At 36.6% G+C, this 116,082-nt stretch overlaps 8 protein-coding genes across 8 annotated transcripts; 5 read left to right on the forward strand and 3 right to left on the reverse strand.

Moving 5' to 3' along the window:
• Positions 1-3,144: 3,144 nt before the first annotated feature.
• Positions 3,145-6,307, forward strand: pnocb (prepronociceptin b). The gene is made up of 2 exons (XM_067383109.1): positions 3,145-3,267; positions 5,708-6,307. The coding sequence occupies exons 1-2, from the start codon at positions 3,145-3,147 to the stop codon at positions 6,305-6,307; spliced, it is 723 nt and encodes a 240-aa protein (XP_067239210.1).
• A 1,944-nt stretch (positions 6,308-8,251) lies between these two features.
• On the reverse strand, positions 8,252-17,562 carry znf395b (zinc finger protein 395b). Its single transcript, XM_067383111.1, has 10 exons — positions 17,504-17,562; positions 15,326-15,436; positions 15,088-15,230; positions 14,802-14,908; positions 12,783-12,982; positions 12,568-12,668; positions 10,374-10,614; positions 10,140-10,229; positions 9,926-10,044; positions 8,252-9,697 (listed from the first exon to the last, which is right to left on the reverse strand). Exons 2-10 carry the CDS (start codon positions 15,392-15,394, stop codon positions 9,586-9,588), a joined length of 1,182 nt encoding a protein of 393 aa, XP_067239212.1. The 5' UTR covers positions 15,395-15,436; positions 17,504-17,562; the 3' UTR covers positions 8,252-9,585.
• An 8,620-nt stretch (positions 17,563-26,182) lies between these two features.
• Positions 26,183-27,253, reverse strand: paqr8 (progestin and adipoQ receptor family member VIII). The gene has a single exon (XM_067383541.1). The coding sequence runs from the start codon at positions 27,251-27,253 to the stop codon at positions 26,183-26,185; it is 1,071 nt and encodes a 356-aa protein (XP_067239642.1).
• A 2,556-nt stretch (positions 27,254-29,809) lies between these two features.
• mcm3 (minichromosome maintenance complex component 3) lies at positions 29,810-38,823 on the forward strand. The gene is made up of 17 exons (XM_067384118.1): positions 29,810-29,955; positions 30,140-30,252; positions 30,463-30,671; positions 30,753-30,883; positions 31,317-31,555; positions 31,645-31,753; positions 31,873-32,026; positions 33,359-33,490; positions 33,599-33,807; positions 34,991-35,165; positions 35,410-35,536; positions 36,165-36,315; positions 36,437-36,577; positions 36,797-36,906; positions 37,253-37,338; positions 37,720-37,804; positions 37,975-38,823. Exons 1-17 carry the CDS (start codon positions 29,881-29,883, stop codon positions 38,171-38,173), a joined length of 2,445 nt encoding a protein of 814 aa, XP_067240219.1. The 5' UTR covers positions 29,810-29,880; the 3' UTR covers positions 38,174-38,823.
• A 3,594-nt stretch (positions 38,824-42,417) lies between these two features.
• Positions 42,418-43,486, forward strand: il17a/f3 (interleukin 17a/f3). The gene is made up of 3 exons (XM_067384120.1): positions 42,418-42,529; positions 42,750-42,964; positions 43,134-43,486. The coding sequence occupies exons 1-3, from the start codon at positions 42,515-42,517 to the stop codon at positions 43,375-43,377; spliced, it is 474 nt and encodes a 157-aa protein (XP_067240221.1). The 5' UTR covers positions 42,418-42,514; the 3' UTR covers positions 43,378-43,486.
• Positions 43,487-43,679: 193 nt separating this feature from the next.
• On the reverse strand, positions 43,680-89,348 carry stmn4 (stathmin-like 4). The gene is made up of 7 exons (XM_067384119.1): positions 89,256-89,348; positions 49,399-49,716; positions 48,076-48,124; positions 47,067-47,162; positions 46,720-46,925; positions 46,451-46,642; positions 43,680-44,819 (listed from the first exon to the last, which is right to left on the reverse strand). Exons 2-7 carry the CDS (start codon positions 49,567-49,569, stop codon positions 44,760-44,762), a joined length of 774 nt encoding a protein of 257 aa, XP_067240220.1. The 5' UTR covers positions 49,570-49,716; positions 89,256-89,348; the 3' UTR covers positions 43,680-44,759.
• Positions 79,779-91,628, forward strand: emilin1a (elastin microfibril interfacer 1a). Its single transcript, XM_067384117.1, has 8 exons — positions 79,779-80,255; positions 84,208-84,327; positions 85,661-85,812; positions 85,997-88,051; positions 88,910-89,026; positions 89,123-89,140; positions 89,259-89,393; positions 89,476-91,628. The coding sequence occupies exons 1-8, from the start codon at positions 80,095-80,097 to the stop codon at positions 89,802-89,804; spliced, it is 3,087 nt and encodes a 1,028-aa protein (XP_067240218.1). The 5' UTR covers positions 79,779-80,094; the 3' UTR covers positions 89,805-91,628.
• A 2,665-nt stretch (positions 91,629-94,293) lies between these two features.
• ankef1a (ankyrin repeat and EF-hand domain containing 1a) lies at positions 94,294-102,985 on the forward strand. Its single transcript, XM_067383112.1, has 9 exons — positions 94,294-94,645; positions 95,332-95,531; positions 95,697-95,846; positions 95,988-96,111; positions 96,966-97,794; positions 99,604-99,830; positions 100,084-100,253; positions 101,316-101,456; positions 102,833-102,985. The coding sequence occupies exons 1-9, from the start codon at positions 94,294-94,296 to the stop codon at positions 102,983-102,985; spliced, it is 2,346 nt and encodes a 781-aa protein (XP_067239213.1).
• The last annotated feature ends 13,097 nt before the right edge of the window (positions 102,986-116,082 follow it).

The following is a 116,082-nucleotide window of genomic DNA, read 5'->3' on the forward strand; positions in this document are numbered from 1 at the left end:
TAATGACAAAGAACAGAGCCTAGATTATTTTGATACAATGCTATTGCGAAGGACAAAAAAATTGCTAGATGTAGCAAACAGGTGAGCTATCATTTACTGTGATGAAGTGCATTCAGCGGATGATGTTAATGCAGATGAGAAATGAAAAAGAGGTCATGTTCCTCCTTCCATCTGCTGTGGAACAAACAAACAACAGTAAATGTTATTTTCTGAGTCTTGATATGTCATGACACAGTTGACCGACAAAAATGGAAATGGGAAAAACAGAAGAAAAGCAGCAGACTTGAATCTAGTGGTGACTCAATTCAAGCATTTGTGTTTCAGCCAAGGCACAGGGACAGAATGAGAATGGGTTTTGGTGTTTACCGTGGAGGTGATACGATCAGGTGGCTGTAGGAGAGAGCGAACAGACTGGTCAAATCAGATTAGTCGCATTCCCTTAGATTAGTCAAAGGCTGTAGACAGAGCATCTTGTCTATGAGGAAATGTATCACTGCAGCATTAGACCTAGTTCACCCCACAATGAAAATTCTGTCATCATTTACTCACCCTCATATTGTTCCAAACCTTTTTTGTTAGTACAGTGATACTCGGGGATACACTGGACCCCTCTAACATTCACTGTATGTATAAGAAAACTTATATTATCATCTTTTGTGTTCCACAGAAGAAAGAAAGTCACACAGGTTTGGAATGAAATGTATCATATAATAAATCTTTACTCTTCTGGAGTCAATAAGTACCTTAGGTCAAACAGGACACTTCTGTTTCTCGGCAAAATGATACAGGCACAGAATTAGTATTGCAGATGACACTTGCTAAGGTTGATGCTTTTGCACTTTCCCTCCAGCTGTTTTCATGATTCCATTATCTCCAACAAACACTTTTAATAAGAGATTATAGCAGGGGATGATCGTAAAAAGTTCCATCAAATCACTCTCCAAATTGAACTGTATTAATGATGCAAGGGATTTAATTGGTTGGAAAACTTTTGTGTGTAGTGTTTTTTGATAGTCCTTCCCTCAGAGTGCTTTGGATACCCATGTCCACATGAGGGGCTGTAATTATACATACTCTTTGCTCACTGAGCAGAGACATCTCAAGATGCTTTTATTGTCAACTTTTCATCACTGCTTCGCCGAAAGTTGGCTTTCATCAAAGAAAGCTTTTAGAGGTGCGCGGGCATGTGTGCGTTTCTCTCCTAATGCGGTCGTGACTAATGTGTTCTGGCGCAGTGCGTGAGTCAGAGTTTGATGGGAACTGCATTCCCGCTCTTTCTCTCCCGCACTCATTTCCTTCTCATTATGCCACACATGCTAATTCAGACATTAATTAGGGCCAATGATGAGTTTTCTTAATGAACTTCAGTATGTGTGGGGAAAAAACAGATGGTGGCTTGCAAATTTTGACATGTTTCATTGGTGACAGTAGTGGTAGTGATCCACCATTATGTTATACTTTCATGTGTCACTTTTGCAAATAGGTTTGATTCACTTTGAGACTTCGGGCTTCAATGTGATTGTCATGATTTGATCTTATCTCCAGATGGATGTGTGTTTGGCTTTAGGGAAAACTGGACCCAGTTTATCTTTAAAGTGCCATATTATCAGCTCTAATATCTGGGATTAGCAGGAATTCGTTTAGCTGATTGACAAGGGTGAAAAAGGTGTTTCCGGAGCTGATTAGATACAGGTCAAATTGGCTTTGGATGTGCACATCCAAACATGTGAACGTCCTTGTGAAATGTATTAGACCTTTCAATCTTTACCTACCCCAGAACCTAAAGTACAAAAAAATATATATATATATTGGTAACCTAATTGCATTCATTAAGAATATTACCCCATTAAATCACAAATATTTTGCAAATGATCATTCATAGTTAGAAAAATTGAGATAATGCAAGAAACTTTCATAAAAAAAACTCTTATGCTCACCAAGGCTGTGTTTATTTGATCAAAAATACAGTAAAACTGTAATATTAAGAAATATTCTAAAAATTACTTTTTTCTATTTTAATATATTTTAAAATATAATAATAGATTAATACACTCTAAAAAATGCTGGGTTAAAAACAACCCAAGTTGGGTTGAAAATTTGCCCAACCTGCTAGGTAGTTTTATTTAACCCAACTATTGTTTGAAAATGACTATATGGCTGACTTAAAATGAATCTAAAATGAAATTAAAACGTTAATTTATTAAACATATTAATAAATGTTAATTTTCAATGTTAATTTTAAGTAAGCAACACAGTAATTTTTAAACAATAGTTGAGTTAAGTAAAACTACCCAGCAGGTTGGGCAAACATTTAACCCAACAGTTGGGTTAAAACAACCCAATCGCTGGGTTTGTCCATTTTCAACCCAACTTGGGTTGTTTTTAACCTATCATTTTTTAGAGTGTAAGACCAAAGATGGACAATCTTTGGTCTTATTAATCTATTATATATTTTGGGTATATTGATATACCCAAAATGAATTGTATCTCATGTTTAAACACTATCTACATAAAAGCCAGCAGCAAATTCTCGAAGGACTGGCCAAGATGAAGCTGTTCTCTGTGGGTACATGAGCACTGAGCGGCTGCTGACGGCCTGGAGCTCACATCTCCGAAAGCGTCTACACAAATTTTCAAATAGGTGCTATGCTTACATATAAATCGCATATCTGAGGTCTAAACAACTATATTCTCGCCTAAAAAACTTACCGCGCAAAATAACAGTAGTATCGAAAAAAAATGGTGAAACGGTTCTCCTGGCGATATTGGTAGAATATCGCATGGCTGGAAAGACCTCTTAGCCAGTCAGATTCGATAAACAGAAAGAACTGTTGTATATAAATGTTATAAAAAAACAATCCCTGAGCCAAATTGCTTATATATTCCGTTTTAAGAGTTTTTGGAACCACATCAAATTTTCTCTGTTACTTTATGAAACTACACTTTCTTAGTTTCTCTATAAAGTGCTCAGAGTATCTGTAGAAGACTTTACAGCAAAAAGTTGTAAACGGCAACTGTTTTAATTAGAAAATGATTACCTGTCAAACATTGTACCCTTCTACTCTTCTCTTTCCTTTATTAGAGCTCCCAGTGTCTACCCTTAATCCAAGTTCCTGCTTCACTTGTGTGTTCCGTGAGGAAATCATGAAGACCCCGTTTTGGACCCTGCTGCTCTTATGCTTGTGCTCCTCGGGTCACAGTGACTGCCAAGGGGACTGTTTAACCTGTGGACTCATCCTACCTGAACATCAAGCTTTTAATACATTGGTAAGTGCCTCGTCTACTAATATAAAAGTACAAACTCCCTATTAATGTTCATGGTTTTGAAATGAAATGCTCAGCAAGCACATATGTGTGTGGCGTTTGCAATAAAACAACTAATAAATCAAATATGTCTATAAGTTATCTTAAACCAGGAGTGGATGAGAAAACTGTAAAACAAATCAACTTTGTTAAAAGTTGGTCACTGTCACGATAGTGGCTGTAATGAAGTTTGTAATGACTGCGCAGACCAAACAGCTGTGACTGGGGTGATTGGGGTAATGTCTGCCCATAATTGGCTGCTGCGGTGCCGTCAGCTGCTGATGTTGTGGGTAGGAGTGATTGACACTTGGTGGGGGAGCTCTTGCTATGACCAGATGGGTCCCTTTGGGCATGGTTTTCCTCTGTAACACTACAATGGTGTCAGATTTTAACATTTCATCAACAGATGAAGACTCACACTCACATATTGTATGCATAGAAATCTGTTTTTCAACTACCCCCATATATTGTCTTCTATGTTCTGATTGTTTTTCAGATACTTATGACATTTAATTCGCAATGGCCAATTACTTTCCATGCATGCAACTTCTAGTTTCACTCCACTGCTATAAGCCGCTACACCATTTATGATCTATTTTCCCCCTATAAATGGGAGATAATAAAAAAAATCAGGCTCACATAATCGTCCTTAAAGAGGGCATCACGTGAACATTTTGTGGAAAGAACCTGCATTTGTCTAGAGCTGAGCACTGCTGATCACATACATTATAAAGATTTTTATCCCTTTCTAGTCACTCAATTATCATATCATTTCTTGCACCAATGCCACATATCATTTCACATCTCATTGCACTGGGAAGACCGTTTGCATGCAGCATTGTGCCACTAGGAATGTTTTATACTTAGATTTTTTATTAGAAAGGGCAAATCCAAATAACATCATAAATCTCCAAAGAATAAACCATTATCCTTATTCCTTATTCTATCCATATTTTTAATGAAACAAAACATATACAAGAAAAAAAAAAATGAAAATATATATAAATCATACCAAAGAGGAATAAGGAGGTTTTCAAATAAATGCTTTTCTTTTTTTTTTTACTTTACATTCATCAAAGAATCCTGAGAAAAATCATGTTTTTAATATTAAAGGTGCAATGTGTACGTTTTAGGAGGATCTACTGACATAAATGTAATATAATATACATAACTATGTGTTGTATAAAGACCTTAGGCTACATAATGAAACCTTAGAATGAGCCGTTTCTATCTACATACACCGCGGGTCCCCTAACATGTTAAGTCGCCATTTTGCAGCGGCATGTTTCTACAGTAAATCTAAATGGACAAACTGCTCTAAAGAGCGTGTTTGCTTGCCTGGCTACTCTTTGCTGTCTTAGATTACGACACTTGTCCTGTATTGGCCACCGTAGCTTCTCTATATAGCAATTTGCATCCTCGCCGCTAGATGCCGCTAAAATTTACACACTGACTGCACCTTTAAAGGGATAGTTCACCCAAAAATGAAAATTTGATGTTTATCTGCTTACCCCCAGTGCATCCAAGATGTAGATGACTTTGTTTCTTCAGTAGAACACAAATGATGATTTTTAACTCCAACCATTGTTATCTGTCAGTCAAATAATGGGAGTGAATGGGAACTCGAACAATAAGAGTCGAAAAAACTTGCATAGACAAATCCAATTTAAACCCTGCGGATGAGACATCACTGCCGTTGTCAGAGCGCGATCAGACCTCACTAAGCGAGTGCTGAACGCAGTTGGACATAGTGGTGTTTTAGAGGTGAAATATTATATAAATACTGTTCGGTTTCTCACACAAACCGATCGTTTCGTGTCTTAAGACATCAATGTGTCGTCATGAGCCGCAGGGTTTAATTTGGATTTGTCTATGCAAGTTTTTTCGACTCTTTTTGTTTGAGTTCCCATTCACTCATATTATTCGACTGACAGACGGCAGCGGTTTGAGTTAAAAATCATCATTTGTGTTCTACTGATGAAACAAAGTCACTTACATCTTGGATGCGCTGGGGATAAGCAGATAAACATCAAATTTTCATTTTTGGGTGAACTATCCCTTTACGCAGCACAACTGTTGAACATTGATAATAAGAAATATTTCTTGAGCAAAAAATCTGCATATTAGAATGATTTCTGAAGGATCATGTGACACTGAAGACTGAGCTTTGCGTCACATGAATAAATTGCATTTTAAAATATATTCAACTATAGTTTAAATTGTAATATTATTTCACAATATTCCTGTTTTACACATCATTTCAGTCATTCAAATCATTTCAACATTTAAATTAATATCCTCTTCAGTCCACATTGATAAGTATTTGTCAATTGAGAAAAATAATAAAAATCTCTATTATGGAAATATTTTTCATGTCATGTAAACAATATCTGCTATTTTGCAGGTGTGTATCCTGGAATGTGAGGCACAGGCATCTCCTGCATTGACCTGGGATTTGTGTTCCCAAGCAGCGGGTCTGAACCAGCTTCCACTACCGTTACAGGAGGAGGAAACTTCAAAGCGCTCCGATGATGAAGCGGATCCTCTGGCCACAGTGAGCATAGAGAATGACAATGGTGTCGAGTACACCGAGGCTTTGGAGCGGTTTCGACATGCCGCGCAAGCACTCCGCAGCCAAAAGCCTTCAGAGGAGGAGGAGGAGAAACTCGGTATTTCATATGACCCGGACCTTGACCCGGGGACAGAGGAGGACCAGGATGGTGTAGGAGAAGAGAAGAGCGGTGAGGCAGCCGTGAGCGTTTCCAAGCGATTTGGAGGTTTTATGAAAGGTCGTCACGGTTTCCGGAAATTGGTGAGCTCCGGAAGGCCTTTGCAGAAACGCTACGGTGGCTTCATAGGGATAAGGAAATCTGCCCGCAAGTGGAACAACCAGAAGCGCGTGAGTCAGCTACTGAGGCAGTACCTGAGCTTGACGGGCCGCTCGGGGCGTTCAGGTCACATCAGTAACCTCTCCACCAGAATCCGAAGACAGAGTGAAGTTTAGATGGCCTTATAGCACAGGCCCTGGTCTTTTCACTTACCTCAACTCAACTGCTCATCAGCCATCAGTAACTGTGAACATCTGTCATGCACCACAGCCCAGAACTAGATTAATCTGTGTTAAATCAAAGAAGAGGAATATTTTGTATAGCGTTGGTTTTTATCATTGACATTTCCATGGTGCCGTTCCTGACATCAAAAACATCTCAATCAAGTCATTAGGACAAATGTTGTTGCTGATGAGAACTGATTGTTTATTTCAGAATCAAAACTCCTAGAATTAACCTTGAAGCATTGTGAAAAAATAAAATAAAAGGCAAAGCAGTGAAACTTGAATTGAGCATGTGAATCAGTTACAAATGAGAGCAGTGGGTTGTGGTGGAGTATCGCTCTTTCTTCTTCTGTTTTGGGGTTTACTGAGAGAAAAGCACTTTATTTATTTATTTATATTAATTATATGCACTTTACACATCTGTGTTGTATGGAAATCAGAAGCAATCTAGGAGTAATTAGACTGCTTTTCAAAATCAAAGTCAATGGGTGATTATTTTTTAGTCCAATATAGCGGTATTCTATAGGGAATGTTTTGTGAGGCAATGCTGCCCCCTAGAGCTTACACTCTAAATTATTGTCAATATTTTGTGGAATACCACACATAAAAATCCTGAAAGATATCACTGAGAATGGCTATTCATGCCATGTCGTAATTAACGTTAATAACTCTCTGTATGTTTTCGAATGATGCATTGATGTCAAACTCCGATATGTCTGCTTAAAGTTAAACACACCTTAAAGGGTTTATTCACCCAAAAATGAAAATTCTGTTATTAATTACTCACCCTCATGTCGTTCCAAACCCGCATATCATTCATTCATCTTCGAAACACAAATGAAGATCTTTTTAATGAAATCTGAGAGCCTCCACTGACAGCCTACGCAACTACCACTTTCAAGCCCCAGAAAGGTAGTAAAGACACAAAGTAATCCATTTGACTCCAGTGGTTTAACATCAATTTTATGAAGCGACAAAAGTGATCTGTTTGCACAAAAAAAAAAAAAAAAAACATAATATACCACTTTATTTACAAAATATTCATCTGCACTTACGTCAACACATCACGCTTGCGTTGTGGTGCTCTCGTGTCAACAGCATTTTGGTACTCATGAAAACGTTGGAGATTAAAGCTGCAGTCCGCAACTTTTTTGTGTTAAAAATTTACAAAAATGATATAATGAGAATATACAACATGAATCCATTTTCCAAACCGTGTTTTTTTCTTATCCCGAATCATTATGGTACACTTAAAATAAGTGTTTATATTCGGACTATTTCAGACCGGACTGGTAGGACTCGCCGCAGAGTATCACAGTAACTGCGTGACTCGCCATAGGAGAAAAGTAGCTCCGGCTAGAATGCTCCTCCGCAAGACGCGTGCAGGTCTGTTTATTAACCGCTAGAGGGCCAAAAATCGCGAACAGCAGCTTTAATATTTTGTAAATATAGGGGTAAATTATATTTTACGCACAAACAAAGCACTCGCGTCGCTTCATAAAATTAAGGATAAACCACTGGAGTCACATGGATTACTTTTATGATGTCTTTACTACCTTTCTGGGGCTTGAAAGTGATAGCAGCATTTGTCAATAGAGGGACAGAAAGCTCTCATATTTCACTAAAAAAGATCTTCATTTGTGTTCTGAAAATGAACGAAGGTATTACGGGTTTGGAATGACATGAGGGTGAGTAATTAATGACAGAAATTCATTTTTGGGTAAACTAACCCTATAAATCTGCAGTGGTCAGGTGGTAAGTCGTGGCTCTCAGAAAATTACTTTTTACAGTTCAGAATTGTTACAGTAATTACGACATGGCGTGAACGTACCTAATATGACAAAGTTAAATCTGATAGCGGCCCGTACATGTTAGCCAATCAGAAAATGTGGGGCTCTCTGCCAATGCCATGTCTTGTTTGAAACAATTTATAGTTATTATTTGTGCAATTTGGTTTGGTTCCACATAAATAGCACCTTTAATTGTTTGGCTCCTCCTGCTGAGAATGAATTTAGCATGTGTTCCAGCTTTCTGCATTTATTTGTGCATGAACATACAAATGAGATCATCTTAGTGCTTGACAGATTCACCCTCACTGGATGTCACAGAAAAGGTTTTGAAAACTGACACCCCCTACATGTAAAGAAAGAACTAGCAGATAGTCTTTCAGCATACTTTACAGTATTCTGTAAATAATGCTTTTGTCTGTGTAGACATTTTGGCTTTGTGAATAATTTTCATTTCAAACACATTCTGCAAGCATTTTTGGAAAGTAAGTTTTTTCTTTTAATCCTTTCCACTTGTACATGAAATGCACACAAAAGGCCAATAAAATAATTTTACAATTGTTCTTGTTATTTGTCATGCACAAATGACAAGCTTATGAAATTTGCATATTATATCTTGTGTCTTTTTGATTACACATATCTTTTTTCAGTGTGATGTTATGCTTTCAAATCCTTTTAGATGTTCCCAAGGGGATGATCCAGTATTGTACAAGACCTTATCACGTTTCGGAAGGATGTCAAAAAACGTACAAAATGAAAAGAGCCCGATCTATTGTCCAGGCAGTATTCAGTCAAGCTCCCTTTAACTCTTTGCAATAGCACTTTGGTATTCAATCGAAAGGTTATAGCTGCACTTTTATGTCCATCAGACAACATACTGTGGCCACCAATGTGGCCAATATCATTCACATCTCCCACTCAACACCACCGTAGCTTTATATCTGGCAGTTTAGATTGATTAGGAAGCGCTATGGCAAACGATAGTCAAACCTTGCGAAACTCAAAAGTTGTGACTTAATTTGAGTAAATACGTAGAAAAAAAGACAATACATGACATTGCACTGTTACACCTTTCAGGCTAACAAAACGGCAATAGAAAAAACATCATGAAAATGCTCAAAGCAATACATTGTCCACAGTATACAAAAATCAACAATCACTTAAATATCTCAGGTATGCAGGACTGGGGTAGAAAAACACCTTGTTCAGATACAGGGTTACACTTTAGTCTTGTAAGAGGGGTTGGGATCCTACTACTCCACAGTCTCGACAGCTAGTACCAGCGTTCACTTTGTGGGAAATCATAACAAAACACTTTTAACTCTAATAGGAAAACAAAAAAAAGGTAGAAAAGTGAAAAGAGGGATTCCTCTACAGTGCAGGAAATAGTTGGAGGAAAGAAAGAAAATGGGGATTCTTCCTTGTCTCCTAAAGTCTTTCGGTTTAGTCTGGGAACCGCTGACAGGCTTTCTTCCAGCGGCAGGCGGTGCACCATTGGTCCCGGCGCTCCACGCCGTACACTTTCCGGCACTTTTTGGCCTCACCGCGGCCCTTCCTAAGGAAAAGACGAAAAAGTACATTTTAAATATGACTTTGGTTGTGTAATGTTTAATTATTATAAATTAAAACATATATTTACATTTTTAAGTCATAAAACATTTTACAATGTATCTGAAAGGAATACATAGAAATATAATACTATATTAATATACTATTTATATGCTATTTGCACTAAAGACCTTTTTCGTAACTACAGAGGGCAGCATTTAACTAAGCGGTTCACCTGAATGAACAGTGCCCTCTGGAGGGAGATGCACTCATGGTCTGTGATCTGGTGGGGGCGCTGTTCCGCTGTAGCCACTGCTCTCCGACGCTCACTGACCGGCTGCGAGATGTTGGAATCTATAGATCAACATAGTAATAAAAGGGCAGATGGCATAAAGTGTATTAAAATGCATCACTTATGATGTTAAGTGCTTTTGGAGAGGCAGACCAACCTGAGGTTTCTGCTGGACATCACCAGGCGGGGTCCAGCTACAAAAGGTGGGAGAGCCTGGAGAGACTGTCACCTGAATTGGCGCGCAGGCCTGCAGTAAAACAACACAGTGATGGAAAAAAACACACACAATTAACTCACAAAAACGCACTAACATCACAAAGATTTTAGACAAGATTTCTATGCTTCATTTCTAAACAATCAGTTTCAGCCAGTTATCTCAGCTGATATGTACCTGATAGAGATGTTCAGTGTGGATCTGCCACACGCTGCTTGGAGCTGATTGGCTGAGTGGGCTTGACTGGAATGGAGCATCTTGGTGTCCTGGGGTGGATTGGCTTTGGGTAGAGCTGCAGGACGTCCAGGCCCCGCTTGAGAAGGAAGGAGCAGGAGATGGAGGTGCAGTTTCCTCATCTTCAGAGGAGACCTCTGTGTAGTAGAAGTCTTCCTCCCTATGCGACTGCTCTGAACCCCCACTGTTTGAGTGAAAATAAAATAACGGGAAGAATAAGAAACATCATTTGTCACTTATTTTCAGGCCTAGTAAATAATGTAAACCTATATACTTATACATGGTTTTTCAAACCAGTAAATCACACTGCTTAACATTATTAACCCATTAAGGCCTGACGTGAAATAATGAAAGTCACACTATAGATTAGGGTCCAGTCACCACTTTTGCTGATTATTACTGATTATTAAAGGATTAGTTCACTTTCAAATGAAAATTACCCAAAGCTTTACTCACCCTCAAGCCATCCTAGGTGTGTATGACTTTCTTCTTTCTGATGAACACAATCTGAGTTATATTAATACATTTTCTGACGCATCCGAGCTTTATAATGGCAGTGAACAGGACCAATGAGTATGAAGCTGAAGAAAGTGCATCCATCCAAAGCAAAATGTACTCCACACGGCTCCGGGGGGTTAATAAAGGCCTTCCTGAAGCAAAGTGATGTGTTTGTGTATGAAAAATATCCATATTTAACAAGTTTTAAAGTAAAATATCTAGCTTCCGCCAGACCGCCTTCCATAATCAACTTAGTAAGCTGACATTGCGTCAGTTAAGGTTGAAGTGAAGGCGTAGGACGTAGTGTAAGCATTTTAAACTGCGAGAGGCGTTACTTTGTAAGTTCAATACGGAAGACTATGTGGCGGAAACTACATATTTTACTTTATAACTTGTTAAATATGGATATTTTAGGGTGCTTTCACATTAGCACTTTTGGTGCGCACCCGGGTTCGATTGACATCAGAGTTCGGTACGTTTGGATGATGTGAACACGGTCTTCTGAACTCGGGTCCACTTAAAAAGGGTGGTCTGGGGTGCGGTTCAAGTGAACTCCGGTACGGTTCGCTTCTGATATGAATGCAAACGTACCGAATTGCGGAAGTGAACCGCTATTAATGCCGTATAATTTGATAAAAATGTGTGTTTGTGTGTGTGTGTTTCACTCACTTTCCCGACGAGCGTGACGGACATGCTGCCAACAGAGAGCTGTAGCGTAGCTTTTCTCATTTCTGCTCGCCTTCAACATTCTACATTCACGGCAGATAGACGCAAGAGCCGTTATGAACAAAACCAACGGTTCAAAAACAAAAATATAAAAGTGAGGAGAGCAACGTTGCATTTTGCCGCCTTCTCCTGTGCCATCGTTACTAAGCAACGTAGTAAACAGCTGCTGGTTTGATGACGCAAACAAACCGCGGTTCGGACCCAAATAATATAATGTGAACACAGTCCAGTTGGGCACAGGGGGAGGGGGGAGCAATCGAACTCGGGTTCGGTCCAGGCAATCGAACCAAGTATGAAAGCACCCTTACTTACACAAATGCTTTGCCTCGCTTCAGGAGGCCTTTATTAACCCCCCCCCCAGAGCCGTGTGGAGTACGTTTATTGCTATTGGATGTACTTTCTTGAGCTTTGTACCCGTTGGTCCCTTTTACTGCCATTATAAATCTTAGATGCGTCAGGATATTTATTAATATAACTCTGACTGTGTTCATCTGAGAAGAAATTCATATACACCTAGAATGGCTTGAGGGTGAGTAAAGCTTGGGTAATTTTCATTTTAAAGTGAACTAATCCTTTAATATTTAGTAAGGTTTGTGTTAAGTTTAGTTATTGGGTAGGATTAAGGTATGTAGAATATGGTCATGCAGAATAAGGCTTTATAAGGACTAATAAACAGCCAATATCCTAGTAATATGCATGCTAATAAGCAACTAGTTAATAGTGAGAAATGGACCCTAAACTAAAGTGTTACAAAAAGTGTGTATATATGTTTTTTTTTTTGTTGAGTACCATATTTGATACACCAGATATCAAATATAATACAGCAGGCTTTATAGGGTTAAAGCTGCATCATAACGTTCCTGTGCCTCAATCTCAGTTGTTCCATGAGTTTGGTATGCACGGACATACTCACCCCAGGTGAAGAATGCGAATGTGCCGTTTCATTCCAACCCGTGAAGTCAGCACTTTCCCGCAGCCAGGCCACAGACACCTGTATGCTCCCCTGCTCAAGCTCTGAGAGTGAGAAAGAAAAACAAAGAGTGACTCACATGTATTTTTAAAACATCAGCTTAAAATGCGGTCTATTTACCCTCAGGTTCAGCAATCTGACAGTCTTCTCTTTCTCACCTTGCACCTCCTGGCCTCCGGCTCCTCACATGCGGCTTGGTCCAGCTCCATGTGCAGTCCTTCGTCTGTCAGTTGGCCCGAGCTCCTGTCCATCTCAGTAACCGATGGAGAAGGGGCTGGGCTTACACTGCCATGGTCCCAGCTCCAGTAACCGCTGCTGCCGCTGTCAGACAGCTCACCTCCGCAACACTCCATGTCAGCTATAAACACAGACAAAAGAGAGGACAAGTGTAAATAACACAGGCATAACCATAGAATTGCTAAATTCATTGTTGGGTTGTGTTATGCTGTACACTTAGTGTTGTCACGATATTGGAATTTCTAACTTCAATAAAATACCTTGAAAAATATCGATATTCAATACCATTTTCGATACCATGGGGGAAACTGCCATATATACCGCCATACAGATAATTTGTTATTATCTCTTTTTGTTTGTTTGTTTGTTTGTTTTTTGATAATTTGGGTAATTTTGTTGCAATAGCTTACACACAGCACAGGGAGGCTTTATTTGTTGACCTAAAGTTACACACAAAAAAAATAGAGAGACAAATGAAATAAACATGGCTTTAAGTTTTTCAGGTGGGTCTAACAGTAGTATTCATGTAAGAAATATACAGAAATTAAAATAAATGTAAAATAGCACTGGATAGTCTTAATTGTAAAAATTAAATACAGATGAATGCTTACAATTCAAGTTACAAAAGTTTTTCTGTCAAGAGCATAGAGCGATTTTCTCTTTGATCACTTTTTCTCTTTGTCTTTTGTTCTTTTATTAACATGACAGGCAGCAGCAAATTTATTAGGCTGCTGTCCCTTTAAGAGCTTATGTATGGATCCAATATACTGTTGTTTTTTCTCTCAACTATTTACATTCCAAAACTGACTGTATTTACTTGAATACACAGCATTTTGACATAAATTGTCAAATACATACAAAGTTAAGTGCAATAAACCATGAAAAAGTCAATTTGGGACTCGCAAGCTGTTTGAGGGGTGGCTTTATGTGTGTGCCACTTAGATCAGTAGTGCATGTGCTTTTGGTGTGAGCACGAAACTTGTGGGAATTGACCGTTCGCGAAGACCTGTTACTGTTGCTATGTTCGACAAGCCATGCACACGTTCTCACACAGTGAAAAATACAACGTGGAGCAAAGACGAAGCTGACAATGTATCGACAGACAAGGCAGAGCAGGTTACTTTTGATATGGAACCAAGTCTCAAATTTTGTAATTTTTGAAAAAATGTAAACAATAAATACTGTTTTGTGGCTCTTTAATGTGTCGTGACAGATTGCTGTAGCGCCTCAGATCAAGCAGCTCATGAACCAAACATACTACTAGTTCATACTACATAACTTCTTACTAGTTAATTTATATCATCAAATAAACATGAATGAACCACATTTCAACCACAGAAAGACATTTTTCCAAGTTCAAGTCCACCAACATTAATCTACTAACTTTCCTGACTGCTTTGTCTGACAAAATGGCGGATATGGCGTTATGACTGGTTAGATCGCCTGTCAATCAAACTCCCGGTGAAGGGTCAATTAATAAAATTATGCGCAATACAAGCACTATTCAACCAGGAGCAAATGAGACGAGTGAATGAGAGGAGGCAGGTGTGTCAATTCACCGGAAAGAAGAGAGCAAAACACGCAGCTGGTATCAGTGTATCGATACTTTAGAAAAGGAGTATGCAAACAGTTTCAGATATTTCAGTATCAATACATGTCAAAATTTATGACAACACTATGTACAATATCAATATTTTTTTAAATAATTGTGAGTGTGTGTGTGTGTGTGTGTGTGTGTGTATATATATATATATATATATATATACAAATATATAATTTCAAAGAGCTAAAATAAAAAAAAAAATGAAATTGAAATCTCATTTGAAATCTGATGAGATTTTGTTTCAAATAAACTGTCTGCATTGGTTTGTCAAGCAAGCATACACTGAAAAAGTGTTCCGTGTTTGGTAAGACATGGTTTCCAAAAGAAGCCAGTTCACCTGGTAGGAGGTCCCTCTGCGGGGGGCTTTGGACCACTGGACTGCAGGACAGACTGGTGAGCACCATTGCAGCCATGATCTCATCCATCTCCACCGACTCAGGACTTCTGAGTTATGGTAGAGAGTAAAAAAATTGTTCACATCACATTACACAGTATTATAGATCTATGATGCACACAATAACATTACACCTTCCACAGTATCTGTAGAGAAATTCTGCTCTAAGTGAGTCTAGATTGATAATAAGACAACAAACTAGAGAGATAAAATGGATCTGCAGGTTAACCTGTAAGGTAAGTCCACACCGGAAGACCGTGAGAATGATAGAAGGTTTGTTTGCTGTGCGCTGACATCAGCAGACCACTCTATCCCAGGTCCCAGCTTCTTCTGCACGCTCACCCCTTCCTGCCCACAACACTGCATGTAGCTCTGCAGGATTGGACACAATCAATTATATACAGACTATCCACACTTTCCTCCTATTTGTAAGTTACAGGGGCTATACCAGTTATTGTGATACATACCATTCCCTCCTGCCCTTCTGTGCCCATCTGTATTGTGTTCAGTCCTGCTCTGGATCTCACCGCTGCCATGCTCTCAGCCCAACAGTCGACTTTGGCTCTCCGCACAAAAAGCTAGAAAGCAGGGTAAAGCATGTTATAACACCGTTCGTTTAATATCATATGTTTTAATCTGAGCGCCAAGCGGGCTAATAATAACACAAGCTCTGCGACAACGCCACGAGGCCATGCAAACGTGCAAAAATAAATAAATAAATTAATTAATACCTTTACACTCTCTATTAAAATCGAAACCACTTATACGCGAGTCTCATTGGAAACTTAAATAATCAGATATACATGAAAAATTAAAAACAGTAATAAAATACAAAAAAAAAAATACCTTTATCGAAGACAAGCGATAGATTTTTGAACACAGACAAGCAACGCAGCAGAATATTGCTCTTTACTTTTTTTAGGGCAACACACCCCCTGACTGTGAGCCTCTCAGATACTGTAACTCCGGATTTATGGAGTGAAATCATGGAGAGATCCAAATCCCGCAACGGAATTAGGATTCATCTCAGTGAATCGAATGTTTTGAATCCATTCGCTCAAAATATTCGTTCAAAGGTCCTTTCTGGAAGTTAAATCATTATGTCCATAGGTATCTGTGTATCAACCAAGTCAACTGAACTATCGTTTTTCATCTATTTTGTCAGCATTGCGCTTGGTCTTTTTGAACGTATTTACCAGTTCATATCCGCCTCTACACTTATGTGTTGATTCTTGTTTCTATCACAGATGACAGAAAATAAAATGCTTGCTGACAGCGTTTCATTTACACAAAACCAATTGCCTATTTCCTCCAATAAACGAAGATTTAATCTTAATAATTGAAACAGTTAAATTAAAAAATTTGTCCACTTTAAATAAGATTTTCCTGATAATTAACTCACCCCCATGTCATCCAAGATGTTCATGTCTTTCTTTCTTCAGTCGAAAAGAAATTAAGATTTTTGATGAAAACATTCCAGGATTATTCTCCTTATAGTGGACTTCAATGGACTCCAAATGGTTGAAGGTCATAATGACAGTTTCAGTGCAGCTTCAACGAGCTTTAAACGATACCAGACGAGGAATAAGGGTCTTATCTAGAGAAAAAAAAATCGGTCATTTTCGGAAAAAAAATACAAATGTATATGCTTTATAAACACAAATGATCGCCTTGCAAGTGCTTCCGTTTTCTGTATTCTTCAACATATTCTTCAAAAAATTCTTCTCCTATTCAACTTACGGAACGAGCCAGTTCCGTTTTTTCTGTAAGTAGAATAGGGAAGGTGTAGGACATACAGCATAAGCTTTTTGAAGAATACGGAAATAGAAAGTACGTTCAAGGGGATCATTTGTGTTTATAAAGCATATACAGTTGTTGTTTTGTTTTTTTTAATGACCGATCTTTCGCTAGATAAGCCCCTTATTCCTCGTCTGGAATCGTTTAAAGCCCTTTGAATCTGCACTGAAACTAATTTTGACCTTCAACCGTCTGGAGTCCATTGAAGTCCACTATAAAGAAGAATAATACTGGAATGTTTTCATCAAAAACCTTAATTTTTTTTCAACTGAAGAAAGAAAGACATGAACATCTTGGATGACACAGGGGTAAGTAAATTATCAGGAAAATTTAATTCAGAAGTGAACTAATCCTTTAAACTGTGCCATTTAATCCAGATCCACACTTTAGCTGGGACGCTCGTAAGGGGCGTTTACATCCAGCAAAAAACAACCTTCCCACTGGGGGCGGAAGCTGTGCTCTGATTGGCTGACTCGGTTCCCCGAAGGACACACCTTCATCCAACAACGTGTGCGTACACGAGTTTCTGCTCAACCCCCGTTAATATACACAACATAATAAGCAAAACAACGAACAGTTGCAATACAATAAATCACATTTGTGCAAAATATTCTCGAAAATGCACACTTAAAACACACGCATTAGACAGCCACACCAAAAACAGCTCATTTTAAACACAGTATTCTCTCGAAACGACCACAGTAGGATTTTTAAAAAATCAGAACAGTTCACATAAACACCGGCTAACGTACATGATTATAGCGGGAAAAGTCTGTAAACATGCAGTGACATAAAATACCCTCAGTATTTCTACTGTCAATAAAAACCCGGCGTGTTAATGATGTTACCTAGAATGTTTTGGTAGGGAGAGATGCCGCTGCCTGCTGCTCACCCGCGCTCCTCTGCCGTCAGTCAGTGAGGGGGGGCTGTACGTGGCGCTCGCGTAGGCTTACGTGCCGAATGACTGCAACATCTCACAACATGATTGTTTATATAGCTTAACACGGTGCTACGCAAGGATAATTCGTGTTATTCTATATCACTATCCGTAGTAGGCTATTATTACACGATTTTAAACTGTGCGGGGTTTATTTGTATTTTTAATAATAGCATATAATAAAGTGCTCCACACTATTAAGTATTTTATTTATTTATTTTATACATCTGTAGACTGTATCTGTGTGTGTTCTTGTATATATGGTTTATGAGGACACAAACGTGTATGTCATGGGTATTAGGCCATTACCCCAAGTAATGGCTTTAAAAAGCATGCTAAACTATGTTTCTAAAAATGCCAAAAGTTTTTTGTGATGGGTAGTTTTCGGGTTAGGGTTAGTGTAAGGTGATATAATACACAGTTTGTACAGTATAAAAACCATTTAGTCTATGGAGAGTCCCCACAAGGATAGTAAACCAGATGTGTATGTTTGTGTGTGAATAAAAATAGGCTATTTTGACTAAAACCTGCTCCTATAATATTGGTCTGTTCCATCATGTGTCTCTTAAATCTTTCTGATTTTCTATACCACATTATAATAATCACTTTTTTTTGTACAAATTATACAGCTTTTATATAGCTTTTATTTTCATATACTCTTATTCTTTTATATTCTACACACTATAAACACACACACACAGTACACAGACCCATGAAAGTAATATATGACAAATATCAATATTTAAAATAGGTAAAAATGTATCCCCAGGATAAGTCATTTTAAGTTAAATGTTAGACAGCAGTTTCCAAAGCAGTCCCTTGATGTGCGTCACCTTTCACCTACATCATTTGGTCTATTTCCTAAATATTCAGCATTGTGTATTTGCAAACAGACATTTGGAAGAAAACGTTCATCATGTAAATGATGTCTGGGGATTATAAGCTTTCTTCTGTCGGCGGCCGTGGCCGACGGACTTCATCCTCCAAAGGGGATTTTAGGTCTGGACAGCGCAAGCATGTTGGGTTTCAGTCTCTGAATCCAGTCTGGGTATTGGCTCGAGGCATTGTATCATGTGACTCATGCTGACCTACAATAACCCAGACATGGTTGGCTTACTTTAAACAGTTTTCTGTGAAGTTGCAGTGATGTTAAAACAGACATACTATTTATTTATTAATCTAAATGTTTCTGAAAAGCAATAAATAAAAAATATGTATATTTGTCATGAACATTATTTTTGTATTGCAAGTTTGTTTTTAAGACTTGCAAAATGAGAATAAATACAAACATTGCCTTTTCGTCATATTAGAAATGTTTGTCTGGAATGGGAGGGACGTCAGGGATATTGAAATCAATATCTCTGATTTCAACCACAGTATCTGTAGGATTTGTGTTCCTGTTACTTTTGTTTTTCCAGCACACTGCAGCATAAACAACTGTTTCGGTCAAATGTAGATCATTCCGGGTGTGAGGTGAAGTGAGAGGCTGTTTGTTTACTGGTTGGTTGAGGGCAGAGACAGAGTGATTATCATCAGGCTTTGTCATTGCTGTGGAAGGGCTCTCATTCTCCCCTTCAGCTTTGTCAGATGGAGGATGTAATGAAAGCTCACTAATGCACTCATAAGGATTTTCCTCATTCAGTTCAGCCTCCAGGTGCGAGTATATATGATCAGACAGATCCTTGGCAGCTGGCATATTTTCAGCACTTTGGAACTCAGGTCGTTTCTGCAACAAGGACATGAGAGAATAATCGTTTATTATTATTTACTTTTTTCCATTTCACGTCACATGCTATATTATGCCAGTCCTTTATGATTAAAAAAAGTTTTTTTACAGTGTCATTTCCTTTAGAAGATTAATCCAATAACTCTTTGGAAATTACTTATCCTCTCTTGCCGATCCGCTGCAATTTACCACTTAATGATTTTAATTGACCATAATAGGATGGATATGGTTCGCCAGTGTATTGCAATTGGTCTCAAAGCCGGAAAAAAAGTTTCTTCCTCTTAAAGCAAATTGTCAACAGTGGTCATGCACTACTCAACAAAAGCTTTGTGTATTGTACAGTATAAGCTAAAAGTCATTTATAGTACTCTGTGAAAGTAGATATGTGCATAAGGAATTATTTCAGCATGATCTAACTCTTACAATTATTTTTGTTGGTGTAACCTAATGAAGTTGATTTGGTAAAATTAAATAATATTTTGACTTGAATAAAATCAGGTTTATTTAGATATTTTCAAGTGAAGCATATTTTTAAAGCAACCTGGCAAATAATTTTTGAATACAGTGGATGAAAAGAATTGTGTTGGATTAACTTCATTTACTTAAGTAAACTGAAAAAGCATCAAATGTTATTTCTGGCCTACTTACACAAAAATGAAAATTCTGTCATTAATTACTCACCCTCATGTCGTTCCACACCCGTAAGACGTTCCTTCATCTTCAGAACACAAATTAAGATATTTTTGATAAAATCCGATGGCTCAGTGTGGCCTCTATTGCCAGCAAGACAAGTAACACTTTCAGATGCCCAGAAAGCTACTAAAGACATATTTAACAGTTCATGTGACTACAGTGGTTCAACCTTAATGTTATGAAGCGACAAGAATACTTTTTGTGCGGCAAAAAAACAAAATAACGACTTTATTCAACAATATCTAGTGATGGGTGATTTCAAAACACTGCTTCATGAAGCTTTACGAATCTTTTATTTCAAATCAGTGATTCGGAGTGTGTATCAAACTGCCAAAGTCACGCCCCCCAGTGGTGAACCATTGAAATTTCCAAACACTTATGAAGTAACGAAGCCTTATTTACTGAAATCATGTGACTTTGGCAGTTTGATACACACTCTGAACCACTTCGAAGCTTCATGAAGCAGTGTTTTAAAAAATCTCTCATCACTAGATATTGTTGAATAAAGTCGTTTTTTTTTTTTTTTCGGTGAACAAAAAGTATTCTCTTTTCTTCGTAACATTAAGGTTGAACCACATGAACTGTTTTAAATATGTCTTTAGTAGCTTTCTGGGCATCTGAAAGTGTTAATGATCTTGCTGGTAATGACCTCACTGAGCCATCGGATTTTATCAAAAATATCTTAATTTGTGTTCTGAAGAACAAAGGTCTTACGGGTGTGGAACGGCATGAGGGTGAGTAAAAAATGACAGAATTTTTGGGAGAACTTTAATTGACACAAGTTCTTTCAAAATGACAATATTGAGTTGAGCCAAAACGCAACTGTTTCAAGTCAGTTTAACACAATACAATAGTTTGAATCTGAAACCTAATACAATGGTGTTAAATGAAAATACATTTTTACAACTGAACAGTACAAATATACAAACTGAACAGAACTGTTTTTTTTTTTTTTTTGAGTGTGAGTTAAAAATAACCCTGCATTTTTTAGAGTGTAGCAACAGCCAACAGTAATACTAATTTATGGACTGTTTTCTGAGTGTGTGTGGTGTCTGTCGATCTCTTACATTTTGTGGAGATGCCAATGGAATATTTGTTTTCCCTTGTCTGTGTAAATGGCTGGATGATACACTGTTAGACACACTGGAGACATAAAAAGAAAAGTCACTATTCCAAATGTTCCAGATATAGCACACACCACAGTGCATCCTGTTTGTTTTCGTAATAGTTTTTGCATGATCCTTGCATGCAAACATGAAAGGCTATTATCAGCTGTCCATCTTCATGGTTTACATATGTGGTTGACAAACAGGTCTCTACTTTTCTTACAATAACACAAACATTAACATTATTCACGCTGCTGTGCGACTTGGGCACTTGGTGACTTGTGCGTCTGAACCTGTCATTGCACATTCCACTGAGATCACCCATTTACTCACAGCATTCTGTTACAATCACTCCCTTCTCTTGGGTGTGTTTTGAATCAGCACAATATGTGATAATGAATGAAAAATTCCTTAATGTGCATTGAAATATACAGTAAAAGACAAAAATTATGAGACTTACCTGAAACAGCTTGTACAAAGGCTGTAGAGCGTGACATAAATGATGATGAAGAGGGCTGACACAATGCCAATCTGAAGAGAGGAAGAACAACCTGATATCCAGGTGATCAGACCCTCCTCAACAGGAGCCATCACTCTTCATCCAGTTTCTGTAATGACTGAAAGGTAAGAACCGAAGGAAACTAAACTCAATAATTTGCCACAAAACAAGTTGATGGGCCAATGAGTAAAAGTAATGAAAGCGAATATAATGTAAGCTGTTATTGCTGTTCTCTCAAATATGATTACACACAGGTGAGTACATGTACAAGTCACACCTCTATTTCATGTTAACACAAACAGACTGCAATTGTTACTGCAGTGTTTAGTGTATATTTAAAATGCAATGAGACAAAGCCGGTGAAAAGTAATACCAAAAAGTGATACTAAAACAGTTTGAAATGTACATTAAAATAGACATCTTTAAACTGAATGTTAATGAAAATTATTTTATTGCTTGGAGCCACCACCAGATTTTTTAGAAACTATCTATAAACAGCTTTCTTCTATCAGTCAGCCTAAAAGAATAAAAATAATTAAAAAAACTCCCTTTACCTTTTTTCCTCAGTTACACGATCCTAGATCACCTGTCATCATCCTGTCTTTACTGGCAGCAACACACTGATCCCACAGGGATTTGACAGAGTCATGCTTCCTCATTCTGGATTCCAGCCACTCCAGTGCCTAAATCCATATCTCCCTATATCCCTCAAAAGAATTCACGTCACTTGCATTTTACTTGTTCAGGTAATTAGCTTAGTTTATTTAGGTACAAGCCATATCATTCTTTTTTCTAAGATATCATATAGGGTTAGTTCTGTTTTGAACGACATTTAAATAATTAAAACATTTTTAACAAATTTAACTTTTTCAGTTTTTAAATGGAACACTGCTGCCTCCTAATGGACTGTTCTGGTACACTAAAAGAATTGCTCAATGAAATAGCATCATAAATAAAAAGTCTTCCTTAACTAAAATCAAAACTCACCAAAGGTTTATTAGAATACTTGGATTTTAATGTAAACATTTATTATAATACAAAGCACAATCAAAAGTACAAAGCAGTATCTAAGGCACATTTTCGTTTAAACAACAGGGTTAACCTGAATTTCTGTCCCACTGAGGTAGAAATGATTTGATTTGCAAAAAATAAATAAACATCATACATGACGAGGAAGAAAGTACAGTAAATACATACCAGAACTTTATTTGTGCGGTCTAAACAAACAGTTACTAAAAATACTACTGAGTATATAACATTACACTCTGATTTAAAGGGTTTGTTCACCCAAAAATAAAATTTCTGCCATTAATTACTCACCCTCATGTCGAACCAAGTTGAACTAAGGTCTTACAAGTTTGAAAAGACATGAGGGTGAGTACTTAACGACAGAAATTTCATTTTTGGGCAAACTAACTCTTTAAGCAGGATATTTTTGTTTGGGCCTGTAGATGGCATTTCTATTTCAGGAAGTATGTATGTTCTGTATCAATGTTCTTTTGAGCAAACAAGAGTTGATCCATTCCTCCACAACAACATTGCCTGACTATGCTGAGTGCAAACTAAAAGTAGCCTCTTTGTTCCCCTTATCCCCCACTCCTCTCCAACTCCAATTCTAATTTGGACCAAATCAAGCTTTACTCCTTAATTTGAATGTTTTTGCTTTCGAAAAACTCCTGTCCCAGACTCCAAACAGTTTTAAAGAAAATAGGCCAGTTGTGTATAAGCCATACAGTACTGGATCTCAGAGGAATGTCGGCTAAGTGGTAGATTATCCTAAGCAGTGACTTAATTTGTGGGAAAAACCCTACTTAGTATTTATGTTTGATATGATTTGTAAAAGTATTTGATAGTTAAAAAGTAAAATGCCCCCATGAGGCTGATATCTGCAATTTCAGATAAAACAAAAGCTGTCACTGGTGTGCATATGTACTTTAAAGGGATAGTTCACCCAAAAATGAAAATTATCCCATGATTTACTCACCCTCAAGCCATCATAGGTGTATATATAAATCTTCTTTCAGACAAACACAATCGGAGATATAATAAAAAATATAATGTCAAATATAGCCAAAATTGTCATACTACTAACTCAAAACTGACAAAATTTAAAAGTTTTTGACAAAATTAAGTCGAAATGATGACATAAGTCGAAATTGTCAATTAAGTCGAAATTATGACATACTAAGTCAAAATTGTCAATTAAGTCGAAATGATGACATACTAAGTCAAAATTGTCAATTAAGTCGAAATGATGACATAAGTCAAAATTGTCAATTAAGTCGAAATGATGACATACTATGTCAAAATTGTCAATTAAGTCGAAATGATGACATACTAAGTCAAAATTGTCAATTAAGTCGAAATGATGACATACTAAGTCAAAATTGTCAATTAAGTCGAAATTATGACATACTAAGTCGAAATTGTCAGTTAAGTCGAAATTATGACATACTAAGTTGAAATTATGACATACTAAATCGAAATGATGACAAACTAAGTCAAAATTGTCAATTAAGTCGAAATGATGACATAAGTCGAAATTGTGAATTAAGTCGAAATTATGACATATTAAGTCAAAATTGTCAATTAAGTCGAAATTATGACATACTAAGTCGAAATTGTCAGTTAAGTCGAAATTATGACATACTAAGTTGAAATTATGACATACTAAATCGAAATGATGACAAACTAAGTCAAAATTGTGAATTAAGTCGAAATGATGACATAAGACGAAATTGTGAATTAAGTCGAAATTATGACATATTAAGTCAAAATTGTCAATTAAGTCGAAATTATGACATACTAAGTTGAAATTATGACATACTAAATCGAAATTATGATGTGGCGAGGGGGGCGTGGTTTAGCGGGGTCTGCGGCAGGAGGGAGTGTCTGGGGATGTGCGGTGATTGAACGGGTTGAATGTAAATCACACGCTCCTGCTTCTCCTGGCGTTTTATCCTGTCTCCACGCCAGTTACTGGAACGAGAAACAGGTGTTCGTGATTTACATTCAACCCGTTCAATCACCGCACATCCCCAGACACTCCCTCCTGCCGCAGACCCCGCTAAACCACGCCCCCCTCGCCACAATGACATACTAAGTCAAAATTGTCAATTAAGTCGAAATGATGACATAAGTCGAAATTGTCAATTAAGTCGAAATGATGACATACTATGTCGAAATTGTCAGTTAAGTCGAAATTATGACATACTAAGTTGAAATTATGACATACTAAATCGAAATTATGACAAACTAAGTCGAAATTATGACATACTAAGTCGAAATTTTCAAAAAAGTCGAAATTATGACAAACTAAGTCGAAATTATGACATAAGTCGAAATTGTCAAATAAATCGAAAGTATGACATAAATTGAAATTGTCAACTAAGTCGAAATAATGACATTCTTAGTCGCAATTTTTACATACTAAGTCGAAATTGTCAAAAAAGTCGAAATTGTGACAAACTAAGTCGAAATTATGACAAGTCGAAATTGTCAACTAAGTAGAAATTATGACAAACTAAGTCGAAATTGTCAACTAAGTCAAAATAATGACATACTTAGTCGCAATTTTTACATACTAAGTCAAAATTGTCAACTAAGTCGAAATTATGACATACTACGTTGAAATTGTCAACTAAGTCGAAATTATGACATACTACGTCGAAATTGTAAATGGGGGGCAACGTTTAAAAAAAAAAAAATGCATCCATCATAATCAAAGTAATCCATATGACTCCAGGGGGTTAATAAAGGCCTTTTGAAGTGAAGGGATGTGTTTTTGTAAGAAAAATATCCATATTTAAAACTCAAATAACTAGCTTTCGGCGGACGACCATACGCATACTGTGCAAGTCAACTTGCGCAAAATGAGTAATCTTCTGTTGCGATGTATGACGCAGGATGTAGGAGTATCGTAAGCTTAGACGCCTCTTGCGGTTCAACTAAATAGGGCTGTGCAACAAACTCAAGCTCCTCTTCTCTTATATAAAAATCCTCCGACATTTCTCTCTAATTCCGGACCGGTGTTTTGTTTTGCTCTCTCCTCTGCGCCTCCGTGTTCATCATTTCGTCGAGTCAAAAGTTGCTCTTCCGCCCAAATCGTCTTGCGCACTATGCGTACGGTCATCTGCCAGAAGCCAGTTATTTGAATTTATAAAGTTTAAAATATGATATTTTTCTTTTGATGCCCCCCATTCACAACCATTATAAACCTTGGAGGACTAAGGATATTTTTAAATATATTTCTGATAGCGTTCTTATACTGTACACCTATGATGGCTTGAGGGTTAGTAAATCATGGAATAATTTTCATTTTTGGGTGAACTATCCCTTTAAAAAAACATATTTGTGCCTACAGTGTACAAACAGTGACAGCTGAGAGTGTGGGATTTCAAAATGTGATTATGTACTTTTAAAGTAAAATAAAAAGAACAAAAGAAAAGTGACATCTTATCACAATTCTCATAATAAATGCACTAAAATAAAAGTAATTTTGACATTTATATTAATAAATACCTTGTGGTACTGTGTAACTAAGCAAATCTGTTTTGTAAAATCTTTTCAAATTTGTTTGCAGTCTTTCTTCTTCAGCTGTCTTTGCACAGCTTCTCTCATTAGAACTGCAGTCAGAACGCTGCACAACACCAATAAGAAGAACGATCCTCCAGCCAGTAGAATGAAGTGTTCTCCATGCATAGTTACTACTGACTGCTGATGCACCAGATAGTCTCTAAACATTGCCTCCAGCTGGCACATAGTACACATGGCCAGGAAGATGTGGAAGATCTGATGTCCGTGACCCACAATGTCACATCTCCCTGGAAAGAAGCGCTCAGGAACTGGGCAAGAGAAAAACAGAGCCGACAACACAAAAAACACCACTTGCAGGGCGTGAAACACCAACACTGGCTCGTCCCAAGATCTGGTGACCAGGCGGTGCACTACAGGGCTTATGTCGAGCAAGTACGCCAGGCTGGTGGGAATGATCTGGCAGATCTTGCGGCGGAGAGGGTATGGACGGCGGTAACGGAATTTGGCGTAGCAGCAACTGGCGCAGGACAACCAGGCCAGCACCGCGGCACCGGGTAGAAAAACAGCACCCACTAGGCTTTGTCTCCATACTGGCTCAGAACAGTAAAAATAGTGGCCAAGTGCACAGCCATATTGGTAAACAGCTATGCCAACATAGTCTACGAAGAAGAGGGAGTAATGGGCCAGCTCAGACTGTGACTGCAACAGGTGGGCGGCCACGCTAAAACTGAGGTAGGTAAGTGACGACAACACGTACAAAAACAGAGGCAAAGACGCCACATTGAGCATCAGCCCCCATGTGACTGTGAATAAAGAAAAGTGGAGTAGAACAGCAGGGATCGCCAGCAGGTGTGTCCATACATTGAGCGACTCATTGTGACTTTGAAAGAGGCTACAGAAGTAGCTCAGCCATTCCTGGTGGACCGGACGATAGCCCGACAAGATGTAAGGCTCACGAAACAGACTCGGCACCTCAGAGGCAAGTACGGTGGCTTTAGGTAAAGGTAGACGGGGCAACCAGTTCGACAAGTGTGGTAACTGACCCAGCTGCTGTATACTCAATGTCAGAGTACTAAGACGGCCCAAAACTCCGCTTGCCATGGTGAAACTCTGGGTGAATGACAAAAATCAGCTGCAATGAGAAGCAGAAAACAGCACGAGGATAAATTATATTGACAAATCAGTATGCCATGATTCATACCTCTGCCAGACAAAGAGCCAGTTCTTGCTGAACTAAACCTCTTATACTTGATAAGTTAATATCTGGCCTGGTTGAACTGATCATTGTGTTTGCCAAGTACTCCCATTGTGCTCTGCCGTATATTGCTCCAAACCAATGTTTCTCCATTTTAAAACCCTAGCTGTGTCTTGAAACCTATGTTGCCTACCTAGAAAGCACTGTTATGGGTTATAGATTATTTCTGTATAGATAGGTTACAGATATGTATGATGGCTAAAAATGCTGCCCAGATAGGGAGTTTAATAGGTTTGAAGATAGCCATTATGAACGCTATATCTGCATTCTGTGATTAGTATTCTGTATTTAAAAAAACCCTCAATACTATGTCTAGACTGCAACCACACCTTACAGCACTATTTAAAGCAGACAAGGCTTGAGAACAGTTTGCCAAATTTGGTACATTTAATTGTAAGCGCGTAAATTAACATGTAAAATAATATAAAAGAAAATAATAGCCTAGGTGAAAAAATACTATAGTAATTTATAGTGTTTTTGAACCATACTATAGTAAATTAGTAGTATACTCTATAGTATGTACAACACTTTGTTAATGAATGCTACATCATACTGTAGTATTAACTAGTGAACTGATAAACTGTAGTATACTTTAGTTTTTACTACAGTAAACTGTAGTGTATATTGTAGTATAACATACTCATATAGTTGTAGAAAACTAACAAAAGTAATTTGATTATATTACTATAGCTGTTATGTTACCACAGCAACTATAGAATTACCACAACAAATGAATTCAAGTACTTCATTATAGTATGGTTCAAAAACACTATAGTATTTACTATAAATTAGGCTACTATAGTATTTTTTCACGTGCTACTTTTAAATGTGCCTTATTAAGCAAAAAAAGAGTAAGACTATGCTATGCGACACTTTTATACAACCTTCTGCAAAAAAAAAAAAAACATGGTATCAAAACGCCAGAAACTTTCTTTAAATAATAAAGAGTTTATATTATCGTTTATATATTAGTAGCTCCTCACCTTTGCGGCACTGGTTGAAAGTCGCCCTTCACAGACTTCACCTCTCACTTTTTAGAAGATATATGGGGTTTCATATCAACCTAAAGATTAAATTCGGTCTTCAAACGTATGCATTATAACCTTGGCAACTGCACTCTCCCTCTCAACTAAACTGAGAGACCTGTTGGGCCGGCTCCTTGTGAATTTGGGCGGGGCTTCAAAATCACTCATGTTTGAAGGGACTCTGACGAAAAAGCAAACAAATGAAGAAAAAAAAGAGATATAACTTCAAATCACAGTAAAAAAAAAAAAAACATGATTATTAAAATTCACACACATTCTGATGGGCGAAGACTCATTTTCTCAATATAAAATTAATTAGAAACAACACTCTGTCAACTAAGGTTCACGAGACTTCAATATACAGTGACAGTGAATGGAGACTGAAGCTGTGGTTCTGCCTAACAAATCCTGTTTTGCTTATTATAGGATAGGTTGACTTTGAAAGTAACTATTATTATACTACTATTTATGACAGCAACTACAAGACATGTAGACCTATATTTAAAGTGTAAAATAGCCTAAACAGAACAATGGTGTAATATTATATACAGTCAGGCAAAAAAATAAAATAAAAATGATGCATAAAAGACAACATGAGAATCTGATCAAGTACGGAAACCAAATATTAAAGGGATAGTTCACCCAAAAATGAAAATTCTGTCATCATTTACTCACCCTCAAGTTGTTCCAAACCTGTACAAATTTGATAAAAAGATATTTTGAAGAATGTTGGAAACTGAACTGTTTTGGGGCACCATTTTTTTTTCTACTATGGAAGTCAATGGTGCCCCAAAACAGCCTAGTTACAAACTTTCTTCAAAATATCTTCATTTGTGTTCAACAGACTAATGTATACACATGTTTGGAACAACTTGAGGGTGAGCAAATGATGACAGAATTTTCATTTTTGGTGAACTTTCCCTTTAAGAAAAGTAATGTCCATTTATAAAACGGATATTTTACACTATGTACTTTGTACTACAGTGTATAATTTATAACTTTGTGACTTTACATCACTTTTAGTAAAATGCTTTCATATGACGTTGAATAAATAGTACATTTGATGTACAGACTGTCTGAGTCGCAACAGTTACTTTAAATTTGCACAAAAGAAAGGAGTAAATAACAAGGACTCGAGCATTATTTGCCACAACAGCTCCACTTGAATATACTGCATCTGTAGTTGTGAGCGCATGCGCAGCACCGGTACTCTTTTCGCGCGAAACACTAAAGAGGGCCGGGAGAATCATCATTCTACGGATCTGATTGGACGCCGCAACCCTTGAGACAGAATATGGTAATGTATCACTGGTGTGTTGGCCAATCAGCGGTCGGATTCTACAGCGAGAGAAGCCTGGTGGCGCGAAAAGACACACAACAGTCCTGCTATCGACACGAGGTTTTCTGCACAGAGTATTTCTTAAAACTTTTAGAAGCTATATACAAAAATGGCTGCTGAAGTTGTGGACGACCAGGAGCTGAGGGAGGCGCAGAGGGATTACCTGGATTTTCTTGACGATGATGTAGGCATAACGCATTTATTATATACTTATTAACTGTTAAACTATGGAAGTTAATGTGTCTTATTGGAACAAAGGCCCACTCTCATAAACCATAATGTAACTTGCTTTAAACTTTTTTTCGGGGGTATTTTTGTGCACGTTTTGTTTGTTGACAACTTTTTCTTGGGTTTTTACCTGTTTTCAGCAAGACCAGGGCATCTATCAGAGCAAAGTACGACAGATGATCAGCGAAAACAAATCCAGGCTCATTGTGAACCTCAACGACCTGCGCCGCCGCAACGAAAAGCGAGCAGCCAAGTATGTTTTGTTTTAAACATTTCTTTTTTTCTACTTACACTTTACAGTGTACACTTTTGGCCTGCATTATAGCATATAATATATTTCCATGCATAGTGCTATTATAACTATATGTGTTTCATGTATTACATTATATGCTGAAAATACAGTTTAACATTATAATGTAAAGTGTGACTGTTTTAATTGAATTGAACAATCTCTGGTCCTCAGGTTGCTGAGTAATGCTTTTGAAGAGCTTGTTGCATTCCAGCGTGCCCTAAAAGATCTGGTGGCTTCAATAGATGCCACTTATGCCAAGCAGCACGAAGAGTTCTTCATTGGTCTGGAGGGCAGCTTCGGCAACAAACACGTCTCCCCTCGAACCTTGACCTCTCGTCTTTTGGGTAGCATGGTGTGTTTGGAGGGCATTGTCACAAAATGTAGGTCCCAGCATTTGAATGATTTGATATTTTGCATGTCATGGACAGTGAGATGATCAGGCTTTTTCCTTGTATTCACAGGCTCTTTGGTGCGTCCCAAAGTAGTACGCAGTGTGCACTACTGCCCAGCCACTAAGAAGACTATGGAGCGCAAATACACAGATCTGACCTCTCTGGAAGCCTTCCCTTCAAGTGCCATTTACCCCACCAAGGTACTATAATTTGTCCCACCTCACAACTTAGATTAATGGAATTGTGCAAAAATATTGAGGTCAGGGGTTCCAGGGGCTTTCAAACTCTATGATGTGCCAAATATGAAGATCACCCTGCAAAGGGATCATCTTCAAAAAATATATAAGCAGCTGTATATTACTATAAGACCCGTTAATACTCTGAGAGAAAAAGAATGATATTATAAAGACAAGAATGTCAAATTATTTTAGTAATAATAATAATTATTGTTATTACTACATAATAATAATAGTAATAACTATAATAATTATTAGTATTATTATTAATACTAAAATAATTTGAAATTGTTGTCTTTATAATACCACACTTACTATATCTCTCAGCATCAGATTATTTTAATACCATCAGTAATAATTATTACTAATCCTCTGTGTCTGTATTTGATCCATTCAGGATGAGGAGAACAATCCACTGGAGACTGAGTTCGGTCTGTCCGTCTACAAGGACCATCAGACCATCACAGTGCAGGAGATGCCAGAGAAGGCCCCTGCCGGTCAGCTGCCCCGCTCTGTGGACATCATCCTGGACAACGACCTGGTGGACGCTATAAAACCAGGGGACCGTGCGCAGGTGATCGGCACCTACCGCTGCCTGCCCGGCAAGAAGGGCGGATTCACCTCGGGCACCTTCAGGTAGAGCTGCACAAACTGCGGTTACATTTTTTGAAATATTATAATATTATTATATAAATGATAATATTAATAATAATACACGTGTTTAGGACCATCATGATCGCCTGTCACGTCAAACAGATGAGCAAAGAAGTCGCTCACTACTTCTCTGCAGATGATGTAGCCAAGATCAAGAGCTTCTGCAGATCTCGCTCAAAGGTAAGAGAATGGAAATGACATAATATTCCAGATTTGGACACACTTTTGTATAGTGGTAAGTTATTGTATGCCTGTGTTCTCCTAATATGAATGCCTTATTTGTCTTTGTACTCCTTTAGAATTTGTTTGATCAGTTGGCTCGCTCACTGGCCCCCAGTATTCATGGTCATGAGTACATAAAGAAGGCCATCCTGTGTATGCTTCTAGGAGGGGTGGAGAAGGTTTTGGAGAACGGCTCACGCATTAGAGGAGACATCAACGTACTTCTCATAGGTATTTGCCTGCTTAGATTTGCACAAATAATGAGCGACATTTAGGGTAAAATGAATGGTTCATATTTACAAATCACTCTCTGTGCTGGACATGAAATTGAGAACTCCACAATAACTTTTTATAACTCTATGAATCGTAAGTAGACAGATGAAATCTGCTTTTTTTTTGCCATTTTCTGTAGAGACCTTTCTAACTTTACAAGTAACAATACAAATATGATATGTAATAATTAAGTTGCAAACATATTGAGGATCTAGACCAAGTGTTTTCAAACATTTTGGTGCCCAAACCTTGTGAGTGCTCCCTTCCTAAAGTATAAAAGCAGATATATATTACTATAAGACATATTCATATTCTGAGAGAAATAGTAGACATGATATAAGGCAATGTCAGATTATTTATTTAGTAGTAATAATAATGTTTTTATAGAATTATAATTACATTTATTATTATATTGCATTTTTTAACCCGATTTTTCTCTGAAACTTTTCATGATCCCCATAGCAGCCCCCTGAATTTTTTTTTTACCTTTTCTGTGGAGAACAAGTTATATTTTTATGGTTTATAAATATTAATATAAGTAACAATATATGTATGTATGTATATATATGAAACGTAATAGGTTCAGGTTACAAAGCAACTTTGCATAAATATAAAGGTTGATGTTAAATTAAAAGGTTTAGATTTATAAGACTATATGAAGTCCACTAGTTCACTGAATAATCATACATTTTTAAAATGATCCGTTTTATGTTGCACATGCAGTACTTTAATGCCTGTTTTGGGTGCTGTTCTTTACAGACCCACCAGATGCCGCCATTTATCAGTTTACTGGATATTAAAAAATTATAAATGATTAAAGGGATAGTTCACCTAAAAATTCACCTCAAGTTGTTCCAAACCTATATAAATATATCTCGCCCCCCACTGACTGCTATAGTATTTTTTCCCCTACTATGGTAGTCAATGGGGGCGAGATCTGCTTGGTTACAAACATTCTTCCAAATATCTTTCTTTGTGTACAACAGAACAAAGAAATGTTATAATATCAAGAGATATTTATATAGGTTTGGAACAACTTGAGGGTGAGTAAATGATGACAAAATGTTCATTTTTGGGTGAACTATCCCTTTAAGTCAAGCATAAAAATCATCTTAATAATATCTGAACTGATTTTGAGGAAAAACCTGCAGAATGGATTTAAAAAAATTTATTAGTTGGAAAAAAATTATCGAGATTATTATACTCTTATTTGTATCCTCAAACATAATCAATTTAGCCAAAATAGTAAATGGATGCATAAGATGTGTTTCAATTCTGCGTATTTCTTAGGTGACCCGTCAGTGGCCAAGTCTCAGCTGCTCCGGTACGTTCTGCACACCGCACCTCGTGCCATTCCCACCACAGGCCGAGGCTCATCAGGTGTAGGTCTGACTGCAGCCGTCACCACTGACCAAGAGACAGGTATTGGGTTTCACACACATTATCAAGCCAAGAATCCATAGGTTAATTTATAACAAGTCTGGCTAGTTTTGTTTGTGCTTTTAATATGAAGTCGTGTGTGTCTCTCAGGTGAGCGTCGTCTCGAGGCTGGTGCCATGGTTTTGGGGGATCGAGGGGTGGTCTGCATTGATGAGTTTGACAAAATGTCAGATATGGATCGCACTGCTATCCATGAGGTCATGGAACAGGGCCGCGTCACCATCGCTAAGGCCGGCATCCACGCTCGGCTCAATGCCCGCTGCAGCGTCCTGGCAGCTGCCAACCCCGTTTATGGCCGAGTAAGTGCTATATTTGGTGTTCGTGAAATCTGAATCTGTGAGTAATCTGAATCTGTATCTATGCATCATTAAGTTGGCTTGAGAAAGCCAATTTACTGATCGACTTTTAAGATTATCATTATTTTTTTGAGGCAAATTGAATTAACAATATCTCCTCCTAGAGCTTTTAAGCTACAAACAGTGTTGCCATGGAATCGGGCTGCTTCTACGCTGTTCCCGCGGGTTGTTTTTCATGTCCTCGGGTTGAAGCGACCCAAATAACATGATATTTAGCCCTTGGAAACGACTTTTACCTGGGGAGCCCCACCAAAAACATGGATTTTACCCCCTGGAGTGTGATTTTTACCCTGGGACCCCCCTGAAACGCGATTGGGCTAGTTTTGAGTAGCAATTGGGTGGGTTTTGTTGTGAAAACCTGGCAACCCTGGCTACAAACACCAAACTAGGGTCAGACCCTCAGACTGTTGTGACTCGGGTTGATGTATCTTTTCAAAGTGATCCAATTTAATGATTTTTGTTAAACGGACAATCAAAACTTCAAAAGGTCCCATACACTTTCATGGTGGTCAAAACTTTTATACAATAACTAGAGTATTTAAGCTTCATCCAATATGTATCTATCACTAGCAAAGCCTAACTACTAGCTTAGGACATGCTAGCAACGTGCTAAATCATGCAAGTGACATGCTAATTCATGTTAAAATGTTAAAACATGCTAGCAGAATGCTAAAACATGGCAGCAACATACTTATTAAGGCTAGCAACATGTTAATTCGTGCTAGGAAACTTATTAAAAAATGTTAGAAGAATGCAAAATCATCTGTCTGTCTGTTTTTCATGCTAGCAATGTATTAAAACATGCTAGCAACATGCTAAATCAACTATTTATCTATCTGTCAATTTTTCTGATAGACTTTATTGTCTTCAAAACATTCGAACTTTAAACCTTCAAATTTCAAGCTTTTAAAACCTTTTCAAACTTTCTGGTCTGGCTTTCTCAAGCCAACTAAAAAGTTTGTCATCAAACTTTACTTACCTAGTTTTATAATGGTACTCTTAATAAATATCCAGTGTAGATCAAGAAATCAGACTTGAAAGAACAACAATCTGGATTATAATTGCTGCAAATAGCAGCTAGTCATTTCCTTGTATTTCATGTTTGTGAATTTGTGTCTGTCTGCAGTATAATCAGTATAAGACCCCCATGGAGAACATTGGCCTGCAGGACTCGCTGCTGTCTCGTTTTGATTTGCTCTTCATCATGCTGGATCAGATGGACCCAGAGCAGGACCGTGAGGTTTCCGATCACGTCTTGCGCATTCACCGCTACAGGGATCCCCATGAGCAGGAAGGAGCAGGTACAGACTGATAGAGTATTTAAAACAACATATTTTGTGTTGGTTTGTCATTATTGTGCCGTTAGTGTCAGCAAAAAGAGTTACATAAAGATGGAATAGGAGAAAGTATTTTAACATCAAAAACTGCACACTTCATATTTATGTCTGTGAAATAAATTGTGATCTGTCATGTACTAGTAATTAATCATGTTGCAAATATTGTGTGCTGTAGTGTTTATTAGACTCACATGCTTTTGTGTTTCAGCTCTGTCTTTTGGTGGTGCAATCGATGCATTGGCCACTGAAGACCCTAATGTAGTTCAGGAGGAAGAAGAGGAGCTGCAAGTGTATGAGAAACACAATCCACTTCTCCATGGCAGCAAAAAACTCAAGTATGTGCCAACTTGTTTTTTTGTTACTTTCCCTTCTGTGCTTTCTTCTCTAATGCAAATCACAAAGGCTAATTCAGCTCAGATTATGTCTGGTTTTTTGGCACTACCACGTGGTTTCATGAATGATTTGATATTTTAATAGGGTTGCCATGTTTTGCTTTTCTAAGATACTTTTTCAAGAAAATGCACTACTGTATAAAATTTAAGGGTCTGTAAGATTTTTTAAATGTTTTTGAAAGAAGTCTCTTATGCTCACCTAGGTGGCATTCATTTGATCATAAATACAGTAAATACAGTAATATTGTGAAATATTACAATGTAAAATAATTGTTTTAATATATTATAAAATATAATTTATTTCTGTGATCAAAGCTGAATTTTCAGCATCATTACTCCAGTCTTCAGTGTCACATGATCCTGCAGAAATCATTCTAATATTCGTATTTGCTGCTCAAGAAACATTTATTATTATTATCACTGTTGTGCTGCTTAAGATTTTTGCAGAAACCGTGATACTTTTTTTATGAATAGAAAGTTCAAAAGAATCTTCTTACACATTCTTAGCTGTCAAATATAAACACCCCATTATTATACAGCTAAATTATTTTTTTTGTGTGTGTTTTTTTAGGGACAGAGTGGTGAGTAAAGAATTCATGAGGAAGTACATCCACGTTGCCAAGGCTCTTTCTCCTGTTCTGACTCAAGATGCAGCCAATCACATTGCAGAGGAGTACTCAAGACTGCGCAGTCAGGAGCAGCTCGGCTCTGACATTGCACGGGTAAATACAGACATATTTACAAACTACTCTGAGTTGCTTTGCTGGTCAGGTATTAGCAAATGAAGTTCTTATGCTGTCAGATAACTAATATGAAGAATATGTGCCATGTTTTGTCCCTCAGACGTCACCAGTTACTGCTAGAACCCTAGAGACTTTGATCCGTCTTTCTACGGCTCACGCCAAAGCTCGCATGAGCAAAGTTGTGGAACTGTTGGACACAGAAGTTGCTGTGGAGCTTGTGCAGTTTGCCTATTTCAAGAAGGTTTGTTTGTTTATATTGCTAAAAACTCATTAGTTACAATTGTTTACTCTATAATGGACAAATTTTAATTCTCTAATATCTGAATACATTTACATTGGTGTTTTAAGATATGAACTTTTACTTTTTAATATAGTACTTCTGTTAGTAGCTGATTTAAATCCATTAGAAATTTCTTATCAGTTAAATAAATATCTTTTATCCTTATTTCCTATTCCTCAGGTTTTGGAGAAGGAACGTAAACGCTCTAGAAATGGGGGGCAGGATGCAGCCTCAGAGGATGAGGAGGAAGAGGATGAAGCACAAGAAACACCTCGACCACAGAGAAAAAGGTCTAGCGTTAGTCCACAATAGCATGACAAAGTCAATGTTTATGAATTTTCCAAGCTATAAAAAGTGTGGGGTTGTTAGTTTTTTTAATGTTACATTATAAATGTCTTTGTCACTTTATTCCTTTTAAAGAAATCGTACTGACCCCAAACAGTGGTGAATTTATTGGTGTATTCATTATTAAAATCATCAGGTGTGATGATTTCTTTATAGAATTGTTAGTTTACAGTGTTTTATAACAATTTTAATGTGTTTAAGTAATAATTATGATACTTAACTGTGGTGCAAAGTAATTTATGAGAGCTCAGAACAGAGTTGACCAATGAAAGTATTTTCTTTGTCCTGTAGGAGGCGCCAATCTGAGCGCAGAACATCTCAGGGCAGCGAGTCTTATGACCCCTATGACTTTGATACTGAGACTGACATACCACAAAGTAAGAAAAACCAACAATAGACATTTTATATATTTTATATTAAATTAAATAAAAAAAAAATTTGTTAACTTTTTTAAAATAAACATTTAAAATATTTTCAAACAAACTTTTTTTTATTAAAACTTTTTTAAATATATTTTCAAACAAAATGTATTAAAATAGAAGTTAAATTGGGTTAAATTAAATTTTTTTTAAATATACCATTTCATTTTTTCTTTAAAATATAAACAAGCTTTAAATATATTTTTAAGTTAAATATATATATATAATTTTTTTTTTAAATATTTTAATCATAATTAAAAGATCATTTTTTAACACAATGCATATAATTATTATTACACAAATTAATGCACAATTGATTAATATTTAATTTTTTCTCAGTTCAGTCCCCAGCTGCTGCAAGGCAGGGTGAGGAGCCAGTGGACACACCTGATCAGAATGGTCACACGGGGTTATCTGATGACAGGTAGGCGTTCAGGATTTGTCTGCTGAGATTTCCTGTATCACACTCAGCGTTCCACATTCTTTTGAAGTATTGTTTCTGATTAACTTCTAAACAGAAACCGCATCGCTGGCATGTCCGCTGATAGTTTCTGATGTCGAATGTCTGATGCACAATGTGTGTTTTTGCTGTAGGTTGAAGGAGTTCAAAACCGCACTGCTGGAGGTGTTCCGCTCTGCTCATGCTCAGTCAGTGGGCATGATCGCTCTAATGGAGAGCATCAACAAGAGCTGCCCATCACCGTTTAACGAAACCGAGGTCCGTGCCGCTCTCGCCCGCATGCAGGATGACAACCAGGTTATGGTGGCTGATGACATCATCTTCCTTATATAAAGGTGTTTTCTGGAGAATAACAGAAATCGTAAAGTTCAAGTGTGGATCTGTTTCAGAAGATTTGCAATATGTGTGCAATGTTCATTTTCATATTCTTGTATATGCACACATGCATACATTTGAACACAGTGTCAGTAGGTTTTTCGTATTGTACATTTTCTCATGCTTGTACATGCATACATATGCATTTAAAAAAACAACAATTTTATACTTACAACAAATGCATGTTAAAAAGAATCAAAATGTCTTTGCATGTTTATCACCATACTTAGACTTGGTTAATGTTCTACAGAAATTAGTTTTCTCTGTTGGTTTTCATTTTTTCTTGAATAGCTTGGACCAGTTTTTTTTTTTTTTTTTTTGATAACTTGTAAATAATGATTTATTGTTTAAAAAAAACAGTTTGACACCTGAAAATGTAAAAACAAACAAACAAACAAAAAAAGGTGTCAGAATAATAACAAATGCATAAGCAGGAGATTTCAGTCCAGTCTGTGCCACATCTCGAACCCATTTCCCCCTTCCCCATCCTAGTATTTTTGTCTCCCGTCTATTGCCCCTCCATCAATAAAAAGAATATCTCACTTTTGTTTTCTCATTGACTGTATTTTTCTACAATATACTTAATGTACAAATAAACTAATGATCCATATCTACCATTTTATGAATCTCTGCTCTTTTGTGTAACACCAGAAAGCCACATAACCTCAAACCAGTCATGCTTCAGACACTCCAAGTCATTCTAGCTACTGTTTGCCCACATTGCCCTTTCAGTGTCTGTCTGTCCCATTATGACTGGGTTGTCACAGATGTAGAGCAAATGATGATTTAAATGCAAAGTGCAGCTCCTCATTTATAAACCTTTCTACTTGAGCATGCAGATGCTTCGAGATGCATCATATTGCTGTCCAGCTTCCCGGTTCTTCAAAACTGGTGATCGTAAACTTTGTTTGCGTGGGAGCTGGAGAAACCCTAGCTATGGTTGCAATAAAAGATATGTAATGTTCATTCTCATTACGGGATATCAGGAAACCATAAATCTCAGTTTACAATGTAAAGGTATAGACCTCTCAAAAATGACAATTAAGCCATCATTTACTGTCCCTCATGTCGTTCCAAACTTACCTTCTCCTTTGGAATGCAAATAAAATATTTTGAAGAAAATTGAAAACCAAACAAAATTGGACCCCATTGACTTCCATTTTATGGACAAAAAGATGACATGAAGGTTTGAAATGACATCAGGGTAAGTAAACGACAGAATTCTCATTTTTGGGAGAATTATCCCTTTATGCAGTTTTTGATCTCATCTGCTTGTGATGTCATTTCTTAGAATGACTCGGGAGATGTTATCATATGCTTGTGGTCGTGCTAGTGTTTGCTGCTAGCTGGAACATACTGTTTCAAGAACCAAGTCAGCATTTCCGTGACCTAAATTGAAATGAGTTGTAGAGTGCAAGTGCATTGTGTACTGCTACAAGTATCAGTTGGTGTACCTCAGGCAAATTTTCAGAAAGAAGAGAAAGAAAGTCTCTTATGCTCACCTATGATGCATTTATTTGATAAAAAATACAGTAAAAGTGTTAGAAATTAAAATAACCATTTCAATGTATTTTAAAATGTAATTTATTCCTGAGATGGCAAAGCTCTATCAGCATTATTACTCCAGTCTTCAGTGTCACATGATCATTCAGAAGAGCTTTGAAAATTTGGAGCTGAAAAAACATTTCTTTTTATCAATTTTGAAAACAGTTGTGCTGATTAATATTTTTGCTGTGTACTTGCTGAATAGAAGTATTAATTTCTTTTAAAAAATTTGTTTCAAACCTGTATGAATTTCTTTCTTCTGCTGAAAAGGACGATATATGGAAGAATATGGGTAACCAAACAGTTGATGGACCCCATTGACTTCCATAGTATGGATGAAAAAAAAAATGGGGTCCATCAACTGTTTAGATATGACATTCTTCAAAATATCTTCTTTTGTGTTCAGCAGAAGAAAGAAATTCATACAGGTTTGGAACAACTTGAGGCTGAGTAAATGATGACAGTTTTCATTTTTTGGTGAACTATCCCTTTAACTAAAGTTAACAAATTGAACATTATTGGAAGGCATTGATGTATTAAGTTGAATTTGTTACAGCTGAAACTGCTCTAAAACTTGGTCGATGTGATTTTGCCAAGTAAGACATGTTCCTGGATTGACATTCCTTTCTGAAAATTTAGACCTAACCCTATCCTATTTCTACCCAAAACCTAACCCTACCCATAACTTATCCCTAAAACCACAGGGAAATGATAGGTGAATAACAGATGTAGAAGCACCTAACCCTTGCAAGCCTAAACTTTTCAAACTGTAAACTTGTTCTTCAGATCTGATTGGTTGATTGGAATGTTATTCCAGGATCAACATAGATGTTGATCCAGGAACATGTCATACTTGGTGAAACCAGTTTCACCCTAAAAACACAGTAAAGTTCTTGTCAGGTTTGATAAGCAAGAGGTTATGTTGTGCAACAAAATATAAGACATGGCTAATTTACATTGATTCAGATGATCATTTTTTTTTTTTAAATGTTTTCCCAGCTGTGTTGGGAAGGAATCTCTACATTGTTCAGAAATGCTAACAGTTGAAGGCAACAAAACATAAAGATCTCAATAGGCAGTCAAGAATGCACTTAGCTTAGACTTAGCTTAGGTTTTGGTAGAGTTTTTTTTTTTTTTTTTTTTTTATGTGCATGGCCACAATCAACAAGCATTTGCAGTGCATTAGTTCACATGTATATGGGTCACTTTGTCTCACATATTATCAGTTCTTTCAGAACATTATCAACATATCCTGTCAAAGCTGTTGACCCATATAAAGTGCATCTCACTGCTGATGTACAAATTTGTTATTCAGAAGTCTGCTGATGTGTATGTGGGTGAGACATGAGAACGTGGGAGAGCACAGAGTTGTGTCTGCGTTAAACATACAGCGAAACAAGAACAGCCAGTGCCGGGCAGATTACTTGCTAATTGTAGTCTGTTACTGATTACAAATTACATGAAAATATAATCTAGATTAGTAATTTTTCGTTTTGATTTAAAGGTGCTGTAGAACATCTTTTTAAAAGATGTAATATAAGTCTAAGGTGTCTCCTGAATGTGTCTGAAGTTTCAGCTCAAAATACCCCATAGATTTTTTTTTATTATAAATTTTTTTAACTGCCTATTTTGGGGCATCATTAAATTTGAGCCGATTTAGGCTGCGGCCCCTTTAAATGCTCGCGCTCCCCGCCCACGGAGCTCACGCTTGCCTTAAACAGTGCATAAACAGAGTTCACACAGCTAATATAACCCTCAAAATGGATCTTTACAAAGCGTTCATCATACAACATGTCTAATCGCGTAAGTATAATATTTATTTGGATGTTTACATTTGATTCTGAATGAGTTTGAGGCTCCGTGGCTAACAGCTAATGCTACACTGTTGGAGAGATTTATAAAGAATGAAGTTGTGTTTATGAATTATACAGACTGCAAGTGTTTAATAATGAAAATAGCAACGGCTCTTGTCTCCGTGAATACAGTAATAAACGATGGTAACTTTAACCACATTTAACAGTACATTAACAACATGCTAACAAAACATTTAGAAAGACAGTTCACAAATATCACAAAAAATATCATGATATCATGGATCATGTCAGTTATTATTGCTCCATCTACCATTTTTCACTATTGTTCTTGCTTGCTTACCTAGTCTGATGATTCAGCTGTGCACAGATCCAGACATTAATACTGGCTGCCCTTGTGTAATGCTTTGAACATGAGCTGGCATATGCAAATATTGGGGTCATACATATTAATGATCCCGACTGTTACGTAACAGTCGGTGTTATGTTGAGATTCGCCTGTTCTTCGGAGGTCTTTTAAACAAATGAGATTTACATAAGAAGGAGGAAACAATGGAGTTTGAGACTCACTGCATGTCATTTCCATGTACTGAACTCTTGTTATTCAACTATGCCAAGATAAATTCAATTTTTAATTCTAGGGCACCTTTAACTCGTTTATCACTCAGAGATTCTTATAGCCCACCTTTGAGTTTACATGTGCAAAAAACAAAAACAAATATGAAAAGACATGCATTGCAGGTTGTCAGGGAGTTCAGTGGTCTGAAGATGACTGTCTACTCATTTGTCTCTCTATCTACGTCAAGATCAGGAAGTTCTCATTTTCAGATTTTCTCACTAGCCTATATAAACAGAAGCAGATTAGATGTAGGGCTCAGACACTTGCTGTCCTGTGTGGACCAGTCTGAAGAGCTATCAAAGAACTTGGATTTCTATTCTGAAGATGCAGCTCTCATTAGTGAGTTAACATCAATTCATTTCATGAATTTTTTCATTTTGGAGAAGTATAATTTACTTGATATTGTACTTGAAATTTGATCTGCAGGACACTGTTGGGAAAAAAATGAGTTAATGTTGATTTAGATTCTTTTGTTGAGATCTTAGGATTTGCACCACTTCATTAATGTAAATAGAGATGCTTAACTGACATTCAGTACTGTTTGTCTCTATCTCCTCAGGTTTTCAGAGCTGTGCTGCTGCTTTTTCTGCTTGCCCTTATATTAGGCGTAGAATGTAATTCCTCTCAGAAAAAGCCTAAAAGAAAAGGAAAATCAAAACATTTAGATGCCAGAGGTAAAAAGGACAAACTGTGGTTCGTCATGGACTCAACTCTGAACATGTCAATGACTGCCTCCCCATCTCCAAGCAGATCTATGTCACCATGGACATATGAGTGAGTCGTTGATCTGATAAAACATTACTGTTGTTTATTTTATTCTCAATTATGTGAATCGTACCAATGATTTGGAATAGTTTTGGGTCATTTCAATTGAAGGTAGATTGTGATTTGCTGATTACAAAAGACTGTTGTGTGGATTTTTATGTTTCTTCTTTTAATTCAGAACTTCCTTTGACAATTCACGAATCCCAGTGCAAATCTCTGAGGCAAAATGTGAAAAAAGACGCTGTTTAACTAAAGATGGTAAAGAAGACTGGGGACTGGAGTCTAAACCCATCTACTACGAGATCATTGTTCTGAGGCGAGTGAAGGGCAAAAACACGACACAATACGCCCTTAAACTGGAGACTAAAATAGTTAGTCTAGGCTGTACATGTGTTTTACCCATTGTTGTGCCTCAGAGTTAAGCCTATACTGTGCTTCTAATTGTGTACTGCTATATTATTGTATTCATCTGCCTATAGGTACAGAAAACTTCTGTTGCAATCTTTTCATGAGCTTTGTATTTATTGTAATCTCGATTAATAAAATATTCTAACATTTGTTGATTTTCTTGATAATTTCATTTTGTAATAGTTTGTTTCAGTGCAATAACTGTATGAATCAGACATGTTAAAGTGCATAAAACAAACCTTCGTTTTAGTTAAGAGAAGCATTTATTTGACTTTGTTAAGAGAGTTTAGTCATCTGGAAATTACAAACACAGGGAGCATTTACGACGTTCCATTTTCTCACAAAATCAGCTCGATTTACATCACTTCTCATCATTGCACATACAACGGCTCTTTATTGACGCTGCGCACCAACATCAAACTCCTTTGTCTTTGTAAAGAACGAGTAAAATGAACAGACTACAGTAAAGCTCAGTGACATGCCAAAGCAAAGTGCACCATTCATACCTAAAACTTTCAAGCTGTTTTCCAAATCCAAACAGGATCTTTTTCTCACACCTGAGTGCTTTCATTCTTCATTTTCTGAGATGCCACTATGTGTCAAAATACAAATATAATGAATGAAAAAGCTAAATGTGCTTCTGAGTTGTGCTTAAAGTGTCATTGTGCTCCACAATATGAGCTTTCAGATTTATAAGCATCAAGAATATTGTAATCTAATATTAATTTGATCATATTTTTTTACCTTGTATCAACACAGCAGGAAATGTGATAGATATTGTACCTCTAGCCATCTGATCACTGATGCTTAATAATACATATTGTATAAGCATGCCTGAGGTTCTATGATGAAACCCTATTGATCATTAAATATCAATATCAAACGATAATTAAAAAAGAGCCAAAGCTTCAGTAGATGGCACATGTTTTGGAAAAAGATGCTTTTTGTGACTGTAAAGAGATATTTCATTAGTGAAGGATGACTTTAAGATGTAGTTTATGTTAACACATTCGTCTGTACTGGCTATGGAGGTTATAAAAAGCATCTCTTCATTGATTTCACTTCTTGCCCTCCTTTTCAAAAGATCAGTTTGGTATATTCATTCTTCTGCTCTGAAACAACCTCCTGTCCTCCACCAAGCAACATACCCTTAGTGCACCTTGCATTGCCATCTAGACAATATTTTTTCTGTTTTTAATAATATTAAGTAGCTTTGATGTTGTTAATCCCCACAAAAGCTTGGTGTGTTGCAAATTGTCATTATCGATGTCCAATATGTCCCCTTTTTGAGATGTATTGGCTACCATTTAGTTTTAGTTTCTCTTCACCAGTTTCATCTCCGTAACTCTTTTTCCCTTGACTATGGCCACAGCAGTCCTGCGCAGCAGGTGCTCCTCTACCGGCAGGCCTCCTCTTTCAGCTCTTTGTTCTTCCTCACCTCTTCTGCGTGTTTGTCCTAAATAGACACACAAAAGAAAACTTACTCAATTCATGCATACATTACTGTGCCTGAGTGAAGCTAAAAACAGCGACATAAACAAAGTGGGGAAAATATCCACCCCATCCTAATGCAATATTCATACAGATTCTAAAGTTAGACTGGGAAGGGACAAACAAAACAAAAACACACACACACACACACACACACACACACACACACACACACACACACACACACACACACACACACACACACACACACACACACACACACACACACACACACACACACACATACATACATATATACATACACACACATACATATATAAATATATAATGTTAAATAAAAAAATCTATATCAATTAAATACAGTTTTTCCTGAAAAAAAAAGTAAATAATAAATAATACATAATACATATATATAATACATTTTTAACATTGATAATAATAAGAGATGTTTCTTGAGCATCAAATCAGCATATTAGAATGATTTCTAAAGGATCATGTAACATTGAAGACTGGAGCAATGACTGCTAAAATTCATAAAATTCATAATATTCGTGAATAAATTACATTTTAAGATATATTAAAATAGAAAACAGTTATTTTAAATTGTAATAATATTTTAAAAATATTACTGTTTTATACGGAAGACGATTAGGGCCAAGCAATAATAAAAAAATAAAACCATCTCGAGATTAAAGTGGTTACATTTCGAGAAAAAACTCGTTAAATTTCGAGAAAAAAGTCGAAATAAAATGTTGAGAATAAACTTGTTAAATTTCGAGAAAAAGTTGTTCGATTATGAGAACAAATTCGTTAAATTATGAGAAAAAAAGTCGTTAAATTTCGAGAAAAAAGTCGAGATAAAATGTTGAGAATAAAGTCATTAAATTATGAGAAAAAAGTCGTTAAATTACGATAACAAATTCGTTAAATTACGAATTTGTTCTCATAATTTAAAGACTTTTTTCTAATAATTTAACAAATTTGTTCTCACAATCTAATGACTTTTTTCTCGTAATGTAATGACTTTATTCTCAACATTTTATCTTGACTTTTTTTCTCGAAATTTAATGAGTTGTTTTTCTCGTAATTTAACAAATTTATTCTCAACATTTTATTTCGACTTTTTTCTTGAAATTTAAGGATTTTCTGGAAATTGAACAACTTTAATCTCAAGATGGTTTTATTTTTTTTTTATTGCTTGGCCCTAATCCTCTTCCATAGTTTTAACTGTATTTTTGATCAAATAAATGCAGCCTTGGTGAGAATAAGATACTTTAAACATAAAAAAAAAGAAATCTTATCAAGCCCAAACTTTTAAACGGGATTGTATTGGCAAGTTAAATTACGCATATGATGGTAAAACAAAAAAGTTTTCTCATTTGATTGTAATGAAGTGTTTAGAAATAAAAAATGTTCTTAGTTTTAGCTTTTTGCCTACACAGTGTAATGAAATAAATGTTCATCAGAACAAATCACTAAAGTTTTAACTATGTCCTAAAGTCTGGTTGAATATCCTGTTTCACTATGAAAAATGTCTCATTATGAAAGTAAAATGGGTTGTAAACAGCAATTCACATATAGTGAAGTGCTGTAATAATGTACTCAAGTACTTTACATCCTTTTCAGTGTTTGTACCTTTTCCTGTAGTCTCTCCAGCATGGCGGCAAGCAAAGCTTCACGGTTCTCTTTGATGGCTTCCATCTTCTGCTCCAGCTTTTCTTTAGCATTCTTAATGAAGTTGTTATTCTCTTCAAAGGCCTTCTGGATGACCTCTCTCTCATGCTCCCTCTTCTCAGCAAGATGCTTTAACATCTCAGCCTCCTGAAACTGGAGAGAATACAGTTTCAGTATCAAAATCAGACGCAATAGAGTGATGGTTTGGGTATGTGTGAATAAATCCCAACCTTCCGCCTCTCCTCAGCTGCTTCCAGTTTCTTCTGGATCTCCTCCAGTGAGGGGTCCTTACGCTGGGGCATGGAAGTGTTAAGCTCAGGCACACCGTCAAAAGAGGGGGGTTTCAGGATCACCTCAAACGCCTGGCCCGAGGCCCGCTTGTTCAGCTCAATGACCTCCATATCTTTGATCACACACCAGTTGAGATCCACTGCATCTTTAAGAATGATCACACTGAGTACTTATTGTGAGCATAATGTATGTATCAAGTCTTTATTATATTTATGTTCATTGCATTTTAGTGGTAGAGATGTGTCTATAAAATATAAATACTGATGAATGATGTTTCGTTAGTTACCCTCAGCCTTGTATGTGGGATTTTCTGCAGGGTTTGAGTTGATGCAGGAGCACAGAAGTGACACTAGAGGGAGCTCCTTCACCTTGTCTCGATATGCTGTGTGGAGAAACGTCAGGTAAATATACAATTCCTCGTAAATATGAACAAAAGCCTGCATACTTTTAAATATCTTAATCATGCTTGACTAGTGAAGAAAAGAACTCATTTCAAAACAAAATAAAAACTTTCGTAAGCGATTTAGCTCATAAAATGTCTAAACTAGGCTACCTGAGAGTTTTTGCATGAAATGCTAAAATGTTTGTAGGCTACCTTGAACACGACGCAAGTCGCTTTGGATAAAAGTGAAATGCATAAGTTTAAATATGAACAGAACAATAAAATCTAAAGTAGGCTATATATATATTTGCGGTAGAAAAACCGGGTCTTTGATAAAAGCAACTAATGACGTGATTTTGGGCGGGAACTTGGTGTTTGTCTCGACAAGGGAAACCTGTTTGGAGACAGGTTTATTTAAAATAAATGATGCTTATTTTAAATATATCATTTAACATTTTTACATAATTTAGACATAATATAGAACATGAATTTCAAAAATAAAATACTAAAGCTGATACAAATATGAATGACATTTGTTACTCTGAAGAAAAAAAACAAAAACTTTACCCACTGAGCTGTCGGTTTCTTGCAGTGTACAATCTTAGCAAACTAAATTTACATTTTAATGATCAACGAATCTAAGTTTGTATTGGCAATTAAAAAAAAAAATCTGATACTCTGATTAAGTAAATAATTATATAATTTTAATGTATTATAATAAGTTTATCCTAGTTTATCCATAGTTTCTAAAAAAGATTAAAACCAAGCACCTGTGTAGGCCTATAAGCTCAAGTAGGCCTACAAGAAGAAAAATCAATGTCTGTGATTGTGAATTGTCAAATTCAATTCAAATATTGAATTTGACAATGGGGGCTTTTGAGTTTGAGAATCAGGGCTGACTATTGTAGCTTACCTGCCAAGGTCATGTTTATGCAGTGTCGCTTACAACCCTTCGCTCTGTCCTGTTTAGAGAGAGAGAGAAAGGAAAGAGTGTGCGTTTTTAGTTTACAGGCCACAAGGACAAATCACTCTGGCCTTAAGTAAATGTTCTGAAAAATCAGAATTATTAACAAATCATTCCAATAAATCCCTTTTAAATGAATGCACTAATATCTTGTACTTTCAGAAAGAATATGAGAAATGCAGATCCATTGTGTTTGAGAGGTGTCTAAAAGGCGCTTGTTGTGTTGTGATGTGGCGGGACACTTGGTGAGAGAGGAGCATGAATTCAGATGAGGGGCAGCAGGGAGTGTCACGCACAATCTCTGTATTGTTACTCCGCCTGAAAGCTGCCACTTATCAGTATACAAGACAATTTAAGCATTACAAACATTATACATTACATAAATCCTAAAACTAAAATACCAGATATGATCTTAAATGCCCAAACCGATGAGTCCAAATGACATTCATAGCAGGTATAAAAGGACGGACACAGTGATGCTTTGTTCAACTTGGGGAGCACTAAAACCTAAAGAAATGGTAGTGTATGCCTGTCTCAATCTATAATCATGATCAAAACTGACATGGACCCCTATGGAGAGACACCACTGAGAGAGAAGCATTGCCCTGCCCTTTTCATACATTTGTCTATACAAACACTCATAGCATTTGGATTAATATCCCCTTACTGCATGCATAGTTGTTTATTTACAGCTTGTTAGTTCTTACAGAAGCTGATACCTGTTTATACTTTTAATATTATAATATATAGTCAATATTATACTATATTCTCACAACACCATTACATGACTCCTTTACATAATTGTATCTGTTGGCATATATGTATAATGTCGGGTTAAACAGAGGAAAAATCATTTCACAAATGACTATATAAATACAAAACTCAATAATAAGTAACAAAATGAATCCAAATCCAACCCTAAATGCGGCAGGCAGTGTGTATGTGTGTGAAAGGTTGTTTACGGACTCTTGCCTTTGAATGACATAATCTAGTGCACTTTTGAATTGTGTTATCTTGAACACATTTTGTTGCACATCTATTCACACAAATACAGATAAATTTGCCAATACGCTCATTTTCATACATATAAAAGTTGCTTGGCATACATTATTGATGGCATGTTGTAAGAACACTGAGTTCCCACTAGACGTCTGATGCGGCACATTTAATTTGTGAATCAAAGGTAACCTTTTCTTTTTAGTAATCAATGTTGAAATCAGAAAAACATCAGAGCACAGCCTCTCGTTTGATTTTGTGCATGCACACACTTACCTTTTCTCCTTGATGAGGTGTTGTCCTTATCTCCCCCCCTCTCTCTCTTTTTGTCTTTTTGCCTGGTATCCTCTTCTTCACCTCCCTCTCTTTTGCTCTGTGCCTGCTGCTCCTCGGATACAAGAGCTCAGCAGCATCAGCAGCAGCACCCCTCCTATCGCATGACATCATCTTCCAGTGCTGCTATTGGTCGAGGTGAGTGGCAGAGCACAGTGGGCCAGCATTTCTCCATCACAGAGAAGGACGGGCGGTGTTAACTCTTTGTGCCTTACTGCGGGTGTCCATGCAAAATAGAAGATGAGTGTTTTCTAATATGTACTGTAGATGACAAGAGACAGAAGACAAACAGAGTTTACAATGTTATTTTAATATAAAAAAAATTATTGTACAATAACATTTAGAACTATTATTATTAATAATACAACCAAAGCAATAACAAAACAAATGTTTTATTTTTCACTAAATAATATTATATATTAAACTGTATTATATTATATTATATTATACTATATTTTATATTAAATTGTATTATATTATAATATTACACTATATATTATTATTATTATAGTATTATTATTAATATTATTATAGTATTGTTATGTTATATTATATTAGGCTATATTATTATTATAAGTACAAAAATATAATAACATTTTATATATATATAATAAAATATTTTGAACTTTATTTAAATCAGACATGCTCTATTGTACTATTTTCTTAATGCATAAACTGCATCAAATTTGTGAACCACCGCCCAGGGTTGCCAGGTCTGCATAACAAAACTAGCCCAATGGTCAATCAAAAATTTCCCAAAACTAGCCGAATTGCACTATAATTAATATAAAACCTACAAATATACCACTCCCATTGCTAAAGTAGATATTTTACAGTCACTGTTTTGCGTTATACACAATTTCAACTTGAAAATCACTAAATAGTACACAGTCTTACCATTATAATTTTTCATTGGTAGAATGTAAAATGGATAAAATATTTCAATACAACCATTTCAGTCAAATACAATTTATGTCAAACCTTTAACCCATGGTAAAATAAATCAGTTTAAAAGTACCCAATTCTGCGGGAAAATCAAAGACTTGGCAATCCTTCCACTGCCCCTTCTTCTATTGCTACAGAACTCCATCACCTCTTATGATGTCACCCAGATGTCAGTTCGCAAGGGATGCATGAGCACAACAAGAGAAGAAGACAGACAGAAAGAAATGATAGGGAGTGTCTCTGTACTGTACTGCAACAAAATAGACACTGAATTTTGATAACTGAACGCTGTCATCATCATAAACACTGTCCAGTCCAGTCATAAACACTGACTGGAAAGAAAGAGAGAGAGACAGCATCACAATAAGATATAATTTAGGCTCTACAACTGCTTTTACAGTCTATCCGGGATGTGTACCGTGCCTCAAGTTTTTTCCGGTATGGTCCAAAAGTATTAAGCTGATTATTTGTAATGAATTTTTTGAAAATAGAAGCACTTTCACTAGTGGTCTCAAACTTGTTGACCCTACTGAATATCTTCTAAACATGCCAAGCCACTTAGAAAGGCCCTAGAGACTGCATCGTAATCACCACATGTGCCTGGGGCCCGTCCCCCAGGTCCTGTCTGTGTATTGATCTTAGGGGAAGGGAATAGTGGAAGCATAATGATAAAGAGGCCTTATTAAATCCCACTGAGGTGTGACAGAAATTAGACAGTTGCTGGAACCACAGTCAGCACTTGGACACATTGCAAGTTGTTTGGGATGAAAAACACCTCCTCTTTTTTTATTTAAATCACCTGCACGCCTTTGCCTATACATTTCAGCTTCATGTAAGCGCACACCTCTTATGGTTTACTCCAGCACAAAGCATGACTCACTAAGGTAGAGATGTGAATTTATCTGACATCATCCTGTGCTTTCTGATGACTTCACCCATACAGATATTGATTCCACTTGACGGATAAAACGGCATCTTTAAATCCAATCGCAGTGCCTTTCAGTAAATAATTACATTGTTTTATTGTCTGCAATTTTCATATCAAGCAGACCACATTTCTCTGACCCACTTGAAAAGCTTTCGTCAGTTCTTTGTCAGCCTGATTATTTCTTCTGGTTAGAGTGGTTATTTTTTCAACATTTCTCTTTCTCTGCAGAGTTTAGGTTGAGATCACTTAATCAGAGAAATGACACCAGTGATGTAATGAGACTGGACAGCAGTGGACATTGAGAGAGAGAGAGAGAGAGATAAGGGAGGGAGAAAGACTGATAGGACAAGATTAAAGGGCAGGAAATGGATTTTTATTCCCTTGGAGATTTGTAATTAAAACGGGTGATCTTAGTGCATAATAAATGTGGCTTTTCTTTTGTTCTTTACTCAGGAGTGTATGTAAAACAGAGACTATGTAAGGGAATAAAAAATCTCAAATACTCAAACTAGTATGTTTTGGGACTCTAAATAATGTTTGCACTACTTGCTATCAACCATCCCCTCCATACCCCCCCTTTTTTCCCACTCGGACCTGTTGACATGCCAGATGCTCTCTTCTCAGACTTGTTGCCATGGAGACAGTCCATCTACAACTGTCTGGAAATTATTGGCAGCTTTGGTACAGAGTTTTAAATGTCTGAAATCATGAAACCGAACGGAAATTATGAAGGTAATTTTAGGCCCAACACAAACATCAGCCTATTTGTTTCAGTTGCGGTAAAAAGAAAAAGAAAAGAAAAAAAAAAGAAATCTGATTGTAAAGGTTGCATATAGGCCTGGACTTTATTAAATCTGATTCGTTTACTTCATGAGTGGTTAACCTCAGAGAACATGAAATTCTTTCAAATATGAAGCATCTCCTCTGGTTCCTCTGACTACACAGTCTAAATGTCAGCTTTTGAAACATTTTAGATTTGTTTTTCAGACAAAAAAAGGAATGAAATGCCTCATTTAAGAATTAATCGTATAGTCTCACAACACTTTTTCCAGATGTTCATGATGACTTCCTCCTGTAAAACACAGGTAAAAACACAGAAGGTGGTCTGGAAATGCACCACTGCTCACATAAAATGGCTTACAGGGGAATTAAGGTATTATGGGTCACTGCCTAGGGTCACAGTTTATGGGTGAATTAATCTGCATTCAAGAATTTAGTGTTTATGGACAGGATCTGCTCAAGTTCCTTTGGATCTCTCTTGATCTTTTGTTTTTGAGCAGCAATGGCCTGATATCAAAAACAAATTTCACACTTTGAATTCTTTAATGTTCAAAGGCTTCTTTTGTTTAGTATGCAAATAACGGAAAATAATTGGCTAGAATGGGGGTGGTAGAGGATGATTATTCAACAGCTTGTGTTTCATGTCTCCATCATGTCAGATACCAGACAGGCAGGAGATTTGCAGATTGCAGGCACCATCATGTTCAGAACATGCATTAATGTTGCCACTCTGCCAGCTTGGATCACAGCACTCCCTTCTCCCTCTCTCTCTCTCACTCTGGACATGAGAAGGTTTGAGGTCAGTATTTATAAGAAATTAATCATTTTATTCTGCAAGAATGCATTAAATTGTTTAAAAATAACCAGTGTTGGGGGTAACGGATTACAAGTAATGCAAGTTATGTAATCAATTACTTTTTTTCAAGTAACTAATAAAGTATTGCATTACTTTTAGATTTACAACAAAATATATGAGTTACTATTAAGTAACGCATTACTTTGTTTTTCCCATTGACTGACAGCTCTCCTGTCCCCATGTTGAGAGAAATGGGAAGTAAGTGGAGAGGTGTTGTGTGCGCTGTGCGAACATGATATTTATTGTAGTTCTATACTAAATGAGTATTTACTCATCTCACTTACAAAAAAACAGATTCAGAACTCCTCAAAATGGATAAAAACAGTGAAATGCAAAAAGAATATTATGCAAACCTGCAATAATTAAATATTTTAAATAATACAAATATACTTTTTGTTTTTAATCTCACTTTATTAAAGGTGCTCTAAGTGATCCTGGGTGGAGTAACTTCCTGTTGATGTTCGAAGTGTTGTCAAACAAAACAGACGCTAACTAGACCCTCCCTCCTCCTCCTCCTCCTCCCCCTCCGTGCTTCCTGAAACAGTCCTGAACGCGCATTTAAAATCATTCTTGTCGGTTATTGGCTGGAGCATGTTTATTATGTTTCGTGGTCCAGGCTGCACCATTATGTTTTTATTGCCGTTTTCAGAGCTTGTGGCGACTACAGAGATCGCGTTTTTTACATTGTGTTCAAGGGGCAGGCAGCTAGCGGATAGTGAGGAGATGTTTGCTGTATGTGACAAAAAATGTTTTGGCCTAAAAACGCGTGACAACACTTAGAGAACCTTTAACCAATGTCTTTGCTGCTGACCTTTGAAGATCCGATTCAAGCATACTTGAAAATGACAGAAAATGGCTTTAGATAAACATCACATTTTTTCAATTTTTTATTTATTTATTTTTTTAATTGCTGAAGAGTGGTGAACTTTCTTCTCCTGAATCCTATTCTTGTGCAATCCAGAATGGCAGCACAGCTAAAGGTTTGTTTGAGCTGCGCCCTCTACAGGCTTGAATTTGCATTTCTTTCAGCCTGAGGCTTATTTATTTAATTTTTGATGTAAAAGGGCCTGTATATTTGCCAAAAATAGAACTTTAGTTTTTTTTTAATTATTTTAAACAAACAAACAAAGTAGTCCAGGCTAGAAAAAGTAATGCAAAAGTAATGTAACACATTACTTTCCATAAAGAGTAACTAAGTAATGCAATTTACTTTTTTATGGAATAATATTGTAATTAATTGCAATGTTGTAACGCATTACTTTTAAAAGTAACTTTCCCCAAAACTGAAAATGACAGTAAAGGCATTTATAAGTTAACAAAATATTTCTAATAAATGCTGTTCTTTTAAACGTTCCATTTATTAGTATCCTAAAAACATTTTATCATATAGTAAAGAATAATATAAAGTGTAGTATAAACATTTCCACAAAAATATTAACCATTTTCAACATTTATAATAAATGTTTCTTGAGCAGCAAAGTATCATATTAGAATGATTTCTGAAGGATCATGTGACACTGAAGACTGGAGTAATAATGCTGAAAATCCATCACAGAAAAAAATGACATTTTAAAGCATATTAAAATAGAAAACATTTATTTTAAATTGTAATAATGTTTCAAAATATTCCTGTTCTTTTTTTTTTTTTTTTTTTGCTTCTTTCAAAAAACCTTTTCTTAGTAAACTTTTAGTGTACATAACACTTCTAATTATTATAAATAAATAAATCTATACTATATATTAAATTAAAATAGAAGCATTTTCACTTGTGGACACAAATATATACTTGTATATGTATTTATTAAAATTTTAATTAATTTTAATAAATTAATTAATTTAAACAGGCTAAATAAAGAAAAATACATTTCATAAATATATTCATGAATGTACTGATCATCTGAGCATCTCCTGCAGAGAGCTTCAGTCATCTCTCACCTCTAAAAATCTGTCTCCCCCTAGTGGAGACAATGAATGTTACATCTTTGACTACTACTAAGAGCTTAGTTTGGTATGTTGAGAATAACAAATTTATTAAATACCCTTTCCAGGTCACCATCCAGTGAACCCCTCTCTTTTATTTGCAATCAGCTTTTCAATGCAGAACAAAAGTAAAGCATTCTAACAAAGAGCAATGGAGTTCCAGAGAAAGGGAAAGCAGTGATGTATACAACCCAAGTGACTCCACCCGCAGATTTCCATAGTGTTTGAGCTGAAAAGTTGTAGGGGCCACCGCAGTGGGTGACTGTGGACAATGTACCACCATGTGACACGCTGCCCTCTCTGCGTCTCTGACCGCAGGCTGTCAAGAGAATCTAATCAGCAGGGTTGCAGATCTCGTTCTTGCCAATCTTACTGCATCACAACAACACAATATAGATTGCAGCACCTATCCTTCTGTTCTCCCCCTATTTTGTATAAATAAAGCAGATTATCACAGCTATTAGTCATCAAGGCTGCATTTATTTGATCAGAACATACACATAGTAATATTATTACAATTTAATATAACTTTTTTTTTTTTTCATTCTAATATGTGTTAACGTAGTTTATTCACGTGATGGCAATTTTCAGCAGCCATATATATGTTATTATTTAATGAATTGAAAGTTCAAACAGAAATCTTTTGAAACATTATGCCTTTACTGTCACTTTTGATCAATTTAAGGCATGCTTGCTGAATAGAAATGTTCATTTCTGTCAGTAGTGTGTATATAGCGTTTTTCACCATAAGTTTAGGATCTTTTTTGGGGTTCAGGTAGCTCAGTTTACCCTCAAGACTTGTGACACTGCCCTCTTGATCGGGGTTAATATATACCAGGTCTTAGGCTTCATTCCAAGACCTCTGTGTGGAATCTGATCATTTCAGCCTGAGGCCTAAAGTGTGTGCGTGTGTGTTTGTGTAACAAGACTCCCATGCACTAAATCAAATAAGATGTAACCCTCTTCCATTGTTCAGGTTGCGGCCCAGTGATGACAGGAATGAACAGGAAGGGAAAACCAAAGACACCAGAAGAAGAGTTGAAAAAACAAACTATCGGTCTTTTCTGTCCAAAAAGGCATTTCTTTAACTGTTTGTGTAAACCGGTCATCCTCACTTAAAAAAAATCTGTAAAAGGCAGTTGCTACAAAGTGGCTAAATGAGACTACAGAGGTTGTCAGGAACATCAACAGCCGAACAGGTAAACTCATCCACTCACCAGTCCACTTTCACAGACTCGTTGTGTTTATAATCGTGCTTTTGCAAACTATTGTAATTTGAATTTCAGAGAAAATCTGAAAGAGTTGTTTTCATTAAAGTGATGTGACCATGGTGTAATTAGTTTTTAGCATCGTGCCCAATCCTGTTCCAGAAGATCTAACTTCCTGCAAAGTCAGAACAGGATTTGGCACACTTGCTTTATAGCCTATGTTTGACTTTTGACTTCTGAATTTTATGCTTCAAAATTCATAAGAGTTGTGTTCATTTGTGAAGGTTATTACTATGAACAAAATGTGTATCATAAGATTTTGTTAGTCACAGAACTTATTTTCTGCAACAATCCAAAAGCCAATGGAAAAATCCTATTGGGTTTTTGTGTACGATACCAGGGTGATTTCTGGGTTGGCCAACAAAAATGTAATCTCTGCACCACTCCATTGTATATGCACATTATACATATTTTCTTTAACTGTTTAATCACATCATAAAGTTACAATTATACAGTCTTGTCTAGGTGTTATGAAAGTAACATTAGCCTTTTTGTGTACTTCGAGTTTAATTGTATCTGATTTGTGTTATAAAATGAACTGACATGGGTAATGGCTGCTTCACACCAAGAACGATAACTATAACGATAACTATATTTGTGACCACACCAAAAAACGATAATGATCTGTTTATTTTAAGCTTAATCAATCTTAATCGATCCAATCTAACTGTGAATTTAGCTGAAGAAGTCAATATAGGTAAATAAAAACAATGCCTAGTCTTTTTCATTGCAGCTTCAAAGGAAGCAAAGACAATGTTGTCGAAACTAGCGCTGGATCCTGGAGGTAATTCATTTTATTGTACATCGTTTGCATGATCATATTGTTAATACGTCTCACCATTTATTCCAAGGGTTTATTCATACCGATGGTGTCCATATATCCATTTTCTTTAAAGTATCCTTGAAAAGGGCATTTGACTTGTTAAACAGCGTTGGCTTTTTTGGACCTTGGTGATTAACTTCTCCACAGTGTCGTCTGCCATTTTAAATGCTCGAGCCCTTAAATTAGAACGGATTCTGATTGATAATGCATAGAGTTTGTATTGGCGGTATGGTTCTGTTCTGGGCAAGAACTCCCTTCGCATCCATGCAGCCTAACATGGATAAGAGCAGGGAGAGCAGCAATAAACCCCCCTAGGGTAAACAGAACAAGACCAACATGCAGATATCATTAAATGTCATGATTTAATGTACACATATTTTGAGAATTAGTCTGATTCAGGGGAAATAATAAGGCCAATCCTGACTGAAGAGAGGAGGAGCTGGGGATGGAGGAGGGTAATTTTCTTCTGAGAAATGCAATAGCTGCTGATAATACTGAGGAGCTTATATATAGATGCCATAATAGGCGTCGTATTCTTATAGGTAGACATAAGTCACCTGGGAGTCAGCTGATGCAAGCTTGACTGACGTGATCTGCCAGAAATGATGCTAGCGCTAGATTTTTTTATCATTCAACAGCTGGAAAAAAATTGTTCTGAAAGTGATCCCAATGATATCGTTTCTCTATATTGTTATCGTTATAGCTGTTTTGTGGACAGTGATATTCTTTGATATTTAGAATGGTTTTTAGAACTATATCTATTTAGAATCATTCTTGGTGTGAACAGGCCTTGGATATTGTATGTCTGGAGTATAATTGAAATAAATAAGCAAAACGCTAAAAGCGTAACAATTATCCCTTCTCTCTTCTACTTGCATCCTCAAACAGTAGCAAGAATTCCTCTACTTGCTTTGATATCGAAGCAATGTATGAATAATATATTAAGCAAGGCAACTGCTGAGTTCACTGTAAACTAGGCTACATAAAAATGCTGACTTCACTGTAAACTAAGAAGAGTGGCAGGCTGCCTTATCTCAAACAGCCTCATAGCAGCAGACATATCCTGCTATAATTTAATCAGATGAATATCATTTTGCCTGCAGACCTACTGTACAAACTCATTTTGGCTGAATGTGGCAGGAATCCCATATTCAGTTCAATCTATAAACTGTGCTTTCACTGTTGTCTTCAGGGAAAAGAAAGCCCTCCATTTTCAGATCTACACCAGTGTTATACTGGATTTTAGAGGGGAGATAAGACAGGAACTCCCTAATTGAGATGAAGCAAATTGGTCAACTCATTATGACATCTGTATTCTGTGCAAGCTGTTGGGGAATGTTCTCATTGATGAGATCCGAGAGCAAACCAAGCTGTTTAGACAGATTATAGGGAGGGACAGGAAACTCATGGAGTACAGGAACTATGCAGCCAGTATCTCTACAACAATTTGACCTATCTATCACATACAGATGTTGCATGTAGTAGTTTGCCAACACTTCTAAATGGATAAACCACAGTATATGATGAATTTCAAAACATTCCAGTTTATACCTGCATGACAGCCTGACCATTTTATTTAAATATATAAACCAGGGTTCCTCGAATGCAGTGCTGGAGAAACCCACTGCTCTGCAGAGTTTAGTTCCAACCCTAATCAAACACACCTGAACAAAGTAGTCAAGGCCTTCAGAGTTACTAGAAAAGTGCAGGTAAGTGACTTTGATCATGGTTTAAGCTAAACTCTGCAGGACAGTAGCCCTCTGGGCAGGATTTGAGGAACCCCGATATAAGCCATGACGACTGAAACGGTGAATTTACTTGATCACCAAATCATCATATTCGAATGATTTCTGAAGGATCATGTGACACCAAAGACTGGAGTAATGATGCTGAAAACTCAGCTTTACCATCACAGAAATAAATTACATTGCATTTTTTTTTTTAAAATTGTAGTAATTTTCACAATATTACTGTTTTTATTGTATTTTTGATCAAATAAATGAATAAGAGGCTTAAACATTTTATGGGTCCAACAAAACCTTAGTGGATCATTTGGATTGGATCGGGAAGTGTAGTATTTTGACCATTAAACACACTGCACATTTCTAATGCACATTCTTAGAAAGGGTTAAAAAATGTGAGCACAACTGTAACCTCTACACATGTGAAAGAAAATAAATTTATAGGTTTTATATTTCCTATCCTCCTTGCTCATCCTGGGAATCTGCAGCTACTGAAAACAATATGGATCATAACTCATGAGACTATATAGCTTCATGAAAGTTTCAAACAGACCGATGTGCCTGTATGGAATGTATAGTGCAGGATTAAGGGGAACCTGAAAGGGAAAGACAGATGGAAGGAGACAGGGAGAGACAGAAGATGATGGGTGACGGAGGGAAAAACGCTGATCGGGGTCTTTAGTGTCATACAGGGAAAGAATAGGGCATCATAACATTGAACAAAGACTCAACTGTTCTGCGGCCTTTCATCATTTCTATCTTTCCACTCTCCCACAAATGCATTCAAAACCAAACTCATTAATTACAGATTGCCTGCAAACCAAGAAAACAGAATTGAATAATAATATGGTTTTGACTGTACATGGCATCATCTCAGCACAGATCCAGACAAAACTACTGGAGAACCACTGGCTTCTAAAATGAAACATTAACCAAATTGTTTTTTTAGTAGACAAATTACAGAATCACTCAATAAAAATGGTTGTTCAAGAGTACTTCAGTTCATTGAGTGCATAGCGTATTATTTTTGCTTTTAACAACAGTAGGCCGTGTGCTTTGATGATGGGACATTTTTGGCGATTTAATTTATATTAACTAGGATGTTTTTGTATACATTTGTTTTAAATTTGATGCTATCATTATTGATGCTGGTTGTATTTTTGTCCCATATTCTGAATGTCTTTGATGTTTTGTTAGAACACCATTATCCATTTATACAGCAAAACTCTGTTGTCAATAGTAAATCATGCTCTCATTTTAATAAGATGTAGGCCTATGACTTACAAACCTTTAATACAAATCATAATAACGATTTCTGATAAATTTTCAAATAGAAAAAAAAAATTGCTTTTCAGTGAGTCAGTTGTGAACTCCGTAACAGCTCTGAACAATTCACTGAACAATTCAAACCGCTGCCTCACGAATTTGAGGCTGTCATGAATCTTTTTGAGTGTCTTATTAAAAAGAACCAGTTCATAAAAGTATTTTTTTTATGAATCAGACTTAAGTGTGCAGCTAACACTGGCATGTGCGCTAACCAAATGATAGCTACTATATTTGAGTTTGATCATGTTTTTATTGAATATTTTGTATTTTTAGGGGATTTTATAGTACTAAATTGCTGTAATTATAATCCATTTATTACCTGTTAACTCTTTTCCATCATTTATGAGACACTGCTTTCCGTGTTTTCACTGTTATATGGTAGGTTTCTCAGCTTTTTGTTCAAAATGTTGCTTTTCTAGGAAATGCCCACATTCAAGTGCTGATAAAAAAGAATGCATACGTCACGTGATTACGTAACGCATGGTGCATGGAAGATCAGTGCAAGACAAGGATTTGTGGAAAAAAGTATATACATTTTAATTTTTTTTTAGAAATGGACCATTTCACTAGATAAGACCCTTATTCCTTGGCTGGGATCGTGTTGAGCCCTTTGAAGCTGCACTAAAATTGCAATTTGGACCTTCAACCCGTTGTACCCCTCTGACGTCCACTATATGGAATACTAAAATACTATTTTAAATTTTATATAAAATATATATTTTCCAAAGCATGTTTCACTTTAAATTTAAACTTAAATTCAAATAGCATAAAATAGAAAAAGCTAATAACATTTTTTATTTATTTATTTTTTATTTTTTCACAGACAAGGCTTAAGCCTATAGTCCCAGACTAAAATACATGTTTGAGCTGTTTTAACTGAAAGCAACTTAGACTGACATATCTTAAAATATGTTAGTGCCATTGTTTTGTCTCAAGATGCACACCAGTATTGTTTTTTTTTGTTTTTTTCTAAAGTGTATTTATAAAAGCTACTTAACTGTCCTAATTGAACTAAGGCCTAATTCTGGTCTGTGAAAGTCTGTGAAACCAGGCCTTAATTAATTTTTTTTTTTTTTCTGAGTTTTATATTTCATGTCACTTTGTACTTCAACTATTGGAGGATTTAAAAATGCCCTCCAGTGAACAGTGTCTTCACTGGCTAAGCTCCAGAGATTTGGATCTCAAAGTTAAACTGCTTATATCGGCCCCTGCCTAAATACCGTTACATGAGCCTGGTTTTAAAGGAATGCTGGATTAAGCAAAGAGCAAAGAGAGCTCTTTATTGAAAGACTCTCAGCGCTTGACGCACAGCTTCACCCAAGAAAATCATTTCTTTCCATCTAGACATTCTCCTCTTTAGCCACCAGGCAGTTTATGGCGTGTAAGTAACGTTCCTGGGCACTGGCATAGATGCCGTGGTGCAAAGTTTATGTTTCCTACCCTTTCCGCTTCCAAATGAGTGTGAATGGGGACTTTGGAAAGTTTCAGTGTTTAACACACAATCAGCTAGTGAATGAAACCCTACAGATAAAAGAGATGTAAGGACCTGGGATCAGCTCCAACCTAGTGCCCACTTACTGGGAATCATAAAGAGAATGATTGTTAAAAGTCTTTTCCTTTCACAGTCACTGTAAATTTGTGGTTGTAACAGTGGTCAGTGGTTACATCAGAATCAGTATCCGCAGTAAAATCATTTCTCCCTCTCAGAGCCGACTGCTCACTCATGTACAGCTACACAGTGCTGTATAATTAACAGCTCAAATTGAGAGAGTTTGACAGGAGTAGGCCTGGTCTCCGTCAATGTGAGGCATTCAAAGCTTTCTTTTACAAGACAGCATCGCTGCACCGACTGCAGCTGATAAACATGTCCTCGTAAAGGATAACACTAAGAGGACAAGCAACGTATATCTAAATCTAAGTGACAGTTCATTATTGGAGTATTCAGACATCACCTTAAAAGTACAGCACTACAGCATTGACTTTATTGGCTGGGAGAAAGGGAATCCATTGTTCTGTGTCACTTTTCAGGACACAAAGTACAGTAGAATGAATAAGAACTTTGTTTGAACCTTGTGAGGAAAACAGATCTATGCCATCTAACAAACCATAAAGTTTTTTAATACACTCATGTTCCTACTGTCAAGTTTTTAAAGTGCATGTTCAGTGTTCTCCTGGATTGACCTATAGGAGTAGCATTTTTCTGACTTTTACAGACGTTCACAGGTTAAGACTCTGAATAACCAACCCATCAGTATGATTTAAAGCAGTATGAAGGTTTAAATTGAAGAAAGATGATCTCATTTTTGTGTTTCTTCAACTATATGGGCACTTCTGGCCTGGTGGACTTTATCTAAATTATTTTATCTAAATTGGACTTTATGTAAACTCTTTTTAATAAAACATACTTTTCACACTCTGACTACTTAATTTAATTTGTCCAGTAAATGTCAGACAGTGTATATACTAAGTGTACAAGTCCTGAAAAGTGAAGCCAAAACGTGTTGATCTCCCCCAGGTGGCTGGATGCAGAATAGCTCATTAACCCCGTCCTCTCCATGTAATCAAATGGGACGTGAGACAAACTAAAAAGTAGTATTTTTATCACGCTGATGTAAATTAAAGTGTTCGTTTTTTAAATAAGTTTGGGTTTGGTTAGTTATTTGATGCTTTAATAATGGAGGTTTGACGTCATGATTGACAGCTGAGATTGACAGCTTCCTTGAGTGAGCAAAGTTGTCACTTAGCTTCAACCATAATCTCTACATTTCTACAACTGTTTATTTCACACTGATATAATGATTTGTTCTGCAGTAAACTGTACTAACCAATTCTGCGGGAGTGTGGGTGGGGCATTGATACCGCGGCTCCACTTCGTACTCACTTATTTGTTTAGATTATGAGCTTCAAATGTAATAATTTATAATTTTATGATTCATTTTGAATTGAAGATTGAAAGTCTGTGTCTGGAACAAGGGACAATAAAATCTAAGGCATAAAAGGCATCTGAAAAGAGCACACACACAAAAAAAAAAAAAAAAAAAAAAAGATGAAGAAGAATAGAAAAGCATTTCAAAATTAGTCTGAATTTGATCTTCATAACCCCAAGGATATACCCCTCTGATTGGGATATGACATTTTATGCTTCTGTTGTGAATTCTTTGATTGCATCTGTCTTTTCTCATAAAAACCAGCTCCCCCAAGTTTAAACCTCTGAGATAAACAAAAATAATGGAGCTGTGAGAATGTCCATCTGTCTGTGCTGTCCACTGGCTAACAGAGAAGGTCTTGCCCTGCCTCTGTAAAGTAATTGGTTATTTAGTCACAATGAATTACAAGCATCTCTGTTTTCCACAGAATGTCTGTGTTATTTTAAGTTGTTGGGATGAACCAACAGATTTCTGAGAAACAGGGATGCATGTTCTCTGTAATTTTGAGGGGATTTTGACAGGCATATTCTGTAAACGCTTTTCATTGACCAGAACGGATGGTGCATTAATGCAGTTTGTGATGAAAATTTCATTACAATGTTGCATACTGCTAACAGACTCATTAGAGATATAGGGCCAGATTTCCCAGTGGGCACCTTGATATCAATTTGACATCAAATGTTAGTCAAGACTTGGTCAAGATGCTGTATAACATCATTTTAAGGTCAGTTTGGATGGCAATTTCTTCCAGTGGTAATTGGGTGAAGAGAGGAAGTTAATACCAACACTGAAATTGTAGGCTAGTATGTTTGACACTCAGTTTACATCAAATCATTGTCATGATTTAGACATCAAATTGACAGCAATGATTAGTGTGTTTGATATTTATTGCATAATATGAATTCTTTATCAGCTTGATTATGTTTAAGTAACATTTTTTTTCTTAACTGTGGCCTCGAACAGCATCCATTTGTCACATCTTCTTTTGAAACGTGTCCCAGTGGGCAATTTATGTTTAAAAGATGTGAAATTGACATTAAAAAAACAGGTCAGTTGTCCAAAAGCATTGACAATCCTAAAACAAACTGTGGCAAACAACGAGACTTTCGTGTATTTATTAAGTAAACAGCAAAGGAATAATTGGTAAAGTCATCGCGTCACTGCAGCGGCTGTTACAATCTCTGGAGATAGGAGCTGCAATTGCATGCCTGAGAGGTGTTTTAAAGATGGCTGCCAAGTGAAATGACTTGTCTTAAAGGGACTTTGATTTGATGTACATTTGACATTCACACACTAATGTCCAGTTGATGTTTAAATAAAAACATCAAATGGACTTAAAATATAAATTTATATTTGTATTATTGATTTCAAATTTGCTGAATAAAACTTCTTTCATTGCAAGACGTCAATTTGATGTTTTTTTTTTAAACATCAATTGGACATCAATGTGTGGATGTCAAATGGACCAAGTTTTTGACGTCAATTTGATTTGCATTTTTGACCTGTTTTGGACGTCAATTTGACGTTTTTTTTTTTTTAAACATCAATTGGACATCAGTGTGTGAATGGCAATTGGACATCAAGTTTTTGGCGTTAGTTTGATTTGCATTTTTTACCTGTTTTTTTTTACATCAATGTTTGATGTCAGTTTGAAGTCTTTTCAACATCTAGATGCCTACAGGGTTACTAAACTTAGTCAAATTAGTGTGAGAGCACAATTCCGAAAAAGCACAGATGGGAGTGGAAAGTTCTGCGCGTGATATACTGATGACGAGTAAATTAATGAACGCAGATGCAGCCAGATAATTTCCATAATGACCAACGCAATCTACCAAAAGTAGCACAAATTAGCATCTGGTTTAAGACATGCTTTTTGGGGCGTTAAATAATGGCTCAAATACAAGTAAATTGACTAGCACAAACCTTAGTAAATCACCTTGCATGATTCATTTAAATACTCTCCACCCATAAATTTTGCATGTGAAAGGGAAACTTCTACAAATGCATATGCAATAAGGTCAGCCGCAAAAATAACTGTGTCCATACCTTTTCAGCCAAAAGAAGGTATACACTTGTGCAAGCTTTTAGTAAATCTGGCCCCTAGTTTTGTAAAAAGGACAAAAACTGGCTCCAGTGTACCAACATCACAGAGTCATGAAATCAATCCTGGACAATGTGGGAGTGCAAAAAAAAAAAAGAAGAGGTAACACATGTTTCCTGTCAGGCTGCTTTATAAATTGTGGCAAGTGGAAATGGGAAGGTCAAGGGCTATATTCCCATTTCACAAGGGAGCAACAAAGAGATTAAAGCTTAGAAACTTAAAGCAGGAACTCTAGGTCACATGTTGACTTAACAGACTGAACAAAGGAGCCCAAAGGAATCAAATTTAAAAATACACATAATATAAAAATTGCTAAAACACACTTTCCTTGTGTTTCTAATGTAACATTTTTTTTTTTTTTTTGCCTTTTTTGATGATGACAGGAAATGATGTGGAGAAAGAGGAAATGTGATTGGGAAATCCCACTGGCATCCCATTGGTTGATAAGAATTGCATCCCATTAGCATCCCATTGGTCGATAAGTATTGGAGAATGTGTTAACCAGTGAGCAACAGCTCATACACTTTTGCTATCAAAATGATGCGTGTCATTTAACACAGTTGTTGGTATACAGTATCATTCAAAAGTTTGGATTCAGTAAGATTTTAAAAGTTTTTGAGATTTATGTGATTAAAAATACAGTATGTACATTTACATATTGTGAAATATTATTAGTTTGTTTTCTATTAGAATACATTACATTACAACTGTTTTAATGCATTTTATTCCTGTGATAGTAAAGCTGAATTTCATCATCATTACTTCAGTCTTCAGTGTCACATGATCCATCAGAAATCATTCTAATATGCTGATTTGGTGCTCAAGAAACATTTTTTTTTATAATCAAATGTCAAAAACAGTTGTACTGTTTAATATTTTTCTAGAAAAAGTGACAATTTTATTTCAAGATGTTTTTGATTAATAGAAAGTTCAAAAGAACAGCATTTTATGTATAATTTTTTGTAACAATCTAAAAGTCTTTACTGCCACTTTAGATCAATTTAGGCATCCTGCAGTTGAAAAAAAAAATGTGTGAAAATCTTACTGGCAGGAGATAATGTTTTTATACTGGTCAAACATACTGTATGTCTGAATATTTGTATCTGAATGACAGATATTTGAATATAATATCTTAAATATTTATCAACCAAGTCACTAGCATGCATAAGTTTGCAGTTTTGTTGGACATAAGAATCAAACAAACATTCAATCTTGTAAAAACAGACAGAAGGACATTCTTAATTTAATTTGTATGAGAAACTTCGTAACTTTAAAACTCTTTTCCAACAATAATATTTTCCTCCATATAAAGTCTGTGCTTCTTTACATTATTAATGTAGGGTGTCTGACCGCAAAGTTGTTTGTGCAGACTTAGAAAAAAACTGCAGAGCTGAGAGTAATTGGTCTTTAATCAGCAATAAAATACACAGAGCTTATAAGCAAAACATATGCATACTGCCAAGATCGTCCATCAAGAAACGAGAAATGTTTACATGGAGCGAAGCAATAGGCTTGACAGGACATTACAGAGAACATGGCACGAGACTCTGATAATATTTTAACCTCTGTCCTCCACTCGCCCCCATATTGTGCAATGAAAAAGGCAGATGGTAACAAGGTAAACTGATTATAGCCAATTAGTTCTGGTCATTCATAACAAAGAGACCTAACTCCTAAGAATATTGATTCAGTCTCTGACTCCTGTGCCAGATTTGACCACCCCAACTTCCATAAAACAACCGTGGCCAAGATGATGTCTTTGATCTTTTCCCTTCATGATAAATTGCAGCCAATTCATCACCCAGTAATGTTTTAAGCCTAGTTTAGCTCCGTTTATTGATAAAAGTAGAGGAAGGACAGCCAGTGGTTCACTACAGCATTCCATGCACAAGTCATCAATTTAAATCAGCCCACAGGGACTTACAAGAGGTGCAGAGAACCTGTAAACCATCTGAAGCATGACACTGGCAGAAGATTGGGTTTACCTCTGTAGTTGTTAGCCTCTAAAGGGAAAGTCATGAGGTTTGGAGGAGAACAATGAATTTAGAAGCGTGCCTTATAGAATTAACCCCACTACCCAAAGGGACACATATCAGGGTGATCTAATGGGGTTAACCCTAACTACAAAAGCAGCCGGAGTACGCTTATAAAGAAAAAGTATCAGAAGATGAGAGGCACTTATCTGACAGACATTTTAAAAGCTTCTCAGTTAGCTACTTCCACTGCTGAAGATTTGAAAACAAACAAAACAGAGTGGGCGCTCTCAAACAGAAGCCAAAGCAATAAGATCGTAAGCACCCAAGTGCCAAAACCAACAAAGGTGAGCAGCCTGGCTTAAAATGCACAGTGGAATTAAAACTTCTGCTTCTTAAAACTGAGTGGGAGGAAAAGGTGCTTCTAAATGAATTTTAAACCAAGTTTGTTGCACATATTTTATAAATATTTGCATTAAAAACTGCTGTGACAGGCAATAAGGTTAAAAGCATAACACAGTATTTGAAAACCAGTATTGTGGAATAACCACCAGCATCTTAGCGGTTTGTTTTACAACCAAAAAATGTATAACCTAAATCTGTCATTTTGTGCAGTCATATTAAACATAGTGTGGTTTGAAATATTCCAAACCTAACCCCTGCCAGCCGAAAATCCAGATTTATGTGGGTTGCTGAGTATCATTTGTGCATCAAAAGCTGCAAGATGGTAGATGTTATATGATTGTGTCTTTTGTTCTTAATCTGATATTCGTCATGGTGATTTGTGTGATGGGAGTGTGAACATATGCGTCACTCACTAAATGAGAAAGGGAACAACAGATTAATTTTTTTCTGGAGTGCAGCAAAGTGTCTTTCTTGAGAAATCAGGCACTTGAGACCATTTGAGAAGATCTGAAGCCAACTTCTATTATTTCTTTTTTCAAATAACATTTTTGGCATTGCTATGAGGCCCCTGGAATATAAGAGAAGTGAAATCAGTCACCAGTCATAATTGTCTGTGTGTGTGCACAGTCTCGGATTTGTGCACTTAAAGACTTAGCACAACTGTTGACTTCAACTTCATATTATGAGATGTATTATGACCATAGCAAAAGTTACCTATAAAAAAGTAAACAGTTAACAGACTGACAGTGTTAACTACGGAAGAAGATTAGGGACAAGCAATAATAAAAAAGATTAAAGTCGTTAAATTTCAAGAAAAAAGTCGAGATAAAATGTTGAGAATAAACTCGTTAAATTATGAAAAAAAAACTCGTTAATTTTCGAGGAAAAAGTCAAGATAAAATGTTGAGAAAAAATTTGTTAAATTACGAAAAAAAAAACCGTGTTAAATTTCGAGGAAAAAGTTGAGATAAAATGTTGAGAATAAAGTAATTTAATTACGAGAAAAAAAGTTGTTAAATTACAAGAACAAATTCGTTAAATTATGAATTTGTTCTCGTAATTTAACGACTTTTTCTCATAAATTAATGACTTTATTCTCATAATTTAATGAGTTTATTCTCAACATTTTATTTCGACTTTTTTCTCGAATTTTATCGAGTTAATTCTCAACATTTTATCTAAACTTTTTTCTCGTAATTTAATGACTTTATTCTCATAATTTAATGACTTTATTCTCAACATTTTATCTCTACTTTTTTCTCGAAATTTAACGACATCTTTCTCATAATTTAACGAATTTGTTCTCGTAATTTAATGAGTTTTTTCTCGTAATTTAACAAGTTTATTCTCAACATTTTATTTAGAATTTTTTCTCGAAATTTAACGACATTTTTCTCGTAATTTAATGGGTTTATTCTCAACATTTATTTGACTTATTTTTTCTCAAAATTGAACAACTTTAATCTTGAGATGGTTTTATTTTTTTATTATTGCTTGTCCCTAATCCTCTTCCGTAGTTAATTATATCTGTGTCAGAAACAAAATCTCAAACTGAAGTATTTAAGATGAGTTCATTGTTAAAAAATCTTCCCTATTCCAAACTTATTATCCAGAGGCAACTATGCATCCTTAAAATGCTGGGTTAAAAACAACCCAAGTTGGATAGAACATGGACAAACCCAGCAAATGGGTTGTTTTAACCCAGCGGTTGGGTAGTTTTATTTAACTCAACTACTGTTTAAAAATTACTGTATTACTTGCATAAAATTAACCCAAAGTATGTTAGAAATGAACATTTATTAATTTTTAATAAATTAACATTTCTTAACAAGTTTAATGAATAATAATTAAACAATAAACATTTATTAAATCGCTTATTAATAAATGTTTACCTTTTGATTATTATTTTGATACTCTAGTAATTATATATCTGATTTTTAATTTCCAACCTATTTTTCATTTTGGTTTCATTTTAAGCCAGCCATGTAGTACTTTTTAAACAATAGTTGGGTTAAATAAAACTGCCCAGCATTTTGGGCAAATATTTAACCCAATCGCTGGGTTAAAACAACCCAGTTGCTGGGTTTGTTCATTTTCAACTTAACTTGGGTTGTTTTTAACCTAGCATTTTTTAGAGTGTAGGTGAGTCATTTTTTAGAATGAAAAACTGTGTACAAACACTACTTAATTTTACGTGTTTGAAAAATGGAAGCGTTTGGTGCATATGCACTAAAAGTTCCCGAGAGGTACTCAACTAATGCTGTGCGTATTGGGCAGGGCTATCTGTTTCACTGACCAATGGCAAAGAAGGGGGAGTGTTCAGAAAACCTGTTTGAATAAGTAATTATTTTTCAATAAAAGTTCCACTAATGGCTATTCTGTGACTTATTCAATGAATATTCAACACTATAAGTATAATCTGCACTTTATCTCTATGTTTGGAAGTGCATTTTGTCAATCACAGCACGTGATTGACCAAGCAAAAGGCATTTAGAATATTTAGATATATATAGTTTTTTAAACCAATGCATTATTTGATAATGGAATTCATTATTAATGAAATAACTGTGTTACAAACACTTACTGTATCTGGCAAAATGCACAGAACCTCATGTTAAATATGGGGGGGAAAGATGCCTTTGTTTTCATCAGAGGTGCTTTAAAAGCTTTCAGCTTACTTACAGGAAAGGTCAGCTGTAAATATAGTGCTCTGACTAGATGTAGAGATAGATCATGCAGGGCTCTGGTTTGGATATCTACTGATAAGCAGGAATACTAAAGGCTGCTGGTCCACATTCTGACCTGTTTTCACTGTCACTGCTCTCTAGAAAGATCCTCACCCTGACTTTGACATAGAACATGACAAGCCCTGTGACCTACTGTAAACTATTTGTTTGGTCACTCGAGCTATTACAAAAAGGAAACATAGCCTGCTTTGAAACAAGCATTTCCAAAAATATAAATAAATAAGAACCATATTGTATAATGTTTATAATGTTAAATGTGATGGAATTTTGAAATAATATGCAATAAAGTTGAACTTTGATATCTGCGTTCAAGTTTGCTACCAAGACAAGCTGGTACCCTCAAGGATTTTAGCCACATTGTCTTTCTACATCCGTTTAATTGATGCGATGCTAGAATGCTGTCAGGAACATATCAAAATTGAAGGTGCACAACTCCTCCAGTTTGCCAGGCTGGATGTTCCATTCCTAGGCTGATAAGACAAGATATATCCAGGCTAGAAAGCTACACACTCCTCTCCCTTTGGGAATGTTAATAAATATTTGGGACAGAAAATAGTGTACTACTGGTTTAAATTTTGTATGAAACACTTGGGTATAAATATCCCAAAAAAATATTGTAAAAATCAAAACAAAATGTATATTAAAATCACAAATTATTTATAATTATAGATCCATGAAATATAAAGGAATATTTATAAAAAAAAAAAAAAAAAAAAAAAAAAAAATGAATTATTTACTCGTCCTCATGTTGTCACCTTTCTTTCTTATGAAGAGATATTGCACATGGCATGCAAGTTTGAGGAGGGGGTGAGTAAAAGATTAGTTGTTGTTTTTTTCTCAAAATGAAACACAACGCCTACAGTTACTTGTAATAAAATGGGGACCACTTTTCACTTTCACACCCAGTATTATGTATTTTTGTCAGGATGTTGACACTCCTTGACTGTCTGTGTGTGTGAGCTTATGAATGCTGGCCTTTATACAGCCATGCAGTGGAGTACAGCCAACTCCCACCTTTTAATTTAAGCTGGAGGAAAAAAGAAAACAAAGTATCACATGGTCTTTGTGACGGCAGTGTCCTGTTGCAGTTGAAGTCTTTCTTATGACTCTTTGTGGGTCCCTCAAAAAAGAAAATACTGTTATGCATGTGCTATAATAAATTTTAATGCACTTTATACGTTACTCCTGAATTTGACTGGTGTGATTTTACTCAAATCATCTTAAGGGACTCATTTCACTTTTGCATTTGCATTTGAGATTGGGTTGCAAGCTTTACTTATCAATTAATTTTTGTAATGTATTGCTTTCTTTAATCTATGACTTTAGATTTAACCCAGAAAGGCAGCATGTTTGGCTTTTGTGGGGTCTCAGTGCTCATTCCTCCATTGATCTTGTGTTTGGTTACGCAAGTCCAAAACGATAGTAAAGCAAAAGCTAGTGTTGGGGCGGGGGTGGAAGGAGAAGGTTGTGGATGGTCTCTCCCCTCATCCACTTGCACAAAGGAGGGCTTTCTTTCCTCATCCCTTTGCTTTCTTAACTCCTACCGCCATTAAACCCCCCAGCCCTCCACGGTTCATTGAGAACACAGCGGCTACCCAGTGGAGCACCACTGCCCTGGTTGGTTTAAAGACACAGCAGGAGCACACCAAACCCCCAGGCCTTGATCCCTCTGGGCAGGGTAACCAGAGGGTTTCACCTCAGTGCCATGTCAAAGAAAAAGGGTCTGAATCATTCTGGCATTTACATTTAATTATAATGTTTATATAATTAACCACCATGTTCTATTAAACCCCATGATTCTTTTAATACGTTCCTCTGACCTTATCAAAACCTAGTATGCAGATAATACTGTAACTTCATCCTTGTATTTTATGATCTTGTCAAAAATGTGACACTCTAGTAGTGTTGTTTCTGTTTGGAATGAATTTGACCCTGGTAAAAAAGCATTGTGGAAAAATACAATAAAAGACCACATAACACAGAACATGAAAGTTAATCAGCTTTCAAGATCTTCACTAGAGACTATTACGCTGGTGCTTTGCGTTTTTATTTCTTTCCTGAATCAACATTGTTGTAATGTGTTTTATTCTCTCAGGATCATTAGAAGGTCATAAGCTTAGGCCACAAAATATTGTGAAAATGTTTCGCTTTGCATTTCCAAAATTAACAGAAAAGCGCATGCTTGTTTGAAAGCAAAAACATAGTCAAGGTTTGCTTTTCCCACATGAGAACAATGCCAGCAACCAACATTTGTGACCACTAACTGCGTGACTGCTCCTGCATGCAGATGGTAAACATTAAAAGCAATACAGCGTTCTCATAAATGAAAAGAGTTGTTTTTCTCACAGCGGTTTTCTATTAAGTCTTCAGATGTAAACCATGCAGTGTATGTAATTGGCAATTAAACAGAGGTTAACGGGATTCCTGGTGAATGTGTGTGGCTGGGTACAGAACGCATATGTTACAGGTGGCTGTTCTTTTGTTTTAGTATTGCTATACCATCATGTTTCTATGGAAAACAGTTGAATTGAATCGTATTTTAAAGTAGAACTAAGTAACTTTTTTTACCTTCATAAATAGTTTTCTACGTCCTTACGATGGTTAATTGACTTGTAGTGGTGTGTTTGAGGCGAGCACTAACCCCCTCTGGCACGTCTACGCCAAAAAAACAGCACTTGCAAGTTGAGCTTCGCCGACCCGACACAATCTCACCTCATGTTCACGTTCACACGAGAGTGACAAAATGCTTTACGGTTATTCAAAAACAATGTATATATTATGACTTTCTAAGACAGTCGAAAATGACCCACCTCCGTCGAGATTTCTTGTACTGTATTTGCAAAACTACTGCGCTGGTGAGCGTTTAAGTCGTTGTAGTCCAGAGCTGCGCTTGGAGTATTTACGACAGTGTGATTCACTGAAGGAACCTGTAGGGGGAGCTTCGCAAATCTCTGCTTTAAGTAATTATCCCACATATTAAATGACTACTATGTAATATTGATTTGATTTGAAATCTTTTTATAACTGTACCTTTACATAGCTAAGAAGAATTCAACATTATAGTCCACCATGTCCAAAACAATCAGCCTATAGCAATAAAGAACATCCTTAGTCTATGGTTTTAGCTGGTCTCAGGTCAGTTTTATAATGTAGGTTTATTTTTAATTAGTTTGATGAATTTAAGCACTAGTGCGAGTATAACAGACATAGGCTAGTGAGAGATGTGTGTGTAAACCTCACTCCCCTGAATTCAAGAGGTGCTCTGTTAGAGATGGCGGTCTTTAGCCCCCTTGTTAGAGTGCCCGACTCCCATGCCGGCGGACCCGGGTTCGAGTCCCGCTTAGAGTGTGCAGTTCGAATGGGAGTGGTTACAGTGGTGGCATCACCTGGATGGGAGTGAGGTTTAGGGGGGTGAGTGTTACAGACGTAGGCTAGTGAGAGCTGTGTGTGTAAACCTCACTCCCCTGAATTCAAGAGGTGGTCTAGCGACTGATGCTAGAGACGATAGTCTTTAGCCTCCTTGTTAGAGTGCCCAACTCCCATGACAGGGGACCCGGGTTTGGATCCCGCTTAGAGCGAGCAGTTCGAACAGGAGGGGTTACATGAGCATAATACAAAAAGGAGAATTGTGTTTAATTGCTTCTAATTAACCTAGATTTCCTGTCTGATAACACATACAAAACACAAGTGATTCCGGATCATTGAATCTGTTACTCACTGCTAAAGTCGGACAAGTTGAATTCACAAATCATGCAATGCGAAACATGAAATTATTCGATTGGTTCATTAAAATAATAGGCTCAAAAAATTATTTGTTCAGGACATCAGGACAGGTCTTGATTTCTTCACTTTAAATGTCGGCATGAAACGTAAGTTGCAATAGGCTTTTCTTCCTATTTTGACATATCCAAGTGAAAAAAAATGTAGGGTGTGCATGATTTTTTTTCCCATTTGGAATTGATTGGATCATTGTGGTTTGCTATTGCTGTAATGTCATGTGATTGACAAGTTGTCCCACCTTCACACCAGTAAACATCAGAGAAGAGATGTTGTTGTGAATGGAAGAAGTTTTGATTAAAGATTATGAGGGCACATACATTTTTTTAAAAATAATGATGTGCAAGGATATAATTTATAATAAATATTACAATATTCCATAAAAAAAGAATTGTCCATTTTGATTTCATGGTGACTTTAATGGAGGAATTAAAGGCATGTTTTGATATTGACTAAAAACTATGTTCCTATGTTTAAGAAACACTTAAGGCCACTTAAATCATGAGTTGAGGATTATCCCATGTCTGAGGAAGCAAGCAGCAATGTCATGACAGTGAAAATAATCCTTTCTTGTTAAAGACAGACATGGTGACTGTGCTAACCTTAGAAGCAACAAGTCAAATCCCAGAGATTGGTTTTACGGGACTGTGTTGCGGGGAGTGCAGCTGTCACTGAGGTTGATTGAATGTATTTATGTTAACTTTAGGAATGTGTGCAGGGACTCTAACAGCATGCTGGAGGCAAAGCATAGGGCAGTGCGCTGGGGTTTAGCGGTTCTTGATGACTCCTATTAAACTCACAATGAATTCAAGTTGTATTTGTTTTTTTTGTTTTTTTAACATAGTCCAACTCCTGCAATCTATTAAAATATATATTGGTGGTGGGTGGCAATCACCGGCATTCTTGGGGTGTTTCTAAGTGTAAAATAACAACAAACACAGAACACACACAACTAAAACAAACAAAATGTCAGTACCCACTGGTGTTAGGATGGCAGGTCAAGACAGAAAGAATGTAAACACACTTGAACTTCAGAAAAAAAAAGATTAAGGGAAAAAGGATGCTGTGTAGAATTTGCACCATTTTGATTAATGAGGGTCTATAAAAGAATATTTGAAGGGATATTTCAGCCAAAAATAAAATTATTTACCCTCATGTTGTTCCATGAGATAGCAAATATTTTGAATTAATCAACTGAACCAGTTCACAAAACTGATTTGAATAATTTGTTCATGAATCGGGCTGATCGGAGTTCACTTTACTGTCTCAATCAAAATCTCCGGTTCATAGCTCACAGGAATAAAAAATCAGATAAAACTATCATATGGCTACCAGAAGACTTGGAATATAGTGCATAAGATGTATGGATGACTACTTTGGTCCTTGAGGTTTGTCATTGTGATGGCATTGGAAAGCTTTGGGTGAGTAAATGATGACAGATTATTATTTTTTGGTTAAACTTATTCCTTTAAGATTTCTTTGAATAGAAAAACTCAGATGTTGTCAGAGCAAAAGCCTGTGCTTCAGGTGACCCAAGCTCAAGTTCCGACTCAAGGTCCTTTGCCTGTGCTGTTCCCCTCTCTTTCCTTCCCATTGCTTCCTGTCTACACCCTGTCTAATAAAAGGCTAAAAAATATAACTTAAAAAACTCTGATTTTAAAAGGATGGGGTGAAGACATAACCCATGTCTTCATCATTTCTCAGAAATCTCTGTGAATCCCTGATAAGAGTGTGACTACCACAATACCCCCAGTTTGTTACATGTTGTGTACCACAGCTTTTGTTCACTGACTGCAAATAAACTGTCCCTCAGGAATTTTAATCTGTTGTGCAAAGTCCAGAGACTTAACAGTGCTTTCAGTTTCAAAATGAAAGTTGGGAAGATCCAGTGTTGGCTAAAGTCTACAGCCAAGTTTGGAGGAAAATCTGAGGATATTATGCATACTACACTCAAATAGAAACTGGAAAATGCTGTCTTGTGGTTGAATGGCATTAAAATGCAATAATAACATTATTCATCTATAGTATCTCTAGCTTTCTGTGGTAAACAGACATGGATTAACAGAGATTTGAATCTGTCTAATGCAAACAGTTTATTACTAATAAGCTGTGTGCTTTTACATACAGTTTTTTTTTATCTAACTGTTGAAGGGAGTTCAAAACACACCACACATGCATTGGATTCACACACTTTTTCCGCACGTCTGGCCAAGAAGAAAGACCTCACTCAAACTAACCTTGAATGTTTCAACTGCTGTCTGCCTGCATGGGTTCTTACATTACCACTGTCATAACTGAGACACCTACAAGTTGTCATAGTCCTCAATGCTGATGTCTAGTTGCACTCTCCAGACAAAACTTGACTTAGTCTAGTGATGCTAGAGATGAAAATTTGCTGAGGCTGTTATTCTGGTCCAGTAGACCGAAACAGTCTTTGATGGGTAAGGTAAGGTTAGGTCATGTCTCTTAGCAGCCTGGATCCTCCCTTCAGCATTGCTTTGAGATAACAGCAATTATATGTGATGCTATCTCAGCAACCTTGAGATCAGAGGAAACTGTCCAGTGAAGTCCAGGCATAACTGGGACAGTTTGGGTGTCCTCTTTCCATTTTGTGCATTTCAGGGGTTTTCAAACTGGGGTGAGAAAATTTGAGAGAAAAGAAACTTATTTTTTCGTTTTAAAGGCACAATATGTAAAATTTTTGTATTAAAATATCCAAAAACCAATATATGTTATATATTTCGTTCAACTGTGTACTTACATTATCCTAAATGTTTCCAAGAATTTATAAATTCAGAGAATTTCACAATTTTAAATAGATAATAATATCTAATAGATAGTATCTTTGTTATCCCTGGTTTGCCATAGTAACCATAGCAACAGACATGGACAACTGCGTAACATCTAGCGGCAGAACGTTGTTGTTTCGTTTAAACATTATGGACCATGACAAGCAAACTTTGGGACAAAAAGAGGAAAAATAAAATGATTATCAATATCGGCGTGGCGTTTTCGAGATGGCGAGAGCTTTGTGACAACCTTTGACTTGACGTAGACGAAACTCTTGCACGTTATTAGACAGGTGAGCAAATGCAACTTACATTAGATGAATCAATGTTATATAGCTTAAATATGATATTCTAACATTGATAGCTTATTAGCTTACTAGCTTATTTTGTACAGCCAACAAACTATTACATAGAATAAAAATACAACTTTCAACACACTCAATGCAGTTTAGTATGATAGCGTAGACCAAGTGAAACAGTGCTGCGTTACCTCACAACTTTAATTCGTCAAATAAACTGTCCTGTACGAGTAGTATTTCAGCACTTGCGGGTAGTTCGGTAGAATGAAATGTCCTCATTCCTTTATATCCCCTGGGACTCGTGTGTGGCACTGATACCCGTTTCTCATTACTAATCGCGCCCGAGATTCTTGGCCATGCCCTGCTTAATACCACAGTCATATACACATTCACTCATCCATAAACATTATTTCCCCATAAACATTATTAGATCCATCGGCATGATTCCATGCTCATTCTCTGCGTCATCAATCTACGCCTTTGTTATTGTTTTGAAGAGGTTAGCTACCCCTAGCGGAAAAATAAAAAAACAGATTGTGCCTTTAATTTTAGAGCAGTCATATTTTGACTGTACTAAAGCACAAAATACTATAATTTGTTTGTAGAGATTTAGGAAACATACTTACATACTTGTTTCTCAGACAAAACAATGCTACAGCCAATTATTTTACTTATGCGTTCTGTGTCGGAATGTCTGTTTTTGTTCTGGTCTGTGCGATCCCGCCCGCTGCCATTTTACCCAATAGTATTTCAACCCCGGGTTGCCAGTTGGCAGGAAACACTGCACATTGCAGCCATGGAGGCCAGCAAACAATCTAGGTCAGAGATCTGAGATTCTACCCGACCTCAGCATCCATCTAAAAAGCTCTATGTCCAGAGGCATATTAACATGAGGATAAATCAACTCATAAACTTACAGTGTTATTGTCAAATCAATTGCGCTCGTTCCTGTTGCGTGTCCTCAATTTGGCCACCCGCGTGAGTGATGCATCTGAAGAGGATGCGGCGGGAGAAACAACCCTCTCCAATATTTTGAATTTGGACTGCAGTACCAATTTCAACCACTAGTCAATATTACATACAGCATAATAAATAAGTAGCCTATAAAATATTTTTAGTACAGTACTTAAAGCTGCAGTTCGGCATTTTTCCTCTTTGTCGTCATCTCTGTTTGAAACCTGCGATTGCAGTCATATGCGGAATTGTTATCGTTACGTCGTTACGTGCATTGTGCATTGGCACGACTCCTCAGCGGATGAATCTAATGTTTGCTGTCAATCACTACACCTGTGTGGATACTGTACTTCAGAATCACAGATTCTACATCTTGAAAATATGACCAATATAATAATTTTTACTGGAAAATATCCTCTTAACAAGTAACATTTTTGCCACTTTTATTCTGACCAACTGAGGAAAAAAGCATTAGGCCTACAATAAATCGCGCTGCCAATGGTGATTAAATCTAACGATCGCTTAGCTTGGATCACGCAAAACCGTGCAAAATATTATTCCTGTTATACTTCGTTCTCAAATTGTTAATGTTAACAACATCAGCATTGCGTGACTATGTGTATTTAGTGTGTATTAGCGTTACCTGTAGATTTCAATTTCTGTAGCCACTCCACAGTCCAAAGTATTTTGCTTTTTGACTATGGGTGAATCTCCAGTTGTCACTGATGATTGTCATTTGGACGTTTCTGGATTACAATCCGCCATCTGAATTATACGTTTAATTACTCCAGCTGCTGTGAGAACAGGCTATAAATGATCTGCTACCAGTAGCATCCTCACATGATAAAACTGACTAGCCTGGACTCCTTCCTTTCTCTTTACAGGTGTGACGTAATGATGCAACGACGAACTGCTACATGCTCGAATTTCCCACGGAAATCCACCAGGTCGCTCTTATTATCATTACAAGCTTACCGTTGTGAATCAAGCTACGATAAGGAGATAGTTTTGAACACTGGCTGGATATGTACTTGCTCAAAAATTGATTTTGGATCATTTTTAACCCCAAAAATTTACGGACTGCAGCTTTAACCCAGGGCTTTACAAAAAAATAAAATAAAAATAAATAAATATCTGAATTTCATTGAAAATATTTATCTTCACGTTTATAAATCTAACATTAGTAGGTTAAAAGACGCAATGTCAACTAAAGTAAATATTTTACAGCAATAGTGACAATGTAAAAAGCCAATGAAGCCACACACATTATATATAGCTACCTTTGAATGTCTCTTGTAGCCTAAGGAAATCATCATATTTGGATATATTATGCACCAAAAAACTATGAAAACCCCTAGTAAATATTAGGAATTAACAAACAAAGGTGAACAGTAATAACTGATATTTTCAAATATGGGTCAAATTCCGAAGCCTTAAAGACCACAGAACAGTGAACTAAAAACAGTGCATATTTATATTATTTATGCAGCCTATATTCTTTACTGAAAAGACAATGGGTTAAATAATTATTGTCAGTTATAATTGTTTATACTTACAGTTGAAAATAATTGAAACCCAAAATTGAAAGCAGAGCGTGGTTTCTTCCTGAGAGAGAGAGAGAGAGAGAGAGAGAGAGAGAGAGAGAGAGAGAGAGGAACGGTAATTTTGGATCTGCATCTGTTCAGGGCAGTTTTCACATTATGACTGCGCAGACGATAAAGAAAAAAACCGGACACTTCTCATTAGTGTTGGACTGCGCACCATGTGTCCTGGGAAAACTGACGGGAGCATCTTTTTGCGATTAATGGACACTGCGCGAAATGATGACAACGGTGCATAAACTGAGACAAGATTTATACAGAACTTTATGAAACATATTAGTGCTGAACATCGCCTCATGGAGAGTTAGTGGTGCTGTTGGACTGCATTCGGGGTGTACAAGTCGGATTTTCTACGTTGAAGTTGTTGGATGTACTTTTTAACGCTAGCGTTTTTAAAATCTGTTTTTACTTCTAAGCCATGGCACAATATTTCTTTTACTTATTCGCTCTGTTGGCTCTGATTTTGCCTGGAGATATTTGGGGAGCGGGAACTTACGCGTCAAGATACACTCAACATGTGGATGAGAGTCAGTCTGGATCTGCTGCACAGAGTGGATCTAAGTTGACCAGCAGACATAGGTAAGATACAAACGTGTTTTCATTTTAGCAACAACAGGTCTGAGTTCATAATTGAATCATATTAATTCATATCAGCATTAAAATTATACACTGAAAACTGTAAACTAAAATGTCCTTCATGTGGTAACATCGAAATGAACTGATTTATATGTTCAATTACACACATATACATATACACACATACATATATGTGTCTCTGTTTATCACAACTGGTCAACTGTCATAGCACTTCATGTACTACTTTACTTACAAACATTTAGGCTGAAACATTTTCAAGATCACATGGTGTGTGTGTCAAACCTGTATTACACTGACCTGATATGCTAATGTTGCAAATATAAGGTCATACAGTAATGAGTTTACTAGTTTCTAGTCACTAAGGCCTATGAATTCACAAACTCTTGTCCTGCATGTGTGAGCTACTGTTGAACAGGTCTTCCCTTTTTTGGCCTTACTAAGCAGACGTCAATGCATGTGCAATGGGACGGAGGCCAAACGGTGAAGACCTTAAGTGCACTTATCCTGGCATTAGCACAACCCAGTGGATTACAGAGGTTCTGCACAGCGCTGTTTGGGAAAGAATGCTGTTGGCCCTTTGGCACCACTGCTCAAGATTGTCTGTTTGAACTCTGTTTTGTTTTTACAGATGTGTGAAAAATTACAGAACTTGTGGTAGTTGAAATCCTCCTTCACAGTGTTTCCTGTCTGTCCAATATCTTGGATGATATCAGCTGCCCTTCTACATTTGATTGAGTTGTACTGTGACTTTCAGTCCACATTATGCCTCATAAACAGCTGGCACGAACAGATGTTTTCAATCCAACAGAACAAAAATGTGTTAGTTGCTATTTCTCAGACATTTGTATGTTGTTTCATCTTTTAAAGCAATATATATATATATATATATATATATATATATGTGTGTGTGTGTGTGTGTGTGTGTATACTGTAAATGAAATATTACAGGAGGCTTTACCTTTAACATATTTGTTTTGTCAAAGGCTTATGTGATGCATTGCCAGGAAACATAAACAAGTAGTTCCTGCTATGACAAAACATATCACTTTGCAGAAAGTTTGTTAGTTTCATATTTGATATAAAGTGTATACATATATGTAAGTGGCCTAGGCAAATGTGTGTTTGCTTGTTGGGAGTTTGTGTAAGCATCTCACGAAACAGTTTTCTGAGCTCAGCTTTATGTAAATCATTAACATTTCAAATGGGAAATACACACTTTCTTACATCTAAACCATAATTGTAAACATTTGTGAAATTGGATATAACAAGTAAATATGATATGGGAGCAATGTAGGGACACTGACCAAGCCAATGCTAATCTTTGTACATTTTTGGACAATGTAAAAAGGTATTTGGGTTTTAATATGATTTTTTATATATATATTTGGTTTTGATATTAATTTCTATGGTTCTGCACATAAATGATATCACTCAATGTGATGAAGTCTGAAAGTAAGTGTAGTGGGAGAACACTGTGAAAGCAGATTTTCAAAAGGAGGCCTTTAGATTGCATACATTCCCTCTATGGGCCTCAAACCAAAAGAAAAACTTCTTCTAATCTGCCTTGAGACAGCTTGCTTAAATATATTTGAGCTTTGTTTGTATGGATAACTCTATTACCCTGCAGGCCTACCCACGGTTTCTCTCTTGAGCATAGCAATACATTGCCCTAATGTTGCTGTGTATTCTCTCGCTATTATTTCTGTCCAAGTTCTGTTTCTGCTTGAGATGTTGAAGTGGTACTTCATTCCTTGCCAAATTGGGTCCTGTGGATTTTTATCCTGTCGAGGGAAAGTGTTTATATTCAGCCGCCTTAAGCTGGATGTTCTTGAGTCTGAGTGGCACAGGCCTGACACTTGCGTCTGGGTCTTCTTGTTTATATGACTAAGCAGTAAATTTTATTCTTGTATAAAATGATATGCTGGCAGGTGCAGTGTCTAAGTGTTGTAAAAATGATTAGATGACTGTAAGTGTTTACAGACAGAGTTCTTTCCAACAAAAAAAAAGTATACTGCTTCTAATCTTGAACAACCATTGTGTGATGAATAATCTGGGAGCAAGAATGCTGAACATTCAACTATTCTTAAGACTGATCTTGAACAAAATCAAAATGGATTTGTGTACATGTATGAGACAAAGAAGCCATTGTGACTCCAAAGTTTTTGTTTACTTTTCCTCAGTCAAATTTGATAAAGCTGAGAACCACCATTTCCTTTTTTCTCATTGGTATACATGGACCAAGGCCTTTGTCCTCTTTTTTTAACCACCCCCACAGAATACAACTGAAACAATGGCTCAGTGTTTTAGTGCCATCACTCTTTAGTTGTATACCCCAAATACCACAATTTATATGTGTCCTATTTAATGCATGGACACACATCCATGAATCCGTCCAGAAATTTGCACTATTAATGTTGGTTTATCTTTCATTAAACCCCAATCCAAACTCACATACATATGCATATCATAAATATTTCACACTATTTTCACAAACAAACAACATTTGGTCCACAGAAACACAAATAGGTGCAGCTTGCCTAATCTGAGATTGAGTGATGGTTGTCTATGGTGGAGATGTCCGTGTTGAACTTGTGTACTCTGAGCGTCTGGGCCCCATTTATTTGTATGTGTGAGAGCAGAGCACTTGCAAGTTGATGCATCCAGACATTCCTGTCTCAGCACTGCACATGATAACGATTGACTAACCAGGCTCAATGAGTTATTGTGATGAACCAGTAACATTGGATTCCGGCCTGGTTTCGATCCCATCTAAACAAGCTCCCTGAGAAAACTGCCTCATTTATCACTTTAATCAGAAAATGAGTTTTTAAATCACACAGCACTCCAAGGTGTTGGGGAAACTACATTCTCTAATCTCATCTCTCATCTAGAAGTTTCCAACTGTGATTCCTCTTAACGATTTCAGTGCCTCATCGCTGAAATCGTTCTTTTAAGGCATAAATAATGCAATGCCAAATGATGAGAATCATTTCAATAATAAATAAATGTAAAAACAAATCTATGCTAAAGGTGTGTTTACAGAGAAGTTTTAAATACTTTTCAGTTTTTTTTAGAGGTGACATGTTCTAAACATATCAAAATGTGCCAACATATTCAATTTATTAATCAGACTAATTAATATAATTCCCTATTTGATATAACTACAACAAAAAACAACAATTTGCATTAGTAGTTGTATTATTAGTAATATTTTATTTGACTTATTTAAATGATTTAAAAATTAATTAAATGAAATGTATTACTATTGTACTGTAAGAAATGAGTATTTAATAATAATAATAATATTGACAGAACAAGATTTACAAATTGCAATGCTAATATTTATTGTTGTCTTAATATCTTTCCATTCAGATTTTGACCAAATTATAAACGATTCTTATTACAAATTTGAAAAGAGGGCTGTCAGCATTTACTGCAAACCAAGTCGCTCCAAGACACTGAAAACACTGAATCATGAAACATGTTGCACGACTACAATGGTCGTACCGTATGTTGTTGACTGACTAAAAAGAACGGGCTCACTAAAGTCATGTCTCACTAAAAGTCATTTGTTCGTGAATCAGCCACACTTGTCTGTTTCACGCAGTAGTGGTGTTGTTCAGAAGTGCTGGGACTTTTGCCAGATTATTTTAGTTGGCTATTTTCACTTCAGTGGAAGATTGCACATGATCTTAATTGAACAGAACATCAGCTCTTGTTGCCAACCTTAACACTGCCATAACCTTGCTAACTGGTTGCACTCATCTGATGCTTTGTGGGTGTCATTAGAAGAAGGTTTTGAAGGGCCAATATTTGTACTTTAATTACATGGTAACTTTTTAATTCGGTTCTGTCTACAATGAAGATGCAGTCCTCAACTATTTGAACTGAAACCTTAATAAGTATAATTTGCTCATGCTTTGTACACAAACAGAAACTGGTGTGCCTACGTAGTGACACGAACTGTAAGCTGTGTAATGGAAGATGGAGTGGAGACCTATGTGAAACCTGAATACCAGCGCTGTGCTTGGGGACAATGTTCCCATGCGGTTTTGTAAGTATTCAAGAGCAAAAACACTGCCAAATTGCATTTGATTTAATCTTGGTTACCACTCGCTATTATGACAGTGTCAAACTGGAAAGGTTTGGCCCATGTCCCTCTCTGAAATAGATGCATGTCCACCAGAACTATGTGTGGAATGAGGTGGAAGAGAAGTTGAGAGAGAAATCTGTCTCTAATGAAACTGCTAATGTTCTAGAAAGTTACTTGTAATGTTACTTTTCTCATTTTTAGAGAACTAATTTCAGTCATAAGTTGACCTTTTTCTTAGGTCTCAGTTCTATCCAAGATGTTCAAAGAAAGCCATAATACTAGTCCCCTATACAGAAGCCACATCACAAGTATGAATGGAGTATAAACAATGTTCTAATAATAGCAACAACTGCACTTGAAAGTTAAGTAAGACACACAAGAGGCTTGCCAGAGCAAAGCAAACACTTTCAAAGATTTTAATGATGTACTGAAAGCTTTGACTGAATAAAATAACAAAAACATGCCCAGAAACAACAGCTCTAAGAAAATGAAGAACAGGCCTTTATTGTACTGTTGCCTAGCAGATTGTGGCCTTTTGAAAAGTGATACATAGCCAAGGATATGAACGGAACAGAAATATTTTCTATCTGCCTACTTGAGCAGTGCCATTAGAGACGCTCTGGTTAAAGTCGTGAAAGATGAATAAATTAAACTTGACAGCTTTAGGTGTCAATTTTCATAAATATCGGAAAAGTACACACATTAAATTGTTAGTTCATCCAAAAAAATGAAATTTCTGTCATTAATTACTCACCCTCATGTCATTCCAAACCCGTAAGACCTTCTTTCATCTTCGGAACACAAGTTAAGATGTTTTTGATGAAATCTGAGAGGTTTCTGAACCACCCATAAGCAGCAACATCACTGCAACTTTCAAGGGCCAGAAAGGCATTAAAGACATTGTTAAAATAGTCCATGTGACTACAGTGGTTCAACCTTAACGAGAATATTTTTAGTGCACAGAACCTGGAAGTGGTGCACTGTGTGTAAATGTGAACAGTGTAGGCGCTTCATAACATTAAGGTTGAAACACTGTAGTAACATGGACTATTTTAACAATGCCTTTACTACATTTCTGGGCCTTAAAAGTTGCAATGACGTTGCTGCCTATGTGTTTCTTACGGCTTTGGAACAACATGAGGGTGAGTAATTAATGACATAAATTACATTTTTGGGTGAACTAACTTATTAAAGCTTAAATTTTACAACAAAAAAGTCAAGTTGGACTAGTATACATATATTCAGTTCTAACAAGAGCTGAAACTGAACAATGAGAAAATATTTCACACCACAGGTATCGGACTTATAGAAGACCACGGTACAAGGTTGCCTATAAAATGGTCACAGAGATGGAATGGAAGTGCTGTCGTGGTTACTCAGGTGATGACTGTGGTGAAGGCTCCTCTGCCACACAGGACAGCAGCGGCAGACAGACTGGTGAAGAAGGTATGGTGTCAAATTGATCTGATAGGGTGTGATTTTGAGAATATTTTAATTGCTTCATAAAAAAAAGATCGATAGGTATTATGGGTCATGCATTCTAGGGTTAAAACAGGAAGATAAATAAACAATATGCTTACTGAATTAGTAAATGTTAAATAACTTCCGTGTTAATTAATGTCATTCGTAGGAAGAAGTGATAACAAGATTGGACAACTTGAGGAACAAATTCAAAGCTTGAATAAAGACCTTCACAACCTCCAGTCAACTTTATACAACATGAATAAGAAAATTCATGAGGGATCTCGAAGGGAAGGCATCAGTGGCGGCAACAATCTGGCCGATGCTGCCCAGCCAGGGATGAAGGAGACCATTCACAGCATCCAGACCAAACTGGACATGCTGGACAACATGACACAGGTCCATGACAAGACCCTCACAAGCATCAACAACCACCTTGTGGGCGGCAATGGAATTGGAAACGAGTTGGACAGCCGGTATGGCACATTTAAAGAGGAGATTCTCAGGGAGCTGGAACGGCGGGTGACGCTATCTTGCTCGTCTTGCCAAACTGGAGTGGAGAGCATTCAAAGGCAACAGCAGGAAGACCGAGAGAGGATCCGTGAGTTGGAGAAGCACATCAGTGTGATGGAGCAGCACCACCGTCAAAGTGTAGAGATGCTTGAGAGGGAGCTATCACGCTCTCAGAGTTGCTGCGATTCCCTGAGCGACCTTGACAGGAGGCTTGGGGCCATTGAGAGGAAGGTCAGTTCGACGGCAGAGACGTACGATATCCTAAGAGGACGTCTTGAGAAAGAGTTGAGAGGATCAGGCAATGGAAATGGTGGTCGAGGAAAAGCACTTGATGAAAAACTGAACAGTCGTCTTAGAGACCTGGAGAGAAGACTGAATGGGACTGTGAGAAAAACCGAGCAAAAATGCTACCATACTGAAACAAGTATGAAGGAGTTTGTCCAGAGAGAGATCGGCCAGATAAAGAACTCTGTCCTCAATCGAAATGATGATCATGGTTATAGAATATCTACCATGGAAATAGACGTCCAAGACTTGAAACGTTTCTTGAATGATCACAAAACTAACCTGGAACGGTTAGGGAACAAAACAAATGATCTCGACAGCGGGCTTAAATCAGCGATTCATTTGTGCACAGAGACGTGCGGTCCAAAAGGGAGTGAGACAGCAGATACTGTGAAAAGCCTGGAATGGAAGGTTATTGCCAATGAGGAGGACATTAAGAAGTTTGACACCAAGCTAAAGGATTTAAGTGTGTCTGGTGTCTCCTTATTTGACCGTATTGAAGATCTAAGCCATGACATCCAAAAAATTAAGGATCTGACAGGACACGATGGAGAACACTTTAACCAAATCATCACCGATGTAGAGAATATGGGACGTGATTGCGACGTATGTACTTCGATAGATAACGAGCTCAAAAAAATAAGAAACATAACCAGCTATTCTTTTAACACGTTCCAGGAAGAACTTACAGATTTACACAGAAAGGTAGATTCAGGTGAGAATGCTTGCTCGCAGGTATGCTCAAACCTCCAGGAGGAAGTGGGCAAATTAAAAGAAGAGGTAGAGAAATGCACAGGCCAATGTATGAACCACATGACTGACATTCAAAGGAGCATAGATAAACAAAACACTATAACTCGCAGGCTTGGCAAAGACCTTAATTCCATTCAGGGTGAGCTCACAGGAGTAATCCAAACGTTTAACTCCGTCAATGACACTCTGAAAGGCCTCAGAAACACCATACAGAGGCACGGCAACTCTATTTCTGATCTGGACACGTCTCATGACAAAATTTACTCAGAGTTAGATCAGATTCAGGATGATTTTAACAAGCACAAAGAAGACAGTAAAGGACGTTTTGACGGCATCAGTAGCTTTAACAGCAATTTGATGATTGAAATGGGAGAATGCAAACTTTCTCGAGAAGGGCTGGATAAGAGGCTCTCGAAGTTAGAGGGTGTCTGCAGTAGACTGGATTTATTGTCAGAGAACCTTCAGATTATCAAAGATGGCCTGAGCAAACATGTCTCTGGGCTTTGGACATGTGTTAATGACCTAAACTCCACAGTTATTTCTCACGGTGAGGCCATCAATAGCATTCATGATGTTCACTTAGGGCAGATTCATGGCAGGATGAACAACCTCAACTCTTCCATACTGCATGTTCTCAAGGAGTTCCAGATCTTCACTGAACAGGACTTTACTGGTAGGTTCTTATCTCTTTATCTTATGTAGTTTAATCTAGAATAATTAAGATTTTTTAAAATATTTTTGAAATCAGTCACTAACCAGTGCATTTATTTGATCAATACATGTAGTGATGGTAGATGGTGTCACACAATCCTTCAGAAATCATTTTAATATGCTGATTTTCTGCTCAAGAAACATTTCATATTTGTATTAATGTAAAAAACAGTTGTGCTGCTTATATTTGTGGAAACCATGATACACTACCACTCAGGTAAGTACGATTTTTAATAAAGAAATTAATACTTTTACACAGCAAGGACATGTTAAACTGATCAAAAGTGACAGTAAAGACCTTTATAATGTTACAAAAGATTTCTATTTCAAATAAATGTTGTTCTTTTAGAATCCTGAAAAAAAGTATCACAGCTTCCACAAAAAAATATTAAGCAGCACAGCTATTTTCAACATGAATAATGTTTCTTATTAAATTCTTTTAAATTGTAATAATATTCACAATATTATTTGTTTTACTGTATTTTTGGTCAAATAAATACAGCCTTTTTATTAAAAACATAATTATTTCAAACTGTTGACCGATGGTGTACATGAAGACAAAAACAAATTATATATTTTGTCATAAGCATATCTAAATCACAAGAAAATATTTGCTTGTGAAAAAGAAAAGATACTGTGGATAAAATAAGGTGTTATTCGAGTCATGTGAAGTATTAAGTTGATGAAAATAATAACACATCTATCATTACATTTAGTTAAAAGGTCCTCTTGTGTGACATGGTGTGACATGCTATACTCCATCTAAAATATTAGCCAGCATTTTTTTTACTATTTCAATGTCTTTTGGGGTAATCCTCAGGACCTCCTGGACTACCTGGTCCTCAAGGAGAGAGAGGATCCAAAGGACCACCTGGGCCACTAGGACCTCCAGGCAGAGAAGGACCACAAGGGAAAGTGGGGCCAGTAGGACCCCCAGGTAAATGAATGAATAAATGAATCATTCATTTAATTTTTTTTTACAATTTTAACTGAATAATATATGAATAATATTTTTAATATTTCTCCTATTTAGGCCTCAGAGGTGAACAAGGTCAGTGTTCTTACTATTAGTACTGCGAGGGCTTGTGCTTCTACTAATAAAATGATTTTTCTAAATATGAATAAACATAATAAATAAGGTTTTTCTCTGTTCTTCTCCTGCTTACCAGGACCTCCTGGAGAGGATGCCAACGTTCCAAGACTGTCATTCTCAGCAGCGCTCACAAAACCACAAGACAGTGCAGGCACTATTGTCTTCGACATGGTCTTTGTCAATGAAAGAAAGGCCTACAATCAAAAGACAGGTATGCATGTTAAAGACAAGCATATTGTATGAATTAAGAACTGTTATAATCATAAAATCTCTTACCAAATGTGTTCTGACAGGTATGTTCACTGCTCCTGTGACGGGGCGATACTTCTTCAGCGCAGTCCTGACAGGTCACAAGAAAGTCAAGATTGAGGCAGTCTTGTCCAGATCTAATCAGGGTATTGCCCGCGGAGATTCAGCAGGATATCAGCCTGAGGGTCTTGAGAAACCCATGGCCGAGGCACGGCACACTCCTGGCTCCCTGGTCATCTTCAACATCATACTTCCTCTGCAGGAGGGAGAGACTGTCTACATTGACCTGGTCACAGGTAAACTTGCCGGCTCAGTGGAGCCCCTGACGATCTTCAGTGGGATGTTGCTCTACGAGGAAACAGAGAACAGATAAGACCCATCTGAGACTCAGTGAGGACAATGTCAGATGTAAAAATTTGTATCTGGACAAATGGTGAATTTTTTTGAGGAACACTTTTACATATTCAGTGTTGAATAAGAATAAAATGTATGCAGGTTTCATTTATAACAGGCCATGAAGATGCAAGATGGAAATATTTATCTATTATCAGAACAATGAACTGAAATTTGTATATGGTTATGTTTTTTACATTTTATTCTTGAATGGCAAAACATATATGTTCATATAGTATATGTGATTGGCCATGTTTGCTTATATTGAAATGCAGCTGAAAGCAGCAAAGATCTTTCTAAAAATCTAGCCCATCCATGTCACTTGTTGCCCCGGAAGATATTAGAATGTGTGACTGTAAACCTGGGATAGGACTCAAGTGGAATATCTTACATAATTATAGAAATAACCTAATGCAATCTTTATTTGAAGGGTCAAAATACTCTCAAATTACTGATTTACATCTGAACTATAAACGTCCATTCTAGTACTTATTTGAAGGTGATTTGAATGTTTGTTACATGCAAATAAACATAGTTTGTGGTTTTCAGCAGGGGTGTTGCTAGACCCTTAAAACATCTAGTTCCCCAGTAAAATTTTGTTGTTTTGTACGTTTGAAAAGGTTTTGTCAGCTGAGAACTTCAAGATCTTGATAGAAGTAAAAACATAATCTGTATGTGGATGCTGTGATGTTCAATCTGCCAGCAACTGAGAAAAGACTGAGAGAAATCCAATCTGAGAAAGATAGCCTATATATGTTCTCTTTTTTAAAAAAAAAAAATCTTGTGTAAATGTAGTTAAGTACATGCTAAAGTCCTTTCTGCCCGCTTACATTATTTTTCATTAGAAATGCTGTGATCAAGCCCTCAGAACGCTAACACAAAAACCAACGCATGTGAAAAGCACAAATGCAATTTATTTTTTAAATAGCAACACACTGCTAGATAAAATTCTTTGACATTTACCAGCCAACCAGTATAGCTTCACTAAAATACACCTCAAGAAGACTGCAAATATGGATTTTTGTGTAACATTGTTGTGGTTTCATAACAGAATGAAGAAAGATTTTTTTCTTAAGATGGATGCAATAAACTTTACACATGATATTTTCTATTATTTCCCATTTCCTCACTGTGTTATTCTTTCATATTTGCAGCACATTTCTTCACTTAATCTCCAAATTTGGAAAAGTAACTATAAAAGGATGAATTCAAATAAAACAGGCTGTGCAGAGAAGGACATTTTTAGACATGCCAAAGGCTATAGATCAAGAAACTTCTCTAACCCATACTCTGGTAACGCTTCCAAAAAAAACTATCAAAGTTGTTTATGCTAGATGCAGAAAAGATTTTATCCTGGCCATCTTTTTGTCAATGGATTTTTATTTAGTCTCTTAGGACAGCAGATGTTCTCTAAATAGACTCAATCTAACAGCTTAGAATCTGTATCTTTGCCAGACATGTATTTGTGTGACCTTAGCTGTCTTGGTGGTCTATGCCTAATGTTTTCTTTAATACAAAGGGATTTAAAGTCAAACCGACTTTGCACTCTAGTACTACGAGATCAAACCTTGACCATTCAGTCCATGTTAACCTTCAGAAGACAGGAATTCCTTAAAAGGCCTTTATAAATATTACTTTAAAATGCTTCATTTTGCAGTAAGAGCTGATTTGCTTAATTTGCAATTGGGACATTGTTATATCAGCTGTCCAGGCGTAGCCTGAGCCACATGTTCATACACGACAGTTTCACCTTACTTCTCATTAGGCAATACATAGCAGTATTATAATTCAGCAAATAAAGTGTATCTGACTGTTGTGCAATCCAAATAGTCCTCACATTTTTTCTTCTTCCAAACTGAATGTTGAGTATTGGATATACACTATATTTGCAATGCTGTTTTTTAATTAAAAAAAATAATAATTTTTCAGACATTTATTTTTGTGCAATTATGTTATTTTCCAAAAAGCTTAGATTTAGATATCTTAATTTTCTTAAGAAAATTACTATGCATTTGTTAGTGTTCTGATTGTGTTCTGGTTTTCCAAAGTCTCATTGGCTAAAAAAGCGCGGGCCACTCTACTAATTTATATAAACTCAGCGTCCTCTAGTGGACAATCTTAAATCTTCCCCAAGTTTTCTTGTTGAACCGTTGAACCCTACCCTCTTCCTAAAAAGGATTGAGTGGTGGTTGAAGTGATATCAGATTAAATTATGCATGACTTCAACTTCATGGTGAGAGAACCATATCCAATATAAGCATGGCGCGAGGAAGCATCTCATTGTGATAGATGTCACTTACTGTCACTCATACAAAAAGTTACTCACACGCTTGAAGAATTTGCCATGAAATCTGATACGCCGTTCCTCGTCAAGCTACTCAAACCCGGGCAAGTGATCACGTAAAAGTGCGGTAATTCTACCTGAGGCTGCTTCTAAATAAAAAGAGGCGGGGACAGTGAGGCGGAATTTACTTCTTGAAGAAGCTTTTTAAGTGTTCACGGGCCACGGCGTGCTGTTGCTATAGAGACACACAGAGCGCGCACAGAGACGCGCTTGGTAACAATGTTGAATGTAACATTTCCTTAACATTCTGTTGATTTTAAACATCGACTACAGGTAAGAGAATTTGATTGTTGTTTGACATTGAATGTAGTCTTATAAAACGTGAGGATCCGATAAACAGACTATATTGTTTGTTCGTAACCTAAAAAAAAAATCTTTAATTAAAACTAATGTGCAACGTGGGGGGAAACCCCTTGGTCCCAAAATATAAGATGGAAAAGTGGAAAAATTACATTCGTTTTTACTGAATATAAATAACGTCTTGACTGTGTGTATCCTTAGAAAAAAAACAAAAAAACAAGTATACTCCAAGTTCATTTTATTAAGTAGAGTTCAAGTATATTTTAAGTATACTTAACGTAGTAAGTACACTAAAATCAAAGTACAATCAATGTAAGTATACTATTTTAATACTACTTGGGACTAAATTGGCCCATTTTTTTAGTGTATGAAAGTATATTTTTAGAGTAACACAAGGACACTTTGAGTACACAACTAGTTTACGACTACATTTTTCGTTTGTACTGCCACTATACTACAAGTGAATAGTGTCTAAATGCTTGTAGCACATTTTTTAGTTTATTAAAAGTACACTCTGAAGTATACTCAAAGTAAACTACTAGTTTAGTAGTTTTATACTGTAAATACTTGTAAGTTATCTTTAAGTGAATCAAACTTAAAGTGCAAAAAGTAATATATAAATAGTAAACTATAAGTATACTACTATGTTCCTATTTAGGTAAATGTATACCTGAAATATACCTTTAACTGTACTTAAAGTAGATTTGAAGTAAATTCCTATGTGCACTACCAGTGGACTATACAGCAATTTACATATTCAGAATTAGGAACATATATGTTTTCTTTATAAATCATTATGTTAAAATCAATATGTTCAAAGTATTTAATAGGCTACTCAATCAAAAGAATAAACAACTACAAGCCAAGTATAGGGCTACTTAGAATACTTTAAAGTATATCTCGATCAAAAGATTGATTTTTTTTTGTCAGTATGTCAAATACTTAAAGGGATAGTTCACCCAAAAATGAAAATTTGAGGTTTATCTGCTTACCCCCAGTGCATCCAAGATGTAGGTGACATTTTTTCTTCAGTCGATCACAAATGATGATTTTTAACTGCTACCGCTGCCCTCTGTCATTCAAATAATTGCAGTAGATGGGAACTTCTTCTATAAGAGTGAATAAACCTTGCTTAGACAAATCCAAATGAGAGAAACCGAAAAGTATTTATATAATTTTTTACCTCTAATACACCACTATGTCCAACTCCGTTCAGCTTCCGGTGAGTGAGGTCAGATCGTGCTCTGACAACGGAAGTGATGTCTCGCGCTCATTGAAGTATATGGGCGAGACATCAATTCCGTCACCAGAACGCGTTTTTTGACCTCACTAGCAGGAAGCTGAACGGAGTTGGACATAGTGGTGTATTAGAGGTAAAAAATTATATAAATACTTTTCGGTTTCTCTCATTTGGATTTGTCTAAGCAAGGTTTATTCACTCTTATAGATGAAGTTCCCATCTACTGCAATTATTTGAATGACAGAGGGCAGCGGTTGCAGTTAAAAATCATAATTTGTGATTGACTGAAGAAAAAATGTCACCTACATCTTGGATGCACTGGGGGTAAGCAGATAAACATCAAATTTTCATTTTTAGGTGAACTATCCCTTTAAGTGTAATTTTAAGTATATTTCTGAGAAGTGCATAAAACTTAGACTGAAAGTCTTATTTTTAGTTTAAAAAGTATACTGACAACACAAAAACTTACTTTTTTTGTAAACATATTGGTAAAAAATTATGCATTCAATTATGTTATGAATTTAAATAGATCAAAAAAAAAATATGCAAATGCTACCATACATTTTTAATATTCTCAGGTTCATAATGTCAGGCACCCTGGCCAAGGAAAGGCTTGAGGTTTTGCAGATCTACCGGCTGCTTCAGTGCGTCCAGGATGGAGATAAGCCGTACATAGAGAAATTAATCAGCATGGGTGTTGATGACCTCATCAATCTCACAGAGCCACACGAGGGGAATGGTGTCCTGCACCTGGCGTCGGTGGCCAACAATCCTGACATGCTGGAGTTCCTCGTAGCTCAGGGTGCCTGTCCAGACGTGCAGGACAGGAGGGGGCGGACACCGCTGATGCTGGCCGCAGAGCTCGGATATGACGGTATCGTGTCTCTACTGGCCAAGAGGAACGCCGACATGAAACTTGTAGACAATGAAGGGAAAGGTAATTTTTTATTATTTTATTTTATAATGTACGTAGTTATATAATAACTGCTACTTAATTACTATTACAAAAAATATGCACGCAACTGTTGAAAGCTTAGGTCAGTGGCAGGGTAAATAATGGGCGAACATCAATGTACTGTATAAGCTTAGATGCAATATACAATATCTCACTTTCAAAGATATTAATGAGGCTTCCTGTATTTGACACCTCACAAGAAATTATTCTTCATAAGACAATTTGACAGCAGCCACATAGTGTGAAGTGACATGTAGCTAAATATGGTGTCCAATACTCGGAATTTGTGCTCTGCATTTCACCCATCCAAGTGCACGCACACGGCAGTGAGTAATGAACACACACACAGTGGGCAGCCATTTTTTCATTTTCGTCCGGGGAGCAATTGGGGGTTAGTTGCCTTGCTCAAGGGCACCTCAGTTGTGGGTAATGAGACTGAGACCCCACCTACATTTCCTACCGGTACTGAGACTTGAACCCGCAACCTTCAGGTTACAAATCCAACTCTTTAACCATTAGGCAACTGCCCCAACAGAGATCATCAATGGCTGGCAGCATCCTGCCATTTTGGAGATTTACTGTATGCAGTCTATCTAATTACAGATCAGGGCACGACAAGTTAGTGTGTAAACCGATCTGAGTAATCCGTACTCTGGCTTCTCTCCCAGGCTTGCTCTTCTACTGCATCCACCCTACCAAAAGGCACATGCACTGCCTCCAGGTGGCCCTTACAGGCAATGCAGATGTCAACAATGTTTCAGAAGCTGGGATGCCAGTGTTCTTGCTGGCCTGCGAGCAATCTCAGGACTGTGAGGGAATGTGTCTCAGTATCCTAGAGAGAGGAGCAGACCCCAATGCTACAAATCAAGTATGCAAATGTTGTGTAATTGATAATGCTATATTTGAATACTCTTTCCCTGAGCTGGATTCAAACAAACGGACCTTCTGAAATTGTAATTCAAACACCAAACCACTTGTTCATAAGAAAGGGTATTACACCGAATAACATGTTTGTGTGTGTATGATATCCCAGGAAACAGGTCGGACAGCTCTGATGGAGGCCACCAGAGCGGGAGCAATAGATCTTGTGAGAGCCATCCTCAGGAAAGGAGGAAACGTCAATGCTCTGGATAAAAAGCGATTCCACTCAGCTCACTTTGCGGCTGAAAGAGGCTTCTTTGAAGTGAGTGTCACTCCTATTGTTGTTTCACAATTATATAAAAAGTGATCAAATGTGCTGCTCTTGAATAAAAATGATATAAGCCTATGTATTTCTCCCAGTGATTATGATCATTGCTTTTAACTTTAGTTATGCTATTTCCAGATCATTAAGGTGCTGTCTGCATATGCAGCAGATTTTGGAGTAGTAACAAAAGAGGGGGATACACCGCTGCACTTCGCTGCCTCTGGTGGCTACACAGATTGCTGCAGGTTTCTAGCTCAAAGAGGTAAATCAATTCATTTTTAGTCATACAAAATCATTAAACCATGGAGAAGGCTGCTTGGTACTCATTTAAGCAGAATGGTGTAAATTCTCAAATGACTGAAGAATATGAATCAAGAGCAAAAACAACTATAGCTAAAAACTATAAAATAGCTTATAATTCATTGCATTTTGTGATTTTTTCCCTCTTATATTTTCTTTATTTATTCCTTTTATTTCATACGGAACGTTTACTTTCCTTTCCTTCAGCATTCTCATTCTAGAGTGAATTTGATTGGACAGAAATCTGTGTTTTGCAGGATGAGTCCAATAGTTTTTCTCTGTTTTCCTGATAAATTAAAACCATACAGCCATACAATCGCAATATAGCTTAAAGATTTAAAGTAATAAATATATGCGGATCATGTTTCAGAGTGCAACACTCTGATTTTGTGCACAAGCAGCTCAATACAGGGTTTTTTAGTGTCTCAGACTGGCATGGTTTGCATTAAACGTTGCTCTGTTGTCTTCCAAATTGAAAGCTTGATGGTTTAACAGTTGAAAATTAAGAAATTAAAACAGCCATAAATATTAGTACTATAATTTTATTTTTATTATTATATTATTTTTCCTAAATACTTTTTTTTTTTACAGTGAAGTTTTACAATAGTATTACAATAGCAATTTTTCTTATAGTTTCATATTTTTTTTTCGTAATAATAATAATAAATTGTGCAGCCCTACCAAAAAAAATATATCACCAGACATTTTTTCCCCCAACCCATGCAGTCCTACCATAAAAGCAATCATGCTTCTTGATGTGGAACATGCTGAACATTATTATATGATATTTCACACCGACTCATATTCCTACTTCAGGATGCAATCCCAAATTGAAGAATCAAGAAGGTCTGCTTCCTCGTCAGATTGCTAAGGACTGTGGCCATAAAGCCACTGTAAAAGAGCTTAAGAAGGCTGAACGACTATATGGAAAGTTCTCAAAAGGGATGGGCGGCACAAATGAACCATGGGCTCTGACACTTCACGACTGGTCTCATGAAAATGAAAATGCGCTAAGAAGTGCTTTCGAGTCTGCGTCAGATGGCATTATGGGAATAGAGGTGGTGTCCAGGGTGACATTTGTGTCTGTTCTTCAGGAACTTCATGTTCCTCTAGATGATGACCAAATTCACACTCTTCTGCTTGCTCTGGATAAGAGAAGAGAGGGCTTTATAAATATAAATGACTTTCTAAGAGGTCTCAAATATCTTCCAAAGATATATGTTATGGCATCTTATGGGCCTAAGAAGAAGAAGGCATCCAAGGCAGGAAAGGCCAAAAAGACTAAGTTCAATCCACCCATGCCCATTTGCACTGTCCCGCCTGATCTCATTCATCGGCGTGATGATGGTGGGCCACCGCATTTTATGATTGAAAGCTACCAGCATGCTACAGATACTCACAGATATGACCGGGACCATCGACCAGGACATCCTATTGAGGATGATACATCATGGTACATCGAAGAGCCCGAAAAGATATACATAAACATGAACTACTGTGCTAAAACAGGAGATATTGAATCTCTTAGATTAGCACTCAGCCAAAAGGTTCCAGTAGATGTGAAAGATCGCTTCTACAAGACACCACTCATGGCTGCATGTGCAAGTGGGAACTATGAAGTGGCAAAGTTTCTCCTCGATAATGGGTAAGTCTTATGAACTTCTAAGTGTTGACTTAAAAGGATAGGACCCTCATGTCAATCCAAATCTGTTTGCATGTCTTTTTCAGCAGAACATAAAAAAGATACTTTGAAGAATGTTGGTAACCAAACAGTTTTGTTTCCCATTCGGTTTCCATTGTATGGACAAAAAAGTACAATGGAAGTCAATGGGAACCGAAACTGTTGGTTACCAACATTCTACAAAATATCTTCTTTCATATTCAACAGAAGAAAGAAAGTCATACAGGTTTGGAATGACATGAGGGTAAGTAAATGACAGAATTTTAATTTTTGGGTGGACTTTAAGGAATAAATTAAAGTATATTTACATTGGCATATGTATATATACACAGGTGCTGGTCATATAATTAGAATATATTGTGAAAAGTTCATTTTTTTATTGTAAATTATTTAAAAAAATGAAACCTTCATATATTCTAGATTTCAAAATTTGTTGATTAGAGCGTACAGCTAATGAAAGTCCAAAATCCAGTATCTCAAAATATTAGAATATTTATAATTTGAGTTTCATTAAATGACAATCCCTACAGTATTAATTCTGGGTATCTCTTGTTCTTTGAAACCACACTAATGGGGAAGACTGCTGACTTGGCAATGGTCCAGGAGACAATCATTGACACCCTCCACAAAGAGAGTAAGTCACAGAAGGTCATTACTGAATGGGGTGGCTGTTTACAGAGTGATGTATCAAAGCATATTAAATGCAAAGTTGACTGGAAGGAAGAAATTGGGTAGGCAAAGGTGCACAAGCAACAGGGATGACCGCAAGCTTTTGAGAATACTGTCAAGTAAAGCCGATTCAGACACTTGGGAGAGCTTCACAATGAGTCAAATGAAGCCGGAGTCAGCGCATCAAGAGTCACCACACTCAGACATCTTCAGGAAAAGGACTACCAAGCCACTTCTGAAACAGAAACAACATCAGAAGCATCTTACCTGGGCTAAGGAGAAAAAGAACTGGACCGTAAACAGTGGTCAAAAGTCCTCTTTTCAGATAAAAGTAAATTTTGCATTTCATGTTGAAATCATGGTCCCAGAGTCTGAAGGAAGACACAGGCACAGAATCCAAGCTGCTTGAAGTCTAATGTGAAGTTTCTGAAGTCAGTAATGATTCTGTCTGCTGACAAATCTTATGGAGATGCTGATTTCCTTTTCCAGCAGGACTTCAGCCCACAGTGCAAAAACCACTTCCAAGTGGTTTACTGACCATGATATTACTGTGCTTTATTGGCCAGCCAACATGCCTGACCTGAATCTATGGGATATTTTCAAGAGAAAGATGAGAAACAGTCGATCCAACAATATACAGATGATCTGAAGGCTCAATAGTGCCTCAGCAGTGCCACAGGCTGATCACTTCCATGCCACACTTCACTGATGCTGTAATTTGTGCTAGAGCAAGTCATTTGCTGTAATATGTGCTGCCGACCAAGTATTGAGTGTACAAATGAACATACTTTAAAGAACTTGAACTTTTCTGTTTTGCAAATCCATTTTTTGATTGATCTTAGGAAATATTCTAATATTTTGAGATACTGGATTTTGGACTTTCATGAGCTGTACGCTCTAATCATCAAAATTAAAAAAAAAAAAAAACTTTTGAAATTTTTTAATTTACATGTAGGGAATCTAGAATATATGAAAGTTTCATTTATATATATATATATATATATATATATATATATATATATATATATATATATATATATATATATATATATATATATATATATATATATATAAAATTATACCCAAATGATAATCTCATCACAGGGCTGACGTGAATGCATGCGATCAGTTCAGCTGGACTCCTCTGCACCATGCCTGTCATGCAGGACAGCTGGACATCATACAGTTGCTGGTGGAGGCGGGAGCTTCTGTGGACCCGCCCACCCTCAATGGAGCCACTCCTCTAATGAGAGCCATTGAGAGCTGTAGGCCGTCCTGTGTGGAGTACCTCATCAAAGCCGGGGCAAAGATCAATGCAGTAAATAAGACAGGTACAGTGCACTTTCTAGCATAGAACAATTATAATACAACTTCAGCATCTGATAGATGATAAATCTACTGAAGCAAATTCATAACCACTTGCAACCAGTGCAGATGGTTTCTACGTCATTCCCTCAATGCCACCTCATCTTTGCTGGAGCGCTCTTATGAACACCCTGATTTACATTGCATTAAATCTCTGAGATTGATCAACTTTGGCTCTGCTGTCATTTGAGTCAGGAACTTTCAATCTTTTAAATGCAGAGCAAAATTGCTTGGACGTTGCCCATGCTTATGCAGACTTCAGAGTGGTGGATTTGGTCCAGGCTAAGATTAATATGCAACCCAGACCTAAGGACAACAAGAAGCCACAGCATGTCAAAGTCCACCGCAAACCTACGCCAGCCTCAACCCCTGGCTCTACAAAAGAAAAGGTAGAGCAAAGAACTGTATGTGATTCGACATATTTACTGTACATGCCTACCTTAATTTAAAGTCCCCATGAAATCACAATAGACAGTTCTTACATTATTCAAACATATGCTATGAGACTAGGGTAAATATTTTCTCTTTTTAAATATACTTTAAAGACGCAACTTTAGTTTTTTTTTTTGTGTGTTTTTTTGTTTCTACAATGGTTCTGGACTTTATACTGACGCCAATCATATTAAATATTAATACACTTAATATTCAACATTATTGATTTGACTGCACTGACAATATTGAATGATAACTGAACTGAGCTGGACAATGACATTACTGTTTTTCTGCAGAACTGTTTTATAGATGAAATAAACTAATTTAATAATTGATGATCTTTTCAATTAAACTGAATCAACACTGAACTGACTTCAGCTAAACAATGACACTATTTTCTTTTAGAGCTAAAATAAATTCTGTTTGCATCATTAAATCATTTTCCTGTTATCACTGTAAAGCTGCTTTGAAACAATCTGTATTGTATAAAGCGCTATATAAATAAAGCTGAATTGACTTGACCAATGGCACAGATGTAGCATCACACAATAGCAAATGCTTTCGGATGCGCAATTCACATTTTTTTAATCCATGACAAATTTATTCTGCAACCAGAAGTGTCCCATAATAGTGGTTATAGACTGCAATATCAGTATATTGCAACCTCAGTATTTATCCTTATGTAGAAATAAAGATTTTTTTTCACCACATGTGTCAAAAGTAGCTACAACAATTTAAGGTTTTCATTTTTAAATTCCTGTGTCATTTCAAATCTAAGACTGAAACAGTGTAAGAGCTGTGATCAAAACCATCTAGCCATAAAAATTAGATGACACCACAAAAGAGTAAGTAAATGAGTCCAGACGTGTCACATTACCCCCAACAAAGCACTGGCGGCTTTGTGACTGTTAGTGTGCTTAGGGAAACCCCGCTGAACCTTTGTTGAAAGTCACACCATTGTCAATGTGTCATCACGTCCACTGTGTCTTGATTACGGTGTTGGCGCTTTATCTTCTCAGCAGGGAACCGTTCCCACTCCCACAGCCTCCTCAAACTCAGCAGTCAAGAAAGCAATGAAGAAAGACAGTGTTATCGTGCACAGCACTCAGATCACCAGCGGCAAGCTCAACAAATTGGACATCAGTTTTGTGCCAAGAACGGTAAGCTGGATACCACTCCCGGAGATGTGAGCTAGGCCTGTTTAAGCACAGTGGGCCACATGTACTAATAATAACAAGTGTTTTCATGCGAAAACAGGTGTGTGTGTGTGTGCACATGAATTTGTTCTTACTTATTCCACTGTTCATTAAGTAAATCCATGCCAAGCATGGCATTCTCAAAAACAACTGAAATATGCTGAACACCTTTTATTTATATACAGTACAGTCCAAAAGTTTGGAACCACTAAGAATTTTAATGTTTTTAAAAGAAGTTTCATCTGCTCACCAAGGCTACATTTATTTAATTAAAAATACAGTAAATACAGTAAAAACAGTAATATTGTGAAATATTATTACAATTTAAAATAACTATTTTCTGTTGGAATATATTTGACAAAGTAATTTATTCCTGTGATGGCAAAGCTGAATTTTCAGCATCATTACTCCAGTCTTCAGTGTCACATGATCCTTCAGAAATCATTCTAATATGCTGATCTGCTGCTCAATAAACATTTAATGTGTACAATTGTACAAAATATTTGTGTACAATATTTTTTTCAGGATCATTTGATGAATAGAAAGTTCAAAAGAACAGTGTTTATCTGAAATCTAATCTTTTGTAACATTATAAATGTCTTTACTGCCATTTAATGCATCCTTGCTGAATAAAAGTATTCATTTCTTTAATTTCTTTTCAAAAAAATAAAGATAAAAATTCTTACTGACCCCAAACTTTTGAACACTAGTGTATAATGCTACAGAAGCTTTGTATTTCAGATAAATGCTGTTCTTTTGAACTTTCTATTCATCAAGGAATCCTGAAAAAAAAGTACACCACTGTTTTCAACATTGAAAATAATCATAAATGTTTATTGAGCAGCAAATCAGCATATTAGAATGATTTCTGAAGGATCATGTGACACTGAAGACTGGAGTGACGATGCTGAAAATTCAGCTTTGCATCACAGGAATAAATTACTTTGTCAAATATATTTAAATAGTACACAGTTATTTTAAATTGTAATAATATTTCACAATATTACTGTTTTTTACTGTATTTTTAATTAAATAAATGTAGCCTTGGTGAGCAGACGAAACTTCTTTTAAAAACATTAAAAATCTTAGTGGTTCCAAACTTTTGGACTGTACTGTAGGTCAAAACTACACACATTTTATGCAGAACCTATTTTTGTTACTCTTCTTATTTTATCTTAAATTTAGAAAAAAAAATATTTGAAAAAATATAAATATATATGTTTTACATACATATATGTGCATACAAACAGTGAAAGAAAGATTGAGATGTCATGTGGCCAAAAGATTAGCAAATTTATTTTCAGTGGATTATGATATTTGTTTTTCCTGCTATTTTATAGACGTGGCAAAATCAGCTGACCACCAGCGAGCTGATTGAGAAGAAGGCAAGGAGGAGGCAGCGTTTTAGTTTTGAGGTGGACTTTGATGACTTCAAGATGCCATTCAATAAAAACATTCAGAAGAAGTCCATGGAGTTTGACCTTACTGACTGAAAGGTGAAAACCTGTCTGAGATCAAAACAACACTGATGCACAAATATCTTTACTTGCTAAGGAAAATATTATTAATTTTGCTCATTTTTGGGTTAGGGATTTGCATAGACCCCAATTTTTATTAAGTGAGAAGACAAACAATTTCTACCAGGCAGACAATAAAATGGACAAAACAATCATACAGTGGCACGAAAAACTATGTGAACCCCTTGCAGAATCTGTGAAAATTAGAATTATTTTAATAAAATAAGAGGGATAATAAAAAATGCATGTTGTTTTTTGTTTAGTACTGTCCTGAGTAAGATATTTTACATAAAAGATGTTTGCATTTAGTTCACAAGACAAAACAATAGCTGAATTTATTAAAATAACCCCATTCATAAGTATGTGAACCATTGATTCTCCATTGAAAAATAACATGCATTTTTTATTACCCCTCTTATTTTATTAAAATAATTCTCATTTTCACAGATTCTGCAAGGGGTCCACATACTTTTTCATGCCACTGTATATAAATCATAGATAATCCCAGGGGTTGGATTCATGACAGTCTTCTTAAGGAAGAAGTCAACTTCTTAAGATATGTTCTTAAGTTTGATTCTTAAAGCATTCTTAAGAAGAATTTTCTTATGAAGAACAGGCATCATCTGGTGTTATCCGTTATTATCTGATTGTATGCTGGTTCTTGCAGAAGACTTGCAAATCAACTTATCTTTTTGTGCTGCCTGCTAATTACCATAATAATCATAAGCGTGCACACTATTTTTGTCGCAAATGGCTTAATGGGAGCTCAGCACTTGCCGTTGCATTTTTTTAATGTGCCATGTATTTTATATATTTATTTTGTGCTGAATGCTACCAAAAAATATGTTGTAAATATAAACTTAAAAAAGAAGTCCCTATTTCAGATGAGTTACTGATCTAGCAAAAAGTCACTTTACGCATAATAATATGTGTCACTAGAGTACTCATGCACATCCCTAGTGATAGTAATATGTATTACAAGTAGCTAGTGTAATGTTGTAATGCTCAATTTAAACAAGCCAATCAATTAATTAAACATCTTACCTTTGGGGATTTAAGACAAGTCCTAACTTATCTTAAAAACATTCTTTTCAGAAATTCAAATTCTTCTTAAATTTTGTATTCTAAAGAATAATCTCAAGAAAAACAAAAGATAAGAACATTCTTAATAACTGTAAAAAAGAAGAAAGAAAAGCAGTTATAATTTTATTCTTAAGAATGTTTTGTGAATCTGACCCCAGAATATCATAGAGACTTGAGGGTCAGCTATCAATTTAGCAACCTGATAGCAATGTCCTGACAACCTTCCAAAATGCCAAACTTTGCATGAGCATCAGCTCTCTAGTTTTAGTACCATTCCAACATACAGTGTGTTTTATGCTGTAGTTACTTAGGGATTAATACTGCATGTCTCACGGCTGTTTCTTTGTCATCTCAGAGAGGGAGGTACGTTAAGTAAGATTGATTATGCGTTTAGGGGAGGCAGGAGATGACAGCTGCTGCCTACGTGCTGGCATGCAGTTCGTCTCCTCCACGTCTCGGCGTCTGTCGGGCATGCTGAGTACAGGCCTTTCACCACAGGCAACGCTGCGCAAAACCCCTCATGTTGTTTATCTCAGAAAACCAAGCTATTTTATCCACATGCTTTAACATGAATACATTAACTGCTGATGTAATCATAGTGGAAATGTGTGATTGAAACTGTGACTAGTAGCTGTTCTTATTTTCTGTACTTTACAGATGGCAACCAGAAACTGAGACAGCAGTGGTTTCAGAGTAGATTCTAGATTCTTTCTGCATGAAAATGCACCACTCGGCTATCCTTTTTATTGCATGCTTCCTCTGTTTGGCCAACAGATGGCGCAATAGTGTTTACATACGAACACTGTTTGTTTTGTATGGTTGTTGTGAGATCCTTAGGGACTCTTGTGTTACAGCTCAGCACTGCAAAAATGACAGCCAAAACTATTGTGATTGTTTAGAGTCCTAATTTGATCTTAGTTAAAATACAATGTGGTTAAAGGGTGATTTAAAATTTGCAGGTATAGACTGCATGTATTATGTATCATAGCTGCCATTTTAAGTCTCTTTCATTAAGCAGTCTCTCTGATTTAGTGCCTGATGTATTCTGTTAGTTTAAAACCAACAGAAATGTACTGCTAATGAGTGAAAAGGATTCTTACAGCATTAAATAAATGATCACATCAAATCAACACAACAATGTTTTACTGTAACTGCAGAGTAAGAGTAATCTCTGTTTAAAATGTCAGTAGTGGTGTCTGAAAAACAAAGATAAGGTGTTTTGTATTTGTAAGACATGGATCTGATTAAATGCGCCCATGTCTGCTGATACCAGCGTTCACCACCGAATTAGATCATTAGGATTGCTATGCCTTCAAGGTCTGTTGGATATGGTTACATAACAAAATAAATGGTCAGAACCAACAGCTATAAATCAAGGCAACTGAAACTATGAGGGTTATACAGCTCCATTTGGTATCCAATCAGATTATGGAGAATTTATGTCAATTATCAGATACTGTAACTAGCATTGGAGAGATATGGATTTTAGTGTGTGCATGCATGTCTAAATAGAATTTGTTTTACTATGTTTGCTTCTGAAGCTGAGAAAGAGATGATAGACAACAAAAGAGCAAACATGAGAGTGGCAGAGAGAGATGGGGGGCGGTTTGTAGAGTTAGTGCATCAGAGAGAGAGAAGGACAGGGCGAATGAAAGCGATAGTGCGAGTGTGAACCCGTTGGTGACATTCATCCCTGTAGATGTGGGTAACAAAACAGGGCCGTGTGGAGTGAGTCAGGGATGGAAATAGAGGAGTGAATTTTTAATAAAATCAATGCTCTTGGCTTCAGTGTAAACACAATCTTTCAAGAGAGATGAGCACACATATGCAAATTATGTTTTTGCGTGGCAAATTTGTAGAGTAATCTCACTTGACGTTTTTGATCTTAATATACATGTACATTGTTGTATTTAATAGGATTTGTCATGACTGCTAGCTATATACACAGCTGGTCAAAACTCTTATTTTTATTTTATTTTTTAAAGAAGTCTCTTATGCTGACCATTCATTTGATCAAAAATTCAGAAAATGGTAATATTGTGAAATATTATTACAATTTAAAATAACTGTTTGAATATTTAAAATGCAAGTTATTTCTGTAGTAAAGCTAAATTTTCAGCATCATTACTCCAGTTTTCAGTGTCACATGATCCTTCAGAAATCATTCTGATAAGCAGATTTGGTGCTCAAGAAACATTTATGATTATTATAAACATTGAACAGTTGAGTTGATAACAGTCAAGTAACAATAAAGACAATGTTACAAAGGATTTCTATTTCAAATAAATGCTGTTGAATTTTCTATTCATCAAAGAATCCTGAAAAAAAAAAGTATTTAGTTTGCCACAAAAATATTAAGCAGCAAAAACTATTTGCGGCATTGATAATAATAAGAGCCCTTATTAATAATTGAGCACTAATGATAATTGATAATAATTGAGCAGAAAATCGGCATATTAAAATAATTTTTGAAGAATCATGTGACACTGAAGACTGGAGTAATAGCTGCTGAAAATTCAGCTTTGCCATCACAGGAATAAATCATATTTTTAAATATAATCAAATATATAAATTGTAATATTTCACAACATCACTTTATTTATTTTTTTTACTGTATTTTTAATCAAATAAATGCAGCCTTGGTGAGCATAAGAGAAACTCATAATAATTCCAGGCTTTTCACTGGTAATCTGTGTTTTACTTTTATAAATCTGGTCATGTAGTGCTGTGCTAAGACTTTGTTTTGCTCCATCTGAAATGATATACCTGCCCCGTCCACCTTGTTTTCTGGGTTGAAAGTCTTTCCTTGCAGCACTGCAGTGTTTCTACTCATACACACCCCCACACGGAGCTTACTCAGCATTATTGTTCCTCCTGGGACTAAGGGGAGACAGAGTGCTCTGCTGGCCAGGCTTGGCCTGAGCTGTGTTTGTGTTTTATTCAGTGCCTGTCACAGCTCTGCCCCACTGCCAGGGGCCACTGATCTGAGCGCAGAGAGTAAGACCCTCCTGCAGACCCAACATTCTCAGTTCAGAGACTGGGCATCTGCATACACTTAAGTAGACAGAGAATAGTCATATAAACACAGGTATTAGTGTTGTACAATATTATAGGACCTGTGAATCAAGATTTTATGAGGTCTGCCGAATACGATGTGACTGTTTTATCATAATAAGTCCACGGCTGCCCTTATACAGCAACTTACACATACTGGTGAAGGGTAGTCTGTCAGTTCCAATAAAACAGGTCATTACTGGTTTATTAGGGTAATTCTTGTAAGGTGGAGAATTGTGCAAATGTTTACAATCTCCTATGTGAAGCACTTAAAATAGTGCTAATATGGACCAAAGTGGACACAGAAAATCCAGTAGTGAATAAAAATTGTGCTACTTAAAGGGTTAGTTCACCCAAAAAGGAAAATTCTGTCATTAATTACTCATCCTCATGTCGTTCCACACCTGTAAGACCTTTGTTCATCTTCAGAACACAAATTAAAATATTTTTGATAAAATCCGATGGCTCAGTGAGGGCCTGTATTGCCAGCAAGACAAGCAACACTTCCAAACACCCAGAAAGCTACTAAAGACATATTTAAAACAGTTCATGTGACTACAGTGGTTCAACCTTAGTGTTATGAAGTGACGAGAATACTTTTTGTGCACCTAAAAAACAAAATAACTTTATTCAACAATATCTAGTGATGGGCGAATCTTTTGTTTCGAATCAGTGGTTCGGAGTGTGTATCAAACTGCCAAAGTCACATGATTTCAGTAAATGAGGCTTCGTTATGTCATAAGTGTTTCGGTTCAACATTTGGGGGTGTGACTTTGGCAGTTTGATACACGCTCCGAACCACTGATTCAAAACAAAAGATTCATAAAGCTTTGAAGCTTTATGAAGCAGTGTTTTGAAATCGGCTATATATTGTTGAATAAAGACGTTATTTTGATTTTTTGTATTAAAGTATTCTCAGCGCTTCATAACATTAAGGTTGAACCACTGTAGTCACATGAACTGTTTTAAATATGTCTTTAGTAGCTTTCTGGGCGTATGAAAGTGTTAATTATCTTGCTGGCAATAGAGGCCTCACTGAGCCATCAGATTTTTTCAAAAATATCTTAATTTGTGTTCTGAAGATGAACGAAGGTCTTACGAGTGTGGAACGACATAAGGGTGAGAGTTTTTTTGTAAATCATGATACATTTTTCAGGATTCTCTGATGAATAGAAAGTTCAAAAGAACAATGAAATAGAAATCTTTTGTAACAACATGAATGTCTTTCCTATCATTTTTGATGAATTTAATCTATCTATCCTGAATAAAAGAGCTTATAATCTTAATAAAACTTAACTTAAATAATCTTACTGACCCCAAACCTTTGAACGATGTTGCATATATATCCCTCAACCCAGATCAAATGTTAGGCACAGCAATATCAACAAAAAATAAAATAAAATAAAATACTTCTTAGTACCAAAACAACTATTTTTTTCTTTCTCTGAGGTGCAGTGAGATTTTCCTACCAGCAGCCTTAAAGCTGCTGTCCGCGATTTTTGGCCCTCTAGCGGTTAATAAACAGAACTGCACGCGTCTTGCGGAGGAACATTGTAGCCGGAGCTACTTTTCTCCATGTATGTCTATGGCGAGTCGCGCAGTTACTGTGATACTCTGCGGCGAGTCCTACCAGTCTGGTCTGAAATAATCCGAATACAAACACTTATTATAAGTGTACCATAATGATTCAGGATAAGACAAAAACACGGTTTGGAAAATGGATTTATGTTGTATATTCTCATTATATAATTTTTGTAAATTTTTAACAAAAAAAGTTGCGGACTGCAGCTTTAAGTACAGTTGCTGTGGTTGTAGAGTGAGGGATTGTTTTGGAGTCCCTCACTCAGGTTCTTTTTTTCAAGGAGTTGGTGTACAATTTCAGTCGATAGAAGCTGATGGCAGAAGTTCAAGTACCTTGCTGTTGAGCATTTTTCTGCAATTACCATTTGCATTTGGCATCCATTCTTTGTAGCATCACCTTTTGCCTTCCCAGCGATCTTTTACTTGCTGTCCTTAGTTTATTTTAGTACCCACCCAGGGGACCTTGACAACAACAATACAGATCCAGTCACAAAAAAATTCTCAGCCAGGTTACTTTCATTGGTTTTAAAGTTCACAAGAAATAGTCTTGAAACCAATGCCAGTGAAGACCCAGTAATACGGTGAGTAATATAATCACCACGGTGGTCATTTAGCATTTGAACCAGGCATATGCAGACATTAATCTTTAATCTCACTACCAGATGCTGAGGGGAAAGAAATTATATTGTCTTGTTGCCATTCCAGCAGTCTGAAAAAGCAATTTTTATGAACCCTCCAGTGATAATATCACTAATGTATGAGTGTGTTGTAGTCAGATCTAACGCACTGGGGTTGAGCTGCATGCAGTGTTGGAGTAAGTGGCCATATATCAGTGACAGAGTTCAGAGGATGAGAGCGTGAGGCTGAGCACTGCGGAGCCAGCAGGGTGAAGCTGGCAGAGATCTGCTCTGCACTCCATCGATCCGCTCTATCTGGAGTGGGTCATGGTTTCAGCGCTGGGCAGCTTCATTTTCACTGCAGTGGAGGCGTCTGGTGTTCCACCTCTGGGCACAAACAAAGCCACATAAAAACACACGCACAATCTTGCATAGCTGGAAGCTGCGGTTCATTAAGCAGCAGAAGGCACCGAGGTACTAGTCTCCCTCTGAGCAGCCCTTAAGGGTAAGATCTGCCAGTAACACCCTGGCAAAAATGCTGCATCAGGTCTGCAAGAGACACTGTATATATTGCAGGTGCCAGACATGACAGTCTGGGTCCAGGGGCCGGATTCACAAACATTCTGAAGAATAAAATTCTTCTTAACTGCCAATTTCTCCATATTTTCTAACTAAAGAAAAAAGATAAGAATATGTTGGATTCCCAAAAACTTTTCATAAGAATGTTCTATCTTTTTTCTTAAGATTGTTCTTAAGAAGTATTCATATTCTCGAAAAGAATATTCTTAAAAATCATTGAAAATAATTTCTTAAAGATAGGATAACCTCCAACCAGTCTTAAATACCCAAGTGTAATGAATTGTTTAATGAATTGACTGTTCGCAAAACCCACCTTCTTTAGTTACTGTTGCTATGTCCGACAAATCATGATGCTCTCACGCCACACATCATGTTCTCACAGTGAAAAATACATTGCGGAGCAAAGAGGAAGCTGACAACGTATCGACAGACAAGACAGAGGAGGTTACTTTGATATGAAACAAAACCTCAAATGTTGTAATTTTTAAAGAAATTTAAACAATAAATACTGTTTTGTGGCTCTTTAATGTGTCGTGACAGATCGCTGTAGCACCTCAGATCAAGCAGCTCATGAACCGATTATCTCTTCTTACTAGTTAATTTATATCATCAAATAAACATGAATGAACCACATTTCAACCACAGAAAGTTTAAGTCCACCAACGTTAATCTAGCCTACTACAGTGGTGCTCAGAATATTCATAAAATTAGCAAAAATCTAACCTTTCATTGAAGGAAAAGAATTGAAAGTGGGGGGGACATAGTATATAAAAAGTATATTGCCATTCATATTTACATTTTTTAGCACACCAGGGTGAACATGAAGTTGTACAGCTATGACTTCCTGTTCCACAGGAGTATAAACATGAGGAAACACAAAGGCCAAATTCCCTTAATCATTCATCACAATGAGAAAAAACAAAGAATATAGTTCTGATGTGCAGCAAAAGATTGTTGAGCTTCACAAAATAGAAAGTGGCTGTAAGAAAATAGCTAAAGCATTGAAAATCCCCATTTCCACTATCAGGGCAATTCCACTTTGGTCCAATTTAGTTCCAATCAACTAAAGATGTTACAAATCTGCTTGGAAGAGGACCTGTGTCTAAATCCTCCTAATGCACAGTGAGGAGGAGAGTTTAAGTGGCCAAAGACTCTCCAAGGATCACAGCTGGAGAATTGCAGAGATTAGTTGAGTCTTGAGTCTCAGAAAGCCTAAAAAGTTGTTCGGGAGGTTTTCAAGAAAAATCCTCTGCTCTCATCCAGAAACAAATCTCCAGCATATTCAGTTGTCAGACAAGACTGGAACTTCAAACGTAACTGGCTTCTATGGTCAGATGAAACTAAAAAAAAAGCTTTTTGGCAGCAAACCCACCAGATGGGTTTGGTGCACACATGGATAAAAAGTACCCCATGCCCATGGTTAAATATCCTGCTGGATCTTTAATGTTTTGTACCTGTTTTTCTGCTGGAGGTCCTGGACATCTTGTTCAGATACATGCTATCATGGATTCTATCAAATACTAACAGATAAAAATCAAAACTTGACTGCTTCTGCTAGAAATCCAATAATCGTCCATGGTTGGATCTTCTATCAGGACAATGATCCAAAACAAACATCGAAACCAACACAAAAATGTGTCACTGAGCACAGTCCCCTGACCTGAACCCTAAATGAGTGGAGTGAACTGAAAAGAAGTACCACCAACATGGAGCTGGGAATCTGAAGGATCTGGAGAATGGTCTCTGATCTCTTGTCAGGTGTTCTCCAAACTCATTAGGCATTATAGGTGAAGACTCAGAGCTGTTATCTTGGCAAAAGGAAGTTGCAAAAAGTATTGAATAAAAGGGTGCCAATAATTGTGGCCAACATGTTTTGGAGAAAAACATTTATTTCATAATGTGATTTCTTTCAATTCTTTTCCTTCAATGAAAGGTTACTATGTAAAGACCAGCCAAGTACACCGCTGACTGATCTCATGAGGAGAGAGTTGCCCAGTGCCATTCTGATTTTTTTGACTCCCTATGTCAAACATCTCAAAAACTGGTGAGAGATCTAAAACTTCACTTATTAGTCATATCTGCATTGATTGTTTTTTGCTAATTTTATGAATTAAAGATCAAAAGGATAAACAATGCAGATTTATTTTTACAGTCATCTTTGATCATATTTACCAAAGGTGACAATAATTCTGACTACCACTGCAACTCCCCTGACTGCTTTGTCGGACAAAATGGTTAGATCGCCTGTCAATCAAACTCCTGGCGAAGGGTCAATTTATTGGCTTGTTTCAAATATTAAGCATTGCAACAAAATACTAGCTAGCTAAATATAATACATATTACTACTAGTACCATATGTGGACGAGGACTCGATCATTTGCAAGTATACATGATGCGCTCGCTCAAGAACTAGCAAGGCAGCACACACATGCAGGACGCATTCACTCTAGAGAGAGCAGAAGAAAGACAGCGCAGATGAATGGGAATAACCGCTGCATCTTCTTGAGACAGGCTCATCTGAAATAGTGATTTTTACTTTAACACGACAGATTAAAAACACAACGTTGAGTGCTTAACTCCCATCAAGCCAGCCGTATGAAACTAGTCTCTGCACTTATTATACGGTATCTACAGGCAGTGCAAAAAAACTTGAGGTGCTTTTCATTCAGTGAGTCTTCAGAAATACCCACCTTCAAATTGAATAACACCAAGCCTTTCATTTTCTTCTTAAGTCCTTTCTTAACTTCTTTCTTGAGAAGATTTTCACGAATCTGGCCCCAGGTCTGTACACTCTTACACAGTGTTTAAACCACACGTGAATGACACAATGCGACAAAAGACAATAGAACCCATTATAATCAGTAATGCTGTCTACACTGGATGTGACATGACAAATCCCGAGTAGAAAGTGAAAAGGTTCTTTAGATCTTTAAGCTAAGAAAAATATTGTTCTAAAAACTGTTCACTGAAAGGTTCTTTGGGAACCAAAAATGGTTCTTCTATGGCATCGCTAAAAGAAGCCCCTTTGAAATCTTTATTTTTAAGAGTGTAAAGCAGTGTTTTTTCTTTTTTTTGTCTTAGTTAGCCCTACAGTTCCAACAATAATGCTCAAGTACACAAATACAAACAAATACTTAAAAACAAACACTCACGTCAATAAATGAAAATCTAGGTGCCACTGACTCATTGTTCATTGTCGTATGATATGCAGTCACAATATGCAGTGTGTGGAGTGTTGTTTAATGAACAGTGCAATTCATGATGTCTGTTTCACAATCAAATTAATCTTATGAAGCGGTTCTTTTTGGAATCATATTTACAATTCAATCTTGAATCCACTCATGAGTTTGCGGTTTGATTCAGATTCACTCAGTGAATTATTCAGAATTGTCACTCTGAACCGACTCTCAGAGTGAACCCATGCTGAATTCAGAACCGCATACTAACATACTACTCTTACCATTTTTGCCATAGAAAGATATGGGGAAGATAGTAAGAGTAGTGTGCTATTATGCAGTTCTGAATTCAGCATTAGAGTTCACAACTGACTCCCTCACTGAAACCATGAGTCACTTTACAGTTATGTAAGATTTGAAATAAACAGAGAACCTTTACTGTGATGCACTCTTTTTAGGAACCTTGGAAGTAAAACTGTAAAGTGGGTTCATGTACTGTATGAGCTATAATCAACACAATATTTCACTTTGTTTAAAAAAAAACAACAACAGTATTTCTACCCTTTTTTAACAAAGATAAAATAAAATATAAAAAGTATGAAAAATATATGAGTATTTCTGAAATATTCTTACATGTTTTTCTTACAAGTGATATTTATATGGCAAAATACAATCATTACAATGCCATAATCAAATAGGAACTCTAAAAAAAAAAAAAAAAAGTCTTAAAAAATGTCTTGTATTGTTTTTCATATTGTATTTCATTAAAAAGAAATTGAAATATTTAGCTTAAAATGTATTTTTTAAAATGATGGATGTGTTAAGGCATTCACTACAAAAATAATATTTATTTTATATAATATAATAATTATTTTAACATTTTTTAACTTTCTATTTTACAGGTTTTACAAAGCAATGTCACAATCTTTCCAAGTACCTCCTGGAACGTTTAAGTAATGGTTGGGAATCACTGCTATACAGCAACATAACGAAGCAGGAATGGAAGCGTCATGAGTGAATTGAAGTATCATTCATCAAATTCGTGCACATTATGACACAACATGGCTTGAGGACATCCGCTTTCACCTCTTCACAGGCTTTCTACATGAACGTGAGCATCTCTGAGAGAAAAAAAAAAAACGCAGCTGCAGGTGACGCATGGGGAGAGAACCCCCATGTTTCCATGGCAACATGCAGGTGAAGGCATCAAGGACTAATCTGGTGTTCCATCTATAAAGCTTAAGCGTTGTTACACTAGTCTTCGCTAAAATCCATCACACACACTCATTCACCATTACCTGTGTTCTGCTGATGTCACCAACTAAGCCTGAAATGATAATGATCACAGGTTTGCCTCACCAACCAGAACGCTGCACTACTCACAGCAGAGGGGGCGAAAAAGAGAATGAGAAAGACAGAGCAGTTATTGCACCATGTGTACGAGCACTGAAAGACTGATAGCTTTAGCGAAACTCTGCAATCTTCCCCACTTCCAATCTATTTTCCAAACAATAACACACAGATGCTAAAAAGAAAGTGCAATCAACTGAAAACTTTCATGCTGTAGCAAGATGCAAATCTGCATGGTCTAAAACTGTTTATGTCCTGATGTCCTTATTTTGAAAGTGTGGTCATTACGTCTGCTCACTGGACACATCAGATGTAGTCATGCAGTAAGAGAAACTCAGCTGTTCCACAGTTCTTCCCATGATGCAAATGAGCAAGTGCATCACTGCAAAAATCATTGTTTTAATTAGTATTTTTGTCTTGTTTTCCAGTAAAAATCTAAACTTCCTTTGAAAAAGACTGCATTGAGAATGTCTTTAAAATCCCAACTCAGTTTCTGAATTTGAATTGAGGTAGCAAACAGAAGGCGGAATTGCAATTGAATATATACGTATATATACACAGATGAGCCAAAACATTATTTCCACCTGCCTAACATGCTGTTGGTCCTCCATGTGCCACCGAAACATTGCCGACCCGCCAAGGCATGGACTCCAGTAGACCCCTAAAGGTGTCCTGTGGTATCTGGCACCAAGACGTTAGCAGCAGATCATTCAAGTTCTGGTTGCAAGGTGGAGCCTCCATGGATTGAACTTGTTGGTCCAGCACATCCCAAAGATGCTCAATTGGATTGAGATCTGGGGATTTTGGAGGCCAGGGCAACACCTTCACCTCTTCATCATGTTCCTCAAACCATTCCTGAACAATGTTTGCAGTTTGGCAGGGTGCATTATCCGGCTGAAAGAGGACCCTTCCACCAGGGAACACCATTGTCATGAAGGGGTATACCTGGTCTGCAGCAATGTTTAAGTAGATGGCACATGTCAAATTTATATCCACGTGAATGGCGGACAAAGGATTTCCGAGCAGAACATTGCACAGAGCATCACACTCCCTCTGCCGACTTGTCGTCATACCACAGTGCATCCTGGTGCCATCACTTCCCTAGGTAAACTGTGCACACTTACATGGTCATCCACGTGATGTAAAAGAAAACAGGACTCATTGGACCAGACGACCTTCTTCTACTGCTCCAAGGCCCAGTTCTGACGCTCGCATGCCCATTGTAGGTGCTTTCTATGGTGGACAAAACAATCATTTAAATGCATCGATGAGCCTTGGGCGCCCAAAACCCTGTCGCCAGTTTATGGTTTGTCCCTCCTTGGACCACTGTTGGTAAATTCTCACCATTGCTGACTAGGAGCCATTTCAGAGATACTTTGACCGGGTCGCTTTGCCGTAACAATTTGGCCCTTGTCAAAGTGGCTCAGATCTTTATTCCTGCCCATATTGAATAGATTAACTTTTGTGAACCAGGGTGGAAGAACATTTCATTTCCCATAGATTCTTCTTCCTGTCATTTGAATGTAAATTCAAATTTCAACTTCCTGTGTTTTGCTCAATTAAAATTCCAAATGAATTGAAGGGGAGCCAATTTATTAAGAGTTAAAACTGCAGTGAAAAAAAGACAGTCTCA

Source organism: Chanodichthys erythropterus, chromosome 4 (assembly GCF_024489055.1).
Source record: "Chanodichthys erythropterus isolate Z2021 chromosome 4, ASM2448905v1, whole genome shotgun sequence".
In the NCBI taxonomy this organism is placed as follows: domain Eukaryota; kingdom Metazoa; phylum Chordata; class Actinopteri; order Cypriniformes; family Xenocyprididae; genus Chanodichthys; species Chanodichthys erythropterus.

Coding starts and splice junctions, on each gene's coding strand:
- mcm3 (XM_067384118.1), top strand. CDS start 29,881: ATGGCTGCTGAAGTTGTGGACGACCAGGAGCTGAGGGAGGCGCAGAGG. Junction 31,754..31,872: donor TCTGCAGATCTCGCTCAAAG/GTAAGAGAATGG, acceptor GTACTCCTTTAG/AATTTGTTTGATCAGTTGGC. Junction 32,027..33,358: donor CATCAACGTACTTCTCATAG/GTATTTGCCTGC, acceptor CGTATTTCTTAG/GTGACCCGTCAGTGGCCAAG.
- stmn4 (XM_067384119.1), bottom strand. CDS start 49,569: ATGATGTCATGCGATAGGAGGGGTGCTGCTGCTGATGCTGCTGAGCTC. Junction 47,163..48,075: donor CATAAACATGACCTTGGCAG/GTAAGCTACAAT, acceptor TTCTCCACACAG/CATATCGAGACAAGGTGAAG. Junction 44,820..46,450: donor TGGAGAGACTACAGGAAAAG/GTACAAACACTG, acceptor GTGTCTATTTAG/GACAAACACGCAGAAGAGGT.
- emilin1a (XM_067384117.1), top strand. CDS start 80,095: ATGGCACAATATTTCTTTTACTTATTCGCTCTGTTGGCTCTGATTTTG. Junction 88,052..88,909: donor CACTGAACAGGACTTTACTG/GTAGGTTCTTAT, acceptor GGTAATCCTCAG/GACCTCCTGGACTACCTGGT. Junction 89,394..89,475: donor GGCCTACAATCAAAAGACAG/GTATGCATGTTA, acceptor GTGTTCTGACAG/GTATGTTCACTGCTCCTGTG.
- il17a/f3 (XM_067384120.1), top strand. Junction 42,965..43,133: donor ATGTCACCATGGACATATGA/GTGAGTCGTTGA, acceptor CTTTTAATTCAG/AACTTCCTTTGACAATTCAC.
- pnocb (XM_067383109.1), top strand. CDS start 3,145: ATGAAGACCCCGTTTTGGACCCTGCTGCTCTTATGCTTGTGCTCCTCG. Junction 3,268..5,707: donor ATCAAGCTTTTAATACATTG/GTAAGTGCCTCG, acceptor GCTATTTTGCAG/GTGTGTATCCTGGAATGTGA.
- ankef1a (XM_067383112.1), top strand. CDS start 94,294: ATGTCAGGCACCCTGGCCAAGGAAAGGCTTGAGGTTTTGCAGATCTAC. Junction 97,795..99,603: donor AAGTTTCTCCTCGATAATGG/GTAAGTCTTATG, acceptor ATCTCATCACAG/GGCTGACGTGAATGCATGCG. Junction 101,457..102,832: donor TCAGTTTTGTGCCAAGAACG/GTAAGCTGGATA, acceptor GCTATTTTATAG/ACGTGGCAAAATCAGCTGAC.
- paqr8 (XM_067383541.1), bottom strand. CDS start 27,253: ATGGCAAGCGGAGTTTTGGGCCGTCTTAGTACTCTGACATTGAGTATA.
- znf395b (XM_067383111.1), bottom strand. CDS start 15,394: ATGGCAGCGGTGAGATCCAGAGCAGGACTGAACACAATACAGATGGGC. Junction 12,669..12,782: donor CGGAGGCCAGGAGGTGCAAG/GTGAGAAAGAGA, acceptor TCTCACTCTCAG/AGCTTGAGCAGGGGAGCATA. Junction 10,615..12,567: donor ATTCGCATTCTTCACCTGGG/GTGAGTATGTCC, acceptor TCACTCAAACAG/TGGGGGTTCAGAGCAGTCGC.